Below are 121,896 nucleotides of genomic sequence, written 5' to 3' on the forward strand. Positions count from 1 at the left end.
CAATAAGCTGCCCCATACCCTGAAAGATGTTATGAATTATGTCACTGCTGCTTTCTTAAGAAATGCTAAAAGTCCATGTACAGATACATACAAAATGCTCACCCTAACCACTGCTAGATAATCTCACCATCAGTCCTATTAACAGAGGTTATATCAGCAACATACAGCACAACCTCAGAAAAAACAAGGTGGCACCTTCAGTAAAGTCAGGAATCCTAGGAAAATGCAACATGCCTAGAATAAAAAAATCCCTACATACTATTAAACCATCTTGCCACCCTTGAACACTCAATACAAAATTACTGACCTGAAAAAAACCCCACTGCATACAGGTGTACTTTCTACTATATATGATGATGAACCTTGACTGCTCCTGAAGCTCTTGCTTCAAACAGATACATCTGCCCAGACAGCTTAGACAGCTCAAAAGCAACAATCAACTGAAAGAACAGCAGAGCAATAACACCAGAGAAACCCAGGAGCAGAATGAGCTCCCTGATGACAGGCTGTGGCTCATATACCCCACGGCCTCACCCACCGCCCTTCCCGCAATCACCTGGGGAAGGGGAGGGGTGAATCACCAGAATGCATAAAGGCGGCCAGAGGAGCAGCAGGGAGTTTGCTCATCTGCCTTAAGTTTCTGGTATGTAAAGTGCTGAACAGAGAAAATGACCCTTACTTGGAAATGACAATACCTGCTCTTTTATTACAACTACATCTATTGCATCAGCAACATGACCAGGTAGGGAATTAAACTTTATTTTTTTGGGGTGTAGATAGGAAAATATAGATGTTGTACTAAGCTACGTAAGAAAGTAGTTCATTAAATGCAATAGCTATAGGAAACTAAAGCACATAATTTTTCATAATAACGTAAAAAACCCTGAAATGCTATGGGGTTACACTTCATTTCCAGCAAGACCACACATACTACCTAACTTCTACCAGAACTACGTTCTGGGTAGCACGGAATGGCAAAGCAGAATTAGAACCCGTAAGAATCCCTTCTCAAAAATATCTCTGGTTGCAAAGTAAATTATTTATTGTAAAGAGCTGATGATTCAGAGTCACCTTGATAGTCTCTCTGACTGACTCCCTTAAGAGAACTAGATGGGTCCCAAAGGACAGAAAACATCAAAAATCCATGGAAATACAAGAAATGTATCAGAAACCATATGAAGCAGCCTAATTAGCACCTAAGTAGCTAGAACAAAAATAAATTGCAAAATGCAACAAAAAACACCATGGGACATGTGTCGATAAAAACAGAGGAAGGCTATTGCCTTCTCTGCAATAGTTGCTCCTCTGTAAGCAACTGTTATCTACAGTGATTACCGTAGTGCTCCTCAGGCAGGAACCCCTCCTCCTGCAGGTGCTTCTGGAGATGCTGCTCTTTTCTCAAACTAATGCTAATGGCACCTGCATTTATGGGGAATAAAGCATGTTCAAGTGCCAGCTTGCTGCTGTGAGGACAAGGTTTGGGGGCAGTCTGTGGCTGTGGGACAGGCTTCAGGGGAGGCACTGGAACTGGGGGCAGCTGCACAGGGTGAGCAGGGCTGGAGGAGTTTTGTTGAGTTGGGGAGGCACCCAGCACCTTTTCCAGGGGGTGGGAAGGCCTCCAGGTACCTGCAGGGGTGGGAGCAGCCATCTCCTGCCCCTCTTCCTGCTTCCTTTCCACCAGCTCTCAGAAAATCACCGGGGGCTGCCCTGTTGGGTCCTGGCTGCAACTGACCATCAACCAGTTGCAGTGGTTGGTTAGAAACATCCTTGCAGCTTGTCGGCACCCTCAGGCAGGCGTGCCCCAGCAGCACCATCCCCTGGGGCTGCAGCCCTTTTACACAGAGGGGCCATCACCAGCTGGACCCAGCTGGGGCTCTTCCAGCCCTAGCCCACAGCTGCAGCCATGGCTCCTTAACACCCACCATGTCACCTGGTCCCCTGGACTCTGTAACAGCCACTCACTGAGTAAAAATGACTACAACCACAGCCGTGAGTGCAAAGGAGACAGCAAGTGTTTATTCATTAATGCATATAAGTCCCAGGAGTGACTCTGCTCTGGGGCTCGGTGCCTGTACAGTCACCCTTCCCCTGGGACAACTCGGCAGTCATTACTGGAGCAGCAGAAAATACAGGGATGGGGAGCAGGACAGAGGAACAGAAAGAGATAAATAAGATGAGGGAGAAGGACTGAAGAGCAGAGAAAAGTACAGGGAAAAGGACAGTGAGATGGAGAAATCAGTTAAAGGAATGAGAAGCCCTGCAGGAACATAGTGGAAGAAAAACAGGATTAGAGAGCAGGACAGAGGGAAAGAGAGAGAAAATGATGAGCAGGGAGCAGAACAGATGGACTGAGAGAAATTGAATGAGAGGAATAAGGAAGAAAGGAGAGAGAGAGAGAGAGAAGAGATAGGAAACAAGCCAGAGGGATTGAGGAAAAAAGAGAGAGATCAGGACAAAGAGATGGAGAAAGAAAAAACAGTGATCATAGAACAGTTTGGGTTGGAAGGGACCTTTAAAGGTCAGCTGGTCCAACCCCCCCTTCAATAAGCAGGGACATCTTCAACTAGATCAGGTTGTTCAGAGCCCTGTTGAACCTGACCTTGAATGTTTCCAGGGATGGGGCATCTACAACCTCTCTGGGCAACCTGTTCTGGTGTCTCACCACCCTCATCGTAAAAAATTTCTTCCTTATATCTAGTCTGAATCTACTCTCTTTTAGTTTAAAACCATTACCCCTTGCCTGATCGCAATAGGCCCTACTAAAAAGTCTATCCCCAGCTTTCTTTTAAGCCCCCTTTAAGTATTGAAAGGCTGCAATAAGGCCTCCCCAGAGCCTTCTCTTCTCCAGGCTGAACAACCCGCAACACACTCAGCCTTTCCTCATAGCAGAGGTGTTCCATCCCTCTGACCATTTTTGTGGCCCTCCTCTCGACCTGCTCCAACAGGTCAATGTCTTTCCTGTACTGAGGACTCCAGAGCTGGATGCAGTACTCCAGGTGGGGTCTTGCCAGAGCGGAGTAGAGGGGCAGAATCACCTCCCCTGACCTGCTGGCCATGCTTCTTTTGATGCAGCCCAGGATACAGTTGGCTTTCTGGACTGGCAGCGCACATCGCTGGCTCATGTCCAGCTTTTCATCCACCGGTACCCCCAAGTCCTTCTCCTCAGGGCTGCTCTCAATTCCTTCAATCCCCTAGCCTGTATTGATACCAGGGATTGCCCCGACCCAGGTGCAGGACCTTGCACTTGGCCTTGTTGAACCTCATGAAGTTCACATGGGCCCACGTCTTGAGCTTGTCCAGGTCCCTCTGAAGAGCATCCTGTCCCTTGGGCATGTCAACTGCACCACTCAGCTTGGTGTCGTCTGCAAACTTGCTGAGAGTGCACTCGATCCTACTGCCTATGTCATTGATGAAGACATTAAACTGTACTGGTCCCAATATAGACCCCTGCAGGATATGACTCATCACTGATCTCCATCTGGACATTGAGCTGTAGACCACTACTCTCTGAATGCAACCATCCAGGCAATACCTTATCCACCAAACAGTCCATCCATGAAAACAATATCTCTCCAATTTAGAGAGAAGGATATTGTGGGGAACCATGTCAATGGCCTTACAGAAGTCCAGACAGATGACATCTCTAGCTCTTCCCTTGTCCACTGATGTAGTCACTCCATCATAGAAGGCCGCTAGGTTTGTCAGGCAAGACTTGCCCTTGGTGAAGCCATGCTGGCTGTCTTGAATCACCTCCTCGTCCTCCGTGTGCCTTAGCATAGCTTCTAGGAGAATCTGTTCCATGATCTTCCCAGGCACAGAGGTGAGGCTGACAGGTTGGTAGTTCCCAGGGTCCTCCTTTCTACCCTTTTTAAAAATGGGTGCAATGTTTCCCGTTTTCCAGTCACCAGGGGCTTCACCTGACAGCCGTGACTTTTCAAATATCGCGGAGGGGGGCTTGGCAACTACATCAGCCAGTTCCCTCAGGACTCTAGAATGCATCTTGTCAGGTCCCATAGACTTACCTATGTTCAGGTTCCTGAGGTGGTCATGAACTTGATCTTCTCTTACAGTGAGAGAGGGACTTTGCTCCCCCAGTCCCTGTCTTGCGGTCCATCCGCTCGAGAGGTGTGGCAAGAGAGGTTGCCAGTGAAGACTGAGGCAAAAGAGTTGTCGAATACGTCAGCCTTCTCCTCCTCTGTAGTTACCAGTTTGCCAGTCATGTTCATCAGAGGGGGGTACGCTTTCTTTGACCTTCCTTTTCTGGCTGACATACATACAGAAGCCCTTCTTACTATTCTTTGCGTCCCTCGCCAAGTTCAACTCCAGCCACGCCTTGGTGTTCCTGACCCCATCGCTACACAACCGGGCAGCATTCCTATACTCTTCCCAGGATACCTGTCCCTGCTTCCACTGCCAGTGCGTTTCCTCCTTGCCCTTTAGTTTGACCATCAGGTCTCGACTCATCCATGCCTGTCTCTTGCCTTCCTTTCCTGATTTCTTACACCTGGGGATCGAGAGCTCTCGCACTCTTTGGAAAGTGTCCTTAAAGATGGGCCAGCTCTGTTCTGCTCCCTCGTCCCTGAGGGCAGTTTCCCAGAGGGTACTATTGACTAACTCCTTGAACATCTGGAAGTTTGCTTTCCTACAATTCAGGGTCCTGACTTTACTCTTCACCTGTCCCATATCCTTCAGGACTGAGAACTCCACCAGTGCATGATCACTGCAGCCCAGGCTGCCTCCAATCTTGACATCACTGATCAGCTCATTTGCGTTGGTGACCATCAGGTCCAGTATCGCATCCCCTCTGGTAGGGCTGTCTGTTACCTCACTTAAGAAGTTATCCTCTGTGAACTCCAAGAGTCTCCTGGATTGCCTACAGCTCGCTGTGCTACAGCAAACGTCGGGGTAGTTGAAGTCCCCCAGCAGGATGAAAGCCTGTGAGCATAATGCGTCCTGTAGCCAGAGCGAGAAGGCTTTGTCAATAGGCTCCCCTTGATCTGGCAGCCTGTAGGAAACACCAACTACAATGTTCCCTTGGTTGCCTCAGTCTCTAGTTCTTACCCATAAGCTTTCAACCTGCTTGTGGCTATTAGAGACAGCTCTTCACAATCTATCCATTTCTTGATGCAGAGGACAACCCCTCTGCCCCTCCTTCCTCGCCTGCCCCTTCTGAACAGCCGGCAGCCATCGATAGCCACACTCTAGTCACGAGATTCGTTCTGCCAAGTTTCAGTAATGGCCATGAGGTCGTAGCTTTCTAGCGGCACAGTGGCTTCCAGCTCCTCCTGTTTGTTGCCCATGCTGCATGCATTGGGGTAGAGGCACTTGAGCTGGGCTGTTGGCCGTGTCACCTTCTTAGAGGAACACACCCTCTGCATTAGGAGCAGAGGCATAGAGAGAAAGGAAAATACAGGTTGGAAGAAGGGCAGAGAGAGAAAGCGAGTGACAGAATTCAGACAGAAAACAGGAGAAAGAAAAACCAGTGACAAGCAGCGGGCCACAGAGGGGGGACAGAGGGAAGGAAGGGCAGGAGGAAGGAGAGAGGGATACAGAAAACAAATGAGGGATAGGGAGCAAGAAAATGAGATAGAAAAAGAGAGGGAGGGAGAGCAGGACACTGGGATAGAGGGCAAGCGAAAACAACAGGGGTAGTGACAGGGAGATGGAGCCAGAGGGAAAACAGGGACCAAAAGCTGGACAGAGAAATGGAAAAGGAAAATTAGGGATGGGGAGCAGGACAGGTGGGTAGAGAGACAACGAGGGACACAAGGATAACGACAGAGAGAGGGGGAGGGAGAGAGGAAAGGAGGGATGGGGAGCAGCACAGAGGGAAGGAGAAAGGGAGGGAGGGATGGGGAGCAGGGCAGAGACATGGAGAAAGAAAATACAATGATGGGGAGCAGGGCAGGGGACTGGGAAGAGAAAAATAAGACAAGGGAGAAGACTGAGGAGCAGAGAGAGAAAGAAAGGTCAAAAGAAAAGGTCAGAGAGGTAGAGAAATCAAGAAAAATAGGGACAAGGAGCCCTGCAAGGAGTTAGAGCAAGAAAACGTAGGGTTGGTGAGCAGGACAGAGGGATAGAGAGATGGGGGAAAAAAGGGGAGGAAGAAGAAAGGAGAGCCACAGATAGTGACAGGGTACAGAACATACAGACAGAGAGAGAAAAAGGACAGGGAACATGACAAAGACATTGAGAAATAAAAAAGGGTCGGATCTGTACAAAAAGACCAAGAAGAAAAAAGAAAAAAACCGAGCAAAGGGCTAGAGGACAGAGACAGAGGAAGAGAAAAAAATGGCCAGGGAGCAGGACAGAGGAGAGAAAGGAAAAAAGGGAGAGCTAGCTGGACAGGGAGGTATAGCAAGAAACAACCTGACAGGCAGCAGGACAGAGAAATAAAGACAGAAAAAATGGGGGCAGGGAGCAGGACAGAGGGACAGTGGGAGGAAACAATATATTCATCAATGACCTGGATGAAGGGACAGAGTGTGCCCTCGGCAAGTTCCCTAATGACACAAAACTGGGGAGGGGTAGTGGACACACCGGAAGGCTGTGCTGCCGTTCAGTGTGACCCGGACAGGCTGGAGAGTTGGGCAGAGAGGAACCTTATGAAATTCAACAAAGGCAAGTGTTAGGGTACCGCACCTGGGGCGGAATAACCCCACGCATCAGTACAGGTTAGGGGCTGGCCCCAGAGAGCAGCATTGTGGGAAGGGACCTGGGAGTCCTTGTGGACAACAGGATGACTATGAGCCAGCAGTGTGCCCTTGGGGCCAAGAAGGCCAGTGGCATCCTGGGGTGCATCAAGAAGAGTGTGGCTAGCAGGGCGAGGGAGGTTATCATCCCCCTCTACTCTGCCCTGGTGAGGCCACACCTGAAGTACTGTGTCCAGTTCTGGGCTCCCCCATTCAAGAAGGACAAGGAGCTGCTGGAGAGGGTACAGCAAAGGGCTACGAAGATGATTAGGGGACTGGAACATCTTTCCTATGAGGAAAGGCTGAGGGACTTGGGTCTTTTTAGTGTGGAGAAGAGAAGACTGCGGGGGGGGGATCTTATCAATGCTTATAAATACTTAAGGGGTGGATGCCAGGAGGATGGGGCCGTTGTTTTTTCAGTGGTGCCCAATGACAGGATGAGAGGTAACAGGCACAAACTTGATCATAGGAAGTTCCAGCTAAACATGAGGAGGAACTTCTTTTCTTTGAGTGTGGCAGAGCACTGGAACAGGCTGCCCAGAGAGGTTGTGGAGTCCCCCTCTCTGGAAATATTCAAAACTCACCTGGATGCATTCCTGTACAACCTGCTCTAGGTGAACCTGCTCTGGCGGGGCGGGGGTTGGCCTAGATGATCTCCAGAGGTCCCTTCCAACCCCTATCATTCTGTGATTCTGTGAAACAAGGGGCAGGGAGCAGGACAGAGATGGAGAAAGAAGCATTGGGACAGAAGGATAGAAAGAAGAAAAAGACAGGAAGAAGGATGGGGGATGATAGAGAGGGGAAACCTCTGAGAAGGCAAAAAGAGCAGTGGGCTGCAGGACAGAGATGGAGTGAGAAAAAACAGTGACAGGGAGGGGGACAGAGTGACAGAGAACCAAAAAAAAAAAGAGGGAACAGGACAGAGAAATGGGGAGGAAAGGCAAGGAGAAGGACAGAGAAACAGGGAGAGGGAATAGGGAGTAGGACAGAGAGATGGAGCAAGAAAGGAAAAAAGGACGGGTGGCAGAACAAAGGGAAAGAGAGACAAGGACAAGAAGCAGAACAAAGGGATGGAAGAGAAAAAAAACAGTGATGGGCTGCAGGACAGAGATGGAGGAATTAAAAAAGAGACACGGGGAGCATGAGAGAATGGCAGAGAAAGGAAAAAGAGACAGAGAGCAGGACAGCATTGGAGGTAAAAACCAACTGTGATGGGAAGTGGGAGAGAGATAGGGAAAAAGGAAAAACATACTGAGGAAGAGAGAAAGGAAAGAAGGGACAGCTAGCTGGGAAGGGGGGATGTATAGAAAGAAAGGATGGGAGAGGTAATGGGTCAGAGAGAGAAAGACAGGAAAGATAGCGAAAGGAAGCAGGGCAGAGGGACAGCAAGAGGAATAAAAAAAAGGACAGGGATCTGAACAGAGATGGAGGAAAAAAAAACCCACCAAGGACAGAAGAAAAGAGACAGAAAGAGTGACAGGGAACAGGGCAGAAAAAGAAAGATCAGGACAGCGGCAGGATGAAGATGGAGAAAAAAACCTGGGATGGTCAACATGACAGAGAGGGAGTAAAAAAGAATATGGGCACGGAGCAGGACAAAGGGATATAGCGAAAATCGATGGGACAGGAAAAAAGACAGGGCAACAGACAAGAATAATGACAACAAGAGAGAAAGACAGAGACCGTGAGAAGCACAGGGGGTTGGAAAATGAAAGAGAGGCATTAGGAGCCCTGCAGAGAGATAGAGGGGGGGAAAAAAAAAGGCAGGGAGCAGCACAAAGGGTCAGAGAGAGCAGGAGATGAGCAGGAGGAGGACGACAGGCAGTGAGCTACAGAATGAAGTACCGCGCTTCGGCCGCGAGGCGGCAGCAGCAGCGAACACCTGGTGGGCGACGCCTGCCCAGGGGCGGCACTGGCGCTGCGGTTCCGCGCTTTGCACGCCGAGCACTCACCAACGCCGCGTACGTGGGGTGGCAGCAGCGCTTCCTTATCGGGAAGCAGCCACGAGCGCGGCGGCATCACCTCGCAGGCACTGCAGCATGGCATTGCCGTTATCGGCAGACGGCAACGTGGAGCACGGTGGCGCCCACCTGCAGTACCTACTTTTGGTCGCTGTGTGGCATCAGCGAGTCCGGTGTCCCGCGCCACCGCGCATGCGCGGCGCCCCACCCTCATTTTGGTCGCTGGGCGGCAGCGGCGAAGGCAGTTTAGCGCTCCACTGCGCATGCGCGGAGCCTGAGCTGCAGGTGCGCAGCCACCATGCGAGCTGTAATACGGCGGTTCGGTTGCTGGGCAGCGCGCCACTGCGCATGCGCTGTCGAAGCGCGGCCACACAGCTCTTTGGGGAATGGGCGCAGCTGAAAGCCCGCAGAAAACCACAGGAAACTGGCCACAAACGGCACCTTGCACCACGGGGGCGGCGGAGGTAGGAAGGACTACGCCTCCCTGCACGAGGCCGAGAGCAACACAGCTGTCCGCCAGCCAAGTCCGTAAAAACTACAGCTCCCGGCATGCACTGGCAAACACAGTATGGCCGCCCGGCAGCTGAGTGCTGGAAGACTACACCTCCCGGCATGCCCCAGGAACCAACGTGGCCACCAGGCAGTCTCGTGCCTCAGGACTACAGCTCCCGGCATGCCCCGAGAGGCAGCCTTCCCTGCTTTCTGACCCTGCAGGGACACCGTCGTCGTGTGTGTGTCGTCCGTGTCCCACACCCCCACCCCCCCGACTGCCAATGCACCCGGAAGCCTGCCAAGCCCTGAGCGCAGCCCCGCTGCTCCCCAGAGCGGATTCGGGCAGCCCCCGGCTCCGGCTCTAACACGGCGCGGGCCCCCTGCACCCGCCACTCTGAGTCTCCGCCACGGACCCCACTGCCCTCCTCGGGGCTTTCCCCGGGACCTCCTGGTCGATCATGCGACCCTGCCACTGGACCCAGAGTCCTCCTCCGGTACTCCCCACGCCTCGGTGAGCACCCAGCGCCCGCCCCCACCTGGCCTCAGCGCTCGGTGCCGCCCGGGACACTCACGGTCCAAGCGACAGCCGTCCCCACTCACCTTCTCCCTTGGTGCAGCCGCAGCCCAGTAATGCTCAGGGACAGCTCCGCTCCTCCTTTGGCTCACATGGGCCCTGCCACTGCCACCTAGGGCAGGGCAGCGCCAGCCCCTCCACCAGCAGCCACCCCTTTACAGGGAGGGGCCATCACCATCAGCCTCGCTGCCTGCACCTGGGTCTCCTCCAGCCCCAGCCCACAGCTGGAGCCCAGCAGGAACAGGGGGCCATCGTCCTACCCCCATAGTGTGTCACCAGCTCCCCGGGGCTCCATCAAAACATGACCCCAGAGCACATAGGAAAGCATTGGGAAAACTCTGCAATGACAAAAAGATAAACATAAAACTTTATGGCACATTGCAAGACAAACAAGGACCTGGAGCACACAAAAGCGCTCAGGGGCAATCCAGAATGTGAACTGAGAGGTACAGAGGGCACTGGGGCCTACTCCCAACACAAATGAAGGGCCTTGCTGCACACCAAAAGGGCCCTAAGGCCTGTTGTGAGGCTCAGTGTGGGTCACAGAACATTGCTTGCAGGCAGACCCTCACCCTGTGGAAACCCTGTCTCCCAGCACTGCTTTTGCTGTCCCTGGCCCTCAATCCCAGACATTGCCCACATAGCTGAGAGTGCTGACAGCAAATCCAGGAGCAGCCTGGGGATTTCACGAGGCCCTGGAGTAGTCCCAGGTGCTGCCAGGATGATTGGAAATGCCACTGACAACTCTCAAGTTTCCATGGCAATGAAATGGAAATCCCCCCACAACCCTGTGAACAGCACAGGGTTCCTCCGAGGTGGTCCAGAAGACCTTGGGACCAATCCCCTTATACAATGTGTAACCTCCTCCCCCAGACACTGTCCTCACACACTTTTTATTGAGTCCAAAGGGCCAGCAAGAACCACAGCCATGAGTGCAAAGAATAAAGCAATCATTTAATTAACGTACAAAAGCAACAACTGAGAGGCAGTCTGCCACAGAGCTCTGTGCCAGTACACTCCCAGTTTACCTGCAGCACCTTAAGAGTCATTGCTGGACCAGTGTTCATCAATCCAGTTGCCAAGAGTCGGTTCCTGTTACTGCTCTTGATGTGGCAAATCACAGAGGAGCTGCCCACCTCCTCCAAGCTTTCTCCTTCAAAGATAGGAATCAGGTCTGGTACTTGAGAGGAAAACCCCTTATCTGATCTGTATGTGCTTCTGCCCTACCCCTAGGCAAAAGCCCTGCAAGAAACTTTCACAGCTCTTGCCTCCCCGCCACCTCAGCAGTTTGGCTCACTATACTGTGCCTGCACCGCATCAATCCTAGACCTCAGATCAGAGCACAGAACTGAACAGGAGGCACAGGGGAAGATACCTGTAGTGATCCTAACCAGAAGACTGTTGTACATCGAGGAGTTGGTGATCCACACAACAGTTAACCCGAGAAGGCGCAGGCCTGTGCTGTGCTGCACATATAGGTTGGCTTTCAGGTCTGTGTTGTGCTAAGCATATTCCTTGCTCATAGGATAAATTTAGCCATCTAATTGTAACAAAGGAGCCTGCAGGCAGCTCCCACTTCACATTGGCAATTACATCACCTGCACATCCTTGTCTTTTATCATAAAGTGAAGCAGCTGTTTGTCATGTGAACATTCTTCTGTTTGATAGTAGAAATAACGAATGGAATTATTTTCTTCTAAGAGATCCTGTAAGAGCTCTAAAGGCAAAGATGTCTGCAGAACATCCCCCACAGATGGGATCTGCACCATGTGCCAGGTCCTGAGTGGAAGTCCCTCTGATTCTGCACAGCTTGGAGTTCCTGGCATTTGAAGGGACATAAGATTATCTATACTATCCCCTTTTTCCTTCTACAGTTAGCTTCAGTGAATGTGCCTTTCTCTCTGGAATTATAATAAAAACTACCCCTGGTGCATTACAGTTACAAACTCCAAAGAAGGGTTCACAGCCTACTGTTTATGGTTGAGGGCTTACAGTTTATTTTCTAAGGATTTAGACCTTTCTATTTAACAGTAAGCCATCAAACCTGAACCCTAAAGTGATAAACTGCAAATCTCGGAACGCAAACGATCATTGGAGATTTAGAATTTATTGATGAGGTTAGATCTAAAATCCTGTGCCCTGATCAGTAAAAGAATAAACTGTAAACTCCAGTTGATAAACACTGAGCCCTACAAAATAAAGTAATAAAGCTCAGCTCTCGAGTGAGAAACCATGCAAAACAAACTTTAAACAATAAACCTTAAGTGAAAAACACTGTACTCTCAGTTTTAAGGGACAAATACCAAAGTGTATATGACCAGGAAGACAGTAATGAGAAGCTGAGTAACTTTAGCCCTCAGTTTTAAAAGTTTGCCCTTTATTCGGCAGAGCAGCAGAACGTGAACACACCAAGAACCCTTTACAGTCATTGTGAATAGGCTTGGTTTCAGCCACCATTCATACGTGACCATATGCATGCATCAATCCATGTGGTTGCACTAAGCTGCACTTCCACAGAACCTACCTGTGACACTGAGAGTACTAATTCATCTCCATTGCAGAAAATTAGTATTTGTGGTGCTCTCAACTCCACAGGCAAACATCCAGAGCCGGTGGGGCTACATCTGGCTGGTGACCAGCCACCACTGGTGTTCCTCAGGGCTCAATTCTAGGGCCAGTTCTGTTCAATATATTTATCAATGATCTAGATGCAGGTGTTGAATGCACCATTAGCAAGCTTACTGACGATACCAAACTGGGAGATGCCGTTGGCTCTCTCAAGAGCCAACAGGCCTTGCAGAGGGATCTAGATAGATTAGAGCATTTGGCAGTCATCAACGGCACGAAATTTAACAAGCATGAAATTTTACAAGCATAAATGATGATTCTGCACCTGAGATGGAGTAACGCCGGGCGCACGTCTAACTTGAGAGAGGATTAGCTGGAGAGCAGCCCTGCAGAAAAGGATCTGGGAGTGCTGGTCGGCAGCATGCTCAACAGGAGTCAGCAGCATGCCCTGGCAGCCAAGAACACAAGCCACATCCCGGGGTGCATTAAACACAGCATAACCAGATGGTCAAGAGAGGGGATTATCCCACTGTACGGACTCACCTGGAGTACTGTGTGCAGTCCTGGGGCCGACCATATAAGGATGTTAAGGTGCTTGACCACATCCAGAGGAGGGCAACAAAGCTGGTGACAGGGCTGGAAGAGATGTCCTGTGAGGAGCGGCTGAGGACTCTGGGTTTGTCTCATTTGGAGAACAGGAGGCTGAAGGGCGACCTCATTGCTCCCTGCAGCTTCCTGAGGAGGGTACATGGAGAGGGAGGTGCCGATCCTTTCTGCCTGGGATCCAGTGATAGGATGCGTGGGAACGTCTCAAAGCTGCGTCAGGGGAGGTTTAGACTGGACATTAGGAAGCATTTCCTTAGAGAGAGGGTGGTCAAACCCTGGAACAGGCTTCCTGGAGCGGTGCTTGATGCCCCATGGCTGTCAGCGTTTAAGAGGCATTTGGACAATGCCCTTAATAATATGCTTCAACTTTCGGTCAGCCCTGAATGGGTTGGGCAGTTGGACTAGATGAGGTAAGATTATCTATACTATCCCCTTTTTCCTTCTAGAGGTAGCTTCAATAAATGGAATTTCAATCATTACCTTATGGACTCCAAGTGCCTTTCCCTCTGGGATCATAATAAAAACTACCCCTGGTGCATTACATTTACAAACTCCAAAGAAGAGTTCACAGCCTACTGTTTATGGTTGAGGGCTTACAGTCCCTTCCAACTGAAATTCTATTCTGTTCTGTTCTATTCTAGACACCTGTAACCACCATCTCCCTAAGGGAAGCGATACCTGCTGAGAGAAACATTTATGACTAGTAACCAGTAAGACAACTCCTGCAGTCGCTAATGCTGCCTCAACAGCTTTTTCCTCTGGCAAGCAAATCCCACCCTGATGACTCACCGTAAAGTATGTCACAGACTGGCCAAGGGATGCTTGGGCACAACAGAGAAGGAGATGGCAATAGCAAAAAACTCATGGGGAAGCCTGAAAGATGCATCAGGGAACTCATCGAGGCACCTGCATCCCAGAAGAGCCATTATGGGACTCCTATGTCCCAGAGGAGGAGAAGGCATCAGGCTGTTGTGCCAGTGCTGGAAATATCCAGATCCCAGCATGGTGTGTGGATGCCTCAGAGACAGGGAATCCTTATGCTTTGGAGCAGCTGTACAAGCTGTGCAAGGCTTGTGGAGACTCCCTGGCAGTTTTAATTAGCACCCGGTTTAGTTGGTGCCCACATTTTGTGCGCAGGGACAGAAGTAGTTTCAGAGTGCCCAAGGATATCTTTCCTCTCTCCGTTTTTGTTTCCTCAGTTCTCAAGTAACTAACGTGGGGCTGCACTAATTGTCCCTTACTCAAAAGTGCCTTAAATCTGTTTGGTTCACCAGTTTTAAACTTCCCTGTTGCTCACCAGCACTCTTGGGCATGCTTGCTATAACCAGCCAACTTCCGCCCACAGACGCTGTGCCAAAATTTTGCTCCAGGGCCCATCTGCTTCCCACAGCTCCAGGGCGTCCAAAGAGCTGAGTGTGCACACAGGCCCACACTGGGGAAGAGCCTATGGGACCCAAAAGTGAGATAAAGAAAAGCAGAAGTTTGCCCCGAGTGTCCCACTGCTGAATGTGGTGGGGCCATGCCCTCCCTGCACCCCTGCCTCCAGGCAGTGATCGCACCGGCGGGCCCAATTCATCCCCATGCTCGAACGTAGCCAAAGGGATGCGGTCACCTCGCCGGTGTTCTCGGGCCCTCCGCACCGAGCAACAGCCCGCTCCCACTCCCTCCTTCGCTACTCCCGGGCAGGACGCATGCGCCAGCCGCAAACACGGCGGAGGCTGCAGCGCGTCTTCCAACACTGCGCATGAGCGGTCCGATACGCGTGGTGACGACAGGGGGGAAAGTGTGGGGGGGGGGGGTGGGTGGGGACGGACGGGACCGCGACGGTAAGTGGCGCCCTCAAGCGCTCACAGCCCACCATCGCGGATGGCGTGCTCACTGCTGACCCCAGGTGAGCGCAGCCCGGTACTGCAGGCGGCCGCGCTCTGCCCCCACCCGTTGGTCACACCGCGGGCTTGCAGCCCGCAGCTCACGCGTACGCATTGTGGCCCATCGCGCGCGCCCCCGTACCCGCAACCGTGAACGCTTCCGAGCTGCTCTGTCTGTCCCAATACACCAGCGAGGATCAGCAGGGTGAGCGGCTGTACTGGCATGTAAGCGATGTGAAGCAGCTACCATAAAACAATTCGCTTTCCCGTGACAAGAGGGACTAACAAGATGTGAGACTCGTTGTGCTACCGATTTGTAAGCACCGGGAAGGGGTGGCGAAAACGGCCGGTTACCTCGCCCGCTAGCAAAACACCAGAGCAGCAGCGAACACGCTGCTGCGCGGCGCCCCGCTGTGACGCAGCAGGTGCAACAGCACGGGGAACTCTGTACTGCGCCTGCGTCACGCCGCCGGCTGCAGTGCGCCGCTGTAATCGATGGAGGGCAGCAGAGAACGGCAGGCCACGCTGCGCATGCGTGCTCTCTGTAGCTACAGTACTTCGCTGCCATCAGCAGACGGCAGCGGAGTGCCCGGCAGGCTGCACTGCGCGTGTGCGGTGCTGTGGAGCGCAGGACTGCTCCAAATATGTCGTCACTGCTCATGCGCGCGTCAGCTGGTAGGCTGCAGTACCGCGCTTTGAGCCTCTGAGGCCGGTGGTAACGGGGACCGGCTGCCGGTGCGAGTGCCCGCGCCAGCTCACTCGTGTACTGAAGCCTTCCGTGTTCTGTTGACGTCACTGCCGGAAGCGCATCCCCGCGATATTCGGTGTGTGCGTCTTCTCCCTCGGCGTGCGGCCGCCTATGATGCGTCGGCGGGAGGCTTCACCGGAGAGCTCCAGCGAGGGCATCGGGGACCTTCTCAGGCGTGGCTGGGCCCGAGGCGGCTGCTCCGTCACTGTTCTTTCTCCGAGAGCTGACGAGCCACGAGCACAACCTGAACTGGGCGGTCGGCAAGTGCAGTGCGTACAGGACCGCCCCGCCTTCCTTCCCTCCCAGCCTGGGGCCGCCGCTGCCCGGTTCAGGTGCACACCGGTGCCGTTCTGCAGACGAGCAGGCTCGGTGGCGTCTCGGTAGCCCGGCGGGACCCGAAGGGGGGGGGGGGGGGGGGGGTGGCTGCGGCTGTGCCGCAGTGGTGGGAGGATCCCTCGAGGGCGGTCCGCGGGGCCCTCGGAAGGGGCGGAGCAGCGCGGGAGCCGTCTCCTCCTCCCCGAGCCCGCGGCGCTCGTCTTTCCCGGCGACGGGGTCGCCGCTCGGGGCTTTGGCCGGGAGTGGCAGTGGGGGTCTTAGAGCTGGAACTGGGCTACCTGGTCGGTCTGGCTGGGGCCCTGCGCTGGACATAAAGGGTTTCTGTCAGAGCAGCGCTATGTTACTGCTCAGCTCATGAAATTCAGTGACTTTGACTAGTAAGGTTCCAAGCAAATGCTTCCAGGGAACTTCTAATACAGCCCTGGATTTACAGCGTCTTACGTTCTTCTTATGGCACCTGGAGCACTGGCTGTCCCTTGTTGCCCAATGCTTGGTCAGGGTCTCACTAAATAGTCATAGTTTTTTGTGAACTCTGAATTCTGTGGTGGTTTTTTTTTTTTCTAGGTAGATGAATCTACAAGTGACCCTGAAGTTAAGTTGTATGCTGGTTCCCCCCCCCCATGCGTCTGATACTTAGGGTGGAGTAGGTACTAAAATACCTGAGAAGATAGATGATTTTTGGTCCACTGAAAAACTATGCAAGTTGGAAAAGGTGGGTTTTCTTTAATTTACCCATAGTTCTCAATAGCTGTTTTTCTGCGTACTTTGCAATGTAATCTGCTTGCTTTCGGAAACTTTTGCTGTTGTCTCTGGAGAGACTGATGTCATGATTCCCTTACAGGTGGGGATTCCTTAGCCAGTAGAAAGCAGAGAGCAAGAAGCTCAGCAAAAGCCTCAAAACTACCTGTTTGTGAAAATGTTTTGAATTATATCAGTAATGTATGAATGTCTTCTGTGAGAAAAGAAAGTCTGGATGTTGACGTCTGGTATTTTAAGTTTTAACTGCGCCACTCACTTTAGTGTAGGTAGTTATGGCAACTAGTTTTCCAGCTCAGTCCATATAGCTTTCTTCTGCTGCACAATGCTATCCTTAGTCTTGTTTTGCTGTAGTTTGTAATAAGACTCCAGAACAGAATCTCATCAGCTTGGTTTATCTACTGAAGATTTCTTTATTATAACTGGAGTAAAGAAGGGTATGTTTCACTTGTTTGTTTCTGCAGCTTTGTCAGGATGATGCAAGTGCGTCGGTCAAGTTCCTGATGCGAGTTACTGGCATTGGGTACAACCTTTTTTGCCCTATGTATTTGATGGAGTTATGAACAGAAACTGGGAGATTGGAGACTGTGAGCAGAAAGAATTTTGGCTTGTGCTGCAGTACACAAACTGAGACACCAGATGTGAAATTCACTGAAAGGAAGGGGTACAGAGTTGCCCAATATGGACTTTGCAGCAGAGAAGTAGAACTGGTGAATTCATGTGTGCAAGCTGAGAGGGGAAGGAGAGAGGAGCTGGTCAAAAAGAGAGTCATGAAAGACTGAGAATAGTAAAAGTGGAAAGGCAGAGTAGGACCAGAGTGGTCAGCTGAAGCCTTTGTGCAGAGTATTCATTCTAGTTGCATGCTCAGTGATCCTCACCCTGGATGGTTTTCTTAATGTGTTGGAAACGTTTCTGGTAAATACTGTAGTTTCCTAAATTTTTCACCACATCCTTGCTAGTACTGGATGCCATTATAGCAGGGAGAGGCAGACTCCTTACGCATAGGCAACATTATGGCACAAAAAAGGTATGCCTTTGGGGAGGTCATCTACTTTGGAGTTTCTGTGCTGACTTTAAAGATGAGGTGTTCTAAGCGTCATGCAGTTAACCTAAAGTAAATTATTTAGGCTTCAGTAACAGAATTGTGTAGCTTTGTGTAATGAGAGGTTATTCCGTGAATCTCAGTTAAAGCTTTGGAAAAGTGCTCTGAAAGTATGATAGACTAACTGGTCTCAACATTCTTTTTGCTTTGTTTTGCAGGGTAATCCTCCAAAGGAGGACATTTGAAGAGAAGCAACTGGACCTAGTAATACAGTAGTTCATTTCAGTCATTTTCTTTGAGACAAGCATCCAAGTATAGGAGACGTATCAAAAGGTAATAGGTTTAAAATGGCAGGAAATTTATTAAGTGCTATCACTCTTCTAGGCAGTTGAGCATTGAAAGAAATGTGGGTTAAGTGCTTCTATATGAAAGTTTGAGAGGGAGTACTGAGCAAAGGAACACCAGAAGCTGCTTGGAGCTGTGTCAGAACCAAGTTTGCTCACTGATTCAGACTTTTTAATTTTTATTATTCTCTTACAAATCTGAATGAAAACAAATGAAGGAATGCTGATATTTGTCTGAAAAACAGAGACTATTTGAGGATCTCTTTAGATAAATTAGGTGAAAAAAAGATGGAAATAAGGATGCAGAGGGCGGTAGTTTTTCAGGAAAATGGACGCAGAGATGTGCGGTTTCCATCCATTACTCAGAGCTTCAATGCAGATGACTGTACTTGTCTTTGGCTGAATTAAATGAGGTTTATATCACCGATGAGACTATGTATTTAAGGACGTTTATGTTAAATGGAATTAATTTTGAAGCTTAAACTATTGGAAATGCAACTTCAGTCTGTCTGCTTGATCAGAATAGCAAACAAACAGAACTGAGATGCTGCCGACCTCTTGGAGAAAACCTATGTAAGAAATAATCTCTAAAAATGCTAAAAAAGGCTGTATTTCCAGTATTCTCCTTCCCTCCTCAATGTGAGAGCTACTGTGGTCTACTGGATTCAGTTATTGTTACACAGTCAGGGCAATCTCGTCTTTGTGACAAACATATGAAATGGTGCCAATTGAAGGAGGGCAAAGAACAAAGAATTAGGCAGTGGGACAGAATAAGTAGAAAAACTCAAGTACTGTGAGACACTGAAGATCTTTAGTGGGTCACAAATAAGTAGATATCACTGATCTTTCTTTTTTTTTTTTTTTTACTCGTTTCTGGGAAGAGAGGGAAGTTAGAGTAAGGTTAGTGAGAATAAAGGCTGAAGAGCACAACAGTAGAAATTTTTAAGGAGTGGATTTTAGGATGGGACAAGCTTCAGTGCTTTTTTTTTTCTTTGAAATACATTAGGTGATTTTTAATGCAACGCTTAAGTATTTGAGTTAGGAAGATCAGGGGTTTAGAGCTGCTTTTACTGCAGGATCTTGCTAAGCTCAGGAAAATATGATGGAAGCTAGTGTCAGATATAGGGAATATTTCAGTTTTAGTTCTTAGGAAACTATGAGTCAGTGCATTAGCTTTCTGACTAATGTTATAAGTACTGTTACAGCTGGGGTTAGGATTAAGGAACTGGAAAGAGCAGCTGGATGAACAGAGATTAGTGCAGGATATCTCAAATTCTGAACAATTCAGATGGCAGTGAACAAAAAGGACAGAAGTCAAAATAATTTCTGTTATCTTGGAATGGCTCTCGTGGTACAAAGGAAGGCGAGGGCAGTCGTTAGATTTTGTGGTTTATGTGTGTTTGAAGACAGTACCGATGGAAAAAAAAAAAAAAAACACCACATGCTGCTTATATTTAACCAAGCTCAGGTTCTGAGCTCTGTGAGGTCTGAGGGTAGACATTCTTCTCTGAGTCCAGGTATGCCAATGGAGTAGGTTATTTCTCAGAACTGTATTCATTACCATGCGGTAGGTTACCTCTTTTGCTGGCAGTCTACATCATATGTAGGCTTTCCTGACAGTGCTGGGTTAGGGAGCACTGCCATAAGCTCCTCAGTTACTGGTTTGTTGAGAGAAGTAACTTCCAGCAAGCACTAGCAGAAGATACAATCTCTTAATGGCAAAGCAGGACTCTGGAAGACAGCTATCCCCTACCTTAAATAAGAGAGGGAATCGTATCTCTTGCTGCTTTCAGTTTAACTTTAGAAAGCAAAACAAAACAAGGAGGTTCCTCAGTAGTAAGGAACTGTGAAGAACACATCTGGGTTTTGGCCTTTTGGCAATCTAGCACCTGACAGAAAGTCTGGGATTTGACTCTTTTCTTTAAACTGAAACCTGTCTGAGCAAGACTTGTTCCCACCTAAGAGTGGTTTGTTTTGAATTAGTTTAAACTGACTGGGAACTAGTTCAAGCTGAAGCTCTGTGAATCGGTCACAAACTGAAATAAATGCCCCAGTCAGAGTTTTCAGTGGTTGGACTGCAGCAGAGGGACATGATTTCCCTGTTATTTTTCTGGGTCTGTTTGAGTTTCATAGCTGGACAGCTGCAAGTGCAAATTAGGCGGTTTTATGCATGCAAACTATCCAGCTTCGGTGTTATTGCCAGTGGTAGCAGAGGATAGATTTGTTTCAGAAGTAGCTGGTTTGGGCAATTGGACACTGTTTCTATGACTCTTACGCAGGTGCAGAAATCTTGGAGCACAGTGGTTTGTGTTCCAGAAATGTGACCGAGAAGTTTGGCCAGGTTAAAACCTGTCTTGCTCTATCTCCTTTCCCTTTGTTTTCTGAAGCTCATTAGAATGGATATTTCTTTCCCTGTATTTATCTCCATAAAGTTTCTATAAAGGCATAACAGAATTCTCGCTAATTGCATCCTGTAAAATTAGAGAGCTGGATTTTACCTTTCGGGATATGGCTGCTTCTCAGTAGCATAAGCAAATAACAGATGTGAAAGTACTCTGCAGGAAGAAAGCATGACATGAAACAAACATTTATTAAAAAGGACTGTACAGACAAACAGGTAGCACACTGTTACTCCTACTGGGCACAGGAATAAAATATTTGAAACACAGAAGCCAGTGAAAACGCCAAGATACTGCTAAAATACCTAAATGCTACAATGAAAACCTGTGTCGGAGGAATTAGAAAACTGTAAAATAAAAGGAAAGCACTTTTATTTATTTAAAGTGCTAGTAAAGTCTTAATTTCTTGAACAGGCTGCTATTCAGAGTAACGTGTCAATGACTGTTCTTTCAAAATTTGATTCTGTAACTTGAAACTACTGGCAGGTTCAGTCAGTCAGTGTCCTGTTTAGAAAGCTGAAGTTGAATTCAGGAAGTGCAAGTATTAAAATTTGGTTAACATTTTCTCTATAGTTAATGGGGTCCTTGGCACTAAAATTCGAACAACTGATCTACCCCAGCTTGGGTATGAAAATTTCTATAGCAAAGCCTTTAGACACAGTAGAGTGTTTGCCTCCTCTTAGCATGGTGAGCAGGGGGAGAGGCTTGTAATTTTCTTTTGCCATTTGGTTGCAGAAAAACAGGACTATCCTTTGAGGCAAGTGAGGAACTAGGAAAAGACCCTGGAAACCCTCTATAACAAAAGAATACAGTGATCTTGTTGTCGCCTGAATACCTATTGAAAAGGGAATGACAAAGCCAGGGTTAAACCAGACTTTAGTAATACAGAAGTCTTGTAAGCTTTGAGAAGGGTCTCTTTGTGGCTATTAAGAGAATTTAACCCAAATAAGAATGAATTTGAGCCAAGTGAAGAAGTACCCTCAAAGAACCTTAGATACCTTTGCTCCATGGAGCAAAAATGCAGTAGACTTGTCGTAAGAACTGTACTTCAGACAGCTTCCTCCTCTGACTAAAAAACAAGAAATCAGTATTTCGTAATTATCCTTCTAGTCTCTTGAGAAAGGTGCCTGGGAGAAAAGGGCCCAGGGCTGTCACGAGAAGAGCTCTTCAGTTAAACTTGCTTAATTAATCTGTGAGAGAAAAGGAGAATACTGGTTCTGAATGAAAGATACTACTTTCGTCCCTCCTCCCACCCCCAGGATCCCTTAATACATAATACAAATTTTGTCTCCTTGAAATAGTTAGAATCATAGAATATCTCAAGTTGGAAGGGACCCATAAGGATCCTCAAGTCCAATTCCCTGCTCCTCGCAGGACTACCTAACTCTAAACCATATGACTAAGACCGTCGTCCAGATGCTCCTTGAACTCTGACAGGCTTGGTGCCGTGACCACTTCCCTGGGGAGCCTGTTCCAGTGACCGACCACTCTCTCAGTGAAGAACCTTTTCCTAATGTCCAGTCTGAACTTCCTCTGACGCATCTTCATTCCATTTCTTCGTGTCCTGACGGTGGTCACCAGAGAGAGGAGATGAGCACCTCCCACTCCACTGCCCCCCCTGGAGAAAGTATAGACTGTGCTGAAGGCACTCCTGAGCCTTCTCTTCTCCAAGCTGAACAAACTAAGTGACCTCAGCCGCTCCTCGTAAGTCTTGCCCTCGAGACCGTTCACCATCTTGGTTGCCCTCCTCTGGATGCACTCGAATCGTTTGATGTCCTTCTTACATTGAGGCGTCCAAAACTGCACACAATACTCGAGGCTGCACCAGTGCAGTGTAGAGTGGAACAATCGCCTCCCTCAACTGGCTAGCTACACTGTGGTCTGTGCACCCCAGGACACAGTTGGCCCTTTTGGCTGCCAGGTCACACTGTTGACTCATATTCAGTTACACTCATTCTCAGCAACGCATGCTATTCATATGGCAGAACTTCGTAAAGGATGCGAAAACAGATTTGTAAATGCTAGTACGTGATTGATACAAACACAGTATGTCATATTCACTTTTTTCTTTTTTTTAAAAAAAAACAAACCTTGTTTAAACATGAGGGCACAAGAGACTAGTTTAAAAAAGTAAAAATACAAAACTGCCATACTAAATTAGTAAATGGTGCATCCTTAGGCATACTTCAGTTTAGAGCTCTAGAGATCTTCCAAGAAAGAACGAACCTTGCAAAGTAACAGTGAAGTGAAAGGAGCTATGGCTAACCCTATCTATTTCAGAACTGTAAGCTGAAGTTTCTACAAATCTATCCTCCTATTCACGCTACTTCATTGCAGACCACTTGCCCATTCTCCATTGTCACTACTTCTTAAATTTATGTACAACTGTCATCAAAGTACGCTGCTCTCATGCATGCACTTTGGGGGAGTCCATATACTGTCCTTTAACTCTGTGTGAATTTTCCCTTAAACTCAATAGGAATTGCTCTGAACAGGGCACACAGCATGTGGCCGCTCTGACATTTAAAAGTAGAATCCAGTATTTGTGTTAGGAAACATGCATAACGATAGAGTTAGTGCACTACTGCCATTTGGAGCATGGGGTTAGACTACTCTCCATTATTGCTATCTCACAGGGACTGAAACCCAGTAATTCAGGTAGCAGAATCTGCTTTTCATGTATTTTCAGGGGCATGTGGTCTACATTCTGTCTCTGCTGTTAACAGATGTTTATTTGGCTATGAAACATTAAGATCAGAGAATGCCAACTGAACTTGACATAAATTACAGGACTATATTCAATAAAGTACTCATGTACTTTATGGCGGAGTTGGGAAATTAACGGCAATGTGTGTGATTTGCCCAGCAGAATTGGTCTATGTGGATTTGTATAGTCCCTAGCATTTGGCAAAGTTCTGACCAGAGATTTGGGGCTTCCCTGTTCTTCCTATTCAACACGCAAAGTTCTCAACATAACCGCTCTAGCATAATAGTAGAGGAGAAACTGGGCTAAAGAGAGAAGAATGTAAATGGGCAGTCCCTGCCTCCTGAAGTTAGTGAAAAGAGTATTTAATACTTGAGATCATTTTAGACAACAGAGGTGGTGACAAAACTGGGATTAGAAATGAGTAAGTTTTAAGCCCCGGTTCTGTAGTTGTGTCACTGCCATCCTCCCCATTGGAGGAACTGTTGTTACGTGAGGTGAAACAAAGGGAAGACACGCATACAGGGAGTGGTCTAAAGGATCCTTTAGTCAGGATTCTTTTGGCACACGTACAGAGCAAGAAAAAAACCTGGGCTGAAATAAAGCTTACTTGAAAATGACCTATTAAAAGATACAAAAATAGGAAGTTTTGGTTGAGGGAGGATGACGACACCAAAGCCAGGCGGTTCTGGTGAAATACATAATTTTTAGTTGATACTGTTCCTGGTGCATATTACTAAACTTCGCTGTGCTCAAGTGGAGGATATGTCTGCCAAGGAAGATTTTGGCTGTAGAAACCAGAAATAGAAGACGTGCAGAATAGCTGATGTTGTAGTCTGTGCTCATAGAGATTTGGGATATTTCTTGCATGTTTCCTAGAGAACCACAGTGAGCTGGCTGGCCATAGAGCCTAGGAGGACTGCTAATACAGTTCATCTCAGCCTTGTACTTAAGTCAATCAGTCTTCTGACTGCTGAAAATAATACCATTATAAGATGTTAAAGCGTCACAAATTACATCGTTTTTAGAAAGTCATACACAGCCAGCAACTTGATCCCCCTTCCAAATTTTAAGTCAGGTTTGAGGGAATGGTACAATCAAACTCCAGTAAATCAAAACTCACGTGTGTCCTTAATGCACTGATTTCCTGTATAACTAATTTCTTTTTTTCTCCTGAACATTTCCCGTAAAAAAAGAGCTCTACTGGATACCCAAACCTATGCAGTCTTACTAGCTTGGAAAACAAATTGTCCTTCAGTGAAACAAAGAGACAGTCTGCTATTTCAGGACTTCAAATAGTCTCCTGTTAGAAGGAGAAAACAGAATAATCTTTTAGTATTATCTGTTTTTAAAAAGAGAACATAAAAACATTTGTAGTAATCACATTTGGCGAACAAGGATAGCCTGGCATTTAGGATAATTGCATAAGAATTCTACTTTGTTTAGGAGTCCAAAAGATGGAATGATTGAAATGTTAAACTGTTGTAGCACCAGTAATACTTACTTTCCTAAAACCAAATCCTAAGGACTGGAAGGAAATTAAGACAGAACAGGAACATTGTGCTTACATTGCGTTAAATAGAAAACAATGGGTTGGTCATACTTGAGCCTGCACTTCAGTAAAGTCTGGCCACGTTTGCAGTTCTACTGGAAGAGTACTGGAACAGGTCACGTGTTTGCTTGTCAGTCTTCTGGTTTCATTCGTCCTGTTTCCTCTTGGGCTTTTTGGGATTCCGAGATCGGCTCTTTGCTTTGCAGAGTGGACATATGGGTGCATTCCGATGAATTTGTTGGTGACACGATAAACATGCCTGAAACGCGACATTGCAGCCTCTTGTTACAAACGTTTAAGTGGCGTTGTTACACGGGTTTTTGAGTATCGTATTCTAAGTTACAGTACAGGAAAAAAATAACTAAGGCTTCTTCCTTTCAAAGGCCAACCAATGCTACATTCTATACAATCCAGGTCTCTGGACAGTACAGTAGCTTCAGGCCAGGTGAAAAACCAGAGAACTCACTGAACTGAAACTACAGTTCAGCAGACATATGGTTCAGGCATGCATCAATACCTTTAACATTAAATTCTCTTTTGTGGTAAACGTTCCACGTGTTTTAAAGATGCTTACATGCGTAATAGCTCACTGAGTCAGAGAAGTTACAGTGAAGGCCAACTGTGAGGTCACAGAATTCAAGGCAGGAGTGGGTGATGAGATGAATTCCGCTTACTTAACACAAGATACAGAACTCTGCCATTTTGCTCAATACTAAGCCCTTTAACTTCCATTTGACTGAAGCATATTACTTTCAGAAAGGGTTCTCGATGGCCTAACTTCAGATAGTAAGTACATAACTACGGAGTGTACCTATGTCAGTTTGCCTCATTAGTCAGTGAATCTTTGGAACTCGGGTGGGATGAATACCCCTATGGAATTACTTCGCTCTTCTCGCTGACTGCAGAAGGAGCTGAGAAAACTGTCACTCAAGTGCGTGTGGTTAGGTTACATTAATCCATACGTTAGTCTTGACTTGAAGATCCCAAGAAGTGCAGAAACAATCACGTTTCCTGGTAATTTGTACCATCGGTAATTACTCTCCCTCATAAAATGTGTGCGTTGCTTCTAATATGAATCTGTTTGGGATTAACTCCCAGCTATTAGTTTTTCTTTTGCCCAGCATTTTTTTTTTCTTACATGCCTTTCTCCCACGTGAAACAGGAGTGGGAATTGCCTATGTCTCTACTTATGGAGACTCTTAAGTCATAAAGGAATCAAATAATACAGAGCCTTGTCCTTAACCCTTGATGACCGATGCTACTACTTTAAGTCTACTGGTGTTGCTCTTGATTTGAACCACTGCAGGAAAAACCAGAATCGGGACACATGATTTTTCCTTCTCGTAAATATTGATCAACTTTATAAACATAATACATTCCAATGACAAATGAGAAAACCCAGTGCATTGCATCTCCTGACCTTCATTGGAGGTGGCTGTTGTCTGAAAGTTGCTGTCTGTCTGGTATCTTGTTTCCTAGCCACTTGCAGCTGTTGGGCAGCTGCTGCAGCTGCAGCCAGAGACTCTGGGATGGGAGGCTCCTGTGGTTCTGTCTGCCATTCCGCTTTCTGCTTTTCAAAGTAGCTAGACAAAAGAAAAACAAATAAAAAATATAACCACCTTCTGGAGTATTCCATTAGTTTGTAAAGGATATTTTGTGTTAAAATATAATGGATCACATTTCCCTATCATGTTCCTCCACTAGATCCAAATTGCGTATGCTTAGACACCACTTGGACTAGTTCATAAATAGAATTGGTGGTACTTTCCTCTGCATTTGTACACTTCAGCCAGATTCCACATTGTCAGCTGCTAAAGTGTCCTGATGTACAACTGAATATAAGTCTAACAGAATGGAAAACAGACAGCATCCATATTTAATCTTTAACAGCTTTAGAGGCACCTCTGTCAAACTTCGTTTCTGTATTTTATTCTGTTAAAATGAATAACTTTTGTAGGCAATAGATTAATACATTCTTTGAAGTGTCAAGGTGCTTGGAATGGAAAACAGCATTTCTGAAGAAATGCAAAAGAAATGTTGAAAACTGTGTGTCTGTGAAAATGATGCCAAATGTGCTGGGCATTAAGAGAAATGTAAGTTTCTTAAAATATCACTCACACTTAAAACTGATCTGTTAAACAAAGGACACTGTTCTTTGAATAGTAGCTAATTCTGTCACCCTCCCCCCATCTAGGTTATACCTAAAAATGAAACTGTAATTTATTATCCAAATCTATTCCATATCTAGGGTAAATTTACTTCTTGACAGTCATAGGTATATGGCTAAATGCCACTGCCATGTGCATGCAGCAAAAAGTAAAATTCTGACTAGCAGTAGCACAAACCAACTGAAGAATACTTGCTTTGTATCCCTTTCTTGTATTGCCTCCTACCTCTGCTTGCTAAACACACACACACACACACACACAAATAATTTTTAGGAAAAAAAAAGTCTCGCTAGAAAAAGCTGCATACAGTATAAAAATCTAGAGAACCAACCACCCTTGAATTTTTGCGTGTCATATGTAGAGTTTGCAGCTTGGAATAATCTAAATTTAACTTCCAACAAATTCAGACTGAAGGATATCAAATACATGTGCTCCCACATCCCTTTTTTATTAACTTTTGTTTTTCATGCTTACCTCTTAATTTCTTTTTTCAACCTCCCAACAAAAGTAAAATGACAAAATAACCAGTAGAATCAAGAGAAGGTATAAAGCCAGATAATGTTTGCTTTGGAGACTTACTCAAGGGACAGTTTCTCTTCCTCCTCACATAGGTCTGGCAGCCTCTGCAATCCCAGGGTCATCCGCAAAGCATCTACATGCTCCTTCAGAGGTTTGTACTCCTCGTGCAGGCGACGAGTAGATTCCAAGAGCTTGTTGAGATCATTCTCAGATTGCTTGATAGTATTCTCCATCTGAAACAGGAGGATGGGTATGTTTTTAAAGAACTGCTCCTTTAATGGCTCTCTGAGCAAGAGACTATATCAGAAAGAAGAGATTTTTCTCACTCGCGTTGGAAGAGATTGGAGACAATGCAATAGTAAAACAAAGAGTTAAGATACTGGGAGGATGAAAACTGGGCAAGGAAGAAGCAACTGAAAGGGACATACAAGATGCATTTTCATTTAAAAAAGGTGCAATCAACCTATATGACCTTCTGAACAACAGAAAAAGCAGGTTCCAGATAAGTCAGCAAGTGAGGAGCTATGGAAAACTCTCAAGGGACATTAAGAAAGAAACTAAAGTAGATTAAAATGATTTTCTGTGTTTCTAAGATACCCGAACACCGATGGTTAGAAGTTAATAAACAAGCTAAGGAAAGGTTCCTGCTTCTCTTACTGCAGTAAATGGGAAAAGCAGCAGAGAAAAAGACAATCTGACAGGAAGAAGGGGGGAGGATGAAACAGACTGAGGTTATGCAGCTGGGTAGGGGAATAGACATTTCAAGTGACAGATAAATGCAGCCTGCATATCCAGTACATAGCTTGCGCTTGCTTACGACGTGGGAGATTTTTTCTTCTGGTGCAAAGCACAGATACCTTCAGAGCTAGAAACCACTGTACAGTCATGTAAGTGCCCTAACATGACGTAAAAACTGCAGGTTTAAAAATAAATTCCCCATTTAGCCTCTCTAATTGGCTTATCTTCCTTGTTGATAAACTCTTTTTCTCTTATTTGTATTAATTCCCTTCAGGCTGATGCTTCTTAACGTTTGGTGGTTCCACTCAGTGATGAAGGTCAGCTCTTACTAAGAACTTTACAAATATATTTTCCCAAAATCTCTTTTCTTCCAAAAACCTCCAATCAAAGTCCCACCTAGCTGCCAAAGTTCCTCTGTTTCCAGGTGCTAAATGAGAAAAGACTTAACAGGAAGAAGAGTTTTCTATGGGACTGCCAGAGTGATGTTACTGTGGCTACTGGTAAAGTTGTAGCCACAATGGGCTTGGTTATCTGTCCTCTTGGTGCAAACGCTTTCTATGCCAACATTACAAAATATCCCACCCAAATTTCCCCACAGGCAGGAAAAAAAAATTATCCTGAGGTAAGTTCACTTCGCATTCTTTGTAGGATCCTAGGATGGTGGTGTACGGTCCAGATTATTGAACCAGTGATAGCTCACTGATGTGCACAATTCCACAACCCATGGAACGATTCATATACAACTAGGTCTTAGTCAGGCTGTCCGCAGCTGGACTGTTGCATACCACATTAATATCAGCATGGATCAGTCGCAGCTCCTCCACATGGGCCATCTTCTCTTGCAGCAGCAGGTCCATTTCCTGTTTGTATTCTTTCAGGTGCCTCTCCTCAGACTCCAGGGCTTCAAATTCCGCTTTCAGTCGTGCCTTTATTTTTTCCATCTGCAATGTCTTATTCCTGCATCCCAGTGATAATTAAAAATACAGAGAGACAACAGTAAGTCACTGCAACATATTTTTGCGAGGTCTCATTTTGTATGTGATTACATGGAAGAAGGTAATAGCAGTAATAGACAAGGGTGGGACTAAATGTGTCTGAGAAAGGATGAGGTGCCTTGAGAGAACTGAATTACAATCCCAGCCTTTTTGCTGAGCTTTTCAGTGCCATGAGAATTCTTATACTGAATTATGAAATTAACAGAACATTGTCAGACTTTAACAGTTACTGTAGATTCAGAGAATTTGTACCGATAGAGTTCTACTGCATCAGTTAATTTGGATTAAACCTTGGTTCCAAAACCAGAGAAATCCAGAAAATCTGGGGGGTTTAGCACAGGATTCTAGGAAATGTAAAATGAATTGGCGGTGATTATAGTGTCATATACACTGACTACGACTGTGTGGGCAGTACTTTGAACTGCTAAAATACTGACTTCAACTTCAGGTTAAAGAAAATTCCAGAGCGATGACATATCAGAATAGTAAAAACTCAAATACTGGCCATCAACATCCCACTCGCAAGTAATTCTGCATTCTCCTGGTTCTTTGCTAAGCTCGAGTACCTGTCACGTATTTGTAAATGTTTCTGCCCATGTTTCTGCCCGTATCCTTCATTCTGATTTTTTTTCATTGGTGCCAATCTGTAATTCTATAGCAAAAATGTTTAGATACTTAGTCCTTATCTCTCTCTTCAAAGCTAATAATCGAAGAGTGTGAGTTTCAGTCATCAGACAGTTTTAAGCAGCAGAACAGGCTACGGCTCTTGTGATTCAACACTTGTCCAAGCTGTTGAACAGAACAAACAAACTGTCCTTGTTCCTGCGATTCAGTTAATAAAGAGGCCTTAGTTATTTTTCATGTACTGGAAGTTAGAATGTGATACTGGGTAACCAATGCGTCAACAACACTTAAATGTTTCTAACAAGAGGCTGCAATGTCACATTTCAGGGCTGTAATCAAGATTTCCAGGACTCCTTGCTTTACCTTGTGTGAAACAAACAAGACTGCAGCATTCCTTTTTGGTCATACAAACAGGTCCGTATTGGTTTCCAAGTGCACTACTGATAAATGCAGTAGACTTCCTACAGGCATCGTGTAAGAGGGTGCTGGGGAAGAGGTTTGCATTCATATTTAAATATCCTATTCCTATCCCAATGCAAAGTGGGGTGAGTTTGATTCAAATTCACCGTAAGCAGCAACGCTGACTATAGAATGCAGTCTGTAGGTTATAGGAAGCTGCCTATCAGATTAGGAATTAAATTCCAGAACAGGGATTTCACCCCGATCCTAGAACAGGGTACATGACTTCCCTTCCCACTAGGCCCAGACTTGCTCCCACGGAAGCAAGCAACACAGGTCTGATGTTTTTAATGGAAGCAGAAGGCACTGAGTGCCCTGGAGGGAGCTGCTCTATCACCTGTTTCTAGGAAAGGGGATTCCTAAACCTCTGTGGGGCATTTGTTCCCTTTACAAACTGTTTCCGTACCCAGTCCCCAAGGGCTCTTTCTGAAACTGCTCCCACAGCACTGAGGAATGGGTGGTTTATCTCAGTGTTAGTCTATATCATACTTGTAAGAATAGGAGAATATATATATCCTGGGCTTTAACAGAGTTACTGTTTTTTCTCACTCCAACCAAAATTCCCAAAGAAATTTTAAAGCTAGCCTGAGGACTCTTCTTTAAAGTATATGACAGGTGTCTGTACAGGTTTTATTCTTGCTTTCATTTGACCGAATCTCACCCTCTGTCACCATCCCTTTTGGGGACGCTCTGACGTTGTGCCTGTGAATCCTCCTCTCAGTCCCCTCGTTTCTGTTTCCAAATCGGTCTTTGTGAGTTCAGTACCTGTTTATGCATCTAGTTTTGGTAACCTTTTCCTGAGTGCATAAGACATCACTGGCACAATGGGCTTCCACCATTTCCTGAAGAGCGTGGCAGAAAGCAGAGTCGGTCCCTGGGTCAACTAATTATGGCTATCTGTTCCAAGTATTGTAGCTAGTAATGTGACCAGGGTTCCTCCCTCTCTCACTTCAGGAGTTTATAAAGCTGCAAGATGTAAAAATGGTATGATAAATAACTTGTCCAGTATGCATTCAGAAATGGGCTGCCTGGTAGGGATAATATGAGTGAAGGAGATTTAAAGCGGAACAATTAAAAAATTGATGGTCAGAGGGACTGCTACTTGTTTCCTTAGAACAAAATAAGACCAAATTCTGCCTTGCATTGGTACTTCAGAAATAATCTTAACAGTAAAGTTCTTTCCTCTATATAAATAAGTCATAGGAGATACAGATTACTATTCCCAGTGGTGGTAACCCATGACTGTTAAGAATAGAAATACCAGACCAAAGATAGATACAGAAAAAGCCAATGACAAATAAGGCCATGTCAGAGGTCACTCAGAGACATTTACAGATATTGTGGAAGATATACTTAAAACCAAATTTGATAAAATTCACATAAGAAACTCTCATGTTTATTTTGAAGGAAATTCTTCATAAAATGCAAGCTCCTTTTAAAAGACTTGGGGATAAAAAAGTGGGTTTATCTGATCAGATTTTGTTAAAGGTGACTCAAATTTGACATGAATGTTGCAAGTAGGATTAACTTTTTGACTTTTTTTTTAATTTAAAATATATTCAAGCAACTTTCTTGATACTTCATTGTACACTAAAGCTAGTAACATCACCTTTACAATACCTTATGCCACAAACTATTGGCAAAAATGTCTTAATTACATTTTATATATCACCTTTGAATATATGTTCAGAAAACTGAATGCACCATAAATTTCCAAATACAGGATACCACTCTCTCTGAAAAGATCATTTAATGAGAAGTTTAAATTAAGTATTATAATAATTGGACCACAAACTGTAGTAGGCCATATTTAGATCTGTATCTTAAAACAGAGCCTGCCAAGGAGTTGAGTAGAAAAGCATTGTTCCTACTCTGCAAAGTATGTGTTGTCCCATCTCTTTCTAAAAATATTTTTGGGGTGCTAGACACACAAATATTTTTGCTCGGTCTTTGTTCACCTTTGTGGTATCGTGTGAAGAAGGCCGAGGCCCATACAGAGCTGCCTAATTCACCTCTTCCATGGGTAAAATGTGCTGCTTAGAGGTGCTGTTATCAGCCAGAAGTCTCTGACCAGCTGCATGCGCCGCCAGTGGCAGCGCCTTTGTCCCCTGCCCTCTCTCCTCTCTCTCCGATAGCCCCTCTCCAGCTGTCGTGTCCCAAAGCACTTCTCATCGCTCTGGGGTTACCCACGGTCAGCATGCCTTGCACCTCCCAGCGACACCCAAAATCGCTGCCTTCACTTTCTTTGTAAGTTGCTTTGGCTTTTGGGTGCATGAATTCCTACTAAGTGAGAGCAGCTCAGGCCTTATGCTGAAAATCAATGCCCTAAGCCACAGAGTGGAAATGCCCTACCTAAGGCTAAGAGACAGGCACGCCCCCGGTGCGGGCGCGCACGCTGCCGTGCCTTCTTGTTACGAGCCCCCTCTTTCAATGCATCCTGCCAGCCACCGGGCGAAGGAGGCGAGATACAAACCCTTGGTGCGTGGCGTTGCGCGGAACAGCGGGCGAGCCAGCTGCCTGCCTTGCGGCCAGTCCCGGCGGGGGCGGCGGGAAGAGCCTCGTGCCGGTGCGTCCCCATCCATCGCCCCCCGCGACACCCTGTCACCCCGGCACTCGCCGCCCTGCTCGCAGCTGCGGGGCGGCGGCCAGCCACAGCAGGTAGGGAGCCCTCCGCGGGGTCTGCCCTCCCCGCCTCGGGCGCCTCTCCGCCGTCGGGCATGCGGGAAGGCGGGGCGGAAAGAAGCCAGCCAAGCGCTGGCCGCTCCACAGGCTCGGCCGCTCCCCTCCCGTAGCACGCGCGCGAATCCCACGCTCCCCGCGGGCCACAGCCCCAGCGCCAAGCTGCACCCGACACCCCCCCCCCCCCCCCGACACTGACCGCCCGGGAGGGCCGGCCGCCCCGGCAGCTGAGCAGCCCTGTCCCCCCCCCGCGGGTCGCTGCCCTGCGCGGCCGCGCTCGGCTATCCGTGCCCTGCTCGGACGCTTAGCCGTGCCGTTCTCGGGGGCACGTCCGTCCCCAGCTTTCGGGTCGTACTCCGCTTTCCGTGCCATCCCCTTCCTCCCCCGGCCCGTCAAGGCTGCTGCCGGGGAGTGAGTGGGGCAAAATCATAGATTTGTGACGGAGAGCCTCGGGAACAAGAAATAATAATTCAAAGGGCTTAAGAAAACCCACCCGCAGCCCGACATCACTCCCCCAGCTGCGTGGGGCTGCTGCGTCCTTCCCACCCGCGCACGCTTCTTTCTCGCGTTATCACTCAGGGGTAATTCTCTGGAAATGCACGACCACTGCCGCCCTTCGCTGCGCATTCCAGCGGCGATTCCCCGCAGCAGATGCTCCTTCCCTACTTAGAAAAATGCATTTTCAGCTCTTACCGCAAAGCCCAGCGGTGGTTTTCTTTCCCTGACTAGCACAATAGCTACTTTCAGACCGATGCAACTCCTCCGCTCCCCCGAGGAAAAAGCTGCTTCGCGTAACTGATGCGGCACCAAGCAAACATACCTGATCTCCTTGATGCTCTCGAGTTTGCACATAATTTCTTGCTCATCTGCCATGCTTTTCTCTCCCGGTTTAAACCTCCCGTGAAATGTACAAAAAGCCAGGGGAAAAAAAGAAGAAACATACAATAGACACAATGTAGTCACCCCCTCCCAGCATACGGTCTCTGAGCCTGTGCGGTAGGCTCTAGTGGGAGCTATGGGACTGGGAGTCCAGCTTCCCATTGGTGCCTAGGCAGACAGGCAGCAGAAAGACTACAACACCCACAAGGCAGAGCAGAGCGTTCCTGCCCTTCTTCCTGCAACTACACTTTAAATCAATTTGTCACACCTCATTATGTCAAAGGTTGTTAGTGCAAGAAGAGCAGAAGGCTTCCTCCTGAGATCTGTGCGATGTTAGCACGTTGTTAAAATTATCGAATACGCGCTAAGAGACTGTTGAATGAGTTCACGATTTTGATTAAAAACTTTTTTGACACAAAGACACGCTGTAGCCATTATTACTGCCATGCTGTGTTCTACTGGATGCTCTGAGTGATGTGACTGTGTCTGGAGTTCAGAAAAGACGTATTTTGTTCTTTGGCTTTTTCTTTTTTATTTCTGGTACTGTACATAGCACTTGTAACTATGGAAAAGAAAAACAGAATGCAAATAAAACTGTTGGATCCAGGAAAGTGACCATTTGTCCTTCTATGGACGTTCTAGCCAAGAACATCAGAGCACTTTACAGAGATTGATGAATAGACTCTCAGTCTTTCCTCAGCCAGCTAATTATTTTCCTTCGGCTTCTGTAAGGTACCAAACATTGTGTTTTAAGTTATGAAGATAACGGTTATATGGCAACACTTTGGAAGGTCTCTTCCAGGATCTGTCCTAAGGGATCCACAGTGTAAATTCATGATCCTTCACCTGTATGCCCCAGCATTTACCCTAGGGTTTACCAGCTCTGATGGCCATGTTGGGCTGAATGGTCAGCACATGAGAATGAACGTTAAGCTCGAGGTCTAGACAGTCGGTAGTGAAATTGGACTCTGCGAACATACACTTCTGTGTGTTGCAAATGTACAAACAGCAGTACCATAGTCTTAGTGAATATAGCAGGCCACTCAGCAGTCAGTAGTGTGAGCCTGATGAGAGCAGGGCAATTATTCTGTAATATATTACAGAAATGTTATGTGGAAGGCACTGGAAGTACTTAACCTCTACTCAGCACTGAGCAAACTTGCTGGTGTCTGGTCTGGGGCTCTGAAAAGGAGGTGAAAAATAGAAATGGACAGAATGCAGAGGAGAGCAATGAAAATGGTAAGAGTTTTGGGGAACACGAAAGATGGCTGAATGCAAGACAGTGTGGCCATATTTATATGGGACATGGCAGACCTGCTTGAGTTAGGACTTACGGTCACAAAACTGAATGTCTTGAGCCAGTTGCACCTACAGTTGCAGACTAAAGGGCAAGTGGTCCCCCTCATGTATGAATATCTGTGCCTGGAAAGCTATCAAACTAGAGTATGAGGTAATAAGCAGACAGTGTGAGCCATTGAGGTGTTGTGCTCTGGCTCCAGCACTGAGCAAATAGGATGTAGCTCATAATAATAATAGTCTTCCAGTGTGAAAAAGGTGTTAGAAGAGCCATCATAGCAAATAATCCACTAGGTCAGCTGAGAGAGAAGTCTAAAAAGTAATCTATTTAATGAGCGATACAGAAAGTTTAGGATCCATTTCAGTAAAATGTCCAACTACAGAGTGCTCCACTAGGAAAGGCCATCTGGGAGGTGGAGGAGTCTCCGTATTGCTTTTAAGAACTACTTAGATAAAGGTGTCTCCATACTAATCCAAGTGCTGCAGGTCCTTGCTTTGAGGTAGGGGCTTTGACCTGATCGGTTACCCTTACAAATGTGGCATATAGCCTGCCACTACAATGACTGGCTCCTGCTTGTTCAGTGACCTCTCAACACGGCCAGGGGCCTGGGGACTGGATGAGTTGTCACGCATGAGCATGGATTTCAATGTCTGCATTAGGTTCTCAAGTCAGAGAGTGCACTCTTGAGACGGCTGAAAAATGAAAGAATGTGTCCTGGCAGAGGAGGACCTCTCACCAGGAGTCACTGAAAATGAAAAAGGGTAGGCAACCAGGAGGATTTGTCTGGAGAAGGGATGGGGCCCAGTGGCAGCTGGGAGGAAGGCAGGCAAACAGATCTGCAAATGAAGCTAATTTGGAATTTTTGCCTATCCAAGGTTTCAAAGGGGTAACTCCTACTTATCTGTAAATATTTCTACTCCTGCTCATTTATTTTAAAGAAGCTGAGGTGTGTTCTCATCAGCTGCTGATGCATTTATATCAAATACTGTCCAGAACTTTCCCATTTATTAAGTGTCATGATGAGGAATCACACAGACTTCTCTTGTGCACTCAGCCGAGCTAAAACTAAAACTACAATAAAAATACCAGTTGCTACTTTTGGAAATGACATGCATAGTCTGAAACAAATGCAGAAAACCTACTGAGAAACCAGGCACAAAAGTGAAAGCAAAAAAGAAAAATGCAAAATGTTCTGTGTAACAAGAGAGATTTAGGTCTGTAGAAGGGAACGCAATAGGCTAACGTGCCCTCTACCTTCTCTTGAGTTCCTGTCAAGAAGGAAGACAAGGCTTAAATTCCTGAATTCTGATACCAGCCCAGTCTCCAAAGAACTTTTGCTAGTACATACCTTCTCTGCCCTGCCCTGCTTGCCTGATGATGATGTTTAAGCAAACCTTTTGTAACTGAGGCAGCAAATGTTTATCAGTGGGATTTTCTTTTTCCTACACAAATTACACTGAGTGATCAATGTAATGTAATGTGGATCAGACCCTGTCCCTGGCAGTGTGGGAAGCTGAAACTCCCCAGAGATGCAGTTTGGCTCTTTTTTTCTGCTTTCACCGATCAGTGGAAACGAATGATCCAGGAAATCAGGTCAGTCATAAAAACTCTTCAGCACTCAAGGATGACATCAGAACCAGTGCACTGCAGCCTTCTGCTCATTTTTCCCTGATACTAACAGCTTTAGTCATCTTTTTAAATGCTTTTAATTCCTAGTGAAGTAAATGTGAATTTGGAATGAATGCAGATTCCAGTATCAGACCCCCTTTCTTTTAAAAATTGGGTGTTCCCATAGCAAACATTATTAGTTTTAATTAAGCACAGACAAGCAGGGTTTGGGGGTTTTTCCCCTTTGGTTTACCTGTGTTCTCCAACCTACTCTTTACTATTTTCTTGTTCTCTGTGGCAGTCCATTTTCTCTAAGTGCTTTTACTGCTGCTTCTATTTACTGCTGTTGTCCCTTGTGCTGCTTTGGAGCAGGGACCCCATTTTTGTACACACTGGTTAAGTAATATAAATTTGCATGAAGTTATGAAGCCAGCATAAATCCCAGACACTAATGCCATGTATTACTGCAATACTTGGTAACTGAACTCACACAGTCTAGGTAAAATAGCTGTTTCTGAGCTAAAAAATGATTCTGGAAACTCTTCACATGCCACAGTCCCCAGCATTTCACGTGAAAGATTTGTGCAGTGTAATGGACTCGAGGTGTTGGGAATCACCTATTTTCTACCCATGGTTTTTTTTTTTTTACAAGGACGTTGTAAATTGAAGCTGTGGAGAGGCTTTGATCAGGGTGCTGGAGTTGGACGAAATAAAAAGCCAGAAAACAGGCTTCAGAGCTGAGCTGCTGTGACTGAGGTTTGTCCTCAGTCTGAGGCAGGGAAGTTCCTAATAGCTGGAGTAAACAGCCCCCAAATGAGATTCCTAAGTAGCCATAGTTAGGGAAAATAGCTGAATTGCTTTTTCTATGTCCTGCCTTTCACTCTCTTATTATCTTAACTGTAATAAAGATAAATCCCTTGATGGATTGCTTTTGACCAGCCACTGAAGCACCTGGGTTGATTCAGGATGTGAAGCAAGCCACATTCTCTCAAGGATTAATAGTGGATAGCTTGATTACTTTTTTATGCTTCATTAGTAAATTAGTATTTGCTTTTCGAGAAATGGTTTTCATGAGAGTAGAGGTGTCAGCTCTGAGACCATGCGAGTTGTAGGTAGTTGGTATCTCTGAACAGTGAGATCTTCCTTGTCATGAATTTCATCATGTTAGCCTCTACAGTCTTAAGTTATGGAGCAGGATCCCTTCATAATTAGCACTGTACAAATCCAAGGACAAAAGCTGGTGGTTCCTGTTCCAAATAATTTACCTAAATATAAGGCAAGAAATAAGAAGAGAGAATGAAGACAAAAAGATGAGAGCACTGGACATCATGAGCAGCAGTAGTTGAGGTTCACCTAACGCCTGAGCAAGCGGCAGTAGTGATCAAACATTCACCCTGAAACAAAAGATTATTAGTGTTGATATTGTATTTATCGCTAATTATAATTAATAATCAATAGTTAAAGAGAGTTAAAAACTCAGATGACTTGCACAAAACATCTACCTTCTTTTTCTCTCAATTCCACTAGACAATAAATTAAGAAATAAATTTAAGGTTTCAAGCATGATAAAAATTATTTCAGAGTCTCTTATGAATCTTCCAAGTAATGATTTTGAGGATTTATCTGTATTACACAAATCCAATTTTTGCAAATGCACTCTCACTGGCATTGCAGAAGACGTATTTCTGGAACAGATAATGAATAAGCAGCAGTTGTGAATGGGGAGGTGTTTTAGTTATTTTCTGGATTATTTAAGGGCTTTTCCCCATGATGTTGTGTTCTTCAATTTAAGAAAAAAGATGAAGGGGAATGGTGATAGGCATCAGCATCCTCGTCATCATTTCACAGCTTGTGTAAAGAAATTACAACATGCAAGGTCTGATCCTGATATAATTTGAGTCAATTGCAGACTCTTGCTGCCTTAAATATTGAAGACTGTAGGATTGAGCCCTAAGTGAGGTGCGTGCTCCAAAGGGGCAGGCCTCTTTGAGGCATGATTTAAATAGATGAACTAACGGATCTGAGGGGGCAGGAGACAAGTTAGCTACACTGGGCCAGTGAATCTTGTTGCTAAGACACTGAGGGGCTGAGAGCAGGCAGGGTGAGGATACGAGAGGAAGAAAAGGGAAGTCCCCTCTAACAGCAGGGACGAGAATCCCAGCCAACATTTGCAATGTTTGTCCTATTTTTCATTTCTGATTTTACAGGCTAAACTAAAAGGTTGAGGACAGAAAATGAAAATGCAGATGTTCAACTTGTTACTTTACTCTGCTTTGAATGACATAAAGAAAACCACTTCACAAAGTGTTATAAAATATTTGGAGGTTCTTAGACAGGAAGTGAGCCTACCCACAAGCATTGGCAATTATTTTTTCTCTCCGTGTTTAAAAAAAGGACAGAAAATACTACACCTACATATTTCAAAGTACTTTAAAGTGGTCACAAAGTTTGATACTTATGGTGTGTTATACGGATTTAGGAATACTTTTAACGATGAGATGTAGGGATGCTTTTAATGTTATATAAACAATAGCTGAGGAACAATTCCTACCACCTTTCTTCCTTACCTCTGGGATAGAATCTTCCAGTCCACTCCTGCATTGCTAAAATTCTGATCACTTATCTGTTTGGGCTGTTCTGAAAAACCCGGAAAAAATTCAACCTTGTTTCTATCTGATCCTTTCTAAACCAAAAGCTAATAGGCAGATACATTGCAAAACAAGTTGCAGTATTATGCAGAATGAAATCAATGCTAAAATACTCTCCTACTCCACTGAGCACAGGATTGAATTTTGTTGCATGAAAAAAATTAGCTGCTTCCATTTAATAGTCGAATGTCAATCCACACAGCCTTATCATTGTGACAACAAATCCAGTACAGAACAATTTCAACTGCAAGAACGATTTTTTCGCCCCCTAGGTAATCACCCCGGCTAGAGCAATTAATTCTACAAGACTGGATGTAATGATGAAATTTTTTCTTTCTTTTCTCGGTATATGCTAGATACAACACATTAATGTATATTCTTTTCCTTTTTAATTTCTTCACTATTTTCTTTAAAAAAATTAATAAGATTCTGGATACAGAAGAAATCACCCTAATAAAAGTATACTAATGTTTAATTTGGACATTTGTTCACTATTATTTACAGAAAACTTGACACGTTATAAAAAGCACCCTGATATAAAAAACTATCAGAGTTTATTTAAAATAAGTCAGTATGACAGATTAATTTATATAACAGACATTACATATATAGTAATACTGTATATTTTGTCAACTTTCGCATTTCTTTCATCAGAGTACCTGAAATATCTTTACAGACAAGTATCAGCGAGTTAAAGCAGCCAACCTGTATAATTTCTTTCTTGCAGATGATAAAACTCAGACATTTAGCATTTCATAAGGTTGCCCAGCTGGCAGGGGAAACCTGGAGATGTGAGGGTTGGTGAAAATTTCTAAGGATTGACATTAGAGTATCTGGAGTACTGTGTGTGGTTCTGGGCCCCACCATTTAAGGATGTGAAGGTGCTTGAACGTGTCCAGAGGAGGGCAAAGCTGGTGACAGGGCTGGAAGGCATGTCCTGTGAGGAGTGGCTGAGGACCCTGGGTGTGTCTTCTTTGGAGAGAAGGAGGCTGAGGGGCGACCTCATTGCTCTCTGCAGCTTCTTGAGGACAGGACGTGGAGAGGGAGGCGCTGAGCTCTTCTCCCTGGGATCCAGGGACAGGATGCCTGGGAATGGTTCAAAGCTGCATCCGTCGAGGGAGGATCAGACTTGACATGAGGAAACATTTCGTTACCCAGAGGGTGGTCAAACCCTGGAACAGGCTTCCTGGAGCGGTGGTCGATGCCCCACGGCTGTCGGTATTGAAGAGGCATTTGGACAATGCCCTTAGTAACAGGCTGCAACTTTTGGTCAGCCCTGAAGTGGTCAGGCAGTTGGACAAGATGATCGTTGCAGCTCCCTTCCGACTGAACTAATCTATTATAAAAAGATGTGCGCAACATGAAACAAATAGCAGTTGAACAAGACAACATTTATTCTCTAATAAGAGAATAAAGACTAATGGAGAAGAGCTCCCAATAAAACTGAACTTTGGCTAATGTACTGATGGATTAGGTACAAGTCACCATAAGTAGAATGGGTAGCAATGTTGTCAAACCAAAACATCAGAAAATGGAGGAGTCAAAATCGTGCATCCTAAGTTGTGAAATTTGCTTTAAATTCCTGAGTTTTTAAAATGGAGCTGGATTCTTTCTGTACCTCATTGGGTTTTTGAGCCTTCAAAATGTACTCAAATCAAACTTGCAAGATTTTTTCCTACAACTGGGCCACCCCAATTGTACTGGCCCGCTTCATATTTTAAGGGAAAGCTGATACTGGTTTCAGGAAGCTTTGGGAGGCTGCAGGCAGTCACCAGCAACACTGAAACTGATACGAGGCAACTACATGGTGGCCCCGAGATCTTAAGAGCATCTAGTCTTTAAATGTCAAATTTATGCAAAGCCTCAAGTATTTGTAAATTTTTTTGTTAATCCTTCAGTACATACTGTAAGAGCGCCCATTAGCATCCCAATGAGCTAAAGGTTTAAGTACCTGCGCGTGTTAATGTTGGCCCATCCCAAAGGCGGGCCTCAACGTATCTGAATTCAGTCATGTCCTTTATTTCATCCTCCATTCCTGTCACCTGCAAAACTGGGAAAACACACCAGTGCTGCCTGCCACCTGTCTGCCCTCCCTTATCCTCCCGACCTTGTCCCAGCAAGGGGATTAGATGTCCACAGGGAACAACGCACAGGGAAACCCTCTCCCTTTCCCCATTCTTCTCTGCAACCTGAGCACGCAAGCCACCTTACGACTTGTTTCCAAGAAACGGTACTCAAGGCGGTGGTTACGAGCAAGGAAAGGCACCAACAAGGGCCTCGGTTGCAAAAACGAGTCTGCAAAGCACGCGCAGAAGCACCCCGGCGCCCGACGCCGCTCCCAGCGCGCCCCGAGCAGCAGGCGCGCCCGCTCGCGCCCCGGGGCACAGGGGACGGCTGCCGCCGGCGCGGCTCCGCCCCCTGCACGCGCACGCCGCCTTGCGGCCGGGGGGAGGGGAACGTGCCTGCACGGCCTCCGCGCAGGCGGGAGGGGGAAGGCGCGCGCGCGCCCCCGCGTGCAGGCTGCGCGTGCGCTGCCCACGGGAGCGCGCGGGGCGCCGCGAGAAGCCGGGCTGCTGCAGCAGCGGGGGCTGGGCGCGGTTGCTAGGCGACGGCACCCGGGCAGCGGCGTTGGCCCGGCTGAGGCGCAGGCAGGGATGAGGTGGAGGCAGTGGCTCACGGGCTCCCGCCGGCGCTGAGCCCCGCTCCCACACCTTCCCCATCCCCTCCCATCCCATCCCATCCCATCCCAGCTTTGCTCCTCCACACACCCACCCCCCCCCAATCCTCCTCTCCCCTCGCTCCGGCCTGCCCTTCCCCCTCCATGCGGCGGGAGCGGCCGGAGTGGGGCCCGTGCCGCGGCCGCGCCGAGCCCCGCTGTCCCTCGCCTCTCCGCCGCCAGATCCTGCAGGGAGCCGCGAGCGGCGTCTGCAGCGACAACAGCGGGTGAGGCCTCGGCTGGGGGAAGGGGGGTGGTGAGGGAGGGCCAGGGGTGGCCCGGGGTGGGGCGCCAGCGCAGCGCCCTGGCGGTGGCGGAGCACCCTCCTCCCCGGCAGCCAGCGGCACGGTGGGGGAGGTCTGCGTGCCGGGCGAGGCCGGCAGGACGCCCCCTGCCGCCCCGCCGGGCGGTCCCCGGGCCTGGCAGCAGTCTTGGCGCGGCCTTCTGCCGGCCCGGCTCCGCGGTGAGCCGCCGCCGCCTCTCCCGGCTACGCAGCGTCGCAGGCAGCGCCGCTGCGTCGGGGGTGCCCCCGCCGCCCTGCGCGCACGGGGAGGGGCGGGAGGAGGGGTGGCTGCTCGGTCTGGCGTCTACCCTCGCCCCAGCGTGGCCGCGGCCTGCCCCACATCGGGTGCTTCCTGGGCGAGGGGCCACGGGGCCTTCCCGGCGACCTGGCGTTGTTGCTCGCGCAGCTGCCTGCAGGTGCTCTGGGTCCAGGAGGCTGTTGTGGCAGGGCGGTTGAAATGGCCTAGGCAGTTGGGTATAGAATCAGGAAATTCGCCTGGTTTCATTTAGTAATTGTAAGTGCCAAGGAGGGATTGCGAAGGCTGTGTTAGCGAGGTGTTTAAGAAGGTGTTCAGTGTCTGAACATACGAAGGGTAGCAAGAAACTTGCATTAACGAAATCAAGGCGATGAGATATGGAAATTACTTTTGTAGAGGGTACCTGATGATCGCTACTCGCATCCTTCCATTTTGCTTTGTAGTGCAAATGTAATAAGGAACTGGTCACTTACTGCAGTATGCATGAGGTTTGAGATAATTTTTCTAATCAATTAATTTAAATATGTTAATTTTGTAACAGCTGTCTGCTTTTCTAGTTGTCATTTAATCCTTTGGAGATTATATTTCACAAGAGCTGTGTATTTCCTTTGCAAGTTAGCAAGCAGTAACATTGAATCAAAAGCTATATTGTGTCTTCTTAAGTTGATAAATGCAGATCTAAATTAATTCAGGTTTATTGAGGTACATGTGATACTTTTTAACTTTTTTTTTTTTACATCTTGCAATGTGTTTCAGTGATTAGCATGTATTGTCATAAATGGGAAGTAGGAATAGAAAGAAAATGAAAATACTGGTCATTTATGAGCTTCCATTATGCATACCAGTAACTCTGAGTGCCTGGGAGTGTGCAGCATTCCAGATCCATCTGATTTCTTATGCTTGGTATGTTTGTTTATTGAAATGGATGTGTCTGTCAAGTAGTCATTTTTGTATAGGAGGTATCCTTTATTGATGAGAGATATCTTTTGCTTGCCAGATGTTACACATGGACTATGGTATATAGAACTGAAAGGTGTATTTCACAAGTGTAGCTAATGTCACTTATAAAATTGTCTTTGCTTCTTGCTGGAAAAATGGGTTAGTGGGAATGTCAAGGTCATCCTCAAATTTAGAACAATTTAACTGCCGTTGGAGTATGTCTTTTTTTTCTTCACTGTCATATGTTTTCCATATATCGATCCGCTGGCTGTTGACATTTTCTGGACCTGTGATCTGTTTGTCTTCTAAAATGATCTAAGTTTTAATGAGTTTTAATAGAAGCAATCTGTAAAGTTTCCTCAGTTAATTTCGTTTGAATGACCTCTTTAAGATGTATTTTAAAAAAAGAAAATCTTAGGGCATCCAAGCTCACTATTAAGAAAGAATGGAAACAAAAGGTGTTAAGAGGGTGAGGGGATGCCAATGACGCTTTACATGTAGATGAACTAGTAAGAAAGTAAATTCTTACTGTGAACTGCTGTGAATGAGGTCAGTTCTGGCTTTCTCTTCTTTGATCTTTGTGGATGCCTTTTCCAGTGTGAATTATTCCATTGTAGACATCTACTGGTTTTGACTTTCCTAGCCACTTTACAGTTTGCAACTGAAAAGTCATTTTGTTAAACACTTATAATTCTACTATAGATCTGTGAATAATAGAAATAAAACAAATGGCTTCTGTCACTTGCACTCTGTTACTGTGTACATCAAGAGCAGAAGCATTGGAGCTTTTGGGAATAAGGAAGGAAGCAGGTAAGTTCAGTTATGGAAGCAGAGCTTGGAAAGGTGAAGAAATGTAATTTATAAACTCAGAAGAAGTTTTCAGGTGTTGCCACATTGTAAGTTAGTTTGATATATTGATGTGTCCATCTCATAACGTAAAAAAAAATATAAATGGCTGTAATGCTACCTAGACCTCACACACATCCTTGAGGACGCTGTCCTCTTTTGATCATGGAATCTGCTAGACATAAAGGGCTTTGAAGAGCCATGTGTTCATGGCTGGCCAAATACATATCTTTTTATATATAAAAACTTATATTTTTTGTAAGTTTATTGTAAAAGGCTATTTTTTTCTAAGCATTAAAAATGAAAAGCATGTTCGAGAGATAATACTGGTGTTTTAAAAATTCTTTACATCTGTTACTCTGGGGCTTTTTTATTGATGAGCTATATTTGATAGGATATGTTCATGGTAACATAGATAATTCATCTGGAAGTAAGAATACCATGACCACCTTTACAGATCTAGTTTTTTTGATGCCATGATAAGTAGTATTGCATTTGATATATTTCAGATTTAGGAAACATATTTGGAAGTGCAGAGCTAAGCAGTATAGCATCTCCTAAGATGTAGTTTTAGTTTTCTGAGGTGAACAATTTATTCATGAGATTGGCCATAATAAGAAAAACTCTTCATTAGCTGGCAGTTTTGATTCAAATATATATGTTCTTTCTATATTTAAACAAGTACTTCAGCTAAGTGTCTTTGAATTTTAAAGGTAGCTATTGTATTTCATTTTCTTACGTGAGTTATTTTTGACATTGCTTGCTAGCAAAGCAGGTTGAATCACCATGTCAAAATAAAACCTAGGCTTTACATGCTTTGTTGTGGGCCTTGTCTAGAATTTCATTAGGGTATCATGGTACAGTATAACTAAAGCCTTTTACAAATCCTAGCATAGGCCAAGGTCCTTGTTGGTTACATAGTTGAAACATAAGAGCTCCTTTTCCACATTGAGGCCATCTGGAGAGAGTCCCCTCATCAAGATTAATATCTCTTCTGATTATTTGAGTCAACTTCTATTTCAGTTGTCTGGAAAGGAATGCTGTAACCTTAGGCTAAAGCCCAAAGTTTAGACTCTAATTATTTTCGGTAAAGACATCCACAAGAAATTTAACATGTACACTCCTTTAATGAGCCCACAGACACATTAGCCAAATCACATAAAATCAAAACCAAGTCTGGGAATTTTAAACTAAAAACCACGTGTGATTGCCCCCTCTGACCCCCTGCCTTTTTTTTTTTTTTTTTTTTTTTTTTTTTTTAAGATCAAACACTAATTTCAGACTCTTTGCCAAGTCTTTCCCTTTTCTGATTTCTAGGTTGTCCTGAGTTAAAAAACGAACAAAACCCCCACCCCCAAAAACAAAATAACCCACCGCACCAAAAAAACTTCCCCACTCAGGCCTAGTCCATATATAGGTCTCTCTTTAGAACGGGAGAGTTGAAGTTGCTCGAGCATAGGGATTTGCTGTTTTCATTTTCAAAAACAAAGCAGCAGGCGTTTTCTCTTGTCTTCTTGAGGATGACTTTCCAGCTTCTTCACCTTGGAAATGAGCGGTGTTATCATGATAAGAATGAAGGAATCTTAGAGTAAAAGAATAATTAGTTTGGACTGGACTTCAGGAGGTCATCTAGTCCAACACCTAGCTCAAAGAAGACCTAGTTAGCGACAGACTGACTTTGGTTTTGCAAAAGCAAGGTAATGGGTGTGAAAATCTAAAGTCACAAGATGCCTTAAAGCAACTCTTGCAGCTTTCCATAAAGCTGTACTGTTTGATGCTTACTGAGCGAGGTGTCTCTCTCTGCTTCTGGCATTTTTTCAGTAGCTTCTGAAGTGGTTGTTTCAGTTTATCAGAAAGTCTATGTCCTAACAGCTGAGTACATCCTGCCTGTTGTTGGATGGTGTAGCATGTGAGGGTGCACCCAGTATATTGATACCTTTAGAAACAGAATACCCTTTGTTTTTCAGGTTTCTCAAAGATTGCTTCTGAGTGAGATTTTTGGTTAAAGGAACATTTGGTTTAGTCTATCAAACTAGTTTTCTAAATATTCAATTACAAAATCAGAATTCATGTAAGTTAAGATGATAAGATGCATCACATCCTTGATGTGTCTTTGACTTAGCTACAATCACAACTTTTTTTTTTTTTTTTTTACTTCCCAGAACATTAATGAGTCATTTAGATCTGCAGAGTAAGTAGTACCAAACAGCCTCCTATCAGAATGTGGATTAGGAGAACCAGTGTATTGCTTTGGTTTTAGATCTGAATACATTACCTCAGTTTATAAGGAACTGCTAACAACTAATCTTTTAAGAGATTGCGCTCCTGCTCCTATTTTATGCAGTGTTGGCAGCTGAAGTGTAAATGTTGCTTTGGTAGGGACAACAGACTTTTTTGAGTAGCAATAATGATAGCTGTAACCGCTTAAGATTATTAGAAAGAGAAGATTGGTGGAAAGAGGTACTATATAATTGTTAGAACACCTTTTTTTGAATGCGTGTTTACTGTCTACTTATTTATTTATTTATTTATTTCCCCAGTCATAGGAAGTATGGTTGAATACCTAATGCAATAGAAATATTCCATTTCCTTCCCTTCAGAAGTCTGGCCTGTACTTTATACTTATCTTGTGCTCAGCACTACCTGTTCTTTCTAGGTCAAGAAGTCGGTTAACTCCATACGCATACTCCATGGGCCTAGGGATTTGTCACATATTTGCACAGCAAAGAATAGATGGTTTTATTTAATGTTCCAAACCTACTGTGACCTTAGTGTTTAATAGGTTTTATTTTGGCTTTTCAGAAGTGGCTATGGTTTCTCAAACTTGTAGCGAATCAAAATGCTCTTACTCGTTTCCCTGTTGTCTGTTAAAAGGATCATGTTTTTCTTTTCCTTGTATTGTCTGAAATGGTCTCTAGGTTAATTTCTGAATCCTGTATGAAAGGTTAGCCATGGAAAAGTGCCACAGATGTTCAGTCATACTCTTTAAACTTGTCAGACAATCCTGCGGGGCAGATACCTAATGTTTGTGATGTACAATACTACAGTTTGAGCAGAGTTAGAAAAATGAAGTTCTGAGGACCTTCTTTGAGGTCTTATTTCTGATGCAGCAAAGTGCTATGCTTTTCTATTTAGTGTCTTGCTTGTTATGGGGAGGTTGAGCATGATAGCGTAGTAACTCAGTACCATTTCTGCTAAGCTGAACAAGGGAGTTTTCATCAAGGTTTGTCAAAAAATTATCTGGAACTTTGTAACCTGCTGGAACTCAGTGGCAGATATGGGAAGTTTGGTTTTTGTTTTTTTTTTAAGTCTTGGTCACTACAATTGTTGTATTATTTCATCTTATTTTGCTCAAATAAAAGGACCGTAAAAAGGCAGAGTTGTGCTCATTAACTTTCACAGTCTGGGAAGTAAGTAGTGGCTCTTGGATGTAATTCAGCTGAATGTCTTGTCATTGCTGAATGACACTGTCACTCTCTTCAGTAGTCCAGCCAAACGCCAATTGCTTGCATTCAGCAATGTTGAAATGGAAAGTTAGAAACAGAGGTCCTTAGGGGCGTAGTGGCACAATAACTTTCTTGCATGACAATGCTTGTATGAGATATTTTTGTCTACCAGGATGGTTCTTTCTTGCCTTTGTGTTGTAGGACATTGTTCCCCTTTGTACAGGTGCAATTATTTTTTTGAAATGCACTGTAAACTTGATCTGTGTTTAAAACCAAACATTTTTCACCTAACTCCCCCTTCAAAAAAAACCCCACCCAATCCCTTTTCCAGGTGGCATGCATGAGCCCGTCAGCCTCTTCATACTGTGGGGAGAGTCATGGTCAAGGATGTTCCTAGCTTAGGTGTTTTAGTTAAGAGTCTCTGGCAAGAATGCATGGATCTAGGTTTTCATACCCACAGATATTCTCATCAAATTTGAAAATTAACTGATTTGCTGGCTCAGTGGCTTACCTTACATCCTTGGCAGTGACCCTGAATTTCCATAGTTCTCACGCAGCATTCATCATTTGTTTTAAACTGAGCCATCTGTGGTAAAGGGATTTCAGGGATGGTGGGCTAGAAGTTGGTGAGGAAGAGTAACAACTGTGTGACTTAAGTTTTTGTAGCATTTGGGAAGGAAGAACTCTATTTCACTTTTCTAAATTGGGCTGTGAAACGTATCAAGTGATACGTTGACAGATTCAGAACTTGTGTGTATATATATGGGTGTATCTATCTATCTGTGTGTGTGTATGTGGTGGCTTTTTTTCCATCACCGTTCTGTGTAGACAGGACACATGTAGGTGCAAAAAGATACAGAAAATCAGAAAGGTAACACTTAGCGGTATTTCTGAAGTAATTTCTAGTTCTATATATTCTGGTGTGTGGATTCCTCAAATTCAGTCCTCTCTGCACACCTGAACCTCTTCTACCATCACAAGTGTTCCCTCAGCATTTGTTAAGAAAGAGTATCTCCTTCAAGGTTGGGTGGTGATGGTGATTACATTCATCTTAACTGGTGAGTCAGTGCTGAAAATCTTCCTTTGCTCTTTGCCTCTGTAACAGAAATGTGCTAAGTCACATTCCTTATTGTTCTACTCCAAAGGTGGTTAAGGGAGGGAGAGAGACAGATGCAGAAACAGAAATGGCAAATTTGCTTTCCTTCTAAAATACTACATCTGAATTGACTCAGAAAGGAGGAAGCTTCTAAATAAAAATTATTACTGATCATAGCCAGCAGGCTATTTTTCAATTGCGGTATCAATATTAATTTTAAGGACAAGGTGTTCACTACTGGTGTTACCTGCTAGTACTTTACTTTAGACTTGATGTATATCCGTGTTTTATTTCAGAGAAGTCATAATGAGTAGAAAAAATAAAATATTTTTCTTGATGTTGTTCTGAGTTTGGCTTGATAAAAGACTATACAATATTAGGCCTTTGATTTGTGTAAATGTTCTCTGTTCATCAAAATGACAGTGTTGAAACTTCCCGTTAATGTGTTGAGACTGACATTGCATAGCAAGGTAAGAAAAAATCCATTAAACTGAATGCAAATGCTGTCATTTATATAGCTCTAATTATCAAGGGACTAAAAACTCTGATCTGCCATTTTAACGCTTCTGTTAAAAATGCTATTTGACTTAGTGCATACTCTGGGAATACTGATTATACATGTCTCTAAAGGTATAAATGAGCTGCAGATCTGTGCTCAGGTCTTTAGTTTAGACCATCTCTTCTAGAATGGAGAAACGAGTTGGTTTAATTTATTAGATTAAAAAGTACAAAAAGTATTTGAATGTGTTCATTTTAAGTATCTTAAAATAAACGTATTCCTTCTAAATAAGGAAGATTCCTCGTTCCTCTGTGAGCAAAGTATTGTAAGTTATATTAATGCCAGATATTTGGATCAAAAGCCAGCTGCTTTTATCTTGGATAAAGCCTGGTGTACTTGTTTTCCTTCACTGAGTGACTTGTATGTATTTTGGACTTTTTGTGGAAGCTGTATCAGAATATATATGCTATACATCTATCAGTGATTTGATGCTTATGATGAGAGTGTTGTTTGCTAAGTACAAAAGCTCTTAGGACAGTCTTAACAAAACGATGTAAAAAACAGTTTTAAGAGGAATAAAAGGGCAGAATTCTTTATTCCAGGTCCTGCCAGATAAATTCAGCATGATATGGTCATGTGATCTTGTTGACATTACTGAGAGGCGCACTTGAAACTGTGACTACAAATTATGAATATTGTATTTTTGCAAAAGCATCACGTTTTGGAGTCACTTTAATTTCAAAATGGCCAACTTAAATAGGAAAATTTTCTACAAAGTATATTTTATCCCGTTTTCCTACAGTCTTGCAACACTTGACACAGTAAATGAAAATGAAATGTGCTAAGCTACCACATTTGTTACGTGCTGAAAATAATTCATTCTAAGGTTGAAAAAATAAATCGGTGAAAGTGATTAATTCCTGTTGAATTATAACATATGTATTATTATGGTATGCATGTGTAAACTGTAATGTATGCCTGTTATTTCTGTTTAAAATAATGATAAATATGGAAATTAGTGGTTCAAGGTGTATAAACACACAGGCAAAATGCTACAAATCACCAACCTTTTTCTTTTTATTACAGACAAAAGAGAATTGCACATAATGTCACACAGTGCAACTCTTCCAATGTTTTTTAATCCATTCTGAAATACCCAAATGTTAATTTTAGATTATTTTCTGCTTTTCTTCAGTTGTGAATCTGTCCCAGCAGATGTATACCACCTAAGTGTATAATTAGAATGAGAAAAAGCTACCATTTTTATTTGTGAGTCATACACTTTGTCAGCTTTAAGTGCTTCTTTCTCAGTAGATAAAATAGTTCACTACCTCAGAAAATATTCAAAGCCGCAAGCAGTAATGTGTAATATTTGTACTGCTCCTGAAATAAGAATACAAGAAGGTTGTATCTTCAGTGCCATGAAAACACCAATGTTGAGTTGTGTCACTTTTTTCATGAGCACTGTAGCAACGCGGTTTTCAACATGAAAGGGCTAATCCAAAGTCCAGTGCCATCTATGCATCTTGAACTGCTCTTTGTCTATGTCCTCTGACAATAACTATTGCCTAATAAATACTGTTTTGTCATATTCCTGAAGACTTGTGCAATGCATTTTGGAGGTTTTTTTCCCATGCTGCAGGCCCAAATTGTAACATCTTTAAAATGGCAATTAGTTATGTGTTGGGGAAGTTTTTTTTTAAAGACCACAAAAACTTACTCGGAGAACGTGTCTTTAGAGTAACCACTAGTCTGTGCTGTCGCACACTGCAGTGTTGACGATCCTGTTGGATGGAGTGTCTCTGAGCACGGAATCATGTTTAAAAAGGCTTCTCTTTCTCTTCATCTCTACTCGTATTGTTTCCATGGTTTTAGACTCTTAATTTACCATAATCGGTATGTGTGTAACCAGGAAGTTGTCAGCTTTTGTGTTGTTAGACTTACACACTGGCTACACTGTAATCACGAGGCGTAGTTGCAGTAGATGTATAGTATACCAGCCCTACCTGTTGTTTAGTTGTGAAGATGATAGAATGGATTTTATTCATTCATGTGTTGTAGAACAAGTAACCTGGGATCACGATAGGTTTCTGCAGTTTATGTTGAAGTCCACGTTGTTGTGATTTGGCTGCTCTTGGTGCCTGAGCTAGCTACATGAAAATTAGTTTGGATATATGTCTTTGTGTACTTCAGTCAGCTTCTGATGTTGTAGAAGTAGCCACAGCAATCAAAGACTTGTCTATTGTTTAGAACAGCCTTCTTACAGAAAGCTGCCTCTACCTGTATGCCTGTCTTACAGGGAAGAAGCCATACAGAGGAGCATGCTAATGAGAAGTTAGTATCTCTTTTTTTACTCTTCATTTCACTAAGACATTAAAATTCATGTTGAAGCCATGGAGGTAATAACTTAATTTTCTTAATAAAAAACGTGTCAAGTTTTTTAATTCTTGTGAAGATGTTTATCTGACAGTGTAAGAAATATAGAAGGAGAAACTTGCAATATTTATCCTCACTGTGCATATGGAACTCCCTTAGATGTTACCATTTCACATGTCACTATTCAGTTAGATTTTTTTTTTTCCTTGGGAGTGTTATTAAAAAAAAAACAAACCCACAACACTTATTAACTACATGTATCTCAAAAATATACAAGGAAAATCAAACAATCCTCCCCCTCCTTAAAATAAATACTATAGAATCATTGTCATATATATTTATTATCCAGGTGAGAGGGACATTTGAGAAAATACTTGAGTTGGAGTTTTTTTGTTGGTGTGTTGATTTTTTTTAATTTTGCTTTTTAGTTTCTACAATGACAGAAAACAAGTAAAGCTGCTTAGAAGTTGATGAAAAGTTGGTGAAAGGAGTTAATTAATAAAATATTTCATTAAAAGGTTGTTCCTCATAATAGATGTGTGCATCGTATAATTGTCCCTTTGAAGGGCATGGCTGAGAGCACACTGAGACGGTGGAAAGATAGTGTCATAAGGGACCAAAAGAAGTTGTTCAGTCCATTCTTTCACACCCTGTCTTCTCTGATTCTGTTGATCCTGCTGAAATGAACAGGCTTTGAATAGCGTATTTTTAGCACCAGCTCTTTAGTAGTCATTGTCATTTGAATAGTAATTGTTAAATAATTCCCAAGGGTTTTTCATAAATATTACAGTACTTTATTACTGAGCAGACATTTTCCTTCTGTTTCAATACCAGCAAAATTAAATAGATGCTTTCAGTTTGGTCCTTTATGAACAAAATATAGATAACTTTGCCTCGCTCTTTTCTCTGAATCACATTATCAATTCTACTAGTCAGTCGTGACTGTGCTGAAAGAGGTGTTTGGTAAGAAAACTTGGTTGCTTAGCAATGAACATCATGAGAATTAAAATTTTACAGCTTCAGTGTATATATATTTCTGAGTTACAGTATCTTCAGATCAGAAATTGGTAATAGCTTTCTTTTCTTTCCTTAAGTGTGTGTTCATATTCGTCTGTCTTCGGAGAGAATGTAACTCATACTAAACAAACACTAAAATTTCAGCGATGCAGTGTTATTGTTTGTGATCTATGAGATGAGCTTTTATTCCACCTTTGAGAAAATTTTGAGGCACACTGACTCATTTCTCAATTTTGTAGTTAGAGCAAAATCAAGTGTTACTCAAATTATTTACGTTTTTTAATGCTTGTTCTGTTTTTGCTTGTAAGTGGATTTTTTTTTTAATTTACCCCTGTGTGATAACTCCTTAATGCATCTATACTAACTTTAAAACATGTACAGTATAAGCAATAACAAAACAAAAAAGTGGAAAATAATCTGCAATGAGATAATAGAGGAATCTCAATGGATCACCTATTGCTTCCAGAAATAGAGCTCAACTAAGATATGCCTGTCCAAAGACTTTGCCTGAAAGCTGTCATTTCATTCTACATAATGCATGAATTGCTTGCACTAGATTAAATGTAATCCATAGTTCACTCTTGTACTATACAGTCTGATACCACCCTGATAAAGATATACCACATTTGCAGGCTAACTTTGTATGCAGAGTTGAGATTATCATTTTGTCTCTTCACTTTATCCTCCTCCTCCCCTCCTTCTTCCTTCTGTAAAGGGTCCCAGAGTTTCATCGCTTTTTCCTTTCGGTCTTTATTCTATACCATGTTATTGGGGAGTTAATTCAAATGGCTTGAACTGTTTATTTGCTTATCTACAGATCTTCTCTCCTTTTGCTTAAACTTCTGGCTTGAATAGAATTTTACAATTCCCCCTAAATGTTCAGCTTCTAATTTAAACTGAAAATGGCTGAAACACTGCTATCGTTTCTCCTGGATATGCGGGCCTGAAATCTAGGAGTCTTCTTAGACTTGGCTATCTTCTTAGACCCATGCAGCCAGACTAATTCTGAGATTTCTCAATGTTATGGCTAGGGAGATGGCTGAGATAAGAGTCTTCTGTTTCTGTTAATCCACCAAAACATTTATGCAGGCTCTCACTTCATATTGAGATCCTGTGCTAAGCTGCTTATTTTGATGTGTACGTTTGCATGTGTGCATACTAAATGCATAATTTCTTTCCACTTGCCCCTTTAAAACCTCTCCATAAACCCCCTTAGTGTGTCCACAAAGTACTACCTTCTAAAGGTGTCTGGACAAACAGTGAACTGAAACAATACCAAAATGTTTCATGTAGTCTTTCTTATATTCCAGTTATCACTTGTTTAATTCATCCATAGCCTGTCATCATAATTCTAGATTGTATTTTCTTTTGAGCAGGGGCTATGTAGTTAGAATAGAATAGGGACTGATTGAGGTCCCTAGGTACAGCTGTACTACCACTGCTAGATAATGTAAATTAGAAAGAAAATAAATTCTTCATTGTCAGTGCTCCGCAAGATGACATATTTGAATTACTGAGAGGTGCAGTGTGGAAAACCAAACAAAGTATATTATTGTGGCTTTGAGGTTTTTTTACTCTGAATGCCAGTGAGTTAATTGCATACATATGTTGCTGCTGACTGGAAGTTTTCTTGGAGATGTGGCACTGATTGTGGTTGTTTTTACAGGTATCAAAGAAATGATGTAATTTGTCACTTAAAGTGGGAAGCAGGAGGAAGATTAATAGCCAGGAGTTGTTTTCATATGGATGTGGAAAATGTGAACTACCAAATGATCCTTTAATTATAAAAGCTCTTTTTTTAAATTTTTGCACATACTTTCTTTTAGACTATATGTATACAAATTATGCATATTACATACAGGCTATCACTTTAAAGGTCAGGTATTATCTTTACTCCATCTCTTTTATTGTAGAAAAAATTTAGTAGCTGACTTGGCAGATTCAAAAAATTACTATGTGGGACCTGATGCCATTGTTAGAAAAGAAGTTGAATATATATGGCTTTAGCCATTTCCTTTACAAAACATGGAAGTTTGAAGGTTTAAGTGCACCACATGAGATGTGTGCTTTGTACAGTTACTAGTAACAAAGATAGGCTTGTAACTCAGTAACAAAGCTACATTAAATCAGATGTTAAGTTCTTTGCATTGTATTTTTGCATTTTGTACTTTATTAAATCCTTTTATAAAAGAATTCAAAGGCAAAATTGCAATGTTTGGATGAAACATGATATTTAAGTTGAGAGAAATGTGTGCAATATTCAAGTAATATTTAGCTTAATGTTTAAGAACTGCAATGTAAATGGTATTATGGATATTAAGAGTTTAGTACGAGGTCTAGCTTTTGCTGTTTGAAGCTTTTTTAACCTTTTGTTTATTATGATGCTAGACTATAATTTGATTGTCCTCAGTCACGGTTCATTCAGCTGTATGGAAAACACGCTAACAGAAATGCTTGTAACAAATTACTTAGAAGCTCAAGTAGCAAAAATGTAGTTATTTATGTACACATAATAATAAAAAAATGCATCTTGCCCGAAATGTTTGCAATAAACTGTTATGGTGTGTGATAAAAAGCTTGTGTCTGCAACCACAGTGGAGCATGGGGTCACAACGGCAGGCAAGGGAACCCTGATAACACAGTCAAAGAAATGGTGGCCCAGCGCAGGCTTTTCTGGGGGCTGTCATAGGAGAACCATCAGCCTTGTGCTCTGGAGGTGACACCTGCTGTGATGAGTCGACTAATGGTAGAGGCTGTCTGGACCATCTCACAGACTGAGGGGGTATGGGATGTGGTTGGCGGATCCAAGAGCATTTTGTGATTGCATAGCACTTGGGCAGTCTGGGGGAGGAACCAAAGGCATTGTAGGGGTCAGGGGAGAGAATGGAGGTTTCAAGATGATTTGTGAAGGAACCAACATGGGAAAATAGAGGGATAAGGGGATAAAAGGGATAGGTTGTCTATAAAGGGGTTGTTGATCAGTATGCTTGTCTGGCCATGTCGTTAACCTGGTCAGCACACTGTCTCCTGTCTTCACATTAAACTCCATTTCTAACTATTTTTGTGGGTGAAGGGTGCTCTGGTGACCTGTGTGTCTGTGGTGCAAGCAAGTGGAGGAGATGCATGTTGGTGCATGATCGCTAGCAAATATCAAGCTGAACTAGCTGGCAAGAAGTTTAAGTGGCTAGGAAGCCACGTATATGTGTATATCTCTGGAGTGAGACAACTGGACCTAGTGAGGACATGAGACCTAGTTAAAATCCAGTCCAGATTAAGCTGATTAATCCATCTATGTTGGCAAGTACTTGGGTTGCAAATACCCTGCTACTAGTGCTGTGCGAGAGAAAATCACCTCAAATGAAAACAGAGAGTACTGTAATAACAATGATATCTAAGTATCTAGAGGGATACTTTGAATGCATAATATTAAAGAACAGCGAGTATCTAAATCTAGCCTAATCTAAGTCTAACTCAAACCTAACTAATCAACATTAGAATTTCCATTCAAACGCAAGGAAACTTTGTTTTTATTCCATATTGCATAAAGGACTTACTTAGAATATGGTGATTATTTATTAAAAAATCATGTTGGTTGACTCAGAACTTTGCCTTTTAGGTTTTTTTAGATATAAGTGATTAGCATTTTCTTTACTTGGCGTGATTTCCTAAGGAAACTAGGCTTTTGAGCAGCCCTCTCTGCATGCGTCTGTGTTTGCATGTATGTGCATCACAAAAAGAGCATGAACAAGTGAGAGTCAATACATTTGGCACTGTTTGGAATAATTTTGAGGCAATTAATGGTTATCGGTCAAGCTAGCCACCTTTGCTATGTACTTTTCTTGCTTACTTAAGAACCACTCAGTTGTAGCTGAAAATCTTGCTGTTCATATTCATTAAAAGAAATTTTCACTCAGACTGTGCTTCACGTGATACGAGAACTAGGACTATATTTTAGAATATTCTATTTTTTTCTTCTAAACCTTTTTTTTTTCCCCCACTGTGAAGTTAATGTTGGTAGTAATTTCCTCTTAGCCACTCTTAAGAGATCACAAGTGAATTTAACAGAATATGAAAGATCTTTATTTGCAAAGCAAACAAAGCACACAAATAAATACAATTTCAATCTAAGATATTTACCTAAACCTGCTCATTTGTAAACATACATAGAATCATAGAATCGTTTAGGTTGGAAAAGACCTTTAAGATCATCAAGTCCAACCGTTAACCTAACCCTGCCAAGTCCACCACTAAACCATGTGCCTAAGCACCACATGTACATGTCTTTGAAGTACCTCCAGGGATGGTGACTCAACCACTTCCCTGGGCAGCCTGTTCCAATGTCTGACAACCCTTTCGGTGAAGAAATTTTTCCTAATATCCAATCTAAACCTCCCACAATGCAACTTGAGGCCATTTCCTTTTGTCCTATTGCTTGTTACTTGGGAAAAGAGACTGACACCCACCATGCTACAACCTCCTTTCAGGTAGTTGTAGAGAGCAATAAGGGCTCCCCTCAGCCTCCTCTTCTCCAGGCTAAACATATTCTTAATATCTACCTTTAGTAGGTAGGTACTTTCCAGTGTCACTGGAAATGTGGTTTGAAGTTCGTTGTATTCTGGATATATATCTACCATCTCCACCAGTATGCAAATTTACCACAGAGATATATAACTAAAGAGCATAAATTAGAGTGCAGTCTTGTAGAATGTTACTCTTTGGCCTGTTTAAGGTAATTATATATTACTGTGTAAATGTTTTGCAGATTAATAATCTTTGTTACACTTTGAGACAATTTTAGGGTGGTTTTTTATTGTTGTTAGGCCTATAGGGACCTGTTTTAGAGATCCTTTGACATTTTTATGGTTTTGATTATCAAATTTTATCACTCTTCTAGACATGTCGTTCTCTGAAATACTCCCATAGGCAACAGAAAACCACCATTTAATGTAGGGAAATAGTCGCGGAAGAAAGCTTTCTGAGATGAGTGGTCTATCATCAGGGGCTATGATTTTCAGCATCTTACTACCTAAAAATGAAAGGATATGAAAACTCAGAATGAATAAGCTTTGACTTATGTGCACGCTGGTGGTTCTTTCATTTTTCTTTTGTGGCTTATAATGCTCTGTGAAATGTCCTTACTGTTTGTCAGGGGAAAAAAAAGATCAGTTTTTCATTTTAAAGATACTTTCAGTATTTAAGATTTTGTTTTTATGTTTATTATATTCATTTTACGTCACCAAATTAAAATGTTGATGCATGTCAGCATTTCCTTTATTATTCGCTTGATTTCAGCATCTACTGAACTTCGTTCTGTGGGAAAATTTGAAGTTCTATTTCTAGGAAGAAAATCAAGTAAATAATTAAATGAACAATGTCAGAGATGCTCTTCTAGCTACACTAGATACAACTTTCCCCCCAAGACAGATTCCAATACTTTTTAGTCCCTTGATTTGGCATTACTGTACATCAAGGGAGTCACTCCCTTAATGTACAGCAGTGTATCTCTCCTACTATTTGCTGGTTTGGTAGACCACAGTAATTAAATAGGAGCCACTGTCGTCTCTTGAGGAGATAGGAATCAGATTTTTAAAAAGCTTTTGAATACAAGTGTATTTGATAATGTCCTGTATATAAATAATCCATGTACTTGGCTGAGTGTTTATGCTCTTTTGAAGAAAATTTTGTCGTCTTTTAATGCTTGCTTATAGACTGAAGGAGTAGAAGAGACATGAGAGGAGATGAAAAAGGTGCATGAAAGAGATACAAATTTATTCTTAGTTATGCTAGTGACAGCCCCCCAAACAAACGTTATACTTTTGATTCCTCCCCCCCCCCCCCCCCCCCCTTCTTTTTGGGTGCATGAGGAGCTTATTAGGAAAGGACATCTTTGACCAATCTCTGTTCCAGTGCCAAAGTCGTGCCTATTTTGTGTCACAAAAATTCTCATAGGAATCCTGGGAAAGAGCTTTTCATGCATCCACAGCTTCTATCTACAGCATTCATCAGAACACAAAGGTAACTGGCTATACGGTTAAAAGCGAAGGTATATTGGAAATCAGGTGTCAATACTAGGTCTGTCTTTTGTGACTGCTGTTTAAATCCAGGATTATGCTTCTCATGTTTCTTGGGACTACATCTTTGCTGACAGAAGTCTCTGCAGCAGCTTTAAAACTGCGCTCTTTCAGAAGTTTGGTACCTTTTCATTTCTCTATCTTTCAGTCTTTCTTCTCTTTGTCTGTAGTTACATCTAAAAGAGGTGACTTTAACAAAAGCAAGATTTATCAAAATGAGAAAGTGGTTTTAAAATAAATGGTTTCTTCAATATTATTATATAATTATTTTTCATTACGCACACTGGATATCCTGCATTCTGAAGTCTGCTGTTTTACAGAGGAGAGGAAAGTGGGACTTGCAGCTTGCTGAAAGTAGGCCTCTAGCTAACTCCTTTGGCAATCAATTTTCTCCAGTTACCTGCATTTGTATCTAGGTCTTAGTTTACCATTTGATCTAAAACATGCACTGCTGTAGGTACAATTCCTTAAGGCTCCATGATCTCAGTTCAGCCCTTCACAGGTCTCTTGAATCTTCTAGTTTGAGGCCTCTCACTAGAATTCCTTGAACAATTTTTCTTCTGGTGTAAGACAAGAATTATGAGTGTCTATCCTGACTTTCTGACAAAATGCAGTAATATCCATACTTGATTTTGGGAATTTTCAGTGTGGTAGGTACATTAAACAGAGCACAAGATGATCATTGTGTAGAACCTTTGTGCATCTTGTTACTTACTTTTACATGTCTAGCAGCCAGCTTGCAGTAAACTTAACTTGTCGATTCTGATAGTAAACCCTTACTGAAAGCGGCTGAAATGTTTTGTGTTAAATTTTATGCATACTGGAACTTCATACAGCTGTTCTGATGTAGACAGGTTGTTGCTGCAGTAGAAGGCTGTAAAGACAGGTTTCTAATGAAAGTGTGGGTCACCCTTTTCTATTATCTTTAAATATTACTAAGATACTCCATTAATTCCAGCTGTAAGTTTATTGTGTGGGAAGTGTAATTTTTTTTTTGTACGTAGAGTAATTGGGGGAGGGAAAGAGAGTTTAATTTGTGATTAAAGAGACAACATAATTATATGCTTTATTATGATAAATTTTTACACAGAAATGTGAATGAAGAGGGACCTCTACTGACTTGTAAACAAAATCATTGTAGTTGAGTGTTTCGCAGAATTTGTCAAAAGCTAATTCTTTTTTTTTTATTTTTTATTTTTTTTAAGGAACTTCATGTTGGTGTTGTTTATGCCAGAACATAGTAAGCAAGGCAAATTAACTCCAGCCTTGTGTAAACTTATACTTGGCCAACACGATGCAATTGAGTATGAATTCCAGGTGGCTTTGGAAATGAAAGAGAACTGAGCTCTCTGGCTGGAAGCTGAACGTGATGACGGCCTGGTCTATGGTAGGGAAGCTGAAAATGGAGAAGAGGCACTCCAGAGAAGACAGAAAAGTGGAACAAGATGCTGGGGAATGCAGTGCTGAATCTGAGGAATGGACGAGCTCAGAAAGTGAACCTGAGCAACCATACTTCAGAAGCAGCTGTAGCAATACTCAGTGGAGAGAAAAGGAGGTTTCCACTAAACCACATCGACCACTCTGTCGGTCCCCTTGTTTGGATCACCCAAGTTTTTCACAGAGCAGTATCACACAAGACTTGAAGCTAGACGAATGCAAAACAAATTTGGACAAGGAATACCAAGCTAAAATGGATTTTGCTTTAAAGCTTGGGTATGCAGGAGATCAGATCCAGGCTGTACTGAATAAATTGGGAGCAGATGCGCTCATCAATGATGTTCTGGCAGAGCTTGTGAGGCTTGGCAACAAAAGTGAATCAGAGGGACAAAGCAGTGCCAACAGTACCACTAGTACTCTGGTGCCAAGAGGCCCTTGCCCAAAGGAAATAGCAAGCCCTGAATTGTCACTTGAAGATGAGGTTGTGGATAACAGTGATAACTTGAGGCCAATTGTCATTGATGGAAGCAATGTGGCTATGAGGTGGGTCTCCCTGTTACAACATTTGAAAAGAATAAATCACTAAAATATTTATGAGAAAAATCAATATTGATGGCAAAGTCATCTTAAGTCATGTAGTATATTTACACTGATAATACATCTTTTTTTAGGACTCTTCAGTCCAGGCTTTTAATTATGCTGTTGCTCATTTATATGTAATCCGTATTCCAATTACCCTCCCCGCCTTTTCAAACCAAGTTCTCCCATCAAGTTTTCTGTTCTAGCAGTCTAGCTGTAGTATGCTTTCGTGTGGATGGGTTTAATTTTTTGAAGTCCTTGAGCAATGTTGAAAATTATTTTTCTTTAATGTCCAGAGGCAACCAAATAGGGGAGGAAAACTTGGCTGTTTCTAAAATGACATGCATTGTATGCTGATGATATGCAGTGGGGACTTCAGGGTACTTGAGCTCCTGCTGATCAAGCCTGCTCAGAATTCAAAGCAATTTCGCTGTGTCGGTACTGGGATATGCATGAGCTAAACGTGCTGACTCACACAGCTATGGTGCTTGTAATTTCAGCCATGTGTGTACACACATGCACTTGGCTGCTTGGGTCAATGCTAATTCAAGAGATATCTGTCCCATGCCACTTTTGAGCATGTCTGTAAAGTACACAGTTCAGCTAGCCAATGACTTGTTTATCATTGAGAAAGTATGATTTTCTGTGAGGGAGTTCTTTAAGCAGTCTGTTTAGTGGTCAGTGATACCAAGATTTCTTCAGGTAGTGTTTGCACAATAGATGTTCCTTTAGTATCAGCGTTCTGCTCTAAAGTAATTTGTGATCTAAATATTTTTTTTTCAATGTATTAAGAAAATACAGATTTTTATAGGTGTATTGAGTACTCTGCATTTTGAAATACATACACCACCACCACCCCACCCCCCGCCCCAAACCTATAAGAATATTTTATATACAGGATCTTCCAGTGCTGAGTTGTGGTTACATCAAGCCAAAAGATGTTTCTGAAAAGCAACATCACTAACACTGGATTTAACTTTTTTCTTTCCTTTTTTGCTGTGCCTCTTGAATTTGCAGTCTCTGTACTGCTTGAGTTACTCCTGAGCGTAATGTGGCAGCAACTGAGAGATAGTTATTTCTTTCCCTTAAAAAGTCCTAATAAAAATGCAGAACATTTAGTATTAGAGGAACTTTTTAAATCTAGACTGTTAAAAGCATCTATCACCCATGACAGCCAGTATTGTTAGTTCATTCCTTTTTTGTTGTTGATAACTCTTTATGGTACTATTTAAGGTAAGCTCAATTTGTTGGGAAAAGTGGTATTTTTCATTAGCTCAGCTAATAAAATGAAAAAGCGGAAAAACTTCATGTTTATTTGTTTTTGCTTTTGGGATAGTGGAATTTCACCATTTCTGGAGTTTTAAGTAGCAGTGTTGCTGTAATCTGATGGCTGAATATCTCTAGACAGTTGTCTTTTTCCAGTTATGTAAGCTGGTCTAATAAAAAGGTTTACCTACCTTTACAGACTTTGTTTCCCTTATATCCTTAGACCGTGGCAGCTTTAGAAGAAAAAAACCCAAACAAAAACACCACAACAACAAAAAACAAAATGAAATTTAATTTTTGTCTTTGCTGTTTCTAAAACTTTTGCATGTTCTCCAGCCACGGGAATAAAGAAGGATTTTCCTGTCGGGGAATTCAACTAGCTGTTGATTGGTTTCTGGAAAAAGGACATAAAGATATCACTGTGTTTGTACCTGCATGGAGAAAAGAACAGTCTCGACCTGATGCACCAATTACAGGTAACATATCAAGCTTTTCTTTGACCCCTTGGTTAAAAAGAAAAAAAAAGTATTGCATTAAGATACAACCATGTCATCCTTCTGATGGGTACTGCATACTGGGCTGTGGATATGATGTTGCACTCAACTGTTCATTTGAAAACACAACAATTTCACTGGTGAGGAAACAAGCATTAAAGTATCTGTACCTGTAAACGATGCTTTTTTTTTTTTTTTTTTTTAACATTACTGGATCATTTCAACATGTTTGAGAAGTGGTAGTCATAATTTTCCCATTAGCAAACATTGTTAAGCATATAGTAACTGATTCTTAGTTGCTGTGTGAATTGTTATAAAATAAGTAGTATCAGGCTGGGGACTCAATTTAGTAGGGTTATCTTGAACACTGAAGAGGCAGCATGTGTTTTGATCCATAGAAAGTACTTATGTTTTACTCTAGGCTAACAAGAAGGCTATTGTAATGCAGTAACAATTGAGTTCTTGATGTGTTCAGGAAGATTGAGTCAAGGTACATGGTTGTTTAGAGAGGAGGAGAGTGGTTATGAAGCTTAAATATTGAATATTTACCCAGTGCTTTGAAACCTCAGAAATAAAATGGCACTCTGCACCTAGGTATTTTTTAATGATAATGGGGACCATAGATGAACATAATTACAGAGTACTTTGTCAGAGAAGAGAGCAAGAAGTTTCATATTTCAAAGGCTGCATTTCTTTCTTTTAAAAGCTGCTCAACTACAATTATTTTACAGATCAAGAAATCTTACGTAAATTGGAGAAAGAAAAAATTCTTGTGTTCACCCCATCTCGAAGAGTTCAGGGAAGAAGAGTAGTTTGCTACGATGATCGATTCATAGTAAAACTTGCTTTTGACTCAGATGGCATCATTGTATCAAATGACAACTATCGGGATCTTCAAAATGAAAAACCGGAATGGAAGAAGTTCATAGAGGAGCGGCTGCTAATGTATTCTTTTGTGAATGACAAGTATGGGTTTTTTTCTTCAAATGTAAGGGAATTTGCTAATTCAGAATCCTCCGTAAAAACTGAAATTCACATTTAATTTCTTTCCCCTTAGATTTATGCCTCCTGATGATCCTTTAGGACGCCATGGTCCAAGCCTTGAAAATTTCTTAAGGAAAAGGCCAGTTATTCCTGAACATAAGAAACAACCGTGTCCTTACGGTAAGTGCCTAAGTCAGATTGATTTGTTGTATTCAAAGGTAGGTGAAGCAAGCAATTAATTAACAACTTGTCATTACAGGGCTGGGGGGGGGGGGCGGGGGGGGCCGAGGCAAGCAGGCCATTTTTCATGTTGCCATCCAAGTACTATATCCATTTTTATTTTTATATATTATATGTCTATGAAACACATATTAATAAAAACAATGTAGAAGAAAATTAAGGATTACCAGATACACCTTGTGGATAACACAGCTTTTTGCTATTTTCTTCTGGTTTGTATTCAAGGAAGGAGATGCATAAGTATACAAACTGTGTTAGAGCTGTTTTGTTTTATATAGCATTGAGTCAGTATTGAAATCATGAGCCAGTAGGAAGAAGAGTGACATGTCTTGCCTTTGATGCAGTGATATACGTGGATACAGGTAGCAGTCTGTGACTGCCTGTATATACAATATATATATAATTATTCCTTAGGGGGAGTTGATGTAGAAATACTACTATTAAGAAGTGGTGAAAGATAGAAGGAAAAAAAGATAGCAACTGGTGGTATTTATTTAGTTTTTGGTTTATTTAACCTAAAACCACTTTTCTTCCAGGTAAAAAGTGCACCTATGGGCACAAATGTAAATATTACCACCCAGAACGGGCAAACCAGCCTCAAAGGTCAGTAGCGGATGAGCTTCGAATAAGTGCCAAATTATCTGCTGTGAAAACTATGAGTGAGGGAGCCTTGGCCAAATGTGGCACAGGGCCGTCCAGCTCCAAAGGAGAAATCAGTTCTGAAGTGAAACGCATTGCCCCAAAACGTCAGTCAGATCCAAGCATTAGATCAGTAGCTGTGGAGCCTGAGGAAAAGTTATCAGTAGCCCGGAAGTCCGAGGCCAGCTCTGTCCCGTCTCTGGTTTCTGCATTAAGTGTACCAACGCTCCCTCCACCAAAAAGCCATGCAGCTGGTGCATTAAATACTCGTTCTGCAAGCAGTCCGGTGCCAGGTTCCTCACAGTTCATGCATCAGAAATCCTCACTGGAACATATGTCCAGTGTGCAATATCCTCCTATACTAGTCACCAATAGCCATGGCACCTCAGTTAGCTATACTGACCAGTATCCCAAATATGAATCATTGGGGGACCATGGCTATTATTCCTTACTCAGTGATTTCTCCAACCTGAGCATAAGTAGTATCCATAACACAGATTATTACGGGGCTGATATGGACCAGGGGATATATTCTAGAAACTCAAGCCCCTGTCCTGACAATTGCTTAAGCCATACAAGTAATGATTCTTATTCCTCTTACAATGACTTGTATCTGGGTGTAGCAGATGCCAGTCCAGAAGACAATGTGAAGATCCACAGACTGCCATCGCAAAATCGTCTTCAGCCTTTTTCCCATGGTTACCATGAAGCCTTAAATAGAGTTCAGAGTTACGGAACTGAAGAGCCTAAGCAATCCCTTCGCAAACAGTCAGTTTCCCACTTAGGCCTGCATGCCCAGCATCCAGTCGTTGGAGCACGGTCCAGTTGTCCAGGAGAATACCCTGTGCCTCAAAATGTTCATCCATCAACTGCACAACCAAGCCGTGCCTTGGTCATGACAAGAATGGACAGTATTTCTGACTCACGGCTTTATGAAAGTAACCCTACAAGGCAGAGAAGACCACCTCTCTGTCGAGAGCAGCATGCTAGTTGGGATCCGTTACCATGTGCATCAGACTCTTACACTTACCACTCGTATCCATTGAGTAACAACCTCATGCAGCCATGTTATGAACCTGTAATGGTAAGAAGCATGCCTGAGAAGATGGAGCAGCTCTGGAGGAATCCCTGGATTGGGATATGCGGTGAGCCACGGGAACCACATATCATCCCGGAACATCAGTATCAAACATACAAGAACCTCTGCAATATCTTCCCTCCAAGCATTGTCCTTTCGGTGATGGAAAAGAATCCCCACATGACAGATGCACAACAGCTGGCAGCTATGATTGTTGCCAAATTAAGAACAGGCCGTTAAAGCATTACAGCCTCTTTTGGATAAATGAAACTATACAGCATATAGGACCTGGAGGAAAACCTAAATGAAGAAGGAAGGGGCCAATCTATTGTAAATATTTTCTACTAAGATAGTATAAAATTCTGTACACAGTAGCAATCATATATGCGCTGAGGCACTATATAAAAGTTGATTGTATTGTAAATTTTAAGATTTTAAATATAGGGATTTTTAATAGTATTTTATAGGAATGCATACCTTGCTGCATGGATAGCTCATTAAGAACTACTATGTCATGTTCAGTGTCTCAAAGCTGGTACTAAAAAATTATTGTTAGCAATTATATTGCATGTATTAGTGTACACTTTCAATTTACTTATAAATACCTAATCGGCCTTTAAAAGTATGCTCTATACACACCCAGATGACTTTTAGGGTTTCAGCTTTGTCATTTGACACTGCCTACTGGCATATTAAATATCAAAGAAAAAGTAAACTTGACAGAAATTCAAATACTCAATTTGTAAAAGGAAAAACTTATTTCAGCTTTTGAATTTCAAAATTGTTGTTGGTAGTTAAATTTCAGCACTGTTCCCCAAGAATTTGAGTATCTATTACATTGTCCAATACATTGGTTCAATCCAACAGGAGCCAAATACTTTATTAAATTAGGACCAAAACGTTAAGGAGTGTGAAGGCATAAGCGCCATTCAATAAACTAAAAGAGTTTAACTGTAGCTTCTCTCTTCAGAATCGCCTCTCAACTGTGCAGTAAGCAGCTGCTGGCCCAGATGACTAGACAAGCTGAAAGTAAATTGTCAGTTTTATGTAAATTGGATTCCTCGACCTGAAGCATCGGAAACTGGATGTTAACATGGAAGTTCATCAGTAACTACAGCCCTTCCTCTGGGGGCAAGGATGGTGTTTGATTGAGCCTAACATTCAAGATGGCTGTACAAGATCAACTTGAGAAAGGGGAGGAGAGGGAAGGCTGCTTCCTGAAAAAAAGATGCTACAGTTTGGGTTTGTGGCCAAGCTGGCATGGTTTTTTGCTCTTCAGATCCACGCAAAGGTGTGCATTTGCCTCATGAAGGCTTTTAGAGTTCCTGTTTCAACAGGTGAGATAATTTTGTGTGGCATTGTTTGCGCAACTGGTATCTTGCTCAGGGTGGGAACCTTTGTAGCTAAATGTCTCCAAAAGAGGCGTTTATTGTTTTTTAAGCTGCACTGACTGGACGCCCTTTTTTGAATCCATTGTATATTTCAACATTTCGAACCATTACTAACTCGATATGTCTCGAGCTAGGACTTGTTGACTTCTACTGTAGTTTTTTTCATGAAAGTTGAGAAGGCCTGGTTTATGGCCTTTTGTTTCTTCATGAGAAGGTGTGACACTGCCTAAATGTTTCTTACTGTGAAACACACAGAACGTGAGGCTGCAGTCAGGGTTGTTTCTGGTGTTTTGATAATGGCTTGCATGCTGCTTTCTAGTTATCTGTTTGTCTGAAGGACAAAGTTATATCATTATTTCCTCCACTTGTGTTACTGTAATGGTTGATTTGAGTCAAAATATCTTGTGGGCTCTTTATCATGTGCAAAATACGTTCCTGTCCTATAAAAAAACCAAAAACCAACCAACCAAACCATAATTACAAGTGCAACTACAGTTAATTTACTGTTATTTGATAACCGTATCATTTCACACAGGATAAATATTCCTGTGTTGGTACAGGTAACATATATAATGACCATGTCATTATGTATTTAAAATGAATATACTTGAAGGTGAGTCTGTATTTACACTTGGTGTTCAGAAGTTTTAATTAGTTGGTTATCATCTCTGTTAATGGGAAAAAAATAAATCTCAGGCATTTCTAATAGTTGGGGAAAACAGATTAACTCCTGACCGTTTTTTCAAAAACATTTCTTACTAACCAGCATTTTATATTTTTAATTTGCAATTAATTCTTATTCTTTTCTCTTGCATGGTATAAGCAGCTGACAGCAACGCCTCAAATAACCAGAAATGACCTTTTGTTTGTTGATACAAATTGTATCTCTTTTTCTTGATTGTATAAAAACTGTGTATAAAAAAAAAAAAAAATCTCTAGATTAACTTCAGTATTACATTTTCACCACAATGTTTGTGACACCATGTGTCACAGGGAAGTAGCCCATGAGTAATTATGGATATTTTTTATTTAAAATGGGCACTTGTAGTTTATAGACAAACAAGGACAACTTTTCAGAACCAGTTTATTATGTGCACAGATACTGTGTGTACACCTCAAAGCATTACATAGTTATCTTTAGTCTATTTATTAAGCAGATACATTCTTGCACTAAACTTTATGTAAAAATGTTGCTGTTAACTCATCTGCATGTGTTTAAAATGTAACAATATAATTGCTATAGACCCTGCTTTATTCTTAATGGATTAATTTATAAATTATTTAGGTATAAAATGAAGTTTATTGTGCACTCACGTTTTCCATCTTGCATGGAATTAAATATTTGTATGTAGAAAAAATGTTTGTTCCCTTTTTCTCCAATTATAAAGATAAGCTATTTTAAGAGAGGTTTAGTAGGTGTTTTTGGTGTTTTCTGATGTGGAAAACTGAGCAGAAATTTCTGTTTGAAGTGTTGGATGGTTTATGGAGATACTAATTTTTGTAGGATTTGTCTAGTCATTTTAATTTTCACTAACTTTTGTCTTACTGGTAGAATAATTCCTTTTTAAACAATGGGAATGCTATGCCAATATAAACCCAGCATACTATTTCCCTAAGGCACTTTGAAAGCAAATTGTCTTTTTCTAAGAAGCTATTAACATCTACCACACATCGAGTTACAGAATGGGCAGTGTAGCCTTGTGGAAATAATTTGCAAATTTCATGCTTGTTCAGTCCTCCTTAGAGGTAAAGAAACTTTTGTATGTGATGTAGTCTTTCCTAATCAACTACTTTCAGTGGTAATTCAGTCATCCACATCTGTTTTCAGATATGTTTACAAGCCGATTCAAAATACTGATACATGCATTAATCTTCAGCGCATAAGCTTAGATTTCTTCTTACGTGGAAGAGTTGATCTTATTAACACCTGACCATAACTGTCTATATTGTAAATATAACACTTTGTATAAATGCTCTTTTTGAGAGCATGGTATTTAAATGTTTTTAAAACTGTAAGAGAACAGTTCTAGAAACTATATTTTAATAAAATCCATGAAATTACAATTCTAGATGAGGGAAGAAAAAAAGCAGTGGGAAGGTAAAATCCTGGCCTACTGCAATCAGCAAGAGTTAAGCAGTGGACTTCAGTGCTTTACTGGGGCCAGAGCATTCTCTGGGAGTTCTGATTTACTGATCTTTCATCTTCAGCTATATTACTTTCACATAATTTGTCACTTAAAAGTGTATAACCTTAAACTAATGAATCAAAAATCAAATGCTTTATGGGATATCAGTCTAAGTTATTTAATGTTTTTTCTAAGAATTACATGTCAGTAATATATTAAATTGTACATATAGATGATTTCACTACTGTTAGTCCTGTTGTTGTCATATTGAGCTGCAGTAGTTGGCTTTATTCATTTGTAGAATTAAACATTACTGTTTAATTGTTGTAAAATTTTATAAATCTCTTTGGGTTTTTTTGGTTAACCCAAATATAATGTAAGTCTTAATGACAAAATGAGTGAAAATGGATGTTAAACCAGTATGTGGTATTTGTAAATCTCTGGAGTAATAAGCATGCACTCCTCTCACTGCTGCTGCATGTAATTCATTCACTAGCATGAGTCTGTTTAGCTTCTGTAAAAAGTGTGGGTATGGTTGCATAGAACAAGCAGAAGTATCCTCTTTAAAAAAAAAAAAAACAAACCCAAAACATCTATCTAGGTGAGCTCCCCTCTACATACTTTTAATGCCAGTTTTCCTCAAATTGTGAATTTTGGCATTTTGAAATTCTTAATGATAAAGTCAGAACACACAAAGAATCTGTCCAAATAATTCATTTAAAAAATACTTGGTGACATGCATGTATACCAAACCACAAACAGGAACATTTCAAGGGATGTATTTTGACTATCGAAATTTTTAAACATGCATCATGTCTGTGAGACTTTGCTCCACAGGGCTGAAATATTACTTTATCTTGACTTGCCAAAAGTTTATCTGAAGCATTAGTATTACAGGACTCATAGTAGTCAGATCACTAGATCTGTCACTATTACTTTTACGGTGACTGTTCAGCTTTAATACCCCTCTTATGTACCCATAGCTTGTCGGTGTGACAGAGCCCTTATTAACTGTATTTCTTGCAAAATTTCAACTGGAAAAATGTTAGTGCACCATCACTTAAATTATTCTCATACCCGTGTCTGGTTAGCCTTTGAAGAGCCATTATACAATATCTATAATTATGGTCTGTGGTATTTAAAGTTTGTAAATGTATTAAAAGAACTGAGAGAAGAATCTGAAAGAAATACAGGCTATTACTTGTTCCCCCCCCCCCTCGGTGTAAAAGGTTTGCACAATTATTTAATAATATTAAACATGTTATACTTTATACATATTAAAAAATTTGCTTATTTAATAAAACTGAGAGCCATTGGATTATTTGTTTCTAACTTTTTATTTTGTAACCCTTTTTAGGTAAGAGCCCCAAAAAGCTGTGTTTTCCAAAACAACTGTTGTAGTCCGTCCAAATTATTTCTCAATATTTTTAGCTGATTTACTGAAAAATACCCAGATTCTGAAATCATACATAATGCTCAGATTTTCCATCTGTGCTTAAATCTGTGAAGGAACAGGACAAGAGTTTTACTTTTCTTAAAAAGCAGAGGAAAAAGTACTATTTAGGTCCCACTGTCTTGTCAGAGTAACATCCTTCAAACTATTACACACATTTTCTTTCGCTATTTAAACATGTAACTATTTCCCTTACTATGGGGGAGGTGATACAATGTCATTTATTACCATTGCTTTGACTCAGACTGCTTTAACATGTTGGGGTGGGCAGGGGAGTAAAGCTAACTAAAGGAAAATGATATACAGAGATCATCTCTGTCTGGATTTGCCTGAACTTCTCACCATTACCATGTTTGCTCTCACAATGGCCAGGAGCTTCAGGAGACAGCACAAAACTACCTGTATTACAATGTTTTTTCCTAATCCCAGGCCCTTTGAGTTTAGTCTACATCCTCAAGTGTATCACTCCTGAAAACAAGTACTAATTAGATTCCACAGGATATTCTTACAGTTTTCTCTCCAAAACTGTAACCCCTGGGTAGAGCTGAAGTCCTTGTCAGAGCAGCTGCCTTTGGGAGTCAGAAAACAGAGTATTAAAGACTTGAACAGCCAGGAACAAATTAGTCTAATAAGGTTCCACTACTCTGTCCAATTACTTACCCTGAAAAGAAATTCAAGAAGTAGAAAAAGCCAAAAGAGGTCACAGGCCACAAAAGCAGTGGACCCAGGCCTTAATGTCCTCAGCAATTCCTTTTTGCATGATTTATTCCATATATTCCCAGCTTCTATCTCCCATCTTTTCTATAGCTTCCCTTTGGAGATGTTTTTTCAGACAGTAAAAATCTGTCTGGAGAGACTTGAGTTACAGGGAGAAAGCAGTCTCAAGAAACATGCCCAATGCAAAGGAAATACCAAGTAATTTAGGAATACATCAGCATTGCCTTTCCTATCCCCACTCAGAATATGCCTCTAGCAAAGAAAGTAATTAGCATGTTGAAAACAGATTTTAGCAAGTAAACTTTTACCAAAGGGGAAAAAAATTATATGTTGCACAGTATTTTGCCAGCATCACCCTTTCCTTTTTGAACTGTTATGTTTGCATTGACAGACCTCATAAGTGCCAAATACAGTAACTGTTTTCTTAATTGCTTTTTAAGTCATTTGAACTGGCTGGCTTTAAATGTTACAGTTATCTATGCATTTATTATTCATAGGAACATTGTCATTTCCCAGGTACTTGGGAAAGAGCTACAAAATTGTTCCTCCCGTGAATTAATCAGGTCAAAGAAACACCAAGTTTCATAATCCTGAACAGAGCGATACGTAACCGTCTAGGTTTTACACTTTTGTTGTTTTAGAAGCCCCTTCTTCACTTTTTAAAAATCGAAACATTTGTTTCTTTTCTCCAGCCATTCCCAACTTCTTTTTTCCCCTCTTTGTTTCAAGCCTGCTCCCCCCCACCTCCCCCCAGTAACACTGTTTAAAATTCATGCCATTACTATGGCTTCTCCTCAAGCCTTGGTATTCTTTTTTTAAAGCATCTGGCAGTTTTGTGCTTTTCTACAAGTCATCCACAGCACTGGATTTAACTATTTTATTTGACTCTGCAATTAGATCAAAGACCAGGATTTTTATTCTGTAATTCACCAGGTGGGGTAATGGCAAATACACAGGGCAGTAACTATAGCTGACGAAGAAACTATAGTGGCACATGATTTTACCAGGTAAACCTTTACCAAAGGGGAAAATGTTAACATATAGCACAGTATTTACCAGCATCATACTTTCCTTTTTGAACTGTTATGCTTGTTTGTATTGACAGACCTCAGAAGTACCAAATACAGTAATTTAAGTAGTTTCATACTCTACCAAGTACAGTAATAAAAGAACAAATCCTCTTCACTCAACATTTCCTAAATAAGCTTGAAGAACTGCTGGGTAAAAGGAAAAATTTCTAAAAATCCTAGAAAGGGGAAGGGCTTACATGAAAAATCCCTCCTAACAGAAAGAGAAGTTTGTTTTCTTCTGCATTAGCACTGCTTGTTTTTAGAGAAGGAAATGTACAACCTATCTTCCATTTTAAACACCTTTTGCCTGGCAGGTAAAGAGTAACTGCCGTAGAACAGGATGACAAAAAATGAGAACAAAGAAATAATACTTACATTATGGACATTTAGCTAAGTCTTCACTTGAGAGTCAGCCCAAAGCCTCCATGAGGTTGCTGTTCTAAACTTGCAATTCAATCCTACGCAATGTACTGCTGAAGCTGTATGTCCCTTTTTGTATTTCTTTCTACAGAACATTAGCACGTAATGCCAGCAGTAGCTCTAAAGAACTAAAAAGATTCCATTTCACAATGCTGCACTGATATGTTCCTGTTTCTGGTTAGTTTGTAAATACTGCAGATTATTAGACTGACTCAAAGAAAGGCTCTGTCTTACCCTCTAGCAAATGCCCTCCAACAAATTCTTACTGTGGAGTCCTGCAATAAATATATACTTAAACTCCTATTTTTTGACAGGTAATTGCAGAAGCCTCCAAGTTCCAAGAACCTTTAATACAGGTAGAGAAAACTGAATTTAGGAAAAACTAGCTGAAAGTCCTTTTCTTCAACAACTTTCCAACAAGGTACTCAAGTCCCTTTCTGCAGTAATCACACTAGCTCTCAAAGACCACAGTATTATTTATCAACCTCAGCAAAATCATGAATAGAAATAACATCAAGCAGAAAACTTTAATTAAAAAGAGATAGTAGTGGCCTCAAGACTACCACTTGAAAAAAATGGTGAGAAAAAAAAATTTTCAAAGGTGTTTATGCACTACAGTGCATTCAGCCATGCTGTAACTAGGCTTGATCCCTGAAGCTTCATGTGAAATCCTAGCTAGATGAAAACTGTAGCACAATCTTATCCTAGCAAAATCATGCGGACGCATACAGGACAGTATTAGTGTCACTGAAATAGGAAGGACTCAACAGTCTGGCTAACAAGGACCAGAAGACGCTTTCCAGAATACCTGAGTGAAAAAGGAAAAACAGCATCCAGAAAGAAAGTTTGCCTTCAGTCAGTTGTATTTATTAACCATGAAAAAAAACAAGGAACACTGAGGGATTCTGAAGTACTCTAACTGTATTTGCCAAACATCAACAAGAGCTAGACGTTCATGATAGTGGTTAAGCAAGACAATGGTTACTACACATAGAATTTAAAACACACCGCCTTTGTAAGATACTGATTTTCAATGGTAAAAATCAATAAATCTTCACCCAAAAAAATATATCCTCGAGTGGCTATTTCCCCATCACCGTTACTAGTTCTTCCATGCCACTTATCTTGTGCAATACTGAAAGCCGCAGAGCACTCTGCTGTCTTAGAAAAGTTGAAGGCCACTTTTTATTTTATGGAATTCGTTCTGGGTCCACAACAATCCTCCTGTCACACGACTATTCAATTCTGCAGAGCTGTGAGAGGAAGAGAAATAAAGCACATAAGCACTAAGCTGATTTAGAAGCTCACAACACCAAAGTGATTTTGATAGCACTTGAAACTTGTTAACAAGTTTTATTTCCAAAACAAAAAGTCTTTCTCATTTTTAGCTCTGAACATTTAGCTCCTGGAATGTCCTTAGTTTTTAATCAGTTCATTCAAGAGAGGCAACAGTCCCGAGGTGCCAAAGGTACCAAAGCACAAACCAAAAGCAAGGTTACCAGTTACTAACAATTGCGATGGAGACATGACTTCGGAAATAACCACGCAACAATTTTAATCTGAACCTTCATCTGTCCTTTGCAGCTAGGAATACAAGCTAATCAGGTGAAATGCTGACACAGCAAGTGATCAACACGAAAACAGTCTGTCACAAGTTACAACTGTTACAACGCCTGTACACTCTGCATGTGGAAACTAGCTATCCCTACAGCTTTACAAAGAAGTCACAGAAACCAGTGCATTTACAGAGACTTTAAAGGCAGTTGTTGTTTGATGACACCCACAGCATGCTAAGTAATCTCTAATTTTAGAAGGTGGCTCCCTCAAACAGGCGTAAAATCCCTTTTCATTGAAGAAGCTACCCAGTTAGGGCTGAGGCCCTGAACAATGATCCATTCACATGACTCGCTAACACAGCGTATAAAGGAACACGTAAGGTTTTAGATAGTGTTCCCAGACATAAGGCACTGTCAAAGACAAGGCTCAAAGAACAGCTGGAGAACACACGTAAAGTTTTCCCTACCCAAAGTTTTAGTATGTGAAGGAACTTAAATCACTACCATGTTGTTAAGTAGGTCAGGTAAGGGTTTGTTTTATCATTTTTGTTCATTTTATGAGAATGGTGAAGGTGAAAGCTAAATTTTATCAATAAAACAAATATCTAAAGGATCCACTTGAAACCTGTTATCTAACATTATGAAGGAGAAAAAGGGAAAATCTGGTTGTCTTGTGCATGTTTTTCACTTTCTCTATTCCTTATGCCCAAGAAGAGCTCATGCACTCCTACCTACAACCTAGCACCCTCCAGGATAAGAATATATTCCCTGCCTACGCACTGTCTTTACCCTTCAGCACATATTAACCATCACTCTCACCTACCTGCTTATGCATCTCACCCTTAGGACAACAAAATACAGTCATTGTTGATGACCATTAAATGATTAATTCCATTTTTGAAATGTCAATGCAACCGCTTGAAGCAATCCCTGAAGCAATTGCATGTCAGTAACTCCACCCTCAGAAAACTCTCCAATAGGCCATTATTTGCCAAATTTGCCCCTGCTGTCAGGTAAAACTGACACTGGGAGTAAATAAAAAGCACATACGCTTATCACAACAAACAAAACATCTGCCTGAGGATGACAGGAGCTACTCAAAGCTTCAGAGATTGCCACAGCAAGACTAAACATAAACTTTGACAACACTCATACATAGCATATACCAGAAAACCCACCGAAGAACACAATCTTCTGGGACCAGGGAGGAAGGAACTGCAAGCTTTTCCAAAGTATCCAAGCATCACAGGAACTTATGTGTCATGTTAAAACAAAACCAAAAACCTCTGAAGACAGAAAATGATTTCTGCAAACAAGACTGGGATGTTTGGAAAATCTTATTTATACAGCAACTTCAAGCTACACACTGAAAAACTCAATGCCTTTTCCAGATGTTCAGTACTGGAATAACTGGCTATATAGCAGAGACTGCTGCTCAGAGCTCCTCAGAGGCAGATAATTTCTCCTTTAAGTTCAAAACACCTCTTAGACACTCCCTGCTCAGCTGAAACACTGCCAGAGGCCTTGCAGACAAAGCCGACACAGAAACATCACAGCTATTGCACTGAGTGTAATGACCTGATGGTCTTCCTCTGGCTGTTGGAAACTACCCTGAATTCAGCCTGCTAATGGGATAATTTTTCCTCCCTTGGGATGTATATGCCTCATCATTCATGACTTCACAGACCTGCTGTCATTCCCAGGACAGGGACTCAGGGGACAGACACTGACATCATTCTCTGTCCTAACCGCACTGCATGAAGGTTGCCAAGAACAAACTCATCACAGCAGATCAACCGTTTTTCAGGAGGGATGAAACTAGACTATCGTCAAGCAGAGTAATAGCACTTTATTACTTGGGATTGAAGGGAGAAAGTGGCTTTTCCATAATCAGTGCTACTTTCTCCCCCAACCACTTGCTTGCCACTAGTTTTTTCCAGTAGTATATCTGCAAAGACAGCTAAATATGAGACAATGGAGTACAGCCTCAAAATTCACTGTTTTTGGCTGGATTCAGCTCTTTTTGAACTATTTTGCTTCTCCGTGATTCAGGCCATGCTGTTTTGGAAACAGCATGCTTGTCTTTGGGAAGATCTGATGGCAAACCAGAGAAACCGTGTGTTAAGGGTTCCACAAGAGGCCAAACTGTGTGATAAGTGACAGGCAGGAAAACAGGAGCAGGGAAAGAACAAAAAATGACTTATCCAGCAACCTTGTGGGGGAAAGCTTTGTGGATGGCTAGGCTGTTGCTTTCAGCGTAGGGAAGGCACATTCTCCAATTTTCTGAACCTCCAGAAACGAAAACAAAAGCAGAAAAAGTAGTGAAACACAGGAATTGAGATAGGCTCTTGATTGTCTCTCAAGATTGAGTTCATCTTTAAAAGGTTAGAGGGGTTTTCAGTTGAAACCCATTTTTCCCGGTATGTAATCAAGATTCATAGGAACTACTTAGTAAGAAGCACAGATCTCAAACAAGGCAGGAATAATTCAGGCAAATGTTAAACAACATAGATTAAATGCATCATAAGATCACCAAGCACTCCATTCTCATCTGTGGACCTGGTGAATTAGGGCTGCAGCAAGAGGTTCTGCTTCCGTTACGTGACTTGTCCAAAGCCCTTTTTCCAAATTAATGCCAAACTCCATGCTCCGGGAAACCCTTTCTGCAGTTCATTACCTCGATTTGCTTTAAGTCTGTGGAGCCAGAGAGAAAGACAAAGATGGCCACAGCTTTCAGAAAGGGTGTCTCCCATTGCCTACGCTGCAGATGCTTTTTCCAAACATTTTATGGATATTTTCAAAGTAAAGCGTCAAATTTTCACAATCTCTCATACCATACTGTGGTACCCATACAGTGAGCCTGGCAGAACAGCTTTCTGCACATAGAGAATTTGGGGAGCAGTATCAAAGAAGTAGTAAATAGCAAACACCCCTTCTGGAATAGCCTGTACAAACCCCGTTTGAAAGGGAAGCAGAAAACCCATGTAGCTGCAAGACAGTGGACAAAGTTTCTACAAACAAGAATACATGAGAAGTAGCCAAGGAAATCTGCTCCCCTCTGCCCCTGGGCAAGTCAGACCACCTTTCCGATGCCACATGGCCTTTGTCAAATGGAGAAGCTGCTATGCAAGGGAAATAAGAAGAATGAACAAGCTGCTGTTGCAACACTCCTGGTGAAACTTGGATTGTTCCCAGGCACAGCTACAGGAATAAATCAGGTTCTGCTCCTTTTTATTTGTGGTAACAACAGGTTTTCCTCATGTTTCTTTTTTGAGCCTTTTTCCTTGGCCTCCTGCCAGGCTGTGATCTGAGTGGCAGAAACTGTCTGCCCCTTTCACCCACACAAAGAGATGCAGAAATGTGTTACTTTTGGCCTGGTATGTGCTTTTTCATTTTCTACATGGGCATTTTCTAGTAATATGAGCTGCATTACACTGTTCAAAAACCAGCCAACCAGGAAGAGCACGTGAGGAGAAAAGAAAACCACCTCCTCGGCTGAACACAGATGAAGCTCTTGCAATCGTTCTTCTCCGCATCTTAGGCCACATGGAAAGCAATTATTGGGGGCAGAGGGGAAAGCAACACCTACCAGCTTTTTTCAGAATCTGCACAATGAAGCACTGAAATCTATGTATCTGGCTTGCAACTTTTTAGTCTGCAATCAATATAAGATCAGTCCTCACCATGACTAAATCATATTTCAAAATGCAGTCCAGGCATCCTTCTCCAAAGAAACCTAGTGCTACTGATAAGGGAAGGAAACATTAACTGGTCAATTAATGTGAGCTAGACCGTTGCAGAATTAGATCTGCCAACATGAGACAGACTTTTCTTTTGACAGATTATTTGCTGCTTGTGACCCACTTGCTGAAATGGTTTACTGGCAGGCCTAGAAAGAACTCTCAGTCACAGAGGTGAAAGGACAGCATAATACTTGCTCACCTATGAGAACTCTACCATGTAATGAAAATAAAAGATATTTAAAGACTTTTTTTTGCCCCAGTCAATCACAGATCAAAAGATCTTCAATTCTGAAGCCAGTAAAGAAATGATCATCCTTTCAAAAATGAGGGGGGGGGGGGGGAAAAAAGACATATCTGTTTCTTTTGCAGGCTATAAGACTCCACAAATACTGGTATGTGAACAGAAGCTGGACAAAGAAATCAAATCCACAACCTAAACACTCCCATGTTTGCTCTCTGAGTAGCCAAAACTAGGTGCTTCAGAAGACAGCACAAAACCAAACAGAAACAATAAAATATGTGTATTACAAAGTTGCTTTTTCCTAATCCCAGGACCTCTGCGGTTAATTTGTACGTCCTCACATATACTGCTCCTGAAAACAAGTACTAACTAGATTCCACAGGATAGCCTTACTGTTCCTACAAACACCACAAATTAGTTTTCGTTTTGGACAAAAGAGGTTACATGTGGAGGCTTCTTTTGAGCTAGTTTTCAGGTTATTACTAAAACTAGTTTGGCAGTTTAGTGCTATTATCAGTTTTCAGTGAGGAAGTAGGAAGAGAAATGAGCAGAGATATTTTCATAGAATCACTGAGGTTGGGAGAAACCTCTTTAAGATTGCCTAGTCCAATCCCCCTGCTTGGGTCATCTGGAACAGGCTGCCCAGGCCCATGTCCAGCCAGGTTTTGAAAGTCTCCAAGGATGGAGACTCCACAATCTGTCTGGGCAATTTATTCCAGTATTAACTACCTTTAAAATTCAGAGTGACACAGCTCAAACAATTTGCTAGCAGCTATGCCTAGCATGCCCTTTTTCTTAAGGATAAGAAATGTCATCTTTGTGTGCTCGCTCCTGCTCTTTGAGGACTCTGCTTTCTGTAATTCAAATTTGTCCCAGACTTTTCTACCACTGCGTTGAGACTGAATTTCGAGAAAACAAACCCAGTATGCTACACCAGGTCACTGCATACTTCTGATGCCATTATAACATTTTTGCTGTTTCTAAAAAAAAAATCCCTAAATAAACAAATTGAGATTGTTCTTTTCTTCCACAGAAAGGTTTCCATGAAGTTGTCCTCAATGACTACCATTAGTAGTGATCTTGAATAGTTTAAGCTAAGCGAGAGCCATCCCATGCCTAAGAGCAGTTTAAGTTGTATCCAATGCTGCACCATAGTGCATTTATTCACACTGATTTGCATCATCCAATTGCCTGGATCTAAGAGAAGGGGGAAAAAAAAATTAAAAAAAATCACATGCAGCAACATTTAAGATACTGCTTTTAACTGAAATGCATTAATTAGGTTTCTTCAGCTAAATACCCCTTTTTCCATTTCAACAACATAGTTCTCGATGGTACTGTGAAACCACAAGGCAAACAGTATCAGGCAGCTGGCTATCAGTATCTACCATAAGAAGCAAGCAAAGTATGTCACGCCATTGGAATGTGTGCAGATAATCAAATTCAACTGCAAACACAGTCATAAAATACACCAGACTAGGGAAGAACAGACAAACTGGTCATCCTAATCCCCTTTGCAATAGACAAGTCATTTCCAGAATTATACCTTCCACTTTACCTTGAAGCTGCCTCTGTATTCCCTCTATTCCCTTGCCATCTTCTTAGATTCCAGCTATCTCCTTCTGTCATTTCCTAACAAATCCAGGAACCTCTCTCTCCCCTCAGCAAGGGGCGAAGCCTTCTCCAAAGAAAAAAAAAAAAAACAACCAAGCTTAACACTAATTGCTTCCATTCAAGGAGGGGCCCAACAGCTCTGTTCTGGCAGCACAACTCAGCTTTTGCAGTGCACCACAAGGCTACTCACTTGAGAAGACTATTAAATTTGTAACTGTACAGAACAATGTAGGCAAAATATTGCTGTGGGCTCAAATGAATGTGGATGTTAGAGAATGTTTTGAGCCTAATCTCAGTTTGTTTGCTAGTTCAGGGACAGACAGAGCTTAATGTCAAAACCAAATCTTTCTCGCTCGATACAAGACAACCCAGGGCAGACAGAGCTGAGGTAGGATATACACCAGCAGAAATGGTAAGGAGGAATGAACCTTTTTACTCACCAACTCCATCCTATTTTTCTAGTATAAAGATCACCTAGAGTGCCATGCTAATTCTTCACAGCATTAACGAGATTCTCTACTCTGGCAAAGGATGCCTCTCTATTTCCAGCATTCAAAAGCAGGCTAGAGCCAGCTTCCCGCTCTGCTGGTGCAACCATGCTTTTCTTGAAATGAACACAGGTTCTAGTTCTTTCATATTCTGTTGTAATGACTCCAGCCCACTCTCCATCCCCACATCTCTGGCCATAAGGGAACACAGGTTTCTCACGAGAAATGGCTTCTCATCTCTCCCTGCTCCTGTTCATGCCTAAATACAGTACGAGGAAACATGCCTCCAGCCATCAAACCATGCTCCTTTCCCACAGGTTTGCTTTTTCTCCAATATCAAAAGCAGTTAACAACAATAAATTAAAATACATCCACCTTCTGAATTTGCCAGTGGGTTTTGACTCCTCTTTTTCCTGTCTTTTAGGCTAGAAAAAACTCTTTGAACTGGTACTGTCTTGTATAGCTTTACAGTCATGATACCACCAGTGCCTTAAGGCACTTCAGTACCTTTCTGCCACAAATACACGCAGCGCAGAAGCCAGGAAGGTATGAACAGCAAGAACAGTATGATTTGAAGCAGAGCCTCAGGTTCTTTTGAGGCACCTTTTGAACAACAAGGTCCTGTAACTTACACGAGAATCATGTAAGAGCAATGATAAATCTTATCATTGACATTATTTAAAATGAGGTATCTTCAAAGATGACAGCAGCAAATTCTGATTAAAGCAAGTTTCAAGACAATTTACAAATTCCTAGAAGCAATTAATTATATACCTCTATGGCAATTTCACCACTGAATATATGCTGAAATTGTTTCACATTAGAATATGAAGAAAAGGCATGCAGCAATCTATGCAGAAGACTATTTTCAAGACAATATGAAAAAAACAGCCTACAGTGAGAAGTTAGTAAGTGTGACCTTTGCTATTTTAAGTTTCCAGGATACTACTTTTCCAGCATACTTTGCTACGCTTCTCTTAGCTGCTACCACGTTCCACCCAAAAAGTGGCTGAACTTTAGGGTTAACAAGACGATTCCTTACGCGCCTGCTTTGTAAATTGCTTTGGTTTTCTCTGCAGTAAGAGTTCAACAAGTACAAGTAATTCTATGTTACACAGAACAGACAACACACTCTGCGCAGGTCTGCAATGCAGCAGCTAGTGGGTACTCATTCTGCTTCTGTAACGTAATCATGAGACACTGCACTGCAGCAGAAATCAGCTCTTATGCGATTTCTTCAGGAAAGCAGCTACATCGTGTACATCACTTTCCCTCTTCTTTTATTTTGATGGTATATGAAGAGAACAGAATACTGTAGGTAAAAGTGAATGATACCCTCAACCTTAACTGCAAGATATTTACTGGTGGCTCAGGCTTTCCCTGTGTTTTTTAAAGCAAGGTTTCTAAACCAGCTTGTGTAATTGGCTTCACTGATGGCTAGTTCCACGGCAACGTCAGTACAAGCCCCTCTGCAGAGCGCCACCATAGAAATACCATCCTTGCCCCCAGGACAGGCATTGCAGAAAAGGTCTAATTCTCTCCACGGCAATCTACTACTTTGCACTGTAAAATAAAATGGCAGCTTCCTCCTAACCATAAAACTATGAACAATCAATCTAGACTAACCACTTTGTCATCAATTCCTTAATGTCACCACGTTTTTTCATATCCTTGCAAGCACCAACTAACTAAGCATTACCTACTAGAAAAGCACCAAATAAACTGGAAAAAACAGGTCCTTCCAGCTGTCCATTTGCAGATATCAAGAGGAGTGTTTTGGCACACGTAAGCAAGAATTTATAATGCAAATTAGGTTTGTCTCTTCCAGGAATGTTTGCCTTGATAAACATTTCTGTTCTGGTTACTGGCAGCTTATTCTCCAAGTCAAGGTAGGGGCCACAGTCAAGTGTGTAGGCAAGTACTGTGGCATAGAGTGCACTGCTTCTTGAAGATAACCCATGTTATTCCAACGTTCTTGCCTCTGCTAAGTACCCTTTAGCAAAATTTCCCACTACAGTTATACAAGTACGGTACAGAGCAGAAATTTCTGTAAATTTATATACTTCAGCTAAGCCTTGAGCCCAAGAACCTCTTGAAAATCTTCAACTGGCTGACAGACAGATTTTTCTATCCTATAGCAACATATTTGCTCTTCTTTTGTGTACAGACAAGTTGACCTAGCATTTCCCCACAGCCATGTCTGTTCTCTATGACTTGCTGCTTGTTTCCCAGAAGCAAGGATCACTTATTTCTAATTTGTTGCAAGCAATGGAATCATAAACAAGTCCTAGAAAGTAAAACCTAGAGAACATTACCTGAAGTATGGATAAGTAACGACTCACCTGTGGAAAATCACTGAACACTGCATTCCAAAGAACAGCTTACAAATAAAGAAAATGGTTCATTTGTAACTACGAGAATCCATTTCAGTATCTAATTAGCAGTATAACTATTTTTCTCATTTTGTTTTAAAACTAGAGGGACTCTACAGCTATGCACTTTTTTTAAACCTGCATGTTGCAGGTTGTTCATGACCAAGGACAAATCTGACTTTCCAATGCTTTTTACAGCATGGACAGGAGAAAAATACCCCTGACAAGTTTGTTATGAGAAAGAGGCCTTGTAAAAAAAATAGCCATGCATATTTCCTAGACTATTACCATTCAGGGAGAAGGGAGGATGAATGCATCCTAGGAGATCTTCCAGAGCATGCAGAGGGTCCAGATTTAGCTGCACATCAGTTCCAGTATGTAGAAGTGTTTGCACTACCTGAGATCAAAGGTCTGAGTTGCCTGTCTCCAACTATGTTCAAAAGCAGATGCATAAAGAAGCACACAAGCACAGAAGAACAGTGTTCCTAACTACCCTCCCACCTGCCAGCAGTTTGTGAATCAGAAACTTGCTGAGCCAAAGGTCAGCCTTGTGTTTAGATGCACTTGTTAACGTGTGGATGTTTGTTTTGTGTTTGGGGTTTTTCTTCTTAAGATCCTTTAAATATGTGTCTTTGCAGACTAGTCAAGCAAGAACCTCAAAGCACCTTCACAGACATCGTAACTCTCAGAACCACAGTTTCAGCTTCCATGTTAATGACGCTCTGATGCTTTGCTCTTGAAGCATGATAAGGAAAGCAAGTTTTGGAAAACCAGAAATCTTACCCACTTTGGACATTTAATGGATTTGCAAAAATCCTAGCAAGTTTTACGTCACAAAACTCCTTCCTACTACCCTTATATGCTCTCCAAACCCAAAGAATTAGATCACATTTATTCTGAAGTCACAAGAGGTGATATTAAGTCAGGGACAGACTGGAAGCTTTATCAAGTCAGCATTTAATCGTAACACTCAACTACTGCTTGGCAGTGCTGTAAAACTGCTGAGACTTGAACTGCTTCACATGACTCACTGCAACAACTCAGCATCACAAAAGCAGCTACGTCAGGTAAGGAGAAAGGAGCATAGTGCCGAAGATGCAGCAGGACCAGGTACACCCAGTGGCTACCTGTTTCATGGTTCTGCTTTCTAGCTGTTAGGAACTATGATGGAACTCTAAACAAAGAGGACTTTTTCTTGTTGGAACATAACCAAAATACATTGTAAACACTATCTAGAAAACACCCCCAGGTCAGCTGCCAGCATCCACAGCTGAGCCTTTCTTACAAAGGGTTATCAAGCAAAACTTGTAACAGTAGTAAGAAGAAAGATTTAGTGGGGATTAAATGAAAGCAGCCAAAACCAAAGTAAAAGCAATGAGAACACAGTTAATTACTTCGCTGATGACAAAGCAACAGAAACTGCAAGGTGCTTTGCCACCTGCAGGAGCAGCTAGCAGTATACTGATGGCACAGGAATTTGGGATATAGGAGAATGTTGTCATGGTGATAAACATCAATTCTTCACATTCCCTGTGAGAGTACAGGAGCATATTGTCACTGTTGGCACTTGTATTCAGCAAACAACTACCTGCTGACTCTCACCACCACAGATGCTGGATGCTGCAGCAGAATGACCACTGGTATGGGGAGGGAAAAAGAGGCAAAGCAGCTGGGGCTGGGAGACCAACCAGATCAACTCTCCAACCACCTGCAACTAGAGGATTAGAGGTAAAAGACACAGACACAGATTACCAAAGATCCCAAACCACCTCTGTTACCACATAATGTGTGAAATAAAAGCTGCAAGGATAAAATACCGGTAAGCACATCAGCTGCAAAATTGGGCAGCATCATAGCAATAGCTTCTGCTTGCTGTCTTCTGTCCAAAAATACTTACATTTCTCAGGAATCCAGAAATAGAAAAGCCTGGTGGCTTTTTTCCCTCTTCTGGGGGTCTTTTGCAGTACCCCTCCTGCTATCAAGCTTAGCCTATTATGTAAGAGGAATTTGGCAAGGATGGAGTTTGTATAACTTCATCTAGGCTCCCTTTCCCATGGAAGGTTGGACCAGATGATCTTTTGAGGTCCTTTCCAGACTGGGCTATTCTACGATTGTATCACGTTACTTGGAATGGAATAGAGATGCACGTGAGATGACTTACATTCCATGATAATTTCACCAAAATTTTCCATTCTTAATTCTATTCTAAATTTTATTTAAACAGAGATGTTTCCACACTCAGAGTAAAGCTGTAACTAATCACACTTCAACACTAGCACTCACTTCAACTCCTGCTGACACTAGCAAAGATTTTGTTGATGTCCCAAGCAAAATGACAAAAACCCATTTATTAGTAATTTTAGTGAAATTTTATTAACAAATGAATTGAGGGATACGTGCTGTGGATTTTCAGACAGCAGACTTTAGTATGGCCAAGTTTTAGCTCCTTTAACATCTACATCAGTGGTATGATACAAAGTTTGTATCCAGAGGAATTCTTTGCTTGTAGAGCAGAACCTGGAATTATTAGGTGATTTTTAATTCCTGTTACTCTAGAAACCACTCCAAGAAATATACTGTGATTATAGAACACCTGAAGCCTACAACGCACAAGTCAGAAAGGGCACATGCAACAGCTGGTTTCAAGTAGCAGTTTACAAACAAGCCAGAACAGTGAATCACACTACTCCACATACACTTCATTACAGCCTCTGTAATGATGATTCCAGCTACCGTGCACAGAAAAATCAACTGAGCCAATAAGGATCAGATTAAGAAACCCCCACCCATCTCTTGTCAGAGCCTTCCGGCTAGATGCCAAATGGTACTGATTACTGTAATAATTCTGCTGCAGCTCCTTATTCTTATCAGTGATCTCAACCCCCTAAACATCGAGTCAAACAGCTTTATGTTTGAAGTCTCTGAGATCAAGTATTCTATCATTTGTGACTACAGCGAGAGTGCCGGGGCTCTGCAGACTAGAAGTAGATATGCAAATTCCAGAAATTTGCCTTATTCCCAACATGGAACGTGTTGCAAGAAACAACACCAAAAGCCTCTTCTGCTGAATCAAAAGGGTTTTTTTGCATCTAGTATAGATTTACTCGTCTTTTTGGGATGATAAAACTATCAGAAGACAAATGGTTACCTGTTCCCTTCACAGTCTGAGAGGAAATTCATGCAGTGCCCAAAGCATAGGACTTGTCAGTGATTAACATCATTCAAGAGGACTCAAAAAGGATAACTCATTTAAGCTCTCTATATAAAGAGAGGCAGGTTTGGTCCTGCCTCTCATAGAAGTGTTGGAACCAAGGACTTCATTAAGTATTTGGATCGTCAGAAAGAGGAGCAGTAGGAAAGAATAGTTTCTTTTGATTACCTAGCAATCTCTGAAATGCTAATTTTACATTTTGATTAGATGAATCAAGCAGAAATGACACCCTCTTGGCAGGCCTGAACTGACAAAAGAGCAGACTAGTCCCGGGGCGGATGACCAAAATGATGAAGAATGGAAACGTTGCTCTTCGGAAGGTTTGGAACTGGAAGCTAATCTGAAGACAACTCTGAATATGCGAAAATATGAGTAAGTGCACGAGCTCTTCCCAATGCATCACCCCAGGCTGCATGACTGTCATTGTTACTCACATTTTTTGGAAGCTACTAGATTGGGCCCATCAACTACAGGGAAAGAATCACTGATTAAAAAGTTATCCTACCAAGTGTTTAAGAAAATAACTGCCATTCATTTATATTCTGAAGTGTTCCTTGGATTAAAATACATATAAGCCCATCTCCTATTGTGTATGTGATGAAATTCATTTGACAGCTTACAGCATTCAAGTTCCTTTGACTTCAAAAGGTGAAATAATGACCCTGTTAAAATGTCTTCAATGGCACAGTTTAACTGGATAAGCTTCATTTAGTAACAGAGGTGATCTAACTAAAGCTTTATAGAATGCTACCATTATTTCCATGACAACCTGTGTCTCTTTACTGAGGTCAGATCTGCAGCTTTAATTACTAGCTGCAGCTCTGAAAAGGTCACTGGGCAATGCCAACACACTGTGGCCAAGGATCAGAGCCCCAGTTAACAGAAACTGAGTTTTCAAGCCTGCTGAGGCTCTGCTAATAACTTCCAAACTGCTAAACAGCAGTGTCTCATAATCCTTGCAATGGTTTCTTTTAGAAAGAGCAGAAGGAGTAAAGATGGTAAGATTATAAATTGGCTTCCTCAAAGGATACCATGGAAATCACACTTTTGATTGCCAATTATGCCACTGCATTTAACTTTCAGATAGCGCAAAAGACTCAAGGAGTGCAAAACAAAAGCACATTCCCAGAAGGGAATGAGAACAGCACTAATTACAAACAGCAGCTCTCAAACTTGATGACAGGAAAAGATGAAGGAGACAAATGCAGAAAGGTTAAGTGTTGAGTATATTCTTTCAGCTTCGAAGGATGACTCTCAGGGCTTCATGAAGTAACTTCCTATTATACTAGTGAGTTGTCACAGCAATACAGGTAGCAATAACTTGTGTCTGACTGTGTCCATCGACAATGCAAGCACACTGTCAGACTAATGCAGTACAAACAAGCAGGAAGAGTTTCCTGTTGCGGTGGCAGAGGGTTAGGGGGAGAGAGTTTGTCTCGTGCTGGGTTAACCACAGGACAAATAACTGGGACTGCAGTGACATAGACCTTACTCGGGAAGCGCACTATCGTCTCCATTTCAAGCATACAGAAAAAGAGACACGTTTGCATTCACTGATGTGAAACTCTCAGCGTATTCACCACCCCAGTTATGTACAGCCAGTTCCTTCCTCAGGTGTTACAAAAGTAATCTGCAGTCAACCACTCCCTGTGGCTACCTTCTCTCCTCATCTTCAGGCTTTCCCACTAATGCACCTCAAAGTGCTTCAGCAAACCACTGTGCATTTTAGAATGACTCCTCCTACCTATACAAGATTAGCTAGTCTGGGAAAACTGACATTGGGGAAGGCTAAATGACTTCCAAGGCTTTAGTCCTGAACCCTTTAATTGCAAGGCCACAGTTCTTCCCATTAAAGTTATTCATCCCAGTGTATCACCAGGCAGATTCTGCACCAGCTCTCAGTAGCTTGTTTTAAAAATTCTGCACTTCCAGACCACTAACTCTAAGGGATCAGATGACTGTATCTTACTAACAGCATCAGACAACATTGCAAGTTGTCAGCACAGTCTGAAGAGCAGACTGTTCATGCTACTACACCTGCACTGCAAAGGTCCTTCCAAACACACACATTACTTGAAAAATCCATGAGAAGCACAGTTAGTAGAGATTAGAGATAGTAGCAGATATTTGGGTCAAACTATTTAGTCACACAGAAGTAAAAAGGAAATCTCATCCTTAGTTTTTCACATCATATAGTACAAGGCACAGAGACACAAATGCATTTCATGGTTCAGGGGCAAAGTCCTGCCCACACGATTACTCACTTTGTATTGGGAGACTTCCACTCATCTCTTACTGGCTGATCAAGCAGGGACATCATGGAATAATTATCCAACATGAGACCATCAGGGTCATCTGTCTGACCTGGGAGTTTCCCAAGGGGAAAGTCTTTCCATCGTACTTCATCTGGGTAAAAACAGTACATAAACAAGAAGTCTGAGCTCCCCAGAGAGATTTTCAAAAAACAAGATCCCCCCAAGTCCACAAATACGGTCTCAGGCAACTCAGCCATTCAGCAGAAGTGAACAATCTCAGGTACTCTGCAAAAGTAAGTCTGAACTATAGTTTCAACTAATTTTACTTCTAACCTTACTATCTCTTCCAAAGAAAGTCACTGTAGTATATGAGACAACAGGGACACATCTGGAGTCATGTAACATCATGCAGTCTACACAGTGCAGCTCGTCCAAACCATTGTGAGACGATGTCCATTAAAAGAAACCCCACAATCTTGTAGAGCAGCCCTTCATATTTACCTTCCTCTTTTAAGCATACTTTCATTTGAAACATACACATTGACTTACATACATTCATTTTAAAAAATTACTCTGCATACTTCTGTAAATTGAAAGAGCCATTTCTACACATATGAAGATACAAAACAGCACCTTTGCCTCCAGCAGCTCATTCCTCCAGTGAGACTAAGCATCAGCTTCTTAATGACTCGCTGATATTAGCAGCTGCACAGCAACAGTGACTAAAGAAGAACTGAAGCCACAAAAGTAGAAGAGTATAAGGCTGGGGAAGCCCACTTAACCAATAAAGCAGTTCTGGACAGACAGGTAGGCTGGGATGAGATAGCAAAGAAAACGAATACGACAATGTCTTGGAAATTCTATTTGTTTTTAAGAGCACCTATTGCTGTTTCCTCACCATGACTTCACATTTGTTAAATCTGGCTTCAAACGGGGGCCAGAAACTGCACAATGGGAAACCATCTATCACAACTGATAACATCGGTGAGTCCATTCCTTTATATTCTGGTGCCAAAATTTCAAAGGCAGTTCACAATAGGGAAATCCCCCTTTAAATTTCATTCTTATTTCACATCTAACTAAATGAAAGATACAAATTATTATGTGTCATTGTTTTGACAATAAGATTTCTTAAGCGTACGTGCTTTCTTCATACCAGAACACTTATTTCTGGAATGCTTACTAGCAGCTCAATGAAGATCAGCAGACAGAAGCTTTCAGAAGATAAGGCACTCCACTCCAGAGAGCCAGCAATAATTACACAGACTATTTGAGACCCCTGCTAATCACGTACAACTTGGCCATTTCCTTCTCTTTCCCGGAAACAGGTTTGTTTTGTGCACCTGTTATCTGCTCAAAACCCCAAGTGTTGCCCTAAAGAAACAGCAGATTTATTTGTTTTTCCTTTTATATTGTTCTTGGGCATTTAATAGAACAAAAAATCTTGACACAGGATAGTGCTTTCTAAGTGTTATAACTTTACAATTAAAAAAGGGGCAGAAATAGCATTTGGCAACATCCAACGCAGCTGTAAGGCAAATTACCATTATATATACTTAACAGGTTAAGCCCTCTCCTCGGGGAACAACCTAGTAAATAGTTGATATACCACATGTTGTCGTGGGTTTGTACATACCTACTGCCTATAGTTTCAAATTGTTTAAGGATGGTAACTATGGAATAACAGATGTTATTCAAACAGAAATTAAGTTTACCCATAAACAACTACATAAACAGAATCTTCACAAAAATCAGGTGGTTCAGGAAACAATGTGTGTTCCTCCAGTGAAAGCTTTGCTTGATCTGAACCAAAGTCACTGAAGCAGAGGAAAATTTTGCTTCTGTTCTCAAAACATCCAGCTCTAACAAGCTTTTCACATCAGCACAACTAAGCCAAGCTGATTAGGCAGATTTCCCCGCCCCCCCCCCCCCCCCCCCCCCCCGGGGGGCAGGAGTTTTCCTGTGAGTGGGGTGAAAGAGTTCATGGTCTTCTATCACTTTGCCTCCAACTCCTCTCCACCAATCTCCTCCCCCTGTCTTCAAGTCCCTCCATAAATCACTCATCCAAAAATCTTCTTAGCTGCAGAACCCTCCATCCCAACAAGAAAGTACAGCTACTGTAATAAAGCTAACAAAACACTGGATATACTGTTTATTCCCTCTAAAAACTTGCCTGCTCATTTCTTTTGCTTGCCACCATGTCATAACAGCAAATTTCCTGGAGCATGGAGCTTACGAGCATCCGACTGGTGTTTTCCAGCACAGCCAAACTGTGCTTTCAAATACCCCCAAGTCTGACAAACAGAAGCCCAAGAAACATCCGTATTTTCTTTGCCATTCACAGCTGGCATATACACTGCCCCATCAATTGGATACACTGAAATTTTAAAGTTTGGAAAAGCCTGATAAAGACCTTAATGAGGCACTAACAACATGCTCCGGGAAAAAGCACTCACAGTATTTTAAGAGTTTAAGAGAGATGACTCCTGCACATAAACAGAAGACTGGAAAAACCCCAAGTTTTCAGTGATTTGGCATTTAGATGATTTTAAAGCACACTTCAACTCTGGCCAGGCCCAGAGGGCTGAGCTGCCTTTGCATTTCAATTAACATTTGCCAGTGATGCAGACTGTCTAATTCTTACAAAGTCATTTTTTACCTGCAGTGATCTGCCAGGCGGACCCTTGCAGTGCTGCCCTTTTCTCAGCAATAGCCACCATGTTACCAGAATCAGCAAGTCTTTCCAAAGGATTTGTTTCAGTTACCATCTCTTCTTCTTCCTCCTCCACCTCCTCTACACCATCATCTCTCTCCAGCACATCTTCTTGTTTCTCTACAGTCTGCCCTTGATTTTTAACCTGATTTTCTTGCCTGGCCCTCCACTGTAAGCTCTCTATAGTGTAAATTGGCTGTTCACTGCAGTCTGAAGAGAGGCCTGGACTGGACAAAGGGCCACTTCCTTCTGTGTAAACGGAAGCGAGATAGAGAAGGTTCTTCCGCGAAGAACGTGGCAAGCGAGGTCTCATGATTGTGAGGATCCTAGAAAGGAAAAGGGCAATGTAAAAGTCTTAAAAGCAAAAAAGATTCCCGATAAACGTTTATCAAGCTGAGCAGCCTTTTAAGTGTGAGTTTTCTCCAGGACACCTCGCTCATGTATCTCCTCTGACAGGCAAATCTGATTATTCCCTGGTGGGTGGATGCTGGAACACTCCCTCTTTGTGATTAAAATTAAGGACTTGGGATACTTTTAACTGAATTCCTGCTTTGCTGTTTTCACGTGGAAAAAGTTACCACCTGTGCTAGCAGTCACACCTTTGCTACCAAGTCACTTTTCTTCTGACCAGGTTGCTTCTTTAATACCTCCCCAGATAATCTCCACTTTCATTTTGAAGGTGCATTCCTTTTAAATTCTCCTCCTTCTTCTCTTTATAGAATCAATGGGGAGATGAGCATCAACAAGCAGGGCTTTATATGCACCTGCCACAATTTCTACTAGATGCAAAGGAAGGGAAGGGAATGCAGCTATAACTCAGCGTATGACAGCCAAAGCTGTTACAGAGCACTGTTTGCTGTCCCTTTTCTAGGTCACAGGATCAAACTTACAGCTGAAGAAGGTGTGGGGTTGCCCAGCAGGGAGCTTCCAAGCAATTATCAGTCAGTCTTATCCACTGCAAAGGAACTTTATGGAGGAACAGCTCCTTCACGGACACCTGTTTGTTACAGTGTTGTCTCTTCTTCCCTTCAAAGAAGATAATGAAAACAACAAGGTGCTCAAAACTCACCAAAAATATACCCTTCATCCCTTTGCATTTTTACTGGAATACATTCTCAAATAAGCTGGCATTCCAATCCAAGTCCAAGACCAGATGTACTGACCAAATAACATAAACGTTGTTACAAGGGACTTGCCAATGCACTGACAGCTAGGTTAGCTCCACAAGATGTGACCACAGTGAGATGCAGACGTTCCCAAGCAGGTTCTGTGCATGCCATCCTAGGCAGGAAAGCGACAAGATGTGTTTGTACAGTACTGTCCCAAATAAACGCAGTATACTGCTTCTGGGACCTGAGATCATTCCACTCTGCAATGAGTAGACTTAACAGCTGGGAACTACTACCATTCAGGGATCTTGGTACATAATAGATATGCTCAGCACTGACTGAAAGTATCAAACATGAACCCGTGACTGCCACAGATACTGGCAAAATCTTGGTGCAGACTGAGCCAGACTGGGAGAGGACAGAAGAGGTGGCAAAATTAACCAGCTGGAAACCTCCTCAGGGATACTCTATATCGCAGTATAAAAGTCCTGTTAACAGAATTCCTGTGACACACTTCAAATAATTAAAAGCTCTTCTGTGCCCCTGTCTCTGGAGCGAAACATACAGTTTGCCAATTTAAACAGTTCTAAGGAGTTAGGAACAGAAAACTAAATATTACTTATTACTTTTATGTAAGTTTAGAAGACACGAAAATCCTGTGATAGGATTAAAAAAAAGGACAGCAAGACTATATGAGTATCTTGTAAAGGCAGGTTTCTGTTAAGTGAGGAAAGAACTGGGAACAGGGAACTCATAACAGCTTACATATAACATCTTTCATTGTTATCCGCCACTGTTATTTCCTGCAAGTACTAATATCGGGAAAAAATAGCACTTAAGGGCCTGATCTTTCATGGGAGAGATTGGCTTTTCCTATCTTGAGGAGGCTGCAGCAAAGTGGCCAATAACAATTTCATTTTTTTGCTAAGAAATGCATGACATAATAAGCCGCAGGTTGAAAAGTGTAAGAAATGCAACAATAAAAGCTCTACGTTCACATGACAAAATGTAATAATTAGGTTATTGCACTTTCCATCTAAAGGTCACACCACTCTTCCAGTTTTCGGAATAGTACAGAAGAGACTCTTACATTTTTTACGCACAGAAATTCCAGACATACTCACCAGCATTTACTTTGGCAATGCCAGTCAGCATCTCAGAAATCCAGTTGATCAAGAACTGAGGCCGGAGTTCTGAAGAGTCAGAACACTCCTTCAACTCCATAAACATTTTCTCTATTAGGATCTGTGTAAAACTTCGGGAAAGGAGGCCTGTCAGCAAAGGCTGCCAAAAGCAGTAAAATGTCTGAGGAATTTTGAACTGCCATACCTCTTTATTTGCTGCAATAAGAAAAAAAGAGAAGCCAAAAATCACTGTTGTGTAATTTTTTGTGAACCACGGGTGTGACACTTGTTGCAAACTAAAGTAGTTCGTTCTGCGATCACTGGTTCCAGGGTATTTCCTGAGATTCTCACTGAATTTGGAACTATAATTTTCTTCTGCTAGGGAAATAAAATAAGCAGCAAATTGATAATTAACAAAACAGCTCAAGGAAAGCAAAAAATACAATGCCTGATCTAATCACATGGTAAACCACAGGAAAATCTATGTGTTTTGCCAATCTCTTTCCAGTTTCAGCTTATTTCACACATAATGAAGAGCTACTCTGTTTAAAAATACGCTGCAAAGAGAAGGCACAGTGAGACAAGCAACATAGAATCAAAAAGCTCCTAAACTTTTACTACTGTAATACAATCACAGAAATTTGAGGATCTTTCTTGGAAAATCTTTGGCTACTGTTTCCAAGAGGTCCCAGGGAAATAGACAAATTATTAATTTTCATTGCCTCTAGGTACCTAATTCTGTTGCAAAAAATCCATGCAACTCCACACATGGGCAGCAGCATGGAACTAAGATGCAACTGGTGAACGAGGCTCAAAAAAACCCGACTTAGATTTGCTTCAAATCTTCAATGGAGAAAAGAAACAACTGTGAGTTCATGAAATCAGTAACTACTGCAGATAAGGGCAGAGATGAAAGCTTCGAAAGACATTTTGGCCAGTCAGCATTCAGTTCTGAAGAGCTATCTTTCCATGGTAAGAAATTTATGCAAAAGCAATAGCTAAGCATGGCCATAAAGGTGTCTGGAGAACAGGTCACAAGATGTTTAAGGACCAGATATATGAAAAATACATAGAGAATTAGAGATTTCAATACAATGAGAAAAAAAGAACAGACTTGGACTTAACACTAGCTATGCACTTTTTACTTATGTGGTGCCCAAAACACTAACCTTCATACTTGATATTCAGCATCTTCAGACAATCCATCTTTGGGATGAGAAAGCCATCACTGAGAAGAGCTTCAGCCACTGTCTCCCTAGAGCAATCAGAGTCTTATTAATGCCACTTGCTCCTTTACATATGAAAACACCACTTGCACCAGTTCTGAAACAAGTTTGAGAGCCAAATACCTGGAACTATGAGGAGGTGATGTAGCTTGTTTTAAGGCACTAACATTGTATGCCAGTTTTGGGCTGGATATATCGCACTAGACTTGGAGGGAATGTGCAGTTGTGCAAACTAGAACAGAACCAGTACCTTGAAGGAAACATTTCTGCTCGAGTTGCAGAGGGAAGTATCTTGGTATTTCAAAAGCACAGGAACATTTATCATACTGAAATACCTATGGTTTGCAGTATGCTCCAAGTTTTCTGCCAGCAGGCCAGCCAAGATTTGAGGACCTCTGACCCACAGAGCTAGGTTAAATTTCAGGGGAAAAGCCAACTCTGTTGACTTGCTAACAAGGCACACCGTAAGGTGCAGTTTACACAGCTGTTCAGCAGGTAAGTTGCAGTAAGGTCATAACTGCTCTTCCCTACAGCACCTGTAGCTGCTTTTTGGATGTCTTCTGCCCTTATAGCTACCCTGAGAACTTCAGTTAGTCTGACAGCACTGAATGGTCCAGCTCAAGGACATCACCTCCTATTAGGCTGGCTTAAGGCAAGTGGAATACTGAGGGGACCCACATAGGTAGGCTGAACTGACACTCTAAAGTAAAATAGAGCAGAAGAGACACAAGTAAAATTCCCACAACTACCCCAATATCCAGCCATGGGATTCTCTTGAGTTCTTCTGTTCATGCTTCTATCCATGAGTTTCTCTATCCGTGCAAAGACACAGCACTAAAATCACTGAATCACTAAGGTTGGAAAAGACCTGCAAGATCATCAAGTCCAACCAACACCACCATGCCCATTAAACCATGTCCCACAATGCCTCGTCCACACGTTCCTTGAACACCTCCAGTGATGGTGACTCCACCACTTCCCTGGGTAGCTTATTCCAGTGTTTCACCACTCTCTCAGTAAAGACATTTTTCCTAATATCCAGCCTGAATCTCCCCTGGCGCAACTTGAGGCCATTTCATCTTGTCCTGTCGCAAGTCTCTTGGGAGAAGAGACCAACAACCACCTCTCTGCAACCCCCTTTCAGGTAATTGTAGAGAGCGATAAGGTCTCTCCTCAGCCTCCTCTTCTCCAGACGGAACAACCCCAGCTCCCTCAGTCATAAGACTTGTGCTCCAGACCCCTCACCAGCTTCGTCGCCCTTCTCTGGACATGCTCCAGCACCTCCATGTCCTTCTTGTAGTGAGGGGCCCAAAACTGAACGCAACATTCGAGGTGCGGCCTCAGCAGCACCGAGTACAGGGGCACGATCACCTCCCTACTCCTGCTGGCCACACTGTTTCGGATACAGGCCAGGATGCTGTTGGCCTTCTTGGCCACCTGGGCACACTGGCAGCTCCTATTCAGCTGGCCGTCAATCAACAACCCTAGGTCCTTTTCTGCAGGGCAGCTTTCCAGCCACTCGTACCCAAGCCTATAGCGTTGCATGGGGTTGTTGTGACCCAAGTGCAGGACTCAGCACTTGGCTTTGTTGAACCTCATACAAGTGGCCTCGGCCCATCGATCCAGCCTGTCCAGATCCTTCTGCAGAGCCTTCCTACCCTCAAGCAGATCAATGCTCCCACCCAACTTGGTGTCGTCTGCAAACTTGCTGAGGGTGCACTCAATCCCCTCATCCAGATCATCGATAAATATATCAAACAAGACCAGACCCAAACCCGAGCCCTAGGGGACTCCGCTTGTGAGCGGATGCCAACTGGATTTCGCTCCATTCACCATGACTCTCTGGGCTCAGCCATCCAGCCAGTTTTTTACCCAGCGAAGAGTGCACCTGTCTAAGCCACGAGTCGCCAGCTTCTCCAGGAGAATACTGTGGGAGACAGTGTCAAAGGCTTTACTAAAGTCCAGGTAGACAACATCGACAGCCTTTCCCTCATCCACTAGGCAGGTCACCTGGTCATAGAAGGAGATGAGGTTGGTCAAGCAGGACCTGCCTTTCATGAACCCGTGCTGGCTGGGCCTGATCCCTTGGTTGTCAAAATAAACACTTAGAATAAAAATCAAGGTGGCCATTTTCAAACACTGAACAAATTCCACAGAAACAACTGCTTTTGCTATCAGACTCACTGGATTTAGAATGGTGGTACCCATGTCAAATATGGCATATTTTGGTCTGGAATGGATGAGAAAACTTGTCTTCTCCAATAGGGGTGACTTCCAAATCTAAACATTCAGGCGTGACTTAGATCCAATACAGGATTTTTATGAATACAAACAGCAGCTGAAGATCTCAGAGTGCAGAAACAACACACACAACCACTAGACCACTTTGCCATAATGAGATGATGTGGTGGGAGATCACAAGGCAAGTGGTAGAATGTAATTTGTTTCTAAAAACAAAGTCCAGTTTCAATCCTTCTCTTCTCTGGAAACTGTTCCAGCATAATTACCATTATTTCTACATGCAATGACTGATCATCATCAACTATTAAGGACATCTCCATGCATATAGCACCTTCAGAAGAGAAGCATTTAAGCAGAAGAAGATCTGACTAAGAAAGGTCCACTGGGTCAGTTCTCTGAAGCAGACAGCAGAGGATCCTTTGCAGTTAGCTCATTTTGCTTTAGGTCTAAAGGAATCTTCTGCCCTCTGCACAATCCAAATTACAGGGTATGTTGATGGGGAAACAAAAGGCTTTACTCAGATCTACACAGGCATTCTAAATTTAAAAAGCACTTTCATAGGTCACTTGACATACTCAAGAGAACTCATAAACTCTGTTATCCCTGAGTCCATAATCCAAGTTTCCAAACCTAATGAAGTCACAACCTTGTCAATGCATTCTGCGCCAGCCTTCCTCCCTCCCACATGGACTATTTTCTGCGAGTGAATAATGAAAAAAAAAAATCTCTCTTAAATGAAAGCAAGAAGCTGAGTCCTTAAATTAAGCATCTTCAGAAACACATAGGAGACTGCAGGAACAACGAGGTTTTCAGCTGAGAATGAAAAGTACCATTAGTCAGTCCTTCAGAAAAACCAGATTCTCATAGAGGCCACTGAAGAAGCACTAGCCCAGCTGCATTTGTGATACATGACAGACTCCATGTGACTGAAAGAGTTGCAGTATTTCAGGACAGATAGGAAGCAAGGCATAAGCAATTACAACAACGGTATTCAAAAACAACTTCTAGGAACCACCTTGTTCACTTATGTAAACATACACCCAAACATACATTTAAAGCTTGTGGAGTTTCTTTGTTTTTTTTAAGTAAAAAAGTGACTTGATTATAAGCGCTTGCACACTCATTGCTGCTTTGGTAGCATAATACTATTCATCTTCTCAAACAAACATCATGGTGGAGAATGGACTGGTAGCAAGGGCTACAGAAGGTAGAGCTTTTATTGAGTTTCTGAAGTACGAGAATCTGTGACCATTCACACAAGAACATTTAATGGAGAATTCCCTCTAAAGAAAGATAAATCTGCACTTAAGAGAAACCCCATGCCGTATCACTGTATTTATGTTGCTATATAAAGACCAATGGAAACCAGAGTGTGATAGGGTCTCATTTTCAACCCAGTTAACATGCTATTATTAATAAACAGAATTAGAAGGTACATGTATGAATCCATTCTGGGAACAGCTTTTAATCATTTTGGGGTCTCAAAGAAAATGTGTAGGTGGATATAGGCACAGCCTTCCCTTAACTATAAATACAACAATGTGTGTTCTTTAGAAGTTGCATCTGGATGCTGGAATAAAAATAGCATGAGATTAAGTAGGCGCTCAAGAATGAAATATGGGAGTGACTGCCAAAACCTAGAGTTTGCTCTACCATTCTGAGGCTTCCAACCCACCTCTGTCTCCCCCTCCACAAGAAGAATGTAGCTGTGATTTGCCTGACTGTTCATCACGCTCAGCCAGCTCAACTTGGTTCTTACTGGGATTTAGCCACCGGCATGTTACAAAACAAGTAACTGTACGATATCAAGATTGTCCTTTAAGGATCCAGACAGGAGAACAGGGCAAGTTGGGTTTCGAGACAAAGACCTGGCTGCATGAAGCAAACTCCAAAACTTCCTGAATAAGTCATCACTGTTCCGTCAGCAGGCTGCCAAGAAGATGGCAACAGACAAGCAGTCAGTGGGATTTTCTTGCTTTTCCCCTCCCCCCCCAGTTCAACTTTGACACACAGTCAGGTGTTTTTAAAAGTGTAGTGAAGGTAGCAATCTCACTGCAGTGCTAGTTGCAGCCTTTGCTATAATATATAAATGTTCTTGCCGGGGGGGGGGGAAGGAAAAAACGCCCAGCAACTGTATGCTTGTAGGTCTGCATAAAGGACACTCCAGCAAGGTTCAAGATGTGAATTTTTATTAAGTCTTAAATTGATTTTCAAGTAAATAATTTTCACACTGCAGGAATAAAATGGGGAAAGTAGGCATAAAGAAGGCTTAAATAAGGGGAAGCATGGCAGCATCTGGCCTACACTGCCTGAACCAAAAATGGAGATTGAGAACGGATAAAGTAACTCTGGTATGACAACAGGCAGTGGAAAATTACTATACCTCAATACCCTGCTAAAATCTGGTTCCAATGACTGCTGCCTCACATTAAAACAACTGTGGAGCTGAGCCTGTGCTGTCACTCTCGTGAAACATTCCCATTACACCACTATTATTTCAGGTACTTCACAGAGAGCATTGCAGAAGTGCAACAAAACCCGTGCAGCAGAGCACGTGATGCATGACTGGATCTTGCCCAGGGGCCTGGAAGCTAACTCCACCCCCAGCAGTACCCAGCACCAGAGCTGCGCTCAGCACTTTGTTTCCAGCTGTGCTAGCCAGAATAAAGAAGGCAAAGTCAAGGGTCACCTATTTGGCTTTGAAGAAAGGTGTCAATCAAGTCCCTTGTCCCACTTCTGTCTTTATCTCCTGATAAAGGAATGAGAAACTCATCAGGAGAAATAATAAGCTGAGTGACCAGACTTCTACATTCTCCTGTAACACATGCCCCCTCTCTAATTGGGCTCTGCCAGCTCCCAAGAATAAGCACATGTGTGAATACAGTCAAACCACTCCACACAAATCAAGGAAAATGCTTCATTGCAGCAGCTGGCCTATCTGACATATATTGATGACAAGAGCAGCAAAAATACAGGAAAGTACCCAAACTAGCAGTATGTAACCTGACACCCAGTCCCTGGGGCTTTCTGGAGCTAATACTGCTCAAAGAAGCAAAAGGAGTGGAGAGAGAGCCTGTAAAGTAAGAGGAGTAACGGTTGGAAACTCACTGCCAAAGCTGTTCTGATCCAAAAACATGTGTGTTACCTTTCCACAAGTCTGGCCTGGAGTCTGGAACTGTGGAACCAGTACTTACTGGAAATAATACATATACGCACATAAATGTAAAAACATTCTTGCCAAAACTACTCTCTGAACAGTGAGCACACAAGGCAGTTAAATGCAACTGCAAAATCTGTCTGCAGCAGTGTCACTACTGAAGGGCTTGGCTCTTTGTTAGTTTTGCAAGCTGTGAATTGTGGAATAGTCCCCCATCCTTGGCTGCTCTAAGTGGGGGATTTCCCTGCATATCAGAGCAGCTATTTTAATGAAGTTGCGTGATGATTAGGAGTCACTCAGGAAACCATGAAACAGCTAACAGAAACAAAACTCACAAGACAGAAAAAAAATTCATTTTTACAGCCACAGAAACCAGCTTCGTCCTCTCCATTTTCTTTATCTTATTTGAAGCCTGTACTTAAGGGAACCATCAAAAAAGCCTTATTCAATGTATTGCAATGCAGTGAAGACAAAGTTCTTATGAAAGCGTTACTGCCAGGTTTGATTACTTAAGACATGACAGATACCCTAGAGATACTACACCATCAGACTTTTTTGTTGGAACAAAGGATCCAGTGATGCTATTTTTCACAGAGTCTTGCCTTATCTTTGGAGTTTCTTTAAGCCACACCTAGCATCTGAGTTTCATGCTCTTACCTAAGTTACTGGGCTGGAATTCCAAACAATGCTCTCAGAAAACTGACAGTGAAAGCTGGAAATGAAATCAGGCTCCTGAGATGTGCCACCTAGTTCTAGGACTTTCCCAGAGAGATGACAAACTTTTTAAACTGCTTTAACTTTGGAAGCAGTATCTCATAAGCACACCAATTCATTTGTGCCCTGTAATCCATGCTATCACATACACCTGAAGAAGGAAGGATGTAAAAACAATTTTAACCTACTGCCACTTTACCTTCTAAAAAAATGACTGCAAAGCAGTGAAATTCCCAACACATTGTGCAGGAATTACATGTTTCACTTATAATCTATAGCTATGCTAAAATATTTCCACAAGTAGGTCTTTCTGAAAGACAAGAAAAGTCTAACCCTTCCATTTGACTTACCAACATATAAGGACCTGAGCCTAAACATTGCAGTAACAACACTGAAGCATCTTAACTACTCATCAACAATAACGGCTTTTCAGAAGAAAAGATTCACGCGCAGGCACTTCTGGACTAACAGAAGCTGTTTAACAGAACATGACAACTGCATAGATTCCTTCCAAGTTAGAGGTGGTGTTGGGGGTGGGATGGTTACTTTCAAGTTTTCTCTACATCTGCCAGGCCAGAGTTTCCTGTAGAAACAAGTAATGCAAAAAAGGCTGCCACATTCTGGTGAGAGCATGCTGTATAGAACAGCATTCCACTGCATCAGATTTAAGCAGCTTAAAGACGCACTTGAATTCAAGTCTGTTAAACTGTTTCAGAGGCGCCAGGCTGATGACAGGAAAGCAAACTCTTGCTTACATGCCCACTGGCCAGATACACAACAAACAGGCCTACACAGGCTCCCCCCATTATGCTGCTCTCAGAGTATTTGCTCTTTGCTCAGGAACACCCTTCAGAAGCAAGGGGAAAAACATAACCAAGCTTATCAGCAGAAAAGCTAGTTATGACAAGCTGTGATCACCATTGATAACTGTTGATGCTGTACACAAGCACCACTTCAAGTCAGACTACTACCGGTATCCTGGAGTTGGGAAGTGCTCTGGAGACATTCAGTCCTCTGCAAAGCAGAAAACTGGTTATTGACATTAGGGGGTTTGGGGTTTTTTTTGTTTGTTTTAAAGTTACTACTTTCAAAAAGAGACTAGACAATTCCCCTTTTTACTGCACACTCCTGGATCAGCAGTGGCTCCATAGTAGGATCGTATGTTATAAAACTCATCGTGTGCCATAATCTTTTCCCTGAACAGAACTCCAAAGAGGCTTCCCTTCCCCACATACCTGCCCTCCAGTCAGTACACAGCCAGCCACAGTAGTGAATGTTTCATCAACAGCCCTGCCTCAGAATCCCATCCCACTCAGTTGCTGTCCATTCTAACAGTTTAGGCACTTCTGAGATGGTGAATTCAGCCTGCAGAGTTCTTCTGAGAATCACCCATGAAATATATAAAGATATAGTGTGATGTGCTTAAGATAGAAACTTGAGATTATTTAAAGGGAAAACCGTTAGCATGGTTTGGCTGTGCTAGTAGTAAAGAACAAGCATTGCAGAGCCCTGGGAACTGGATGGGTATTCCAAGTGTTTGTATTCTCAAATATGCCATCAATTCCAAGGGGTTAAAAAATGAAGCTGCCCCAGCTCCCCTCTTCACCCCCCAGCACATGGTATTTCACAGCTTGATGAGGACAACAACTTTGAAACACTACTGCCTCAAGGCCACAAAGACAGTCACTAGCACCTAAATTCTGAGTATTCTGGGGGAAGATTTAATTTGATAAATGAAGTAGATTCTTGATTCTTTTGGAAATCCACACCATCAGGGTTGAGTGTACTTTGTGCAGCTGCATGGACAAACAGCAAGAGCTGACGCAACAGGTGGTTCATACAAAGATGATGACTAAAAACTGCTAGAATGTGATTTAACACACTTTCATGGGATACTACAAGCATATTTTGCAGAATCAGTGCACAGCAAGTGAATCAAAAGCACAGTATTTTCCAAATTAAGTACTTGTTTTGACCATATACTTATAGGACAGTACTGTTATGAAAACTAAGTTTTGGATAGACTAACAGGAGAGCATGCCAACAAGGCAGCATTAGAAAGACCCCAAATACATGATTGTCTTAAGATCTTCCCTACTTCAGTTTTCCTGTATGGAAACGGACTTGCTACAATCTTTCACCTGTTACCAATGCATTACAACTCTTGCCTGAAGGTTTCCCGCAAAACCCATTTCACGTGAGATGAAGTTTCTTGTTCTCACTCGAACCTTTCAAAATCCTTGTTTTGTACTGTGGCAGCCTGTTTCCCCTCTACCATGTAGCTGATGCCAGGTTCAAATACTTATTTATATGTAAAAGCAGCTGCACTTGGTCCATTCGTGTTCTGACAGTGGCTAACAGAGGATGCTCAGGGAGAGAGTATGAGAATCACAGGTAGGTGCAATGGATTGCTGCCACCGGTATTTTCCAACCATCCAGCAACAGACAGTTTAAGTGATATAGAAGTCCCATGTTTAGTAAGTTATGCTTCTCATTACAGAATCTTCATGCTTTCTTGCTCATTACTCCATGCTCAGCAACTGATGGGCAACGCCACTAAGGTGCAAGTCTCTTCCTCAGGGCTTTCTTCTGGCACAACATCTGATAACCTCTTAAACTAATCGGTAGCTTGTACAGTATATATATTTATATCCAAAAGATCAGGAGTTACAGCTTATATCTGTAATGTGATACTCTCTCCCCTCTACAGAATTACACTGATTACATTTCTCAGAGTGGGACAAGATCTTCATGCAGATTTATATAGTAATAATAAACTCTCAACACACTGGGCACTAGAGGCCCTGTAGTAATAGAAAAACAGAAAGTATAGAAGAGGCCAAGTATTGCCCTGCAATTTTGAAGAATTCTAAAGGTTACTGTGAAATTGAAGTCTACACAAGGTCGTTGGGAGAGCTTTTGAAGACACTGAAGATGCTGACATGCCTTGGGGCCAGCACAGCTAAGTCAGTGACAACACCTTGGAGACCATCTGGCACAGGAAACATTACCCATTAACACAGATTAACAACTCAATCCTCAAGGATGTTGAGGAAATCAACAAATTGCTCTCTCTGTGATCAGCTGAACAACAAGGTGAAGAAGCAGTGCAACAGGTCTACAGGCCCAGCTCTGCACTGTATCTTTCACCTCAGTTCCTTATCAGAGATGTACCTGTTCTCTTGCATCAGGTCTTTAATCTGAGCCAAAATCCAGTCCACTTCTGAAGAGGAATCGGACCACAGTTCTCGAGACTTCGAAACTGACTGCACAGTCTGCATAACCTGAGTGAAGGAAAAATCCAAGCATTAACAGAAAGTACGGTCCAATGGCAAACAGAAAGGCATTGCTATGAAGAGAAGATGCATATGCCATACATACTTCATCAACAGCACTTCAAAAAACTCACAAAAAGTTCCCCTTCTTAGGAGCATATTAAAAATTAATATAAGCCATGTCATAGTTGGAAAAGGCCTGAATTAAAAAGGCAGCAGCACCAAGGAGTCACAGTCCCGGCATTCTCTTTCTGGTTCTAAACCTTGCTCTCCCTGACTTCAGCACAAACCAGGACAGACTCATTTTGAAACATTAACTCCACATGTGGGGTGGGGATGAGGTTGCCTACTCAGGACAAGGTTTTGCCAGTCATATGTATGCACACAGGAGATCAAAATGTCAAATCAACACAGCCATCTAGGCAACCTGTAATCAGCTGAGAGCCTCTGATGAGCAGGAGCAATACACAAAACAGACTACCAGGTTGTACCAAGAACGGAAGAGAGAATATTGGAGGTTAGTGCTCCTCTGAAAGGTAGTGATTTCTTGGTTTGATATATACCTTATCTGAGTCTGTCCAGCAAGGTAAGACATGCCTTCTACTTGTGCTCACAACCTACCCAAGTGGCAATTCTGCCATCACCACCTTCTATAAAATATTGGCATGAAGCATGTTACATCACCAACAAGTATTTAGCAAATTCTTTTTGGAAGACAGTAACTGCTGAGAGAAAAGAAGAAATTATTTTCCCTGCCAGGTAGGAATGTAATGTAAAATGAGACTGGGAAACCAAGGTGTCATTTTCAGGACTGTGATTAGCTCTCAACCTATATATGCAAAGCTACCACTGCATGCAAAAGATACTTTAAATGACAAATCAGGTCTAAAGACATGACCTAAAGTTACTAAAGAACCTCTAGCCTACCCATACAAACAATCAAACAACAAAGTACACAGCCCCCATGACACAGCTTATTTTGGCCTGGTTTACACCTTACAGATTTATATAAACTTTTAAGTATAATAAGTAGTTAACAGAAGAGCTAAAGAAGTATCCGGATCAGAGACTGTACACCTACACTGTTATAAAGAGGACTTAGGTATAAGTGATTCTTCCTCTTACATGAAAAAGATTAGAGACAGACTATACATTTATGCAGGGAGACTCACAGGACAGTCCATGCAGGAAGACTAGCAAAGATACTGTACCACGCTTGCTATGCCAGCCCCAGTCCAGGGTAAGTGTTTAAATATAAGCCTAAAAAAGCTTCAAGTAGTATTTATTTGATATTTGGAACATTCAGTTGTTGTCACGGTTAAGAAATTATTTGGATGCACCAAACCATCTGCCCTTAAAGGGCACAAGAACACGCCCATGTAATTTTTTTCAATCAATTTCTAAGTTTCAGAGATTTTATCAACTATAATCAGTTTTAAATTACAGGTCTACTGTTGTACAGAACACAGTTTCAGAGGCCAACAAATGACCAATAGGCTTGTATCTCTTCAAATTACTGGCAATAGTTATTAATGCATAAAAGTAGTATTATGCTTTTTTATTAAAGACAAACTTCAGTTAAGAACTTGCAGGTATCAGCCATAAGAAGTAACACTCCTTGCCGCTGACAGATCTTGGCAAGCCGTTTGCCCACCCTTACTCGGTGTACCTCAGAGTGGCAAAAATGATGTATTAAAAGAAGCTATATCCGCAACACATGTATCTACAGAGCATTCATTTTTCACAATTCAGCTGTATTTTGTCATAGTTGACAGACTTCGAAGTGCACCACTTGAAATCATTTAACAAGAAAGGCAGCCTTACAGGGTGAAGAGAGAAATTTCAAAAGCACAGTATGCAGCATTCAATTGAATTGAGGCACGTAACATAGAGATTATTCTTCAGCTTGTATTTACACCATTTTGATGGGATGAGTTTCACATGAGCTTTGAAACCAAGGTTTTGAAATTACTCTTTAGCAACTGACTGACTACTCCTGTCCCCCATTGAACCCTGGCCAGTTTAAATTTTGAAGTTGCATTTTCCTATTCAGTTTGAAATACTTCCCTCTGTTCCGTTAATATGTTAAGAGGTCACTCACCACATATAATCAATTTGTCTCCTTTAAGATGCAATGCAAAATATACAAAATAAGCCAGTCCCAACTACAGAAAGGGAAGGATGAACAAAGGAGAATCATGTTATATACTCCAAAACCAAGACAATGAAGGAAACTGGATGTTCATTTTCAATAAAACTCCTGACCCTAGTTCTCATTGTTGATTAGATTAACTCTACACTTCACTGGAACATTAGCAAACTTCCTCCTTTAGCCCCTAATGATATTAATTGAAATAAAAGTGAGAACAGTTCCCCAATAACAGCAGTATGTTGGTGAGGTCATATCCAAAGACATTTTACAGGGTCTGTAACCCAGCTCTCAACACATCTTAAGAACTATTCCTTTACTAAAAAGGGGAGGCTGAGCAGAGAGAGACTTCTGGGGCAAATTATTCACAAATCTAAACTGCAGCACCTCAGCCACTGGGCCTCTGCAAAAATATACAATGGATGATAGAAAAGATGGGCTAATGACTTCTGAATGACAGGTCTCGATTTCCAGAACAAAACCAAACTGAGCACTACCCACCTGGACAAGGAAGACTTGCGATCTCCAACAAGTATATACCTCATTTATAAACATGAACAAAGTGCTCACATTAGAAACCGTCGCAGCTCAAATTGCTTGTTCTCTGCAGTGAAGCTCTACCTTGGCGAGCCATGTATGACAATGCTAGGAGAGGTATCTGAAGAAGGAACTAACCAAGCCTCTCTCCGCATTTGCATCACTCACAGGTCCCCTATGGGCTATGCACTAGACAGCAGCACCACTTTAGGCGAGAGTACCCAACCTGGCAAGCATTGGTAGCACAGTGGACACTGGCGTACTGCCACCTCTGCAGCACTGATATAAATATCACTTCTGTATCACTGAAGCTTCTAGACAGATTCTAAGTGTGGGAGGATGCTACAGGGAGAAAAAAGTGATGCCTGCAGTTATATGAAATAAACTCCTGGCACAGCAACTTAGTTATTGTAACCGAGATATATATTAACTCAGGTATTTCAAATGAGGCCTGGCCAAGAGCACTAGTTCTTCAGTTTGGGCAAGAATGAAGACACGGCTTATTACCCAAGCAGGAAATGGTAAGAACCAGAAGCGCTGATGGTCAGACTGCACTTACCCGAAACTGCTCATTCTTGTAGGATATCAGCACATCTCTGACTTTTTCTAGAAATAAACATATAGTTTAAATAGGGAATGGATCAACCATATAAGGGAGTTTTGTATCTGGGCAAGCTGCTTAGTTCTACTGAATATACACTCAAGGAAGACATCAGTCAAATGAAATCATAAATTCGGATTCAGACAACACTCTGAAGACTCCTACAGCTCCCAGACTTTTCCAGCAACATAAATTTTATCAAGTGGGGTTGAATCAGGAGTTCAGTATTTTTTCACTAACAGTGGCCAAAGACAGGCAAGTTGGATAAATCCAGACAGCTCCAAAAAAATCCCTAAACAGATCAGTTTAGGAAGAAATTGTTCCCATAGGCAGTTCATGTTCTGATACGTATTTGTACTCCTTACACTTGCATTTTAAATCTTGCATTTTAAATAGCACTGTGGCTATTCACAAACCAACCATGTCCTTATTGGACTTTGTCAAACTTTAATTTACTATCTACATGAAATGTCCTTTCTCTATCTGTGGACTTCTACTGTACCTGAAATAGCACCATCTTTCAAAATACTTCACCATTCAGGTGTCATTGTCACCTGCTATCAGGATGCCCACCAACCAGTACCAGCTAGATAAAATTTCAGATGCATTTGAACTGTATGAGTGATATACCATTGCCATTCCATTACTCTGGACATACAAATTACAGAATCTACTGTATCTGTCTGTGGTTCTCTCTTTCAGCAACTGGGGGTGGGGTGGTGTTTTTTTTTTTTTTTAGGGTAGCCAGGAAGAGGAAGGACATGCTTGGATCTCATCCAACATGAAGTCAGACAGAAGCCCAGACATACACTCTGACAAGAAGAGTGGTTAAGTGCTGCTGCGTTCCATAGTACTGCCTCTAGGTTTGGATTGTTCTAATAAATTATGTATTAAATTAAAAGTGCAGAACAGATTAGCTAGTATTTTCTGGATCACAGCTGCTGTATCTATGTATGACTCTGTTATAAAGGAATCTAGAAAAGACTTGCAACAAATTCATAGATCCTAAAGCCAGAAAGATCATTATGGTCACCTAGTATATATAACCCTCCAGACAACAGTAAGGGTCACTTCAGCATTTCGGCACACTCTCTGGACCTTGGATTGAGCTGCTGTAATCTGTTGGGTGAGTTACTCCCCATAAGCATGCCATGTTTTGTCAGAAAAAGTTATGACTAATTGGTTTTACTGTTTGAGGTACTGTTTGATACCTCACATGCCTCAAACTCGCAGACCAGCCATCTAATCTGAGCTTCTGCTTCCTCCAGTAACTCATCCAAACTAGAAATCCATTTTGAGAAAAGCTCCTTATGTTGGGTTCAAAGACTTCTGGTGATGGAAAAGCAACCTCTGGAACAGTTTACCAAAGTTCTCCCATTGTTTTGCACTTCATATCTTAGATTATGTCCAGGCTGAGTTATCTGTGTGTTTGGTTTTTGTTTTTTGTTGGTTTTTTTTTTTTTTTTAATACTATTGGCAGCTAGTGATTTTTCTGTCCACATGGGAAGTATTTTGAAGCTGGCTGAACTGCCTTTATCCTGCTCTTACTCAAGTTATGAACCTACAGAGTTTTGAGGGCTATAAAAGGACCATAGCCTTCTTTGTCAGTAGTGGCCTCAATACCAAAACTGTGGCTGTCAAGACACTACAAATAATTTTTACAATGCTTGGTCCTAAACTATCCCAGCATAACTGTTGTTACTGATTAGTAGCATACTCAAGAGAAGTAAAAGATTTTATGCTACAAATTCAGTGAGCTAATACCAAAAAAGTCAGTCAACCCAAGAATCCACCAAGGCCCAAAGAGGAATCCCAAAACCTGAGCTGAATGAAGGTATATCTTTACGCATTGTCAGGGCTAGAAGATGACATTTTTAAACTGCTTTCTCTAGCATGGGGCATATCTAATCCTTGTATCTGCCATTGTTCTAGGAACACCTGCCATGGAATTCCTTGTGTTTCTGACAGGCCTCATGCTGTGGGGTTCGAATCTCCCATGCATCACTGTCCAACTCTGCATTTGCTTCCATCCCTTCCTGCTCCTCTTCCTCGTCCTCACTTTCTTCACACAAGTTATTGCCCAGCTGACGGCTCCAATACGTCTTTCGTAGCCAGTCCAGCACAACATCACAACCTAAGGGAGAACACAAAACATTCATTCAAAACACAAAAAAATAGGTGGCACATTCCTAACTTGCATTGTGAAAAGAAATGCTGCTAACAATTACAAACCCTGAAAGCACATACAAGTCCATCAATGAAAAGGTGAATGAATTAAAAAAAAAAAAACCAACCCCAAAAAACCCCCCACAACCCAGCTATCACAGGCCTGGTAACACCCACCCACTGTCTTTCTGACAACAAAAAAGATTGGACACTGCTATAGCGCTGCATCTCGCTCAAGCTAGGCCAAATTTAAGCACAAACTAAATCCCAGCAGTGGCGTTCTGATGAGAAAATGAGTAAATTCTTTAGCATCACTATGATCAACATAGTGTCTACAACAGTAACATTAATTTTTTGTGCAGAGACTACACTAGGCATACATTAGATAGAATGGAAAGAAAACCCCTTTCCTCCCATCGCTATTTCACCACCCAGCTCAATCTAAGGACCCTGCTGAAGGTTATTTAACTGGCTCCTCAGTGCTTAACCCAAAATTCCCAGGAATCCCTTCAAATGCCATGAGCTGGTCATTCAGGCTTGCAGTACCTACTGCATTTCTCCCTAAACAGGATTTTTTAAGAGTCTCAGGTACCTCTAAACCATCAGGAAAAGCACTTACCTCTTTCCCTGAGATGAACTTCCTGCACTGTAAAGAAGCAAGAGGGCCGAACTATTGTTTCCAGTATTTTTTTTCAGGGGAAGGAGAAAGTCTCTGAACACCTGCCCTGTGATGCACCACAGCCTAGAGCCACCACACACAGTTCAGCTACCCCCACAGGGCAGCGGCAAACCCTCCTGGTGTCTCACATCACAACTCTCCCTGCCAGGACGAGCCCGCTGCCTGCCCTGCAGCACCCCAAAATGGAGGGAGGGGTGTTCCCCTCAGGGCCTGCGGCACATTGCTGCCCCGAGCGCACCTCAGGCCAGGCCTTCCCAAATCCGCCCGCTGGCAGCACTCACCCTTGCGGCACAGAGCCAGCCGCGGCAGCTTCCCATGGGTTAGCTCATGACGGAGATCCACAACCCAGATGGGGATATCCACCTGGAAGAACAGCCACAGGTGTTACCGCACAGTTCCCACTGCATCACACCACAACTATATGCAGTCCTGCAAGGCTGCAGAGAACTTCTACCTGGGCAGGAATGGCCTCTTCCAGGCCACTCCTGCACCTCAGTCCCCCAGCTTCCCACTTCAAGGGTGGGATGAGAACCCCTCCTCTCTGATCCCACTCCTCCTGAGGCCTAGGATCCATAAAAACTTGGGATTTTACAGTTTAAGTTCTTCAACCTTACTTGCAACAACAGATGTCTTTCTAGACAGACATGCTATGTATAATTTAATGAGATACTGAGAAACAGTTAAATTATATTTAAACTGATAAAACATTCTGGGTGACAGCTTGTATATCAAAGATACAAATCATATCATATATAATACTCAAATCATAAACACTCTAAGTTGCATGCAATTTTTTGCAACTTTCCTTAGGACAACTAACTTTAACTATGCAAGACCTCTATTTTTAAGCTTGATCAGTTCTAAAAGGCGAGAAGCAGCACCTTTGTCAAAAACCCAGAAAAAGAAAAAAAAGAAAAAAATCAATTCGCCATTCTCATCTAGGGGCTCCAGACAAGACTGCATATATAGGAGAGTCTCAAATACTGTCTGTTCTTCACTTTCCAAACTTGCTGTTCAGACCCAGATATGATGCTCAGTGCAGCTGGCAATAAAAGGACTCAAGTTGGTCCTGCTACTACAATTACACCTTGAACCTTCCCTCCTCCACACAGAGGTGGACAAGCTCACCTCAAGCAAGACACACGAGATGAAAATGCCTGCAAATGTGGTTAAGTGCTTTTTATGTATAACCTTGCTTGTCAAAGACTAGAATTTATAAATCACAGATTTAGCTCTGTTTCCATATCTCAGTAGCTAAGAAACAAAAACTTGTGGTGCATGCGTCAAGTGGGACTATTTACATGTAAATCAAGACTTTTGATTGCACATGATCCAAACTGCTTTAATGATCATCAGCTTTTGTTACTCCTAAACTGACTTTAAAGAAGAAAGTTTTAGATCTAGTTACATCAAGCCTTTTTAAAACTTTGCAGCTGCAAAGAATTGGCATCTATAGCCATTGTTTCGGTTACAAAAGAATGACCCCCCACAACTCCCTCCACCCAGTGTTGTTAATAGACAATGCATATGCTCTCTCTATATATATGTTATCAAGTAACTCTTGTTAAATATTTACCTCTCTGGCTAATTGTCTCAGAGGAATGCTGACCATTTTCTGTTTCCTTTCTGTGATCAAGTTGACAAACCTGCATGCAGGTTACAGAAAAGATAAAATACTGTCAAGAGCTGCAGAGAAACTTGGAACCCCAGAGGCAAATCCCCGTGCCGTGGTCCCAGAAATGCAAAGTGAAATTAGACAGCTGAATAATGCTATCTGTCCAGGACTCTCTCTCTCTCACAGCACACAGGCCTTCACAGACCTACCTTACAAGAGCCAGCCCGTAAGAGAGGATGAGCTCATGCGACTTCAATCTGCCAGATGAATCCAAGACCTTGCAACGAATCAGTTCAGCGGTGCAATCCACTGCAAGAGGCATTTTGGGACCATACCTAGAGATAAAGGAAAAACAGGTGAGCAGCCCCACAAGAATACACTCCCTCTGCCAAAAGTGTGGCTTTCTGGCTACTTTTTGTGCTCTGAAGTACACAACAGCCTGAGAAACAGTATACAGAAAGACAGCATCAAATGCTCTTTCCAGAAAGCTTTTATTTGGAACAGTGATTACATGGCTACTCCTAAGCATATGCTAAATGAGTACTTACTGACATGCTAAGCACATACCGAATACAAGATGCCACACCTAGACTGGTCTTGTGTATGGATGCAGCAGGGGCAACACAAACAGAGTAAGGTGATTTGGCGGCCTTGGATATGCTCACTGCAGCACTCTGCCTTGAGAAACCGGCCTGTGAAGCTGCGGGCATGCAGGGCCACCGTCTCCCCTGGTGCCCGCGGGGCCAGCCTACTTCCGGCATGAGCTACATGCCCGAAGCCTACTGCATGAAAAAGGCGCCCTGCAAGACCAAGCCGCCTGCCCGGCAGCACCGGCGATCTGCACACACAGCCCCGGCCGCGGAGCAGCACCGGGGAGCTGCGGCCGGGTCCCGGGCGCCCTACGGGCCCAAGACAGAGAGCGTCGGGAGCAGCCTGGGGCGGAGGGCCGGCAGGGCCGCTTCAGGGGCAGAGGAAGCAGCCTAGCCTCAGCCTCACCCGCAGCGCGCCCCCTGCCCGCGGTGTGCGGCCCGTACCGACTCTTCCAGGCCGAGACCCGGTCCAGCGCTTCCTGCTGCAGCCGGCTGTCGCCGCAGTACAGCCCCACCATCACCTGGTCCCACTCCGCCCTGCCCCTCCACGCCACCACGGTCCGCAGCGGCTTAAGCCGCTTGCGGGCCGGGGACAAGCACCGCCGCCCGCGGCGCAACGCCAGCTCCGCGCGGCCCGCCATGCCGCCTCCGCTCCCTGCGCCGAGCTTCTGCTCCCCGCCCTGGGGCGGGGCGCGCGGCGGCCGCTTCCGGGGCGGCCGACGCGGGGCTGTGGGCGGGACGCCGGGGGTTGCGGCGTCGGCTGTGGGGTGGCGTGAGCCTGTGGGCCTTCTCGGCCCCGGTGGGGTCTCCGCGTTTGCCTGAGGGCTCTAGGACTCGTCTCCCGAGTGTAGGGCGGTCTTCTCCAGTGATTCGCTGAAGGGCCTGTGGCCAATGGACAAAAGGGCTTGGGTGTTTTGAGGCTGGTGCAGAACAGGCGTGTGCTCCCCTTATGTAGTTGGGGGGAGCTGAGGGACTGCGAGATGGGTTTGGGGTCAGGGTGAAGAGAGCGGCATGAGGAAGGGTGGCCAGAGGACTTCAGGGCAGGATGCTGGATTTGGTGGGATGTGGAACACAGTCCCCGCAGCAAGAGGTGAAGGCAATCAGATAATGTAGGGCTTCATGCTGTACCTGCATGACCTTACTGAACTCAGCGCTGTTGGAAGGACAGGGCCGGCCATGGGCCTGAAGGGAGAGGGAGGAGGCAGCACTCCTGCCTAAATCAGCACATATCGCACAGGTGTGTTCAGTGTCCCTGACCTTCCAGCCTTGGCTGTATGTATCTGCACTTGCAGAAGTCTCAACTGCACTTCTTACCAGTTGCAACACTTCACAGGTTTTTGCAGTAGGCTGAATCAATAAATGATCCAGGCTATAAATCACCTTATTTTGGAGGCTTTTTTTTTTTTAAACTTCTCTTTTCATTGATCTGTTTACGTAATCGCAGGAATACACTTGCGTTAGAGGTCAGAGGGGAGGTAGAACTGAAATATGGCCTGGGGAAAAAGCACTGGAGGTGGAAGTCCAGAGAAGCTACTTACGCTGGTTTTGCTAGTAGAAAAGCTAAGCCTGTAGGTTCTGGTGCTACCTCCACACCGAAAGAGTAACTTGGTCTTTCCCCAAGTCTGTCAGGACTTTAGGATAGCTTAGGCTTTTTTGTTCAATATTCTGCAGCAAGATTTTGTTTGCAAAACTGTTAACCATCCTCACCAGCTTTTTATGAACCTTCTCTGAAGAAATGCTTATACTGGAAAGCTAGAACTCCTCTTATGTTCTAGCACAAATGCAGTTAATGAAGCCCCCCTCTACTTTAGACTAACATGAGTATGCCTGAGTGCATAGTTGAGACCATGTGCATCTGAATATGAGTGAATGGGAAAAAATTATGGCACTTCTGCCCTGTACAAAATATTTTATTAAATACCAAAGATTATGGGAACGAAATGCTGAATTCATTCTATTAAAATACCATCTTTGAAAAATGCTTCGGTACATTACAGCTTCAATCTCCTCCCCCCCCATCCCCCCAGAAAAGCCTACCTTGTTCTTTGGTGTTAATAAATGCAAGCCAAATTGAAACAAGAGTTTCATTACTCAAAAGAACTGTAAGGTTGAGGGAACAGATTGGACATTCGTTGCCAAACTCCCGCAGTGCCTCATGCAGTGAAAATGAATTCTCAGAAGATATGAGGCAGGGAGAAAACTTGGAACAAGGCCCTGGTCTCTGGAAATGGAGTTGCACTTTTCATCTGCTTAAAAAATGTTCTGAAAGGACAAGCTGTTTACTGCAATCAAAGGGTCTTATTCAGAGCATGGGAACACCATGTGTCATTTTGCCTGCCAGATTATTTCTGGGTTTCAGAAATCAACTGCAATGGAAAGGTTGTAAAAGGCAAATGCTGCAGTGCTGTGGAACAGACAGGACACATCAAACTTGATCAGATCACCTGCTTCCAGAACCTCAGAGACACATCAGAAATTAAATTAAAAGGGGTATTTGTTATTCTTATTCTCTGTGGAGAGGGAGAAAGATGTGAAGAGTTTGGTATCTGTTACAGAGATGGAATGGAGCAAGGACTGAACCAGCATAGATTTCACATGTTTCATGTGCTTTAAGAGTCTAGATCTATGGGTAATTATGCTTGTGCTGTTGCTCTGCTTGTGATGTCTGGCTACGAGGTTGCTCAGTACAGAATTGGGAGGTAATGGGCAAAGATGGCTTGTTGCCCAGAATGTCCCACACAAGATTGGCAGCAATTTGCCATCCTAGTTTCTGCAGCCTTGCTGCAGTGTTGGCTGAGAGAAGAGGCCAGGGTTGTATGTGGGTTGTATGTCCCTGTAATACTTTGGGCAACTGGATGGTTAGGGTGAGTGAGGTTACTTGCACTTGCAGGTGAAGTGCCAATGAGGAGCGAAGAACCAGACTGCGATCTAGGTAAAAGGTCTAAATGGAAAACCTATTTTTTTAAATGAAAAGAGATTTCAGTGTGTCAGGGTAATGTAGGGAGTGGATTAAAATGAAAAATCCAGCAGGTGAACTGTGATAATACTTCCTCTATAGAGACATGAATCTGCTTTTCATTTGTATAACTGAGAAGGAAGCCCCCAGAGCCTTCCTAAATAGTCTTGCTCTGGCTGGGAATAAGGAAATTTATTTTCCTACTTTCTTTCCAGAAAGTTTGAAGTAAGCAGCGGTGGTACCTGGAAACGGCCTTGGAGTACCAGCTGAAAGGACATTTCACATGCAGCATGCCTTTTTTGACTGGGATTAACAACTATGTGCTAACCTTTTTCCTGGAGTAATCAATGACAAAAAAAATGCATTTAAAATCAGTGGGTGCAAAAGGTTAAGCTTTGGGTGATGCAGAAATGAAGAAAAAGCCCTTTAAACTAAAAAAAGGAGAGAGTGTGACAAGAAGATGGGAGCTAAGGTGGTTTTTTGTTTGTTTGTTTGCTCCTGTTGTTTTCTATATTATTTTTTAACTCAAACTTGAATAAGCCAAGAAAGAACCATGCTGTCTGCCTTTCTGTGGCTTCATAGTTTAATCTCTAATTGATCTTAAGACATTTGAGCTCCATGTATTGCCCAAACACCATGGCCCTTTGAAATTGTCAGTAGAGCAGTGGGTGGCAGAGTAGTCAGAGCATATCTGGCCTGGCAGTTGTTGCCTTCTTGTTTGAGTGTTATTCCCTGGAGTGGGGAGAGCGACTGCTGATAGGGCAGGGAACAAGGGAGAGGGGCCTCTGCATCTTTTCAGTGCTATTGGCTGGTTTTGTTTTCTGGCATCTATGAGGCTTGAGCTTTGGAGACTAGCCATCGAACATCCTGTTTTCACTGAATCTGTCTCTGTTCTTCCCAGTCTCTTCTCCTTTCTTCTGGTTGCAGAGTTGCTGCAATAGCACCAAGGTAAGAATATGAAATGGCACTTCTTGGCTCATTTCTCGCGTGGGGATTGTTATGTTTGAGCAAGAGGTATCTGGCATTCTAAGCAGATAAAGGCAAGTTTAGCTGGGATCTCAAAAATCACTGTGCTCTTTAGAGAGTTAGGCAACAGAGGCCAATAACGTAACTCCAGATTTGCTGAGTGCTGAATTAATCTAACCTGCTTAGAATCATGCTGTGTGGATTTGTATGCAGCAAGTATTAAGCAATGCCTGCACACTTTTAGTCTTTATGCTCAATCCTGCCCTTGTTGAAATTAGTGGAAGTTTTAGGGTGAAGCTGCATCAAGCCTCACGTATTTTGGGCTTGTCAAGGACAGCAGATGGGCAGTAATTCTCTTGTGCCATGAGCGTGTGACCAAGCTGCAGCTTCTAGCCTTTTTGATAAAGCTGAATGAGGTGCTGTATGTAGTTCTTTACTTCTGGGAGTCTCCCCTGCTGCAGGGTTTGTTTCTCTGCTGATCCTGGATGGAAAGGTTTGTTGCAGAAGTGACCTGTGACTCACATGCTCAGCACTTTCTGAAAAAAGGAGAGGAGGAACAACTGGAATTTCTGTGTGCATGGTCTCAGCACACTGAGCAGCCATCTCTGGGTAGAGTCCAAGTAGGAAAGATGGGCTTGCTCTGTTACAGGAAGAGAAGGGCCAGCACTACAAATGCAAGGCATAAGAGAAGGTTGGATGGAAATGTGTAGGAATGGAGGAAGGGAAATGGAGCGGTACATACAGTCAGAAGTGGATACCTGTGGGAGAAGGACAGCCCTAGTCACTTTCTCAAGAACATCCTGCCCCTATTCTGCATCTCTCCTACATGCTCCTGAGACTACAGAGATCCTTGGTTTCCCTCCCTTCTTAGAATAATGTTCATAAAGCAGGGCTCGAGTTTCTCCCAGGTGTGTTGGATTTTGAAGAGCAAAACAGGGGCTATATTACAGGAGATAAGCAACTGAACATGCTTTGCAATGCCAGAGGCCTTGGCAGCAGGTTCTGGTGCTATTCTGAGATGTCAGACAGCCCTGAAGGAGAAGGCAGTATGTTGTTCTGCATTTCTATGTAGTGCAGGAATCCTGCATAAAGATTGCAGGTAAGGAGCAGCTTCTTCCAGAAGGGAAGGTAATTCGGCTCAGTGGGACTCTGTACAGGGAAGACTTAAGGAAAAAGCATAACTCAGACAACCTAAATGTTCCCACCAGGCAGCAGGGTCTCTTGTGAAACTTGTTATGCCAGGCTCAACACAGCAGATTATGTTAAAAGACTTGTTTGGCGAACAAGCTGTTGATGACTGTTTACCTCTTTGGCACATGGAGGCCTCCACAAGAGGAGAAAGAGGCTTGCGCTTGTGGAGGAAGAAATTGGGGGTGGAGATGGAAGAACTAGATGAGGAGAGAGACAGTGGAAGGAATGTCTTGGGAATGAGAACTTTACCTCAACTGAGTTTATTGCAATGATTATCTACAGTATATGAACAAATGTGGTGAAACAGACTCTAGGCTGTGTGCTCTGTTGCCATGGGGAGAAGCTGAGAGACAGAGCAATGCAAACCAGATGTTTGTCATTTTGTTTGATGCATCTCCTGAAAAGTGCTCAGACAGTATGGTCATGGAGCAGAGTCTAGGAACAGGCACTGAACGTGATGGGAGATGACAGAAGTGCCTTTTTCCCTACAGGAGATGCAGGTTTCAGGTACAAAATGTGCTTTAAAAGCACTGGAATGAGGTACCCTGGAAAACCTTCCTGCTCCAAAACTTTCTTTACTTTACTTCTTTTAATTTGTGTTCTTCTCTTTTTGACTGAAGATAAACAAGAGTTTATGAGGACTTGTACCTCCCTCCTCCCTCACAGATGGAAGGTTCCAAGGAAAAAATCATCCTGAATATTGGAGGAGTCAGATATGAGACATACAGCAGCACCCTCCGGACCTTCCCAGGGACCAAGCTGTGCAGCCTAACAGAGCCCCATGCCCCAAGCATCTACGACTATGATCCCACCACCAAAGAGTTCTTTTTTGATAGGAGTGCTGAGATCTTCAGCTACGTGTTGAACTATTATAGGACCAAACATTTCCACTGCCCCATTGATACCTGTAGGTCAGTCTTAGAAGAAGAGCTGGCTTTCTGGGAAATAAACGAGACACAGCTAGCATCCTGCTGCTGGCTGAAGATGAATAACAAAGAGGTGCAGCCAGAGGAGTTTAACTTTTGGGATGAAAATGAACGGACTGATGACCAGTGCCTCATAGTCCAGACAGACAGAAGGGATTTCAGCTGGCGAACCAGATGGCAGCCAAAGATTTGGTCTATGTTTGAAAAACCCTTTTCCTCTTTCAGTGCTAAGGTAATACTATATGTGGAGATGGACACAGCCTGTGTCCTTTGGGATTACTGGAATGGGCCCATGAAAAATGCTAATGGGTTCATGGCTTTGATAAGCATGCTTTGAATCCCAGATCAAAAAATAAAATAAAATTATCTCTTCTCATTAACAGACACCTCCTTCTCTCCTCCTCTTGTCCCTGTTCTCTGTACAAAATGCATGCCTCATGCTTCTTTAAAATGTCAGGCATTCAGAACAACAAACACAAGTCAGAGACTGGAGAGGATGTTTTCTGTGCTGCTGGTATTTCTGGAGCCAACATTTAGTGCTGAAGAGGCCCTCAGTGTGAGTCTGTCTGTGTTACTCCAGCTGTCAGACATTTCCCCTTCCTTACAAACTCCGATGTAGGAGTTCAGGTGTTTTTTTTCTTTGACTCCAGTCTTCTCTATTATTTTTCAAATCTGGAAGGAGAAAATGCACTCCATGTGAGCAAAACAATGGTGATTTGAGAAAGATTATTTTGGGATGGTACTGTGCCTGTGGAGGGGGTCCTGCAGTTGTGGTGGGGCAGCGAGGTTATGCGACACTTGTTTGTTGGACTAATTGCATGTGTGCCCTTTCCTTCCTCTGCAGTGCTTGGCTTTTGTTTCTCTGCTGTTCATCGTTGGAATTGTCATCATATTCTGTGAGGAGACCAAGGCACAATTTGAGTTCTTTACTGCTAACTTCACCTCTGTTGGCTATTCTGAGGTCTCCCATGACGACCATGAACCCTATTACCACCAGGCTGCCTACTTGCTTCATCTGGAACTTTTCTGTGTCCTCTGGTTTACTTTTGAGTTCTCTGCGCGATTTTGTTTCTGCCCAGACAAGAAGTTGTTCTTCCAAAATCCCCTGAACATGGTTGACTTCCTCTCCCTATTCCCAGTTTATACTGAACTCTTTGTGGCTGGGCAGATTCAGAGAATGCCAAGCCTGGGGCTTTGGTTGGGCTTTGTTCGCATTGTCTATCTCCTCAAACTCCTGAAGATATCCAAGCTGATAGAAACACCACTGATCCTCAGGGTTCTGTGCTACACCCTCAAGTCTATCCTTAGAGAGATTTGCATCCTGCTGATGATTTTGGCCTTTGAGACCCTCTTCTTTGGCTCTCTCTTTTTCTATGGGGAGTTGCTGGGCAGCCATCCCTCCTACACAGGGGAGCTGCACTTCACTGACATTCTTGTTTGCTTCTGGTGGGCTTTGATCACACTCACTACAGTGGGCTACGGAGATATTATCCCTCTCACCACAGTTGGCCAAGTGACGGCAGCCTTAGCTGCGGTATTTGGCTTGTTAACTATTATCATCCCAATACCCATTTTCCTGGTGAAATTTAAAAGCTATTATGACATTGCGGTCTTCAAACAGAAGCTGAAAAGGAGCAAGAAACATTAACACTTCAGAAGCTCTGCTCCCCTTTGCCTTTAGCAATAAACCTTCAGCACGATTTATTCTCTTTGGTGGGAAGGGAGTGCAAATAGTTCTTACCGCATTTACTTGCTGCCTTAGCATATTTCAAACCATTGGTGAGGCCTCAGGTTGCAGTACTTGGTACACAACTGATCAGACCTGTTGAATCCCATGGGTCTTTCCCATATTGTACTTCATCCCATGCTCTTTTACATGCCACAGTTTCCCTCTGTGATCTAGCTGTTTGGAGACAGGCTGTGATGCTGCATTGTAGCCTGAATATGCACCACATCATAGACCAGTTCCATGATCTGGGGACACAGCGTATTCCCTCAGCTGGCATACAACCCATGATGCTAGCTATGCCCTCCGTTGCCTGACAGACCATAATCTCATTTTGCATGCTGGGAAAGAAGATTTGTGCATGGTCCTGCTCTGACAGCAGGGAGGAAGCATGGTTTTTGGTTTTTTTTTTTAACAACATTCTGTTTCCTCATTTTACCTAAACAAGCCAGTACATCTGATTTGCCTGCACTCGCACTGACACACTGATGTAAAGAAGGGAGCAGGCTGAACTGAATATCTGTGATCCTGAGAGCCAGCACTGTTTGGTAACCTGCTTTGCAGGCTCACAGGAATTGCTGTGGCATTCAGCAACAAGGGAGCCCTCTGACAGCAAATCCTTTTTGGCTCTGCTGAAGTCAATGGCAACCTTCCCTTGACCTCAGTGACATCAAAATTTCATCGAACACTTCCGGTGGATCATACATTTCAACAGTTCTTGATTTTTGTGTAACAAATTCACTGAGCTATTAGCCAAAATATCTATATGATCTTTGCTGTTCAAAAGGAAGAACATAATCTACAGTACTCAATATAATTTTAATGTCGTTTGCTTTCTTAAGGCATAGATATAAACGAGGAAGATTTATCTTTTAACTGCATAGTCTTAATTGTTACCTACGTTTAATTTTGAAATAACAGATATTGTTGAGGTATGAAAAACCCCCACATCCCATTGTTTATATAGCAGGATGATGTGCTAAGATTATTTTGTTTAGTAAGTAAAATTTCTGTATACAATAATATTTATGTATTTAAATTTCATTAAGGCTGTATTTTAATTGCAATTTTGATTAAGTTTTGTCTGTCACTATGATATTTCTGTTCAGGATAGCATTTTAAGGCTGCTTTATTTTTATTGAAACACCAGGTGACTTCTCTCTATTCCAGTGCAATTACAATTAATTAGTTTTTGTCTAAAGAGAAAGAAAAAACACTGCAAACATTTCAGGCACAAAGCACATGAGAAGTTGGAGACACCCTGGCAGTGGAAGGAAGGTCTAGGTGTTCTCCTGCATCCACCTTTGCTATGCATAGAGTGGAGGGAGTGAGCAGGGTAAAGCCACGCATGCTGGTGCATAGGAATTTTTCTTAATTAGATCGAAGTGGTGCTGTGTCTTCTGTGAACATATATAGTTTTCTTGTAAATTTATATTAATTGCAACAGTTTAACAGAGACTTAGCAGGCCTGTTCTCAAGTTTTCCCCAGTCTGGGAAAGGGTCCATGATACAATCATAGGCCATGACCCCATCTTAAGAATCCAAGTCAAATCCACTGGAACAGTTACATGTTACTGGCGGTGAAGTTAGGAGGTGGTTCAGAATGCTGCAGTGCTTATTTCTGTGTTTAGCCAACTCTGCTGGTGTACATCCATTTTTCAGCAGATGCTTCACAGGATACAGATTTTCTGCAATTGAGGAGAGCAGCCTTCACTGCTGCCCCCAGAAGAGGGTGCTCTCTAAATGCACATGGCAGTCCCATTTCTGCACAGGAAGCATGATGTGAACATCAGAACAGGGTATTACACTGCTGTTTGTAACATGACTCCATTTAGATCCAAATGTATATTCCTGTCACAACAGTTAGTGTCCACTCCTGTTTGTTGTAAGAACAGCAGTTACAGCAGCAACATTAAGCCAATGTCGATGTGACAGAGGAACTGTAGTTCCTCTGGATCAAAGGATCTAACCCTGCTGAGAACTCAGCACTGGGTTCATCAGAGGAAGATTACGTACTCTAAGCTCAAAAAAACCTGCATGGAGTTGGTGGCAAGCAGAAT

General features: G+C 42.6%; 4 protein-coding genes and 1 long non-coding RNA gene across 6 annotated transcripts; 3 read left to right on the plus strand and 2 right to left on the minus strand.

Annotated features, from left to right (window-relative positions):
- The first annotated feature begins 15,460 nt into the window (after window positions 1–15,460).
- On the plus strand, window positions 15,461–18,412 carry LOC132318132 (uncharacterized). The gene is made up of 3 exons (XR_009484283.1): window positions 15,461–15,778; window positions 16,410–16,557; window positions 17,862–18,412. It is a non-coding gene; the product is annotated as an uncharacterized LOC132318132 (long non-coding RNA).
- A 3,191-nt stretch (window positions 18,413–21,603) lies between these two features.
- On the minus strand, window positions 21,604–33,760 carry ZC4H2 (zinc finger C4H2-type containing). Its single transcript, XM_059824290.1, has 5 exons — window positions 33,645–33,760; window positions 28,853–29,024; window positions 27,390–27,562; window positions 26,063–26,225; window positions 21,604–24,901 (listed from the first exon to the last, which is right to left on the minus strand). Exons 1-5 carry the CDS (start codon window positions 33,695–33,697, stop codon window positions 24,788–24,790), a joined length of 675 nt encoding a protein of 224 aa, XP_059680273.1. The 5' UTR covers window positions 33,698–33,760; the 3' UTR covers window positions 21,604–24,787.
- A 26,383-nt stretch (window positions 33,761–60,143) lies between these two features.
- ZC3H12B (zinc finger CCCH-type containing 12B) lies at window positions 60,144–65,758 on the plus strand. The gene is made up of 5 exons (XM_009815574.2): window positions 60,144–60,781; window positions 62,420–62,559; window positions 63,309–63,543; window positions 63,635–63,741; window positions 64,338–65,758. The coding sequence occupies exons 1-5, from the start codon at window positions 60,171–60,173 to the stop codon at window positions 65,756–65,758; spliced, it is 2,514 nt and encodes an 837-aa protein (XP_009813876.2). The 5' UTR covers window positions 60,144–60,170.
- Window positions 65,759–73,502: 7,744 nt separating this feature from the next.
- On the minus strand, window positions 73,503–112,712 carry LAS1L (LAS1 like ribosome biogenesis factor). Its single transcript, XM_059824426.1, has 13 exons — window positions 112,516–112,712; window positions 111,691–111,816; window positions 111,443–111,512; window positions 110,148–110,229; window positions 108,964–109,155; window positions 106,980–107,026; window positions 103,634–103,743; window positions 94,291–94,376; window positions 93,122–93,337; window positions 91,779–91,914; window positions 90,835–91,214; window positions 88,185–88,326; window positions 73,503–73,948 (listed from the first exon to the last, which is right to left on the minus strand). Exons 1-13 carry the CDS (start codon window positions 112,710–112,712, stop codon window positions 73,858–73,860), a joined length of 1,875 nt encoding a protein of 624 aa, XP_059680409.1. The 3' UTR covers window positions 73,503–73,857.
- Window positions 112,713–115,937: 3,225 nt separating this feature from the next.
- LOC104262794 (potassium voltage-gated channel subfamily C member 1-like) lies at window positions 115,938–119,847 on the plus strand. Of its 2 annotated transcripts, XM_009819266.2 has the most exons (3): window positions 115,944–115,975; window positions 117,851–118,342; window positions 118,955–119,847. In XM_009819266.2, exons 2-3 carry the CDS (start codon window positions 117,851–117,853, stop codon window positions 119,756–119,758), a joined length of 1,296 nt encoding a protein of 431 aa, XP_009817568.1. In that variant the 5' UTR covers window positions 115,944–115,975; the 3' UTR covers window positions 119,759–119,847. The 2 variants fall into 2 exon arrangements, 1 of the variants encoding a protein (XP_009817568.1); XR_009484293.1 differs by lacking the exons at window positions 117,851–118,342; window positions 118,955–119,847 and adding an exon at window positions 117,805–117,830 and having other exon boundaries at window positions 115,938–115,975.
- The last annotated feature ends 2,049 nt before the right edge of the window (window positions 119,848–121,896 follow it).

This window comes from Gavia stellata, chromosome 14, assembly GCF_030936135.1.
Source record: "Gavia stellata isolate bGavSte3 chromosome 14, bGavSte3.hap2, whole genome shotgun sequence".
In the NCBI taxonomy this organism is placed as follows: domain Eukaryota; kingdom Metazoa; phylum Chordata; class Aves; order Gaviiformes; family Gaviidae; genus Gavia; species Gavia stellata.

Bases quoted from the DNA above. Each gene is read 5' to 3' on its own strand.
- LAS1L (XM_059824426.1), bottom strand. From the start codon at position 112,712: ATGGCGGGCCGCGCGGAGCTGGCGTTGCGCCGCGGGCGGCGGTGCTTG. The intron at 103,744-106,979 runs GTAAGTGCAGTC...TCCTTCACTCAG, and splicing joins ACAAGAATGAGCAGTTTCGG to GTTATGCAGACTGTGCAGTC. The intron at 91,215-91,778 runs GTAAGTTTGATC...TTTCCTTTCTAG, and splicing joins ACCCCACACCTTCTTCAGCT to GATCCTCACAATCATGAGAC.
- ZC4H2 (XM_059824290.1), bottom strand. From the start codon at position 33,697: ATGGCAGATGAGCAAGAAATTATGTGCAAACTCGAGAGCATCAAGGAG. The intron at 29,025-33,644 runs GTATGTTTGCTT...ACTGGGATGCAG, and splicing joins GAGAGCATCAAGGAGATCAG to GAATAAGACATTGCAGATGG. The intron at 26,226-27,389 runs GTAAGTCTCCAA...TCTTTTGTCTAG, and splicing joins GAAGAGAAACTGTCCCTTGA to CTACTTTGAAAAGCAGAAAG.
- ZC3H12B (XM_009815574.2), top strand. From the start codon at position 60,171: ATGACGGCCTGGTCTATGGTAGGGAAGCTGAAAATGGAGAAGAGGCAC. The intron at 62,560-63,308 runs GTAACATATCAA...ATTATTTTACAG, and splicing joins ACCTGATGCACCAATTACAG to ATCAAGAAATCTTACGTAAA. The intron at 63,742-64,337 runs GTAAGTGCCTAA...CTTTTCTTCCAG, and splicing joins GAAACAACCGTGTCCTTACG to GTAAAAAGTGCACCTATGGG.
- LOC104262794 (XM_009819266.2), top strand. From the start codon at position 117,851: ATGGAAGGTTCCAAGGAAAAAATCATCCTGAATATTGGAGGAGTCAGA. The intron at 118,343-118,954 runs GTAATACTATAT...CTTCCTCTGCAG, and splicing joins TTTCCTCTTTCAGTGCTAAG to TGCTTGGCTTTTGTTTCTCT.